A 144,179-nucleotide genomic window follows, 5' to 3' on the forward strand; every position below is an offset into this window, starting at 1 on the left:
GAAACAAAATCTACCCTATATACTATGGCGCTTTATCTTGGGGCAATTCCCACCCCTTCAAGGGGGTGGAAAATTTATTGGTCAAAATAAGCATGGAAGTGGCTAGAGAACCTATTTTTAAGCAAAAACTGATCTATACTTTTTTTTGAGAACTCAGTACTTTTTGAGTTTGCGTAGTTGAAAATTGGCCATTTTCATTTAAAAATGACACGTTTTCGGACGGTTTTTTGTGAATACCTTAAAAACTATGCATCAAACAAAAACACTGTAAAAAAATTGTTTTTAATTATAAATAACAAAGAGATTCGTTCCTTCGTAAATTTTCTATTTATAATACAAAAAGAGATATGGTAGGTAAAAAGAGTTTGTTTTTTGGTGCATGCTCAAAGTGCTCATGCTTTTGTAGTGTTTGAAAAGGCCTTTAAAACGAGCACCGTTAAATGTCGGTTACATTCAAACTAAGCGAGATATGGTGCAAAAAATATATGACTAATGTACTTTAAGGAAAAATGAGAAGTACATACATTTAACCCCTCATTCACCAGAATTTAAATGCATTGTTTTTCTTTTGCAATATCTCTAAATATAGTGTTGTTTCTACTTTCAAAAAGTTGGACGGGTGAAAAAAATAAGATCAAATTATAGAGCGCATTTTTAAATTTTCTTAAAATTCTTCCTTTTGCTCCATGCAATTCGAAAATAAAAATGTTCTATCCCCGAGAAGTGGTGAGAACCGCCCCCATGATAAAAGCGCCATAGTATATAGTATATAGGATAGACTTTGAATTAGGAGATTGGGCTTTGGGCTACTCCCAAAATTTCATTACAATCCATGCAGTAAAATGCAAATATTGTAAACTATTAATTTCTCAGAAAAATGGACTAATTTGAAATGAAAGTATGACTAATATTCTATTGATTTATGCAATAATCTATAGTGTGTCCCCGAACATTTTCTCAAATGCGGGAATTAATGATGCGTAGAACCATAAAATATTTTCAAGTATACAAGGTGTTTCCAAAATATCAAAATAACGAGTAACTTTGTTATTTTTATAGAATGCCAGTATCTAGTACGATAACGATAATAGATCGGTACGATAAAGTTCTCGGGCGGCCCTTCCGTCCAGCGTTTTATGTAGTGGTACAAAAATGACACTACCTCGTTTGGTCACTTTCGAGCCGTAGTTTCATCATTATAAAAGTGTGATTAATTTTTCCTACCAGAATGGACGCAGAAGTTGTATGTTCAAAACTGGTGTTTGTAGAAAGCTTTCTTAGCAGGAAGTTTTGGAAGTGGAAGGTTTTGCTGGAAGTCAAATGTCAGAACCTCCACTTCGTCGCTATGATTGCACAATGTGGTTTTCTCTTTCAACTCCTCGAAAAACAAATCAGCCTTAATTTCATGCAACTTCTTTTCCGCTGCTAAAACTTTTCTTTCATTTTCGTCTAGGATCATATCTTTGAGTTTGTTATGAAAGACATCACATTTTTTGCACGTATCTAAGCGAGGTGAGTCAAACTTGTAGTTGAAGTTTTCATTGAAGTATCGATGGTAGAAATCATACAGAACTTTGGGGTTATATTTAGAATTGCTAACACTTTTTGGTTTGTTAAGTTCCAAATAGAGTTGATGCATTTTCTTTATTTCATTCCACGAAAATCACTTTTTGGTTTGTAAAGTTCCAAATAGAGTTGATGCATTTCCTTTATTTCATTCCACGAAAATCACCGAACATTCACAATGGTTTGGTGCAAAAAGGATGCAACTCCGGAGCTGCACCCGTCTTACACCAAATGACTGAGGAGGCAGAACCATAAAAACGTATAATTCCATTATTTATTATCGGATCTGCATCGTTCTTAACCAGTGAATCCGCCATTTTTTTTAATATGGCATAAGATTTTACCCAAAACGTCTAAATATGGAGCTGCATCCTTCTTATAGCAAACTCCTCAATTGTAAATATGAATTATGGCTACACTTATAAATTGTTATCAATTTGTAAAGAGTATCGCACTCACCATAATTTGTTGATATGCCGCAGGCAGTATCCAAAACTTGATGGCGAACAGCGCTATGTTGAAGGAGTGAACGCCAGCCAATGAGATGCTGTCATCATGAGCTCTTCTTAACTACTGAAGGTCCTCGGTCAAACCCTAATGAGGTGGTCTTACGAAACTTTTTAAGAAAGTGTACATACGTCAAAATGAATAATAAAGTAATAAATTATTAAAAATGTATAAACATTTTCAATTTAGTTGTAACCCGAAAATGCAGCAGCATTATATTATAGTTCAATCAGAGAGTGTAGAAAAAGTCTATACCGGTTTCAGGGCTTTTTTGCCCTTCATCAATAGACACATATATCCTCTTCTCTCTGATTGAACTAGGACACTTCGACGTGCGGTCCCGGATTGCAATGAACGAAATAGGGTATCATAGCGACATCTGCTAAGAAACAAACTATGTTCTCAACCCACTAAAGCATAAACCAACAATAAATAACGTTCTACATACTACCAGATTGAAAACAGTGGGAAACCTCTCTGGTTACAATCTCCGAGGCTTTTAAAAATTATAAGCCATGCGGGTGCCGAGACGATCAGAGGAAGAGGGAATTTTAAAAATCTTAGTTCACGTCCTATCTGCTCAGCGTGGTAAAGCTTCAACGAGAAGGTTTCCTAAGTAATCCAAAAAAAGTAAATAAATTAAACATTAAAAATGGGTAAACATTTTCAATTTGGTTGCCACCCGAAAATGCAGCAGCATTATATTCTAGTTCAATCAGAGAGTACAGGAAGAGTCTATACCGGTTTCAGGGCTTTTTTACCTTTCATCAGTAGACAAATAATATCCTCTTCTCTCTGATTGAACTAGGATACTTCGACGCGTACCGTCCCGGATTGCAGCGAACGAAATGGGGTGTCATAGCGACATCTGCTAAGAAACAAACTAAGTTCTCAATCTACTAATACATAAACTGACAATAAATATCGTTCTAGATACCACCAGATTGAAAACAGTGGGAAATTTCTCTGGTTACAACCTCCGAGGCTTTTAAAAATTATAAGCCATGCTTTAAAAATTTTAATTCACGTCCCATCTGCTCAGCGTGGCAAAGCTCCAACGAGAAAGTTTCCTAAGTACTCCAAAAATAGTAAATAAATTAAACATTAAAAATATATAAACACTTTCAATTATTGTTTTCAAATAAATTATTGTTTAGAACGCGAGCCTCGGGAACTTTGTGGACAATTATCTAAAAGGTTTTATTTCAAGTGTTCGGGTCGAAAAAGAATAGTTTCCCGAAACACGAGGCGAGCATTCTTCTAAAAACCTGACAAAGATTAAGAGCTAGCCAGTTTCACAGAAAAGAATTTAAATTAAAAAGAAAACAAGAGGACACCATAGGGTTAAGATCTTAGATTATGTTATCATTTAGTAATATAAGTTAAAGAAGAACTGATAATTGGTCAACTGATGACCAGATTTCAGTAGTCTAAACACAGCTTGTGTTTAATAAAAAAAAATTTATTTAGCTAATGCCTTGGCAACTAATTGCCATTGGCATGGTACAGTGGATTTTTCCAGTTAGGTACCTAGTGTCATGTGTTGTGTGTGTTGAGTAAGTGTCTTGTTACTTTGCAAAGTCGACGTCATTGTCTTTGCAAAGAGACGATAATTGAATCCGAACATCTGCGGTCCCTCCGGTGAGTACCGATCCCACAAGGACAGAAACTATATTCATTTCTTATTTTATAATAAACAAAAAATTCCCTACCCAGGTGAGATTCGAACTCACGACAATCCGGAACTTTCGATCCAAAGGTAGGCATTCTTACCACTGAGCAACACAGGGGGATAATTTAAAAATTTGAAGTATTAGGTTTGTTCTAGCATCAGTTTCAAACGGTTTGAAACCATCAGCGAATAGTGGACCAGCGCGAGTAGAGGGGATAGCACTGGTGACTGTATTATGTTCTCTCACTGACCAACTGTTTGCTGACGGTTTTTGACTATTTTGACTGTTTGCTAGAACAAACCTATTAAAAATATATAATTAACCTATACTAGATCATTATACAGTCGAACCCGCTTATTGGAATAGCCTTTGTGACAAGCAAAATTATTCCTATAACCGGGATATTCTAATTACCGATCATTGGTTGCTACTATAAATGTTTCGGGACCTCAAATGTGTATTCCTTAAACCGTGATATTCCTTTAAGAGGTATTCTAATAAGCGAGTTCGACTGTACTAGATTATTATACTAGATCATTATGTAAAAATATTAGTACGAATAGTAAAAGTTCATATTATATTAAACAGTACGAATAATAAAATATAACATAATATAAATGAAGACAAGGAATATTAAAGATAAAATATTTAAATAAATACTAAATATGTTTCCCAAACATTCTCCCCCTCTAAAAATCATTGTTTTAAGAACAACTGGCATAATAAGTAAAAAGAATAACCATGAAAATATAGATTTAATAATAAACAAATGAAGAAATTGTAACGAGGTCGTTGCGTTGTTGCTCCAGGTAACTAAATCAGTCGAAAATAAGAGATCGCTTTTTAAGACATTTTTATCTGGAATCAAAACATACAAAAGATAAGATAATTAGCCTTAATTAATCGTTAATTTCGTTAATAAAATATACTTATAATCTACGCATCGAGCTTCCTGTTCGGGCCGATGTGACGACATTTTGTACATGAATGAATTATTTTGACGATCGTGTGAAATAAAAATTGCTTTTATTAATACGACATGAACGTATAAGGAAAGGGAAGAAAAGGAATCTAGCTCAACTCGCCAGATGTAAAGACATATTAGGGATATACGATCCCCGCTCGTATAAGGATAGGTAAGAGGAAAACTGTCGGATTCGCTCAGCTCGCCAAAACGACAGCGGAAAATGGTCGGGAAATACTACCTACATAAACTCACCTCTTATGCCTCGCTGTTGTTTATTAATCTTCGATCAACGCTCCAAGAATAATAATCAACTAGGCTTTTCGATCCGACTTTTATATCGTCCAAGACGGTACAAAAACACATTTTACTTACTTCATTGGCATACTCTAGACGATAAAATTATATTATCGTCACAAATTAATGAAATATTGATTGACAGATAAACCGTGGACCTATTTTGACCACCGAACATTTTTGGATGCCGTTTACCTATTTACGATGGAACGTTTACCTATTTTGAAGAGTAACAAAGCGTATAACACCATCAGTTATGAAGAATGGTCTCGAGTTGGTCTGTCTCGTAGGAAGTAAAGAAATGAGTTCCACAATGATAGAGATGAGTTCCACAACCTACTCAACTAGAGAGACTGTCTCAAAGAAAAGATAATATCGTTGGCCATTTTTCCTATAAGAATACCGTGGAGTTCCGTGGGGGAGAAAGGATGCAGCACAGCATCGAAATCTCGACATGGCATCGCGAATAAAGTCCTCGAAGGTAGCCGGGACATATTTCGACGCGCTCCAAGGTAGAACGCTTCCATTTGGGTGAAAAATATAACAGTTGTGCTGGTGACAAACTACGATTACCACAATATCTGCGGTCTTTTGATTAGATGACACATCATGCCGAAAAGAACATGATCCTTGTATGTGTCTAATATGATCGACAAGAGAAGAGTTAACCCAGTTTAACAATCATGGAATTAGACCAAATGTGGAAATCTGATGAAAAACTTGTTCATCGAAACAAACGTGACCATATCAGCCTACGTTACTGCTGCCAAGCGTTTCAATCTTGCAAAAGACCGTCTTGTGTAGCGAAGACACTAGAACTTTAGCACATACAAGTACAATATTGAAGTGTAAAGATATACAGTATGTTCCTGTAAGTTGTATCCATATGAAAAAATTTTTATTATTAATTTTACGAAAAAAAAATTATTCTCCATAAAAAGCTCTGCATGGTTCAAAACCTAAGATTTAACCATCAAATATAACATTTTTTGGATATTCTACGATGTATGTCAAAAAGTTTAAATTTCACTCAAAAGTAAAGTAGATTTATTTTCACAACATTGAAAATTGCTATTATGAAAAGTTATTTGGAATTAAAACTATATTCTAGTATGCAATTACATCCTTATAATGGAATTTTTTTTTGAAAAATTATGGAAAACTAACATTATTTTCAGTTATTTCAATTCAGATAATTCTTTTATTAATAAGTTTAAGAAAAAAAGCAATTCCTATTAAAAAGTTCTGCATGGTCTAAAACCTAAAATACGACCATCTTATGTAAAATTTTATTAATTTTATACGAGGTATGTCCAGGGCCGGATCTACAAATTCTGGGGCCCCCTGCAAGAAGTCCTTTGGGGCCCCCTATACGGACTTACCACAGGGGTCCCTGGTATGAAGGAGAGGGGGGCGTGTGAACCGTGAACCATATAACATAACTACCCACCCCCGGACCCTCAGCCCGACGGGATTATGGATGATAAAATAACTGTAAAGGGATCAATAAAATTTTTACTAGACATATTTGAAAGAAAATCTACCAAACATTATATGTTTTTGAAATCAGCACAAAATTTTGAATAAATTAAAATAATAATGAAAAATATATACAAAAGAAGTATGCCACGCTACAGTACTTAGAACTTCATGTACAAATCAATGATTATAGTTACCTGCTAACGTCTTTTCATTGACTTTTTTTGATGACAGAAAGTAACTTTCAACACTTTTATTAGTTTTTTTTAACTGTTCTTCTTTCTGTTTCTTTCTCTTTCTCTTGGAAGCGCCACTCTCGTAATCACGTTTACAACTCATTATGACGCCAAGAAGTGAGAAAAGACCTGGATCAGCCTACAATAACAAAAGGTCTGCACTGACAGACAACACAACTGACCCACACAGTGACAGTGAGTGAACTGAACTCAAAACAATAGAGCGCTGCATGGTCCAAGGTCGACCGGTCGTGACTCATCACTCATCTGCGACAAGCACAAGCAGACGACGTATTGAAAACGCCGCTACAGTCTGCGCACTACAAGCACATCGCCGCTTCGTTGTTTACTCGTTTGTTCGTGTTTGATTACGTGTTACAGTATTTATGTGATTTAATTTTTATTTTTGACGATCGTGGTTGATCCGCAACGTGGTTAATCCGCTCGTGGATAATCGGGACTATCGGGAGTCTACTATTAGTATAAAATATTCAATACATGAAAAATAAAATCGATTTTTCAGAATCATAGAAAAATCATGGGGGAGGGGGCCCCGAAGGGGCACCCACCAGGCCGGGGCCCCCCCGCGCCGCGGGGTTTCGCGGTTCCTAGATCCGGCACTGGGTATGTCAAAAACTATGAATTTCGCTCAAGAGAAAAATACGTTTATTTTTTACAATATCGAAAATTGTTATAATGGAAAGTTATTTAGAATTAAAAACTATGTTTCAGTATGTAATTACATCCTTCTAATTTAAATATTCTGAACTATAAAGGTACTTTACTTTTGATCTAAATTTATCTTTTTTGACATACCTCGTATAAAATTTGATATAAGATGGTTGTATTTAAGGTTTTAGACCATCCAGAACTTTTTATTAAGAATCACTTTTTTTCGTAAAATTAATAATAAAAGAGTTATCAGAATTGAAATAAGTGAATATAATGTTAGTTATCCATAATTTTTCAAAAAATTCTAAAAAATTTAATTAGAAGGATGTAATTGTATATTAGAATGTAGTTTTTAGTTCCAAAGAACTTTTCATAATAGCAATTTTCAACAATGTTAAAAATAAAGCTGCTTTACTCTTGAGTGAAATTCAAACTTTTTGACATACCTCGTAGAGCATTCATAAAATTTGATATCTGATGGTTGAAGCTTGGGTTTTGGACCATGCAGAACTTTTTATAAAGAATAAATTTTTCGTAAAATTAATAATAAAAAAGTTTTCCATATTATGGATACATCTTACAGGGACACCTACTTATGAAATCCAAACATTGGATGTGTATATAATGTTTACCCAAGACTTTTAAAAATTAAATCGATTAAATACTCTTATTTTTTGGATGCTAATATAAATCCTTTACACTATGATACACTTGCGTGAATCATCCTGTATATTTAAATTTATGTTTAAACAGTGCATATTTGAATTTCAAAGTTGATGTATCCTAGGGTTTTTTATAATTTTATAAAATAAGGACACACAAATTTTATTCCCAAGTGGTTTACATACATTGTAATTTCAAATGTTCACCCTGTATTATTCATAATACACCATATATTTATAATATAGTTCATTGAAATCAGATTGTTCAGCAGCTTTTAAAAATATAAAAATTTACAGTACTCTACATTTAAATTTATGTTTAAAAAGCGCAAATTTATATATAAAAATCGACGGCTTTCAGCTTTTTAAATTTTTTTAAACCAATGACAGAAATAATTTTATTCCATACATGTAAGTGTTTCCACCTTATATATCTTCAGGCTGAAAAGCTCTGAGGTAATTCAAAGCTATATCAGTAATTAAAAAAAAACGCTGAGGCAGTAAGTACACGCTGAGCAATATTTTTTTTAAAGCAACGGTGGTGAACCGTGATAAGTTATAATTTAACTTTAAGTAGCAAATTAAAGGAGGAAAATATCTAAAAAGTAAATACGTAACAAAACGAAGTGTACACAAACGAAATATGTGAAATGTATAAACATTTTCAATTTCTTTGCAACACGAAAATACAGTAGCTGCATAATCCTTTGGTTAAATCGGAGAGTGCAGGAAGGGTCTATACCGGTTTCGGAGGTTTTTTCCTCCTCATCAGTAGTCCCATACCCTCTTCTCTCCGATTTCCCCAGGTATCATACTTTGGGCCTTTCCGAATTGCAAAGAACGAAATGTCACGGATGAACTAGAGAACTAGAACCGAAAAACAAAATAACTTATTAATTGAAGTAGCACAGAAAACGACAATACAGTCGGGAAAATGAATGAATACCCATGAACGATCACATCAATCACTTATTTTGTATTTGCTGTCTTTTTCTATAAATAACAAACGTTTGTTATAGAAAAAGACAGAAAATACAAAATAAGTGATTGATGTGATCGTTCATGGGTATTCTTTCATTTTTCCGACTGTAAATATCGTTCCCATACCACCAGATTGACAACAGGTGGAATACTTTTTTGGTTACAACCTCCCGAGATTTTCAAAAATTATAAATCATACAGGATGCCGAGGAAACTAAGATGAGAGAATTTTAAATAATTCACAACCCATCTGCTTAGCGTGGTAAAAGTTCCAACACGAAAGATTCCTTAGTAGTCAACAAAAGAGTTAATGGATTAAAATGTATAAACATTTTCAATTTCTTTGCAACACGAAAATGCAGCAGCTGCATAATACTCTGGTTAAATCAGAGAGTGCAGAAAGAGTCTATACTGGTTTCGGAGGTTTTATCCTCCTCATCAGTAGTCCCATATCCTCTTCTCTCCGATTTCCCCAGGTATCATACTTTGGGCCTTTCCGAATTGCAAAGAACGAAATGTCACGGATAAACTAAAGCCATCTACCGAAAAGAAAGTAAGTTATCAACTGAAGTAGCACAGAAAACAACAATAAATATCGTTCACATACCACCCGATTGACAACAGGTGGAATACTTTCTTTGGTTACAACCTCCCGAGATTTTCAAAAATTATAAATCATACAGGATGCCGAGGAAATTAAGATGAGAGGATTTTAAATAATTCACAACCCATCTGCTCAGCGTGGTAAAAGTTCCAACAAGAAAGATTCCTTAGTAATCAACAAAAGAGTAAACGAAATAAAATGTATAAATATTTTCAATTTCTTTCCAATACGAAAATGCAGCAGCTGCCCAAAACTCTGGTTAAATTTTCGTGTTGCAAAGAAATTGAAAATGTTTATACATTTTAATTCATTTACTCTTTTGTTGAGTACTAAGGAATCTTTCTTGTTGGAACTTTTACCACGCTGAGCAGATGGGTTGTGAATTATTTAAAATTCTCTCATCTTAATTTCCTCGGCATCCTGCCGAAAATTTTTGAAAATCTCGGGAGGTTGTAACCAAAGAAAGTATTCCACCTGTTGTCAAGCTGGTGGTATGGAGACGATATTTATTGTCATTTTCTGTGCTACTTCAATTGATAACTTACTTTGAAATATGTGAACTTTACGAAAGTTGAAGCCAAAAAACCAGTATTTTGTTCTTCCTACTTCCGAATACATTATTGTAGTGCTACAATATTGTTAGTCATAATGACCAGTCGTTTGAAATGGTTTTTTTTATTTAGCTTAATGCCTCGACAACTAATGGCCATTGACATGGAAATGGTTTAAAACCTAAATTATAACCTTTTCTTAGACAAAACGTGGAACAGTGTAAATTTAGTACAATAATGTACTTCAATAGATAATGGTTATCCGATTCAATCTAGAATCAATTGTAGAGTATCGATTCGTCTTTATTTATTACCTGCTTGCCACCACCAGCTCGATTTCCTATCGATGGCCGATTTAGTAAATTCTTACCGTGAGACTAACTAATCTTTATACGAATACGACCTCTGGCTTGTTTTCTCAGCGACATTTGTATGCAGTAGATTAAATCATTGATCTTGTTGATTACAGTGTATGGACTTTCCCAATTTCATTAGAGTTTCAGACCAGGGCTTTCCTTTGCTACATTTGTAAAACCAAATTACGATGTTACGATGTTACGTTGAAATTGTTTGAACTAACCACCGAAAGACAACGTACGTAGTATATACCGGGTTGTTTTCTCAAATTGATATAAAGTGCGCTTTTAAAGCCTCCTTCTCAGCATTGTTTCGGAACCATAATTTATTTTATTTTTTATTTAGCGTATGACTTACACTACATACATAGTAGATAATTGAATTTAAGTTAAATTTATCATGCGACAATATATATTGTTGTAGAATGTTTTTTTTGGAAAAATTCAGAAAATAAATTTGTATCATGGACCACGAGATCGTAGATTTTCTTCACCCTGTATATGACCAAAAATTGTATATTAGAGTATAATTTAATTAATAAACAGTGCTTGTTCGGGGAAGGTGAAATCGTTAATGTGGTTTTCGTTAATGAGTTTTTTGAAAGGATTTTTGTAAATAATTCGTAGAAGGTTTAAACAAACGATAAACAAATTTTATTGAGTTTAGAATGTAAGGCCTTTTGTTTATTTAGGCATATTATTATAGCAATTTTTCAATTGCTGGGAGAGGAAGACCAAAATGTAGACCTAGGAGATGCATGGCAGCGAGTGGCATCAGTGATAGAACAAGCAGCGAAAGAAACCATTGGGAAAAAGAGGACTCGCCCAAAACAGAAATGGTTTGACAAACAATGCGAAGAAATGCTGGAAACAAAAACTCACAAAAGAATGAAAATGCTACAAAACCCTACAGATGAGAACAAAGCAGATTTTCGCAGAACGAGGGCACAGACAAGGCAACTACTCAGAACTAAAAAGAGAAGCTACATAGAACAGCAAATACGAGTAATGGAAATAAGTGGCGAGAGGAATCAAATAAGAAAATTCTTTCTAAGAAAAGAAAGACAGTCAGACAAGGTCGAAATGTTGGGGTAACACAAGCTATGAGAAATGAAGCAGGTGAACTGATAATGGTGGAAACAGAAATCGTAGAGCGATGGAAGGAATACTTTCGGAATTTACTAAATATTGAAAGTGAGATGGAGGAATCAGAGACTACATTTCATTCTGCAGATGTGGAAATACCACCACCAACACTCCAAGAAGTAAAGAATGCAATAGCATCTCTTAAAGATCACAAAGCACCAGGAAATGATGGTATAAATGGAGAATTGATAAAAAAAGGAGGAAACGTTTTACATCAAAAATTGTATGACATTATTCTCAGAGTATGGCAACAGCAGAAAATGCCTAGAGGATGGAATGGAAGCGTTATAATACCCATACATAAGAAGGGAAATAAAGAGCAATTCCGAAACTACAGAGGCATATCGCTTATTAGTACAGCGTATAAGATTCTATCAATTATCTTACTAAAGAGACTCACTCCGTATTCGGAAGATATTCTAGGCGACTACCAATGCGGCTTTCGAAGTGGAAGGTCAACAATAGATCAAATATTTACCATCCGACAAATAGTAGAAAAAAACTGGGAATTCAACCGAGATGTACACCAAATCTTCGTAGATTTCCAGCAAGCATATGACTCGATAAAAAGAAGCAGACTATGGCTAGCAATGCAAGAAATGGGAATACCAAGAAAATTAGTGCAGCTCACTCAAATGTGCGTGGCAGACTCATATGCACAGGTAAAGATAGGAAACAGAACATCGATGCCATTTAGTATAACATCAGGGCTTAGACAAGGAGACCCTTTATCACCATTGCTATTCAATTTGGCTTTAGAATACGCAATAAGTAAAATATCGTCGGAACTAACAGGGGGATTCGCAAATCGAGGATAAAAACTATTGTTGGCCTTTGCCGATGATCTAGATGCAGTCGCTCATTCTACAAGAGACGTAAGAGAGGTGTTTTCACAGCTCGAGGAGGAAACAGGTAACCTGGGCCTTCGAATAAATGAAGAGAAGACGAAATATATGCTGGTGACCAAAAATCCAAGACCAAGAGTTAGGCAGAACGTAACTATTAATGACCACAACTTTGAAGTAGTGAAAGAGTTTAAATATCTGGGAACAGTAATCACAGAGGACAATCATACAGAAAAAGAGGTCTCAGCAAGAATAGCTGCGGGAAATAGAGCATTTTACTCCCTATCATCATTATTAAGATCTAGGCTTCTGAAAAGACAATCTAAATTAAGACTGTACATGTCAATTATTCGCCCAGTTGTTACATGTGGGAGTGAAACATGGACTCTACATCAGCGAGAAATAAATAAATTGCTGATATTTGAAAGGAAAGTCCTCAGAATGATATTTGGTCCTCAAAGAGATGAGTTGACAGGAGAGTGGAGAAGGCGCCGCAATGCTGAATTGGTGACTATATGGTACTGAAAACATCGTCAGACATATAAAAGCTAATCGGATAAGATGGGCAGGTCATGTAGTAAGATCAGAGGAAGACAGAGTGCTAAAGACAGTGTTCTTCGAGAGACCAGATGCTAGAAGATCATTGGGCCGTCCCAGAAAAAGATGGAAGGATGATGTTGAAACCGATCTATCTAGGATTGGGGTACAACAATGGCAAATCGAAGCGCAAGATCGCAGACGATGGAGGGCCATAGTGGATGCGGCGAAGACTCACCCCGAGTTGTAAAGCCAGTCAAGAAGAAGAAGCCTTTTGTTTAGTTTTTTGAAAAAACGATAGTAATTTGATGTCTCTTAGAATTTTAACAAAATGGAGTTGGTTTTCTTAGGAATGGAAAGTATGAATGTTTTGGGTAGAGAGGTTGTTTTTGATTGGTAGAGAAAGATCGATGGAAGGGATGATGATGTGGAGTCGGAATTTCAGGGAGAAAAGATAGACACTCTGTGATGAATATCGGGAGAGAGCAGGTCAGTTTTTGAAAAGTGAGAAGTCAGTGTAAAGTGGCGAAATCGGCCTTTGCGAACAGAATCAAGTTGAAACGAAATTGTTGACCGGTTGAGAAGTAAAATTTTCCTGTGTCCGAGGAAGATTCCTTTTGTTCTGTCTAGAACGAGTAGCTGATTGGTATCTATTTGCACAAGATATCGAGCAAGGAGAAAACTGAGTGGAGAATTCGAGCGAGTCCTGGCTTTGTTTGTTTTTGAAGCAGTTTGGACGAGAGGGACCTTCTCGCAACATCAGAAGAGTACGTGTGGGAGAATCAAGGACAACGCAATCTGGGAAAGGAAGGAGTGAAGAAAAAAAAGGTTAGTCAAATCATTTGTCGAAACGGAGAGAGCTTGTTTATATCCACACGATGTATGCTCAATTTTTTTTTGTATTGAACAGTTCTATAACTCAGTTAGTCATTCCAATTTTAAGTAATCAATTCAAAAGGAGAAAAGTAAATTTTATTAAATTTAGCATGAATAAACAATAATTTATTTAAATAATTATTTTGTTAAAACAAGGAGACATCAGAATTAAAGCTTGATTTATTAAGTAAGAAATTTTTGCAACAAATTTAGATTTTAGTATTTTTTTCAGATCTTATTTTTATATAAATAAATAATAGATTACATTTATATGATATTGAATGTGTTTAATTTCCCTGTTTTATCCTGGAAGGAGTAAGCAACTAGAGATACTAGAAACCACAAATCAAAGGTATTGCATCGAGTACAAAATTAGTCCTGAGAATAAAGTTTGTTAGAAAATTTAATTTGAATTTGGTTTGTTTTTACATAGGCAGAAATTAAAATAATTGAGTAATTAATTAAATTAAGAATTTGCTAATCAATCTAATAAAAGAGATAAAGTAGAGCATAACAATATATACACGAAATTTTCCATTTTCTAAATCTGTAAACTAAAAATTGGGCTAAATCCCATTTTAAAGTATAGGAAAAGACTCGCCCATCCATATGCCAACCATCCATTTTGGTGTAAGGGTGTCGATTTTACGGCCCTTCACCCTTCCCGTTTAGGCTCTGTTTTTCGTTCTCGTCCTCAACACTCCCAAAAATTTCGAAAATTGAAGTCCAACCTTTACGGCTTCTAATAGTACTTATCGGTTTAATTTTGAAAGTGTTTAATTTTGAAAATCGGTTATACTTATCTAAAGTTACCGAGTTCGGAAATTTTATTCAATTTCCATTTAAAAAGGGGAAAACCCTTGTATATGTGTGGAAAAGTTACACCGATCTGAATTTTTTTTTCTGTGTTTTAAGAAGGTTTCCGGTTTTGTGACTATAGTATAGTTTGTGACTTTCGACCACCCATAAGTCAGCTATAGGACTGGGTAGGTACAAAACGGCATATTTTTGGGGGTATATATTTTAGGTTCAAGAAAAGACAGGAAAACGGAAAATACATCAAGTCAATAGCGTTGAATTAAGCTTTCCAATGGTGCTAAGCTGTTAGGATCAGACATACACACGGCTCAATATAACCGAGAAACTGAAAAACTAAACTCGTAAAATTTTGGTTTTTAGACAATTACCTACTCAAAATTTCAATCTACTAATTGCACCAATAACTGAGCGTTTGTAGGAGGACTCTAGACGCGTCTAACGGTGTATACTTCATATCTGGGAATATTCGAATTTTTAAGTTATATGCTTCATAAGTGTGATCATTTCTATTTCCTATGGGGAAACCGGTTTTTCAAGCTCAATAATTCCTGTAATATCTTCTTAACCTTGGATGTATCAGATATTACTTGTCAATACGTTTCAAACTCATGTTCAGTGATCAAAATCGGTTAAGTCGTTTTGAAGTTATCAAGCTCCAAACTATCATCCATTTGACCATTATCGCCGAAATGGTTTATGTAGTTGTAGTGGTTACGACGCTAAATTTGATACGGCAATCCGAGTTCATTTACCGGTCATCTCAATATATTTTTTCAATCTGTTTCGAATAAAAAAACATCTAGTGTACATTCTATAAACAGTAGGCCATTTGGGAAATAATGCTAGAAAGGCGACCATTTATAACGCTTAACGTGAAATCGAGAAACATTACATTCAACTTAATACATTTAATTTATAAATAACTTTGAAAACCCCCTGATACAAGAATAAAAAACCGCTAAACGCCGTAAAAATGAGTGGCGCATAAAATATTCCAGCTACAAAAGAGCTGATATGAATATTACGTGGCGCCAAAATGTATTTTAATTTTCATGGAAAATAAAGCTTTAGTTTTATTTCAAAAGATGTTTCCATAATATTTGCCAAATTTGAAGTAAAACGCACCACAAAAGAGCTTCAAAATACAAACTCTATCAAAGTTACTCTTTTGTGGAGCGTTTTGGCCAAACTAGTTTGTCCTGAAATCGGGTTTGGCCGGTAACATATACACCGAAATCGTATTGTAGTCTTACGTTTTGTGAACATTTTGTTTTCTGAATGTCCCTGATGAATGATGGTTGTTGGGGGTTGCTACCCCTACAAGGGGGTTGATTGAATTCAACACGCTAAGTACTCATTATGTATTTATTTAGTCACTTAAAACAATAACTAGTACTCAGTTGGTATACATATGATATTACTTACCTCGTCTGATCATTACTGAAATCTATCTTAGAGTCGTTTTGTCTCAAAATTTGCCTAAGTATATCAAATATCCATTTGTTTATTATGAATTTTATTTTACTATTACGACCGTGAATGTAACAACAACTTTTACAACAACAACCCTTACACAGATATTCAATGTCATAACTTAATACAGCAAATACCTAAAAAAACATAGAGTAATAATTTTGTGTATTGTTATAAGAGGATTTAAAATTTAAACTGAATTTGCTAATGACTTAAATAACTGTTATTTTCTGAATGCTTAATTAAATCTTTTCACAATATCTTTACAAACAAAGAAAATAGACGGTTTTGTTCTTTAATATGACGTGTTTTTTACTGAAACAAAACTAAATTAAAATAAAAACCAGTTAACAAAACTTTAAAAACAAAAAGGCACATAAGGTTAAAAATTGTGGTCGACACTTTAAGAGTTATTTTTCGACCAAGTGAGCGGTTTTCATAGCACAACATAAGAGATACATGGTTGTTTAATGGAGGCTCTGTGATGGTTTGGGGTGGAGTTTCTTTGAGAGTAAGCATGGATTTGGTGTCTACGTGGAGGCTATTTAAATAGCGAGAGGTACATTGTTCAGAATTTCTTTCTTTGAACACTTTGTTACTTTCGCACTATACAGGGTGATTGATTAGTAGGGTAAAGCTCAATAGCTCCGCTATAGTAATAGATAGCAATAAAAGTTAATAACAAAAATTTTAGCCACCTTTGAGCTTCACATTACAAAATTAGTTAGAATGTTACAGGGTGTTCGATAACACAGAGGAGACCAAACTCCCTGTATAAATAAAAATAAGCAAAACAACAATGGTTTACTAATGCCATATTTTTTAACGTATTGTCAAAATTTTCAAAAATGGTCGATATTGCTAATTTTCTTTATATCAAATACAGGGTGAGTCAAAACGCAAGTACATTATTTTCTCAGTAATTTTAAAAGGAACACCCTGTATTTTATATCACTATTAAAAAGTACCATTACCGTACTTTAATTTTTAGATAACATTCCTTATGTCTAAATTTATTAGTTTTCGAGATATTTTCATTTTTCAATGGACCAGTAGAGTGGCCACCCACATCACCAGAATTTAATAAACTGGACTGATTTTTTTGGGATTACGTTAATAATGAAGTTTATAAAATACCTCCAACAACAAGGGATGAGATGAAAAATAGAATACAAGGTGTATTTCGATGTGTTAATTTACAAATGCTCCGTAGAGTAAGTAGCTCATTCAATGATCGTTTTTAGGCGTACATAAATGTGGTAGGAGATAATTTTGAACACCTTATGTAATTAAATATTAAAAATATTTTACTAAAAGCAGCTTCTAATTTTTTCAAACATGTTTTTTTGCAAAATCTATTACTGATAAATTATGTTTCGTTCTTTATTTGTTACATTTTTATATTTACATAAAAAAGTAGTGTTTAATTGTCTTCACAAAATATTGTATTTTGTGTTTGTGTTTTTTTTTGTAAAATTTATTACTAATTGTCTTTGTTTATTTGTTGCATTTACATAAAAAGATAGTTTTTAATTGTTTCAAAAATGTTGCATGTAGTGGTTGTGTTTTTGTTTGTAAAATGTATTACTAATAAATTATTTTTATTTCTTTATTTGCTACAGTGTTACATTGATTACCGGATTGATAATAGGTAATTTTCAATTGTCATTTCAGTCATGGCTTACTTAAAATTTAGGTAAATTTAAACACCTGAAATAATTTGCTCTGAAAAATGAAAATATCTCGAAAACTAATAAATTTGGGCATAGAGAATGTTATATAAAAATTAAAGTACGTTAATATTACTTTTTATTAATGATATAAAATACAGGGTGTTCCATTTAACATTACTGAGAAAATAATGTACTTGCGTTTTGACTTACCCTGTATTTGATATAAAGAAAATTAGCAACATCAATAATTCTTAAAAATTTTGACAATAAATAAAAAATTATAGCATTAATAAACCATTGCTGTTGTGCTTATTTTTATTTATACAGGGAGTTGAACTTGTTACGATTTTCATACAAAATTGGTTATAACTATGTAAATAGCCTGTATAATATTACAAACCTTTATATTTTTCTGATGGACAAGTTAAAAGGATTTCGAATATAAAATAAAATATAGGGTGTTCCATTAAAAAAAAACATAAGTTAGGTCTGCCACTGTGTTATCGAACACCCTGTATTATTCTAACTAATTTTGTAATATGAAGCTCAAAGGTGGCTAAAATTTTTGTTATTAACTTTTTTTGCTATCTATTACTATAGCGGAGCTATTGAGCTTTACTCTACTAATCAATCACCCTGTAGATAGGAAATAATTTCATCTTAGTGTATGATAAGACAAGGCCTGCTCACGTATCTCATGTCGTCAGTTAAAACACATATTAAAGATTAAATCCGTCTAGTTTTTTGTTATTAAAGAGAAACTAAAAAATAAAATGTTCACAAAATATTAGACTACAACCTAATTTTGATGTATCCCACCTTTGTACCATTCCTTCCCTAGGAAGATCTTAAACTTTTGTTTCAGTTAAGACACACGTTATATAATAAAACCGTCTATTTTCTTTGTTTCTAAAGATATCGGGGACCTTTAACCTTCCGATGACCAACGTTTTTTTGTTACACGGATGACCAACGGGGATAAAAAATGACCCCAGGTCAAAAATGACATGGAATGAATGTTTTCAACATTTAAATCTTCATCTAACAATACATCCTCGTTTTCTGATACTATTTCATCTTCTATATCATCATATAAATCGCTAACAATAACAATTTCCTGTAACTCAGGCTCAGTAAGATATTTGCAAGCCATATCTTATATGTACACAAAATACTAAGAAACTATAATAATATACGCCAGGAAAAAATAGTAATGACTAACTGTAGCAGACAGCAATGTCATGATTCGTACATAACAAGCACCACAATCTAAAAATAGGTTTTGATAACGCGCAATGTAAAACTACTGGGAATTCCACATAATAGACGGTATTTTACTAAACGTCAACTTCAGAATATATTTTTAATTCGTAAAATATAGGGATTTTTTTTATTTCAAAATATGAGGATATCTAGAATGATATTAAAGTCAAATAAAAAAATAATGAGTTAAAAATTGAAAATACTTTTGATCTTATTAAAGAAAAATATACGCTGGGGTCCAAATTTACACCCTTGGTCACCCAAAGGTTAAAAAACAAAATGTTCACAAAACATAAGACTACAATATGATTTCGATGTATACTCACATTTGTAGTTTTTCCTCCCTACAAGGTGTCTCAAACTCAACATAAGAAAAGCATTTCTTTTCTTCCACCCGGTATAAGTACAAAAAATCAGTTTGAGTAAACCTTTACCCATGTGTGTAAATATCAAAGAAAAATCTAAATTAATAAAACCAATTTGCAGAATCCGTTAATCCCTTTATGAAAAAATCAACTATGAAATTGAGCATAATTTTAGGTGATGCATAACTTTTGAAACTATGTTTATTATACTTTATATGAACACAAATATTACTTAAAACAATTTTTAACCGGAGGGACCGCAGACGTTCGGATATAATTAGCGTCTCTTTGCAAAGTAACAAGACACTTACTCAACATAAATTACACATAACACTAGGTACCTAACTGCAAAAATTCACGGTACCTACCATAACAATGGCCATTAGTTCTCGAGGCATTAGCTAAATAAATAATAATAATAATAATTTTTAATTCTAAATGATGAAAGTAATTATACTAAATTTACATTCAAGATGCAGTAGAAATAAACAGACCTAGACACGTTAAATGCTACTAGGAGCACTCCCGAATCATAATTTACAATGTATAAACTTTGAAAATCATGATTTGGGATTTACAATATATATATATATATATATATATATATATATATATATATATATATATATATATAATATATATATATATATATACATTGTAAATTAATTATGATTCGGGAGTGCTCCTAGTAGCATTTAACGTGTCTTGGTTTGTTTATTTCTACTGCATCTTGATTGTAAATTTAGTATAGGTTCGGATCTTTCAAAAGTTTTAAAGGATATTTGTCGGGGAAAAATATTTGATTGTTTATCATAATATGAATATTATTTAGTTAGAATAATTCTTGAAAGACAGTACACATATTTGGTTAATATCAAAGAGTATCAAAGAGTATATTTTTGTTATCTTAGTTTAAGATAAAGCAATTGTCATAACTATTTTCCTAAGAAAATTTAGAATTATGTACTTTGATTTATAGTTAATATTTAATATTAAATGATAAAAGTTTCAATATTTGTTTTTGATTAAATACTCGAATAGTGTGATGTACACTGCGGTGCAAAATTAACCGGACACCTTAAAAATGGGTCATTTTTGATGTCTCGAATTTCCTAAACCTGTTGTCTGATTTAAGTAATTTTTTAATATGTTATAGCCTTATTCTTTATCAATATCGCTGTAATAATATTGTGGCTAAACAGGTAAATTTCCATTGCATACCGGGTGTACCAATGAAACTGTGTTTTTTTCTTAAACTTCGCACCACCCTGTGGAATATTCTAGCATTTATATAATACTCAAATTAAAACCCAACTATAGCCTTACGTTTTCTTAACATTCTGTTTTTTGATTCATTCGCTTAAGTGGGACCACAAAAAAGTTAGGAAATTTAACAACTAGCAATGTTCTTTATCAGTGCCGGCGCTGGGGTATAAGGTGCCCGCCTGCAAAACTAGCACAGGCGCCCCCCCCCCACACACACACACACACACACACACACACACATACACAATGTGTGAGAACAGTGAGACCCACATGTCCGAAGATCAAACCGGTTACACTGCGTAACCTAACCCCGTATCTATCTGACCCCCAAGCTGTACCACCACCCCTCCCCATCGCAGTACATAACGAATAAGGAGGCTTTGTACTGAACGTTACCTTAGATGCCCTGGGTGATGGAACATCCTCTGTATTACTTTATGTGGTTAAATCACCTGATTTTAGGGGTAGCTAAAAGAGCTTTTCTCCCTATTAATGACTTGATTTTGGACTTGTGTCCTAAAAATGTGTGTTTCGGGCAGCGACATAAGTCGGTGTCCCGCTATCCGCAAATGTCTCCGGTAAATAAAGTTTGGTTACAGTTTTATTGGACCCATCATCTGACAATCATCTGACAAACAACTTCACTTTCACTTTTTAAAGAAATGGGCTAAGAGAACTAAGATTGTTTTTTGTCTAATTTTTTCCTTTTCGGCTTTTTCTTTTTCGATTTGTGCCCCAGATAATTTTTTAAACCATTTTTACTTAACTAAATAAAAATAATAATAGACCAGTAAGGATCTGTGAAAAAACGTCTATTTTTGGATGTGAAAGGTGGCATTCGGATTTTTGCAGATAAAGTTAGGTGACACCTTCAGTAATAATAATTGACTTATGCTCCTTCTCAAATATGGCCGAAACATTAATAAAAAAATTAAAATATTTAAAAATTTCGAAAAACGTCGATTTTTTCTGCTTTCTTTGCTTATAACTTTAAAACGATTCGTTTTGGAACAAAGTCGTAGAGAAATAAAATAAAGATAATTTAATTTTGTATGATATACGACTGGTCAAACATGTCTTAACGTATTACCTTTTCTGCAATATAGCAATAAATACAAAATAAGGGGGCAAAATACGCCTGTTGTTATTCAATGTTTTTAACCACTTTGGTGGCACTTACAACCTTAGTAATACGCTTAGGAAATTCTTTGTAACATACTTAAACCGTGTACCAAATTTCATTAAAATCGACCTAATAGATTTTGCATAATAAATTTGCAATCTAAATGTTTTTAAAAAAGTTCGAATTTTTTAAAATCTTTCTGAACAAAAAGTAGACCCTTTAGAAGTTGTCTAATTTTTTTACATATAAAGAGGTGCTCTACCTATCTAATACACTTTACAGAATTAAAATCGGATTATTTAAGGGGCCTCAGCAATGTTTTAAACTTATAAACTATTTTTTGGCTTATAAACAAATAGCTTTGTTTAATAATAAAAAAATTAATTTTTAGCAATGAAAATAATTAAAACCGGTATAATTTGACTTAAACTTTCAAATGCTGTCAGCAGAATTGCTATTTTATTTTTTAATCAAAATTATTCGCGTTAAAAAATGGCAATTTTTCGAATTTTTGAAAGTTCCACTGCGTTTATCTCGAAAACTATGCATCCTACGAAAAAGCTTGTAAGGACATTTTTTGCTTAGAATTACCCAAGAAATACAAATAAATGTTTTATTTTGCGAAAAATCAATGTTATGTAATTGATCAAGTTCTTTGTTTATAACAATCTTATCGATATCCGGATCAACTGTTACCCAAAAAAATCGTGTTCTACGGGTCAAAAAACACATAAAAATTTTGGGTAAGTCCATCTAAATAAAGGAGCCCGTAGCACACCCTCCTGGCCACAGGACTAATTTGTTTATAAGCCAAAAAATTGTTTATAACTTTAAAACATTGCTGAGGCTGCTTAAACAATCCGATTTCAATTCTGTAAAGTGCGTTAGATAGGTGGAGTACTTCTTTATATGTAAAAAAATTGACAAATCTTTGTATCTTCTAGTTTTTGTTGTGCAAGATTTTAAAAAATTTAAATTTTTTTAAAAAAGTTTGGATTGCAAAATTATTATTCAAAATCTAGTAAGTCAATTTTAATGAAATTTGGTGTACGGTTTTAGCACATTACAAAAATTTTCTAAGCGAATTAGGAAGGTTCCAAGTGTTACCTAAGTGATGGAAAATCATTGAATAAAGACAGGCTTGTTTTGCCCCCTTATTTTATATTTATTGCTATTTTGCAGCAAGGGTGATAAATTAAGACATTTTTAACCAATCGCATCTGATAGAAAATTTAATTATCTTTGTTTTATTCCTATACGACTTTGTTCCAGAATGAATCGTTTTAAAGTTATAAGCAAAAAAATTAGAAAAAAAAAACAAAATTTTTTGAAATTCTTAAATATTTTAGTTTTTTTTTATTAATGTTCCGGGCATATTTGAGAAGGAGCATAAATCAATTATTATTAACGAAGTTATCACCTAACTTTAACCGCAAAAATCTGAATGCCACCTCTCACATCCACCTAAAAACAGATCCTTACTGGTCTATAACTTAACCGTAGATTAATAATAGTACTGAGTACTTAACAAATATAATTTTATATTAATTGAATGCTAGATTATTTAACTGCAGAGTACAACTTACAAACTATTCTGTATTATAATCACATGAAATAATACTAAATCTATAGAGCTCTAAACTAAATTTTAAGTAAACTGTTTATTTTAAATATTGTTTTTATGGGATTAATACTTAATAGTACCTATTAATAGCAATTAATAATAATACCTATTAATAGGTACAAACTTACTTAAATTAGAAAAATGCGGGCGGCAAGAAAACAGTATCACAATCTTGTTTATTTTACTAGAAATCATTAATTTCCTCTCATAACTGATGATACAAAACTAACAACTTGCAATAAATTTGAAGAACATAAACAAAGCATTCTCATTAAGAGCAAAGTTGTTTGGTTGAAATATGATATCTTTGACCAATAAATTAGGTATATTACTACATGGTAAAAATTCTATGCGGCATTGCATATTTTTGTATATTATGTGATATGTAAAACTAACAAACACAGATTAGGGTATTATGACGAATTTAAACCACACTTTAAAAAAATAAATTTTTTTATTTTAGTATTTTACATAATACCAGCAGAAAAAAAGCTCATTCTGGCGCCCCCCAAACAGGGGCGCCCGCCTGCAATGCATCCCTTGCAGGCCCGTTATCGCCGGCCCTGTTCTTTATCAATACAGGGTGTTTCTAAATAAGTGCGACCAACTTTAACGGGTAATTCTACATGAAAAAATAATGACAGTTTGCTTTGTAAACCTATGTCCGCAAATGCTTCATTTCTGAGATAGAGGGTGTTGAAATTTTTTTTACAAACTGACAATTTATTTATTGCTTAAAAACCAGTTGAGATATGCAAATGAAATTTGGTGGGTGTTAAGACGTAGTTATTGTACATTTTTTGACATACAAGTAAGAATTTAATATTCACCATTGGCGCGCATACGGGTAATATAAACCCTCATATTACCCGTATACGCGCCAATGTTGAATATTAAACTCTTAATTGTATGCCAAAAAATGTGCAATAACTACTTTTTATAACTCACCAAATTTCATTTGCATACCTCAACCAGTTTTAAAGCAATAAATAAATCGTCAGTTTGTAAGAAATCTTTCAGCACCCCCTATCTCGGAAACGAAGCATTTGCAGACATATCGTTGATAAAGCAAACTGTCATTATTTTTTCATGCAGAATTACCCCTTAAAGTTTGCCAATTATTATTTAAAAACACGCTCTTTTGATGAAATACATGGCTAGTTGTTAAAGTACCTAACTTTTTTATTATCCAACATAAGCGAATGAATCAAAAAACGAAATGTTGAGAAAACATGAGGCTATAGTGGAATTTTAATTTCAGTATTTTATAAATGCTAGAATATTCCACAGGGTGATGCGAACTTTGAGAAAAAACACAGTTTGATTGATACACCCAGTATATAATGAAAATTTAACTATTTAACAACATTATTATTACAACAATACTGCTAAATAATAAGGCTATAATATACTAAAAAATCACTTAAATCGGACAACAGGTTTAGGAAATTCGAAACTTCAAATTGGCCCATTTTAAGGTGTCTGGTTAATTTTGCTCCACAGTGTAGTTGAGAAGAATAAATCTAGAGGATTTATAACAGAATAAGAAGATTAGACAACTTATATATCGTGTACACAAATGAACTATTTACTTCGTGACGTCAGACAAAAAGAACAATAGACATTTTGTAAAGATAAAGAACCATAAATACTAAGGGTAGAAGTACTGCATGCTATAAATACTAAAGATAGACGTTGTTGGCAAGTTGGCAAAAAACAGGAAAGCTGTTGTCCTGATAATATCCCGATTAATACATTAAAATATTGGTGAAACTTTTCAAATATGTATACTCAACTAGTGAGATCCCAGCGGACTGGTTGAGGTCAACATTTGTAACTTTACGAAAAATACAACCCCCGCAACACTGTAGCGACTATATACTTCTAAGTCATATGAGTCACACTTTGAAGTTATTCTTACGTATCATTACCACCCGAGCGTAATACTATAACACCAGTATTAGTCCAGAAAGCCACTGCGCATCCGCTAGGAAAAATATACCGATTCGGATTTTTTGCACAACCTTACTCAAAAAGGACCACTTTTAATAAATTTGCATGTTGCCTGGTCCAAAAGTGGGTCAAAATTTTTTTAAACGTTTTTTTCCTAAAATTATTTTTTTTGCATCGAACAAAGTTTTTTTAGAATTTTTGGATGATTTCAAACAGAAAAGGTCTTTAGTGACTTTTCTCTAAAGTTGATAGTTTTTGACATATAAGCGATTAAAAATTTAAAAATTTCGAAATCGGCCATTTTTAACCCTCAGAAACTATGTGAAAAACTGAAAATTTTGATGCTACCAAGGTAAGAAGATATTCTTTGAACATCGATTGATGAAATCCCGAAGGGTTTTTTGCAATACAATATCGAAAACCCCTTTGTTTTTTAATTGCCAATCAAGCGGGCGCTTGATTGGCAACCGTTGCATGTATATGTAACATGCGTAAATATCGGACAAATTTTTTTAGGTTTTTGGATCATTCCAAATAGAAAAGACCTGTGTGACTTTTCTGAAAAGTGACTTTTCTGTAAATGTGATAGTTTTCGAGATATAAAAGATTGAAAATTTAAAAATTGCAAAATCGGCCATTTTTAACCCTCAAAAACTATGTAAAACACCGAAAATTTCAATGATAGCAAGGTACGTAGATATTCTAAGAATATCGATTGATGAAGTTCCGAAGAGCTTTTTGCAATACAATATCGAAAACTTCTTTGTTTTTTAATTGCTATTCAAGCGGTTGCTACACTATTTTTAACCGTTGCATGTATACAACATTGTATGTAATATGCGTAAATATACTCAGTGACATTAGAAGTGTTACACCCAGAAGGAATCATTTCGTGAACTTAATTTTTTGGCAACATGGCACATTTTCATCAAGAATAAAACGATAATATTGGCAAGACTTTGTATTGACATGTAATAAAAAAAAATTAATAAGTTGTTTGGCGACCCCTAGCTGAATACATTTCTGTACACGTCTAGGCTTTGACAAAATGAGATGATCGATGTCTGCTTGTGGCACCACGTTCCAAGCAACTTGAATATCATGGATTAATTGTGCCAGAGTCTGTGGAGGATGGTGCAAAGTGGACAGTCTCCTTCCCATCATATCCCACACATGTTCGATATAGGATTTAAACCCAGTGAACGCGGTAGCCACGGCAAAAAATTAACGCCAGCTTCTTGGAGAAAGTCCAGAGTTCGACGAGCAATATGGAAACGTGCGTTGTCTACCTGAAAAAGGGCGTTTCGACGGCCGTCTAGATAAGGCAGTAAAGTGGTTTGTAAGTTGCCATCAACATAACGCGCATCTGTCATACTGCCTCGAATAAACAAAAGTGGTGATCGGCTACCGTAGGCGATAAACCATTACTCCAACTGTCCTGTGTAGATGCCTCTCAACAGCAAACCCTATATTTCGTCGCCCTCCACGGCGGCGTCTTATCATCTTACGACCAGCATGCATACCTTAACAAAATCGCAATTCATCGCTGAATGCTGCATTATGCCATTATGCCATCCAATGCTGCCTTTCTCTGCACCACTTCAAACGTTGATGACAGTGGTCCGCAATCAAAGGAAGCACTCGTCGTGGGCTGAATGAAACCAGTCCAAAGGCTCGAATGCTACGGTATAGGGTACGCAAGGTTCATAAATAGACAGGTTGCATGGTAACTTTCCACCAATCAGCGTCGAGAATCTAATGGCGGGAGTGACGTCACCCAGAATGCTGCATTCAAATTCATTCACTTCACTCATTGAAATGAACTCTGAAAGTAAGAATGTTTTTAATGATTGAAAATATATATGTATATTTAAAAAAAAATACGTTTGGATCTTTAATGACTATTTATTTAATATATTCTTTAAAAAATGTGGTAGATACCTGTAGAGTTACAAAAATCATAGAATATAATTGCAATTAAATATATGCAGTAGAATAGCATTACTACTTAATTAAAGCAGAAGTAGATTCTTTCTTGTGTTTATATATGGGACTAAATCATTCAAATATCCTAGGTATACTAATAATGGGTTGAATACAATTTACTTTTTTAAATGATTTTGAGTAGGTATATAATCATTTTGAATTGGGGATAATGCATGTAGTACATTATTATAAATTCCTTCTAACGTGTAAACCATGGTGAAAAAGAGATCCAACTAAAGATTTATGTACCTGTCAAAATTAGTAGTTTTTCCCTTAAGTTTAACATAAGAGCATCTGATTACTTTAGGTACTGGATTATAATATCTAAAACTATTAAAACATTATGATTCCATTCAATAGGTACCTGTGAAGTTTTACATAACAGTAAATTATAAAAAAAAATACAATTTCAGTGCAACAAAGGGAATTTTCCCCATTTTATATATTCATTTACTTTAGGTATAATTGTTTATTCAAACGATGTTCAGATGGCTGCAATATTAGTTATAATTTTGTATGAAACAATTAGGTACATATAATAGATCTATTATCTATAGACTTAATTAGATATATTGTTCAATAAGTCTAAGCAGATTGTAACGTACACAAATGATGTAAACTTGATGTGAAGAACCGCAAGAGATATTACAGAACTGTATGTGGAGCTTAAAGAAAATGCGAAAGAAATAGGGCTAGGCGTCAACGTATATAACACTTCTTTTAAAAGAGTTTTGGGTTTCTTATTATACTAAAAACACTTAATGATATCTATAGATACATTATATCTCAAGATATAAACACAAATTAAAACACTAACGATATTTAATAACAAAATATAGCCTCCAAACCACGTATCCTATTATGTTTACAAACAATTCGTAAAATTGATCGTCTGGGTGACGTCACGATGACAATATTTCATTTGTCAATGTCAAAGTTACCATACAACCTATGGTATAGGGACCTTGTAGGGTACGTATAGTAACAAGTCTACCTTCTACTCCAAACCATTGGTCAGCGATTTGACGCGTAGTAGCAAAACGGTCTCGCAGAGCGCGTATAAAGCGCCTATCTGTGGTACGCCTCGGTTGACCAGTTGGTCTTCTTCGTGTTCCTCTACCTTCGTATGTCCGCACACAACACACTCGCATAACTGTCATTGCAGTACAATTAACACGACGGCAGATTTCGCGATACGACAGACCTATATCTCTATAGGCAATAATTCTGCCCCTGTCAGAATCGCTAAAATGGGGGTAATTTTGGTGTCCTTGAACTCGAGGCATATTCTTGAAGTGAATACAATTAGACTGAGGAATAATAACTAACTAAAAATTTCTGTACCAACCGGTCTTCACAAATGGGTCTTTTCACAAAAAAATTTAACGATAATACTTTATTTTTAGAAAAACTATAAAAGATAAAACATTAATATTGTTATCATAGCATGCTTCAAATATAGTCATTGTGCTGCCAAAAAATTAAGTTCAAGAAATGATTACTTCTGGGTGTAACACTTCTAATGTCACTGAGTATACATATATGTGCGGAAAAATATTCTTATTCAATTTTTTTTTACCATCTTGCTTAAAAAGGTTCCCTATTAACAAATTTGCATTTTTCCAGGGTCAAAAATGTGTCAAAAAAAATTTTAAACAATTTTTTTAAACTTAAAATGTTCTCCGATTGCATGTACAGGGTGTTTCATTAATAATTGTCCATATAGTAACTGGAGAAACCTTAGCACAAAATACGAAGATTTAACCTAAAACACTTAAATAAAATGTGGTTCCTTAATAGGGTTTTATCTAAAAATTTAAAAAATATTTTTGCTCAGCATTTTAAAACTGTTCGACGTATCCTTTTCATACTTAGCAAAAAGCGCTGCTACTGTACACCCTTCTAAATTATTATAGACAAACGTTTCTAGCTACTACCAGAGGCGTACGACAGGGGTAGTTAATGGTTGACCCTTCTAAAATTCTACGCCACTGGAAGAATTACTATTTTAGTGCCATTTTTACATTCTCCAATACTTTCTACGTAAATAATATACTCTTCACTGGTAACGATAAAGTCATTAGTTTTCGAGATATTTGAAGTTAAATATGAAACTGCACAGTTATTTTGATTAATTTATGATATGATTCATATGATTACCATTTAAAAAATTTTTGTACCCAGTACTTTAAAATTATTTGGCGTATCCTTATCATACTTGGCAGAAAGTGTAGGTATTGTACACCCTACTAAAGTAAGATAAATAAACGTTTCTAGCTACTACCAGAGGCGTACCACAGGGGATAGTGGCTGGTTGACCCTTCCCAAATTCTAGGCCACTGACGAAATTGCTATTTTAGTGTAATTTTTAAATTTTCCAATACTTTTTATGTAAATAATATTCTCTTCATTCGTAACGATAAAAGGATTAGTTTTCGAGATATCTGAAATTAAAAATGAAGCGACAATACATTAATCAAAATAACGGTATCGTTTCATTTTTAACTCCAAAGATCTCGAAAACTAATGAATTTATCGTTACAAATAAAGAGTATATTATTTTCATAGAAAGTATTGGAGAATTCAAAAATTGAACTAAAATAGCAATTCCGCCAGTGGCGTAGAATTTGGAAAGGGTCAACCATTCACTTTCCACCGTCGTACGCCTCTGGTAATATCTAGAAACGTTTGTTTAACATAATTTAATAGTTTGTACAGTACCTATACTTCCTGCCAAGTATGAAAAGGATACGTCGAATAGTTTTAAAATGCTGAGCAAAAACAATATTTAAATTTTTAGATAAAACACCCTGTAACTCAGTAACGAACCACATTTTATTTAAGTGTTTTAGGTTACATCTTCGTATTTTGTACTAAGGTTTCTCCAGTTACTATATGGACAATTATTAATGAGACGATATTCTTAAAATATCTGCGTACCTTGGTACCATTGAAATTTTTGGTGTTTCACATAGATTTTGGGGGTTAAAAATGGCCGATTTTGCAATTTTTAAAATTTCAATCGCTTATATCTCGAAAACTATCACATTTACAGAAAAGTCAATTAATGTCTTTTCTATTTGGAATGATGCAAAAACCTAAAAAAACTTGTCCAAAGCAAAAAAATTAGTTTTAGGAAAAAACAAAAAACAAACGTTTAAATTTTTGACTTTTTGATCCTGCCAATATACAAATTTGTTAAGAGGGGATATTTTTAAGCAAGATGGTGAAAAAAATTTAATCGAAATATTTTTCCGCACATACAATATTTACGCATGTTACATATACATAATAAACTATTTTTAATGGGAAAAAATTGTGGCTTACTTCCCATTAAAAAATAGTGTATAATATTCGTCTGAATTGCCAATATAAATGAGTCAGATTAAATAAATTATTAGAAGAATTTTTTTACTTAGCAACAACATTTTGGTTTATTTTAGTAGTATTTTGTATTTTGACGACGAAACCCGATTTGAGCTTCGAAACGTTAATAAAATCATTTTTTTGGTAAAATTGTGGCGTATTTCCCATTAAAAATAGTTTATTAAAAAATGCCACAAGGAAATAGCTTCAGAACAACATTACATATACATGCAACAGTTGCCAATCAAGCGCCCGCTTGAGTGGCAATTAAAAAACAAAGGGGTTTTCGATATTGTATTGCAAAAAACTCTTCGGGATTTCATCAATCGATGTTCAAAGAATATCTTCTTACCTTGGCAACATCAAAATTTTCAGTTTTTCACATAGTTTCTGAGGGTTAAAAATGACCGATTTCGCAATTTTTAAATTTTTAATCGCTTATAATATATGTCAAAAACCACTAATTTTAGAGAAAAGTCACTAATATGTTTGAAATTATCCAAAAAACCTAAAAAACTTTGTTCGATGCAAAAAAATAATTTTAGGGAAAAAACAAAAAAAAAACGTTTAAAAAAATTTTGACCCACTTTTGGACCTGGCAACATGCAAATTTGTTAAAAGGGGTCCTTTTTGAGGGAGATTGTGCAAAAAATCCGAATCGGAATATTTTTCCTAGCGGATGCGTAGTGGCTTTCTGGACTATGTGGAATAACGTTAGAAAGACTCCCCAGTATTATCTATTTGGGCGCCAACATTAACGATAACTGGGATATAAATAAAGAAATAAGAATACGCATTGAAAAACGTAGAGCCGTCTTCTATAAACTAAAGAAAATTCTTATTAATAGATATATCACGTTAAACCTTAAAATCAGATTAATACGCTGCTACATATTCTCCACAATGCTGTATGGCATGGAGACCTGGACCCTTACAGAGACACTAATGAAAAAATTGGAGGCCTTTGAGATGTTGAACTATCGACTAATACTACGGATCAGTTGGCTTGATTAAAAAAGAAATGAACCAGTTTTACATCGAATGAATAAGAGTACAGAAATAACAAAAACAATAAAAATTCGAAAGTTACTAATATTTCGGCCATGTAATGAGACATCCAGAGAGGTATAACCTTATACACCTCATAATACATAGCAAGCTCATCGAAAGAAGCGACCCAGGCCGAAGAAGAACATCCTGGCTCCGGTATCAAGAGACCACCTCTAATCTGTTAGGAGCTGCCGTAAACAAACTTATTATTGCCAATATGATCGCCAACGTTCGATAATTGGACAAGGTACTGAAAGAAGAAGGTGATCCACAGTAGAGTAAGAAATACGTGTGAACAAGATCATAATGAAATCTTTGGATTTAGAGATGGACAGGGAATTTGAGATAGCTCTGTAACGATAATTTGAAACTTCAACTTCGACAACGCTTCATTAAATGCTACATATACATAGTAAGTTGTGTTATATGGTGTTGAAACATGGGCATTGAAAATATGTACTAATAACCGCTTAGACGTTTTTAAATGTGGTTACGAGTATATATACGAACACTAAAAATACCGTGAACAACTAAGCAGACAAATGACGCAGTTCTCAACTGAGCATATGCTATTTGTCCACTGGTTGATAGCGTCAAATCCAGGAACATAGCATATCTCGGAAATATGCCGCTGAAAAACGGTATATTCTTTGACAAATTATGATGGATAAAATCGAAAGACGCAGAGGAATTGGTAGAAATCAAGTCTCGGGGTTGAATATTGTCAGAGAATAGATCAAGATACGGAGAGTTGAAAAACTGTTCAGAATAGCTCAAGACAGAGAAAGTGTTGCAATATTGCAAGTTAAGAGGCAACAGTAGCGCACGGAAAACGCAGTCCAAGATTGCGCCTCTAATTTTGAATATTTTGTCGAGATATTTGGCACAGGTATTCGTAATGTAACAGAGAATGCCGGTACAGAGCCCAATTTGAGAAATATGTTAGTATTTTGAAATTACTTTATTACTAAATAAAATATTGCAAAAAAGAGTCTGTACCGTCATTAAGAAGAACAAAAAAATAGACTTTCTTCAAATAAACTTTTTTATCCAATGCGTAGATTTTGTGTCACATTGGAACTACTAAAAATCGATTTTCTATAACAAGAAATCGAACGTCACTAACTTGGCAACATTTGGCGCGCCTATTAGTATAATAATTATTGTTTTTGATAGTATGATATCACTGTCATATTATTGCTGACACACTGTTGCCTGACTGCTGAAAATTCGCAGAACTTTCGGAAAACAAAAATATTGATGACGCACTACTGTTTAGTCTTAAGAAGAATAGATAAAGTATTCTAAAAAAAATTAATTTACTCTTTTTGAATTCTTTTTATGTTCCCAATATCTGTAGATGTTGAATAGTATGGTTGACAGGGAATCGCCTTGTCGCCCTCCTGCTTCCATTATAATTGTGGTTGTGCTACATTCTTCTGCTGATATTTTTGCTCGAGTTCCATTCCTGGTCATTTTTGTTAATCTGATTAGCTTTGCCGGTACCTATATCTTTATTTTTAATTTCATTAAATATTTTATTTCTTCCAATACAGTCAAAGCCTTGTCTGAAGTTTACAAAGAGCGTGTCGAGTTATGTGTTGTGTTCATGACATTTCTTGATTGTGTATGAAATTATGTGCACCGCTTCTGTAGTGGATCTGCCTTTCCCGAAGCCTTGCTCGTAGTTTCTGATGAGAACTGTCAGAATATTGTATTTTGGAGTCAGTAGAGATATTCCACTACATTTGTTACTCTCTGTTACTTCTCCTTTCTTAAGTATTAGTATAACTCAGCCTGCTTTCCAATCTTTTGGAATTTCTTTTGATTGCCATATTCTAACTGTTATGTTGTAGATGCTTTGTAATAACTTTGCCCTTCGTTTTTAATTAGCTCGTTGGGATTTTACCTGGGCGAGTTGTTTTTTCTGTTTAAGTTTTTTGATGATGTGTAAATATTTATTATGTGTTGGTATCCCTATTTAATTATATCCCATGTCTTCCCTTGCACATTCTTTCCATTCAGGGCTTTCTTTGCGTTTATATAGTTCTATGAAGTGTGTCTTCCACGATCTTTTGTAAACTTTAACCATTGGTCTGCATTTTCTTTGTTAAGATTTTAGATATCCAAATAGTTTATCGGTATCATTACTCTTTAAGGTTCTTTAACAACTCTTCCATTCACAGCTTTTTTTTTGTTTTCTCACATCCATCTGAATTGAAAATGACTTTTTTTATATTTTTCCATGTTCCTTCTGTGTGATTCACTTGTGTTGGATTTTTCTTTAGGGTTGTCTCATATTGTCCTCTTAGTTCATGTACTAGTAACTTCTCCAAGCTCCTTAATTTTTTGTTATTTCTATTCTCTCTGCTTTAATGACCTTCCTTTTTACCTCATCTCTTAATAAAAATTGTCTGTTTCTGCATTTGCTGCTATATGTTATACGAAGTCATGCATTATGCTTTCCATTTATTTAAATATTAATATGTGATCTATCTAATTGCCATCTATTGTGCCAGATATTAGCCATGTTAGTTTATGTTTTAGTCTATGCATGAGTTTGTGGTTATAATGTAACTGTTTGTCGCTGCTGCTATGTGGCATAATTTTCTTCCGTTATCGTTTGCCTCGTCATGAGTTGTTTTCTCTTCTACTCCCTGTTAATTTTGGTTTTATTTACCTAATTTTGCAATGAAATCACCAACCAAGAGTACTATCCCATTTTTGTGTAATCTTTCATATGTGTAGTTCATCTAGTTCATATAATTATATTTTCTACTACTACTATCGGTATACAGCGTTCTCCGACGCCTTCCGACTCCTAACCGCCATTTTTCTCTGTTTATTTACAGACCTGGTGGGGTGTCTCTTTCTTCTAGTTATTTTTCAATTCTCTCCCTACAGCTTCTTCTCGGCCTTCCTCTTTTTCTTCTTCCTTGTGGTGTCCATGCCAAAATCTGCTTAGGGATCCTGTCATCTGGCATTCTCTGTATATGGCCGCACCATATTAGTTGTTTTGTTTTTATGTCATCGATTATTATAATATGGGTGACCTTTCTCGTATTCTCTCATTTGGTATCCGATCTCTTCTTGATTTGCCTTCTGCTCTTCTCCAGAAGTCCATTTCTGTTACTAGCATCATTTTCTCCGTTCTTTGTTTCAGTGAGATTATAGTTTTAAGTATGCTATTGTATTTAAGCTGTTTGTTTGGTCCCACAGAATGCCGTTCCTCATGGATATGGCTTTTCTACACTGTATGTTTCTGTCTTTTATAGCAGCATCGAGTGTTCCATCTTGAGTTATCTTCAAGCCCAGGTAATTGTATTCATCGCAGTGTCGTCTAATGTAATTGACTGCTTTGTTCCTCCAATACACATGGCTTCAGTTTTCTTAATGTTGACTTCGAGACCCCATTTTGTGTTATATTATTCTATTAGCTTCCGCGCCTCAAGTCCTTATGATCCTGAGCAATCAGAATTTGGTCATCAGCGAAACATAAAGTGTATAATGTTGTCTCGTCATTGAGAGGGATTCCCATGCCATTATATTTTCTTTTCCACAGCTTGAGTGCTTGTGTCAAACCCAGTAGGGTTTTCCATTATGGTTTTCGTCACATTTCCCCAGTGCTTCTTCTGCTGCCAAATGAATGGACTGTTTGATGTGTTCGTAGTGTTCTTCTGTATTTTCAAAACTACCCCTTTCTAACTTTTCGTCTAAACGTTTTTTATACAGTATCTTGACACTCTCATGGTTTAGACTGTATAGATTGTACCGTACTTGTTTTATGAACTGATTTGACTCGATGTGCACTTTTTCTTTTTCATATCTGTTTGGGAGTACCGCCTTAACTTTTAGCAGATGATGATCGGTGCCACATGATCGCCCTCTGGCTACTCGCACATCTTGTATTTTAATTGCAGTTCACTGTATTATTATATACAACGCACTGTATTATTATTATACAGGGTGTAACAAAAATACAGGTCATAAATTAAATCACATATTCTGGGACCAAAAATAGTTCGAATGAACCTAACTTACCTTAGTACAAATATGCACATAAAAAAGTTACAGCCCTTTGAAATTACAAAATGAAAATAGATTTTTTCGAGTATATCGAAAACTATTGGAGATTTTTTATTGAAAATGGACATGTGGCATTCTTATGGCAGGAACATCTTAAAGAAAAATTATAGTGAAATTTGTGCACCCCATAAAAATTTTATGGGGATTTTGTTCCCTTTAACCCCCCCAAACTTTTGTGTACGTCTCAATTAAATTATTATTGTAGTACCATTAGTTCAATTCAATACTATTAAAACTTTTTTGCCTCTTGGTATTTTTTCGATAAGGCAATTTTTATCGAGTTGAGGCTTATTTTTCAATATGTTTACATAAAAATTTTATGGGGGTTTTGTTCTTTTAAACCCCCCAAATGTTTGTGTACGTTCCAATTAAAATATTACTGCGGTACCATTAGTTAAACACAGTGTTTTTAAAACTTTTTTGCCTCTTTGTATTTTTTCGAAAAGGCACCTTTTATCGAGATGTGACTTCTTTTTAATATGGTTCAAAATATCCCTAAAAATGTAAATCATAAATAAATGTTATATTATTACAAAGTCTCCATAATCGTATTTAACCATATACAAATATGTGGTGGATTTGAAAAATATTCGAAATATCTCGATAAAAACTGTTTTTTTGAAAAAGTGCTAAGAGGCACAAAAGTTTTAAAACGATTGTGTTTAACTAATGGTACTACAATAATAATTTAATTGGAACGTACACAAAAGTTTGGGGGGTTTAAAGGAACAAAACTTCCATAAAATTTTTATGGGATGTCCAAATTTCACTATAATTTTTTCTTAAGATGATACTGCCATAAGAATGCCACATGTCCATTTTCAATAAAAAATCTTCAATAGTTTTCGATACATTTGAAAAAATCGATTTTCATTTGGTAATTTAAAAGGGCTGTAACTATTTTTATGTGCACATTTGTACTAAGGTAAGTTAGGTTCAATCGAATTATTTTTGGTCCCAGAATATGAGATTAAATTTATGACCTGTATTTTTGTTACACCCTGTATACAACGTATTATTATTATACAACGCTACAATCTTTGATATATTTTAGATTTCTGGTCTGTTGTATCCAGGTTTACTTATGTATATTACGGTGTGGATAAAATCCATTTAATATTTTTGTGTGCAGGTTGTTATTTAACAGTGTATAACTATTTAAGTTATTTTGTGTGCATGTTGTTATTAATCTGGTTCCATTTTCGTTTCTGGTATTTTCACCGCGTGCTCCTACCACTTTGTTGTTCAATTCCCATCCAACTCTGCTATTGAAGTCTCCTAGAAGTATGGTCTCCCTAGATGTTCCTACTTTTTTAATTTCATCGTTCAGTTGTTCGAAGAATTCATCTTTATTGTTGATCAATGCGTCCTCATTAATTCCATATTATACTCCTAGTACGGCTATTCTGCTTCCTTTTATCGTGATGTTCATTTTTACAAACTTCTGATTAATTGCTTCCCAAGAGGTAATATATCATCTTAAAGTTTTGCAAATAACAATAGCAACTCCTTGTTGTGCTTTTTGGTCTTTAGTAACTCAACTATAGAACAGGTCATCGTGATCCCACTTTTCGGAACCGCTACCCTTCTTTTTAGTTTCCGGAAGCACCGCGATATCTACCTCTGCATTTTTGAGTTCTGACATGATTTCTTGTGTTTTTCGGGAGATACCTTGCACATTCCATGTACAAAAGTTTATTAACCGTTTACGGTTTGTACGTGTTTTATAAGTACCGAGGAGTTAGCTCGGTGCCTTAACCCCCCTGGAGAGCCAGGGATTTTACATCGGAGTATCTTTCCCCTATGCGAGTTGCTTCCACTACAGCTAGAGAGTCCCTCCTACCCTGATCTTATTCTATCCCTAAAATCAAGGGTTGATAGCTCCGCCACCTTCGCCGTACCGAAAAGTAATTTTCGTCTAGTCCTGGAATCTGCGGAGGGCAGGGATTGATTTACTTTCCCTGATAGGACCATCCAATAGAATCTATAGGACTTTAAAGGAGTTCCTACCCACTACCCATTAAATTTTCTGTCGGGCATATATGTTTATGATTGCCATGCCCATATTGCCTGAATTATTTTCTATTTTTATACATATAATTCGTTAATTTATATATTTCAATTCTATAACTTTCACCCTTATCTTATTTTTTGAACAAAAATGCTGTAGCATTTTCCCTTGCTTGTTTTCTCCCAGGTAGTATATTGTGTAATTTTTCTTCACCATTCCTTTTGTTAACTAGAGAATTGAATAACCTTTCAAATGAGCTAGCACCCGACCCCTATTCTCATTTAAACAAATCATCGATTACGTCATCACGTCCAGATGGACGACGTCACTAGTATGATATATATGCCAAAAAATCATAATTTAAGAATAAAAATGGACCTGACTCGGCATTTTTCCTCAAAGTGGTCTATTCTCGAAAAAATGAATTTATTCCATAATTTTGAACCTCTCTATATGTATATTACAGAATGTGGACGGCAAATAAAGAGAGTAAAATTGAAATATATTGAAATATATTGTCAATTTTGTAAGGATACATTATTATTATAAGATGGAGCATCTTATAAAAGTGTTGTAAATATTTGGTTAGAGTACTATATTTTAAAATACCGGTATGCACATATGCTTAATGTTATAGTTCTAATAGGCCTGGAACCCGTGTAATAAAAAAGTTTATTAAAAGCAAGCTGAAAATTTGTTAATAGCTTAACGGTATGTAATCGGACAAACTTTGATGTACGGGAATACTGCAACAGGGGAAGCTTAATTGTGGAACAGGTTACAGGTTTCGAACGTCAGACTACTAAAACGTCCCATGTATTTTGTCGGACGGAACTTCCAATTGATTTGTTACCCTTTCATTAAACTCTCATGTAAAAATTAGACTGCTATTTACCACCAATATAAAACCTGTCATTTATCCAACTTCTGTCGAATTCCTGTCATTTGTGTAAAATGCCCAACATGTTTGTCGGACAAATATTTTTTCAGTTTGCTATTGAACAAGCTTAAAACAACCTGCTAGATTTCACAATCATAAACTTGTCAGGATGACACGTTCTACAATTAAAATCACGTTCCACAATTAAAATTTCCCCTGTTCCAGTGTTCCCTTACATTAAAGTTTGTCCGACTAGACACGGTTAAGCTATTAACAAATTGTTAGCTGGCTATTAATAAACTTTTTTTTGGTATGCGGGATCCAAGCCTATAAATGTTTGTTTTTACTCTACAAATGATTTGTAACTCGTTTATCGGTTTTGGTATACTCGATGAGATAAACTTGTTTGATACATTAACAAAAATTAAACAGATAAAAAATAGAAGACATTTGTGTTGTGGGTTTTATGCAGATAGTATTAGTAAATGGTGATATTCTTCTCCTGTGTTATTAAACTTATAAAATAGTCAGATCATTTAATTTTATTTTATTAAGTTACTATGAACTCGTTGGTAATTGTAGTATTATTGTGTGGCAATTTGAAAATTGCTCTGAGCGAAATAGTAAGTTTTTAATAGCATGTTAACAATTTTTTACTGGTTAAGAGCGTAGGTGCAAAATTTCGGAACAGTGCTTTTTAAAAGCATTAATTTCTTTTTCGAATCCTGAGAAAACTAATAAATACTTTTGAAAAATTTAAACGCAGAATGAAAGATTAGATTATTAACGAGGGCCGAAAATCACACTCAATTTCCTCTTCTTTTCACCCCTGCAACTTATTAAAATAAATATTATAGAAGTTTTCAGGGACTTTTGGCCCTCGGTAATAATGTAATCTTTAATTCTGCGTTAAAATTTTTGAAAAATATTTGATAGTATTCTCAGGTTTAAAAAAAAATTAATTCATTTAAAAAGCATTGGTCCGAAATTTTGCGCCCTCGCTCTTACAGTGTGAGAGAAATAATGCAAATGAAAGAAATAAATTCGTTATTTCGAAAGCAGCCGACTTTAAGGAAAAATCACGAAACAGGTCGATTTTTATTTTTATTCTTTTAGTCCTGTCGCCAGGGGGGTACAACGGCCTCCTTAATTCAGATGGACTTACCCAAGTTTTTTTTATGTATTTTGACCCGTAGAACACGAATTTTTTGGGTAACAGTTGATCCGGATGTCGATGAGACTGTTATAAACAAAGAACTTGAGGAATTACATAGCAGCGATTTTTCGCAAAACAAAATATTTTTTTGTATTTTTTGGGTGATTTTCAGCAAAAAATGATCTTACAATTTTTTTGGTAGAACGCGTAGTTTTCGGGATAAACGCGGTTAAACTTTCAAAAAATCGAAAAAGTGCAATTTTTGAACCGGAATAACTTTTGATTAAAAAATAAAATGGCAATTCTGATTACTGCATTTGAAAGATCAAGTCAAGTTCCATCGGTTTTGATTGTCTGCATTGCTAAAAAATAAGTTTTTATTTGTTAAATAAAGGTATAAACACATAGTGTTTCCCGGGCCCAATGCATGCGTTTTAATGGACGTAATGTACGTAGAAATTCTGTATGCGCGCCTACTCGTTCGATTTCAAATTAGAAATGCATTGAAAACATTATTCAATCACTATGTGTTGATAGCTTTGTTTAACAATAAAAAAATTAATTTCTAGCAATGAAAATAATCAAAACCGACAGAATTTTACTTGAACTTTCAAATGCGGTAAGCATAATTGCTATTTTATTTTTCAATCAAAAGTTATTCGGGTTCAAAAATTGCAATTTTTCGATTTTTTGAAAGTTCAACCCCGTTTATGCCGAAAACTATGCATCCTACCAAAAAGCTTGTAAAATAATTGTTTGCTTAGAATGACCGAAAGAATACAAAAACATGTTTTGTTTTGCGAAAAATCGCTGTTATGTGATTCCTCAAATTCTTTGTTTATAACAATCTTATCGACATCCGGATCGACTGTTACCCAAAAAATTCGTGATCTACGGGTCAAAATACATAAAGAAAACTTGGGTAAGTCCATCTGAATTAAGGAGGCCGTTGTACCCCTACTGGCGACAGGACTATTTGTCGAGTGGTATAATTTTACACCGCTAACAGACGGCATGGATACAATAATTGTTATTGTACGTGTTATTTGTTTTGTTAAAAATTCCTTAATATAAAGGGAAATATTTGTTAGTTTTAAGATAATATTTTTTTTTATTAACAAAAATCGCATCAGCCAAATTGGCTATTAGCGAAACAATAGTGGCGAACAATAATTTTTATTACATTTGTGTATTTATATATTGTATAAAATGTTAATTGAACTTAGGAAACTCTTTAAATTTGACATATTGCACTGTAGGCCTAAAATGTCACTTAGGTTGTTTGGTATATTGTACAATATGCGCTTTGGCGTTAATGCTGCGCATTTCTCCAATAAATGTTTGACTGTTAACTTTTCTTCACAGTTGTCACATTTTGGTTCTTGTTTGTCGGAAAACACATGACTATTAGTTAATCGCGTATGACCCAATCGGAGTCGCGTTAATATTACCTGGTCTCTCCGACTTGTTGGTAATGCTGGCCAGGGTTTTATCGATTTTTTAATTTCACGTAGCTTGGCCGATGACACTTTCCACTTTTCTTCCCACATATACCGCACTTTACGTTTGACCGCCGCGCCGCTTTCACATCCGCACTCGCAAATTTTTCCGTACACTCCGCACTATCACTAGTTGCAGCTTCTTTTGCAGCGTTGTCTGCCTCTTCATTTCCTTGAATTCCAATATGGGATGGTATCCAGAGGAATATGATAATTTTTCCATTCAGCTGAGCGGTATGAACTTCTTGTTTTATTTTGATGACCAAAGGATTAGTTGGGTAGACATATTGGATTGACTGTACCGAACTTAGACAGTCTGTGAGTATGATATATTTGGTATTACTGGATGCATTGACAGCAAGGGTGGCCTGGTATAGAGCGTATAATTCAGCAGAGTAAATAGAGTACTCTGAAGGGAGTTTGTATTTATTTGTTAATGTTGGAGTTATGACTGCAGGACCAGTGCCTTCATTTGATTTAGATGCATCGGTGTATACATGTGTATAATCCTTGTAGTTGTGGAGTATATCATTGAAGGCGGATTTGATTAACTGTGGGTTTGTTGAATGTTTATCGAAAGAAATGAGGTGTGTTAGGCACTGAGGGTTCTTTATTTGCCACGGAGTAATTAAGGACAGTTGAGAAGGAAAGCATTCCGGGAACGTGTAGTTTTATTGATTTAAGTAGCTTCTAATTCTTGCGTAGAAGGGTTTGGCCGTTCTTGGTTTATTTATGAAGAGATTTGGGAACTTTTCTGTAAAACAATTTTGTATAGTAGGGTTTTTTGAGTTTCACCTGATTTTTGCGGCGTATGCTACACTTAAATAAACTCTTCTGTCTTCTAAGGAGGGTTCTCCAACTTCACAATACAGACTTTCGATTGGTGTTGTGCGAAAAGCTCCAGATATTATACGTAAAGCGAGATTGTGAAGACTGTCCAGTTTTTTTTAGCAGCGTCTTAGCCGCTGTAGAATACAGAGTAGACCCATAATCTAATTTTGATCTGATTAATGTTCTGTATGACATTAAAAGTGTTTGGCGATCCGCACCCCATTCTTTATTGGCCAGAGTTTTTAGAAGATTTAGTCGCTTGTGACAAGATAACATCAGATTTTTTATATGAAGCTTCCAGCTTAGGGTTTCTTCGAATGTCATGCCCAAGAACTTAATTGACGTTGCACGCTTTAGGTTTTCATCACATAGTCTTAGGTTGGGGATGTTGGTGACGTTTGTGACGTTTTTCTTTGAAAACAGGATGAAACGAGTTTTTTCAGCGGAAAAACAGAAACCTTTTTTTGTGACCAGCTTTCTAAGTCTTGTATAAAGTTCTCTGTATGACGAAATATATTTTGTATATTTTTACCTTTGCAAAAAACTACAAGATCATTTGCGTAGACTCATGCCTTTACAGGCGATTTTAGGTTTTTGAGGATATCATTGATTGCCACTATGAAGAGGGTAGGACTTACAACCGAGCCTTGAGGGATACCACTTTCTGGATACATTATATCTGATGTTATGTTATTTGTCCTAACTCTAAAAGTTCTATTTTGAAGGAAATTTTTAGGCTGTGACCTTGAATGTTCCAACTATGTAATTTTTTTATTATATAGTCGTGCCAGGCTGTATCGAAAGCTCTTGCTATGTCAAAGAAAACCGCTAGACATTTACTCCCTAGTGCGAATGCTTCAGAAATGTCACTCTCCAAATATATGATATTATCTATTGTTGACCTTTGGTCTCTAAAACCACTTTGTTCTGGAATAATCAAATCTTGTCTCTCCAAGTGCCATCTTATTCTATTGTTAATAATCTTTTCTAGTAACTTACACATGGCGCATGTTAAAGATATCGGTCTGTATGACTCGGGACTTGTTTTAATACTATTAGGTTTTTGTATAGGTATTACTATGGATTCATGCTATTTTTCAGGAAATTTGTGTTGAAGCCAAATAATATTAAAAGATCTAGAAGTTGTTTGTGAGCGCTCGCTGGAAGGTGTTTAATAAAAATACTAGGAATATCGTCCGGGCCAGCGCTAGTTTCTTTAATATTTGATAATGCTTCCGTATACTCTAATTGAGAAATGGGTAAATTTAACGGTTAATCTGTGTTAGGTGTAATGCCAATTTTCTTATTTTCTTCATGTTGTTTGTAATTAATGAAAGATTTTTTATAATTAATATTACTGGATCGGTTTTTGTATGTGTTAACAAGGGTTTTAGCAATCTCAGTATTACTAGTAACTGCTTTTCCATTTCTCTCGAGGCTTTTGATATTCTGATTGCTGTTTAATCCAGATATTCTTCTGACTTTGTTCCATACTTCAGTTGCATTTAATGTTGATACATATTGAGTCCATGACTGGCGTTTGGAATTTCTAGTTGTCTTCTTGGCTATAGCACGTTTTTTTGTATATTCAATTTTACTCTCCAGAGTCTTGTAGCGCTTGTATTTGTTTAAAGCTCTTTTGCTAGATTCAACTGCTGTTTTGCATTTATGATTCCACCATGGGACGGGGTTGCGTTGTTTTATGTATGAAGTTTTTCCTATTGCTCTTTCTGCTGCTTCTGTGATAATGGTAACAATGTTCTTAAGGGTCTCGTCTATGTTTGAGGTGCTTTTAAATGTGGTCATACTGCTTTCGACTAAACTTAAAGAAAGATTCCAGTTAGGTTTTTTAAATTCCATTTTGGGGTAAATGTCCGTCCACATTGGTTTTTGTTGTTATGAATAAAAATTGGGTAGTGATCACTGTTATATAAGAAATCCAGCCTATCCCAGGTGAGCTGTGGGGTCAGACCTGGTTCGCATATCGTAAGGTCTATACATGAAGATTCGCCGTTCTGTATATTAAATCTAGTGGGCCTGCCGTCGTTTAAGACTGAAAGGTTGGAGTGTTCAAATATCTCTTCCAGCAATCTTCCTCTGGTATTTATAGTAGAAGAGCCCCATGAAAAGTTGTGAGCATTAAAATCGCCCAAAATAAGCCTGGGTTGGGGAATTTGTTGTAAGAGTTCAGTTAATGCTTCTGAGTCTACTTGCGTTGATGAAGGTAAGTATAAGTTACGAACGTAGATATTTGGACTCGAGTTAACTTTAATGCAAATTGCTTCTAGATTAGTTTGGAGAGGAACTACTGTAGTTTCAATTGACTTTTACAAAGATAGCTACTCCACCACTGGCTTTTTCTTGGTTAGTTCTATTTTTGCAGTAATTTTTAAATTTTTTTAGAGCTTGTATGTTTTCATTTTTGAAATTAGTCTCCTGAAGACAAATTATATCTGGATTGTGTCTGGACAGAATTATTTGGAGAATCGGAAGGTTATTATAGAAACCGTTAATGTTCCACTGCAGAATTGATGTGAAGCCCATTTATAATAAATAAAACTGAAATTTGGGATTGCCACAGAAGTTCATGACTCTATTCTTGAGAAAACTCACTTTCAGTCTCTGATGCCTCAGTATCCGAGTAAGCCATCTGTAAATGCTTCATTAGTTTCTTTCTTATTTTTGTACATCTAACTTTAATTGATCTTTGTTTGAAATACGGGTATATTGCTGTTAGCATTTTCACTAAAGCTTCAAATTCGCTAGTGTAGTTTTTTATGATGCTAACTGGGTCCTGTGCACCATAAATATTTTCAAATAGATCGGATATTAGATCAAAATCAGGAACAAATGAAGGGTTTTGCTCTGAGATGAATGCCTTGGTTGGTTCCATGAGTACGTGAGTTGGAGTCTTTCCCTTACCTTTCTTTGGTTTTTTAGCTAAAGCAACATTAGGTTTAACAAACGGTTCAAGACATTGGTTTTCTGAATTAGCATCTTGCGCTAGAGGAGGTGTAACAATGCCATCCAAACTGCGTTTTGAGCTATTTTGTGTTGACTGGGTTGTATCTATATTGATAATGGGTTGTGAGGTTGGAGTTTTTGAGGGGTTGGTAGAAAGTATTTCGGAAGGTGTGGGTTGCGAAGATGATTGGGAGTGGGGGTTTTGGTTATAATTTTCAGAAACTGATTCTTGGATTGTTTTGCAATTTGCTGCAGTGTGGCCTGGCCTTTTACATGAAAAACAGATCAAGGAATCATTTGCAAAATAAATTCTATAGTTGGTGTTATCATAATTCATTAATATGGATTCAGGTATTGGGTCAAGCGGTGGTGTGATAAACATTTGTGGTCTAAAACTATAAATGTGGTTGAATTCCGGCAAAGCGGCGCTTATCTTGAGAAATGACATGGGAGACATGGGTTGAAGGCCCAATTTTTCAATTTCTTGAATTAATACAGCATGCGGAATGCAGGGACAAGCGTTTGACAGAATTAGTCTTTGTGCTGGAGTGATTAGTTTGCGTGCTTGGACTTTTTGGTTATTAATTTCTATGGATCCTCCATAATTATTCATGAAATTTTCAACAACATTTTTGTTTGCAAGATACATACATACTCTGTTGTTAGAAAGCCTTGAGGAAAATAGGATATTTTTGGGCTCGATTAACTTTCCTAGTGAAATCAGGTAATCTTGAGTGCAGCAATTCATGAGCTTAAAATATAAAAATCGGTTAGGCGAATGGATCCAGTAATCCGCAGTCATTTTTTTCAACCACACACAAACAGGTAATCTTGAAGTTTAAGGTTTTCAATGGATGGGAATACAATGGCTTGTTCTTTCGTTGGAAATTGTTGTTCAATCAAAGCAGTAGAATAAGTTTTAGTAGTGTTTTCCATTTGGGCGCTCCTGTAGTCCGAAGTCCCGTCAGTTGGATTTGACATATTTTCTTTATTATTTAAAACTAAGTAAATCCTGAAATACGGACCTGTCTTACAACAGGTGATTTTATCATGTCGTTATAGATAACGAATAAACGTGTTTAGGGTTTTTTGTATCAAACCGACTTCTGATAAATAATAAATTCCAGTGAAATGACTTGGTTTTATATAATTTTAAAGAGTACTTACGTACAATAGTTGAACGCACTATAATACACTTAAATATGCGAAAATAAAATTTTTTTACTCATTAGCTACTATCTAAATAACTATTTTGTTTGGAGCTGACAAATACGCACTAACTAGTATACCTGCCAGGACCGAACTCCTTTAAGATAATATTATTTATTACTAAACAGCATAATTGGTTAATTTTTTTTAATATTGCAATAAATAAATAATAATATTCGGTAATTTGTTCTTGTACGGATTTACAAACAAAGATTAGATGCCGCTTATAAGAGACCCCTGTTATTTATCGTAAATTATTGAAATTACTGCAACAATAAACTTGGAAATAGTGGTCGTAAACAAATTCTAGAAAGAGTAGCATTGTATTGTATTTCAATTACAGATATAACAGATTTTATCTACATTTAGTTATTTGGTGTTTGTGAATACGTGTATACCTAAAAATTACCACGAGTATGAGTAATAATGATTTTAAATTTAGTTTACCGAAATGCCGAAAAAAGAGGTATACATAGAATCAACAAAGAAAACTTATGAGAGATGTGGAATATGAAGTCTGTGCCACTAATCGTGCAGGAATCTCTCGTGATTGTTTCAAGATTAAATTTATAAGATTTGACAACGAAAATATTCGCCAATAACGCAAAAATAAGCCGATAAGGCTGCACTCATACGAGATACCTGGACAATGCTGAATAAAAATGTGCACCAAGGCTACAAACCATCCCAATGCATAACCATAGATGAACAACTGTTTCCTTTTAGAGGCCGCACACAATTTAGACAATATATCTTCCAAACCCACTAAACATGGTATTTTGGGTTTGTAATGTATCAAATTTCATACACATTCACCTTTATATTTAAAAAAAACAGCATGTGGTTCCCGACAAGCTAATGTTTGCGAATGAACAGTTTTGGATCTGGTCACGTCTTGTAAAGGTTCTGGGCGGAATATTACCACAGATAATATCTTTTTACCAGTTTTGAACTAGCTAACGTCTAGGATTCATGACACATGAGGTTACTGGGCTCAATTAGAAAAAAATAAGAGATTTCTACTCATCAATATGCAAGCAAGCAAGAAATAGCTATTTTTTCTACAAATATTGCATACAATCATAAATGCTTTTATTTGCTAAAGAAAAACAAAGCAGTAGTGTTACTCTCGTCCATGCATATACAGTAACAGTTGCCGGAAATGACTGAGTATTAGAGTAAAACTAAAGGGGTGTTGATATCATGGATAAAATGCTGGGTAAGTATACGGTCAAACGTCCAACATTGGTTTGGCTTTTGGCCTTTTTTTATAATATGATTGACGTCACTGGCTTAGCATCCTACATTATATCGAGATCGAGAGCACAATCCATTACTTACAAAAAACAAAGGACCAACGAAAGAAGTTTTTGAAAGATCTTTCTAATGACCTTTTTCTTGATGTAGATACTCCTCCTCAAGTATCTCACAGCATTCGTGGATCTACTCCAGTAACCGTAAGTTGCCATGTTTGTCAAAACGAACGGTAAAAACAACCTAAAACGAGAAAAAGTTGTATAGTAATGTATGTTTTCTACCTATGTGTGACAAACATTCTTTATCTAAAAGACATGTATGTGCTGCGAAAATCCACACTAACATTCATTTTTGTATTTTGGTTCAAAAAAACTGTCATTTAAATACAAAATGTATTAATACTTTATAACCTTCATTTAAAAACAATTCAAGGTTCAAATGTACCTATGCCGTCGTTTATGGGGGTAGGAACAATTTAAGCCCCCTTCTGGGAACTGAATATAGATTTCTTTGTTATATTTGGCTGTCATAGTCTACTGGATACATGTAGAGATGTCACAAAATTTCAAGTCCCTATCTCTTTAATAAAAAAATTATCACAATTTGAAAACACAAAAGTTACAATTGTACCTATGCGCCCGACGAAGGTTAAACTATGATTTTCTTGTCATATATCATACTAGGTCTAGGACATTTCGCCGCCGTCGTTTCGCCGTCGCCATTTCGCCGTCGCCGTTTCGCCGTCGCCATTTCGCCGTCGCCGTTTCGCCGTCGAGCCATTTCGCCGTCGCCGTTTCGCCGTCGAGCCATTTCGCCGTCGCCATTTCGTTGTTAGCATTCGTACTTATAATTTCGGGATGATCATTACTTGTATATAAGTTTTGAATGGCTTTCGAACGATTATATACTATCACTTTTGCATAAAGAAGTTTTATATTTTTGATACAGTAAAAACAATTGAAATTGAAATCCTATTTCTCAATATGGTTTATTTCCGGGAATCTGATAATAGTCATATTTATCTATTTAATGATACATTCTAATTATACTCTTGTTTATTGTCCTTAATTTCCTAGAAATAATAGGTTAAACTTAAAATTACAAACAATATTTTTAATACTGTAAATATTTTATTTTTCAGACGAAAACAATGTATAGTTGAATACGAAAATATAACTTGGTTTTACTAGCAACATCAGCATTTTATTTACACTGACATTTAGTATAAAAAAAGTTAGTATATTATAACGTTCTTGCGACATTTAGTATAAAAAAGTTAGTATGTTATCACGTTCTTGTAAACTTAACCATTGCCGGGATGGCAACGGCGAAACGGCCGACGGCGAACTGGCTCGACGGCGAAACGGCCGACGGCGAAGTGGCTCGACGGCGAAACGGCGACGGCGAAATGGCGACGGCGAAACGGCGACGGCGAAACGTCCCAGTCCGTATCATACTAGTGACGTTATCCCTCTGGGTGTGTTGATGTGACCGATGATTTTCTTAAATGAGAATAGGGGTTGTGTGCTAGCTAATTTAAAAAATTATTTAATTATCTAATAAATATTCTAAACATTAAGATAATTATTTTTACAGAGTGCCCAAAATATTTTTTTTTTAACTAAATTAATTTAGACAAATAGAAGAATGTATATAATTTATTTAATTTAAAATACATTTGACAGCTGTCAGAAAACAAAAAAAAATATTTGATAAATAAACATTGCTGTTTGCTTAAATTCAATGTTCAAGCTGCTACTCTCCTGCCTCTTGGCAGTTTCAACATTTAATTTAAGGGCATAGGCGCGAAATGTCGATGTCGGTTCCAATGCTTTTCAAATGCATTAATTTTTTTCAAATATTGAGAGAACTAAGAAATATTTTTAAAAAACTTAAACGCAAGTTGAAAGATTACTACCGAGGGCCGAAAGTTCCTTATAATAAGCAAATTTTTGTTTTGATTGAGACATTTGAAATTAAAAATCACACTAAAAAATTTTCTCTTTTTCATTTACCCCTGTAACTTATTAAAATAAAAATTATAAATGTTTTCAGGGACTTTCGGCCCTCGGTACTAACGTAACCTTTAATCCTGTGTTAAAGTTTTTAAAAATATATATTAGTTCTTTCAGGATTCGAAAAAAATTAATGAATTTGAAAAACATTCGAGCCGACATTTTGCGCCCATGCCCTTAAGCGAAAAGCAATGTTTATTTATCAAATAAACATTTCCTGATTTTTGACAGCTGTAAAATATATTTTGAATTAAATAAATTACATATAATATACTCTTCTCTTTGTAACAATTAAATTAATTCAAAAATAGTATATTGTACAACAAGTGAGAAAAAAGACATATTGTACTGTACTTTTTCTATTGAGGCGGTTTTGTCAAGAGTTCAAACTTCAAAATTAAATAATTTAGGCGCTTTTTGGTATATGTATTATTATATGCATAAATTGAAATAAAATACATATAATATACATACAGGTATTTAATATTCTTAAAATTTATATACCTTATTTTTTAAAATTTTAATTAACAGTTATTTTTGTACAGTATTGAAAGGCAATTCCTGGCAAGTTTTGCTTCAACACATTTGTTTGACAACATTAATTGTGTTTGTATTGTGCATGTTACCATGGAAACGGCGATCATAATATGGAAGACCGTAGGAGAACCCGTGAGAAAAAAATTTCTCACTACAATGGCCGACTTTTCTCACTGCGTGAGAAATTGTTCGTTTTGAATGTATGTAAGTAGTGAGAGAAGTTGCATATTGTATAGCATCTATAGGAAAAAGGTTTTTTGACACCCTTGTTTTGAACTTTTGTTAATGGGGTATACCTTTAATGACCCGGTGTCGTGAATTGCTTCTCTAATAAGTGCTAGATTTAAGATGTTTTTAGTGTTATAGTTGGTTTTGTGATATTTTATTATATATTTTAATATATACCATAATTTTTCAGCAACTGTCTGAAGATGCTGTTAATAACGTAGCAAGATTTCTGTATCCACAACCTAGAAATTTGAATACTCGTACAGGTAATTATAATAATTATTCATTATAACTAATATTACAAAAACCTAATGCGACAAGTCACACATTGTGTCCGGTACGGTTTCGATGTGTAAACATTGAATGACGTTTAATAAACGTCATTTTATTTTGGTATATATTTTTTATAACAGCTCCAGAATGACTAATTGAATCAAATGAGCTAAGTTCGATTTTAAAACATTTGTAAGAGTTCAAGGAAGGTTTAAGAGCTGAAAAAGTGTTATTAAATTGTAAAGAAAATCCTAAAAATTACAATAAAATTGTCATTTACACACAGTTATAATATATTCCTTTAGATTTATATCACTAAAACTGCGGCTAACTTCGGGTCTATTTATTTTTTTACGTTTCCCGTAAAATCCATGCTTTTGATACTTTGTTTGATCTAAATATGGTATTCAGAATTGTTTCATTCAATTTATAATTATTAAAATGTATTGCATTAATGCACAAACTCCAATTTTAAAATTGATCGCTGAAAAAATATTAAAAAACAGTTTCTACTATCCTTCCTTAGACTTCTACAAATATTTCAAAACCAAAAATAGCCAAATCAGTCCAGTACTTCTCCAGTTATAAAGGATTATAAATAGTCCTGTCGCCAGTGGGTGTACAAAGGCCTCCTTAATTCAGATGGACTTACCCAAGTTTTTTTTATGTATTTTGACCCGTAGAAAACGAATTTTTTGGGTAACAGTCGATCCGGATGTCGATAAGATTGTTATAAACAAAGAACTTGAAGAATCACATCACAGAGATTTTTCGCAAAACAAAACATTATTTTGTATTTTTTGGGTAAATCTAAGCAAAACATGTTTTTAAAAGTTTTTTCATAGAATGCATAGTTTTCGACATAAACGCGGTTGAACTTTCAAAAAATCGAAAAATTGCAATTTTTGAACCCGAATAACTTTTGATCGAAAAATAAAATAGCCATTCTGCTTACCGCATTTGAAAGTTCAAGTCAAATTCTATCGGTTTTGATTACTTTCATTGCTAAAGATTAATTTTTTTATTGTTAAACAAAGCTATAAACACGTACTGATTGAATGATATTTTCAATGCATTTTCCATTTGAAATCGAACGAGTAGGCGCGCATACAGATAATTTCTACGTAGATTACATACATTAAATTGCATGCATTGGGCACGGGAAATACTATGTGTTTATGGCTTTGTTTAACAAATAAAAAATTAATTTTTAGCATTCCAAATAATCAAAACCGATAGAATTTAACTTGAACTTTTAATTGAATTAAGCAGAATTGCTATTTTATTTTATAATCAAAGTTATTCGGGTTCAAAAATTGCACTTTTTCGATTTTTTGAATGTTCAACCGCGTTTATCTCTAAAACTATACATCCTACGAAAAAACTTGTACGACCATTTTTTGCTGAAATTCATCCAAAAAAATACAAAAAAATGTTTTGTTTTGCGAAAAATCGCTGTTAGGTAATTCCTCAAGTTCTTTGTTTATAAAAGCTTATCGACATCCGGATCAAGTGTTACCCAAAAAATTCGTGTTCTACTGGTCAAAATACATAAAAAAACTTAAGTAACTTTATCTGAATTAAGGAGACCGTTTTACCCCCCCTGGCGACAGGATCAAAAGGTTAAAAAGGATATAAAAAAATAAGAGTCAGAAAAAATGGAGAGTATCAGATAAAATTGTAGGGTGCTAAAACAATTGGGAGAATCACAAAAAAAAATGGGGGCGGCAGAAAAAATTGGAAAAATATACGACAAAATAGGAGGATGTCACAAAAAATTGAGTGCAGTGACTGTAAAAGGCAATTGATTGTATTCCCTGTCGCATGGCGACGGGCAAAATCACCAGTAAAAATATAATTTTCCTTGTCCTGGTTTTTTTATTTGTCGAATGCTATTGCTTGGTCAATGCATTTTGCTTTGTATCATTAGACATAAAAAACTGTAAGATATATTTAAATTACGTTGATGTGCTATTTATGTGATTTTTTTTCAATATTTTTTTATAAAAATCAGTAATACAAAAATAATCAAACATTTATTTCTAAATGCTACTCTACGACAAATAAAAATAATCCAAAAATTAACTATGTCCAAAATTAATATCATAAGTTAGGTAAATCTATTTATATTAAACGTAAACTTAGGTCAAAAACTAGTATTCTTAGAAAATACGAAAATAAAATGCAAAACTTTTTCTCTAAGAAAATAAAATGTAAAAATATTCTTAAATGACAGTTTATATTGTTAAATACCTCTTTGATGTTTTCACAAGTAGAGCAAAAGTATTAATGCTTCATTTTGCTCTTGATATTTTATACGACACCATTTTTGCTCTGACTGTTTATTCTCCTTTGAGGTTAAAAAATATTTTATTACCCTACTTATTTCATTTTTGTTTAGATCACACTCCGATATTATCAATTTATTTAATATGGTTCTGAAGGTATTTTCTTGTGGTATTTATAATACAGTTTACTATTTTAAATGGAACTTAACTACACATTTTATTTAAAATTAGTTTATTTTGAGGTTTCTTCTTGGACAGTTTCTTCCAAGCCATCCATACATTACGATTGTTTTTGATTGCTTCTTATGTGCGACATCGATTCTTTTGGTATAACATTAAATATTTATAGTCCAAATTATCTCAAACATTTACAAAAATTTTATTACACTTGCTTAGAAACCAAAGAAGACTATGTACAGATTCCTTTAAAGATATCAATTGCGGTCGATAGAGAGAACAAAATCCAGGAATATAAAAACACTATAACAAACTTATTTGATCAATGCAAATATTTAGTTGGCAGAAGTAAAATACCATTCTGTCGCCTTAATCCACTTACAGAAAACCCAGATACATCCAGTAATTATCCAAGAAGCTGCAGAGAGATTTTGGAAAGTGGTAAGCAAAAAATTATCTGTTACACAAATTTTTTGTTAAGAGTCTACATCGACGTGTCATCAATATTAATTCGATAGATAGTAGCCGCACCGTTTTCCGAAAATTCTGCAAACATTTGGCAACAGTGCGTCGGCAGTACGTGACATTATCAAAGACGAGGGCACCATATTGTGATGACGGTGACTATTTCTCTATGTTTCCAAATCAGTCAGTTAAGTTCGATTTCTTGTTCTACATAATATATTTTAGCAGTTCCAATGTTACACAAAATCTAGGCATGGGATAAAAAAGTTTATTTGAAGAAAGTATATTTCTTTGTTCTTCTTAAGGGTGGTACAGATTCGTTTTTGTAATATTTTGTTTAAATAGAGTAATTTCGACATAATAAAGTATTTCTCAAATTGGGCTATGTACCGCCATTATTTACTATATTGCATAAACTCGTATGTGTGCCAAATAACTCAACAAAATATTCAAAATTAAAGCTGCAATCTTGAAACGCGTTTTACGTTTTGATGACGCGCTAATGTAGCCTCCTAACTGATTACTATTAATGTTTATTAAATTTATTGTTAAAACGAACAAGTCGCAAATTAAACTAGATATCAAAAATTAATAATTTAATACACATACCAATTAAAAGAAGTTTTATGCCTTTAAAAACAAATTATTAAATATCATATTGATTAAATCTGTGAGGTATTATGTTTTTGTCAACTGGTTTTCTTGTTTTCTTGTTTCCGTGCCATATCCTTATTCTACTTTTGCGATCTTGGTAGTCGACATAAGTTTGTTTAACCTTTAAGTAGTCGCGTGGCGACGTCTGTCGCCTCTGACAGCTTCCTTAATATACTCCTTTTCTTTGTCTTACCCTGTATAATATCATGATCATCATCATCAGTGGCGTTACAGATTTTATAAGCCAAAGCCTTTTTCAGAACAATCCTCAATTCGCCTCTGTCTCTGGCAACTCTTCTCCATGCTCTAATTCCAATAAATTTTAACTCATTTTCTAAGTTGTCTTGGTACCTAAGTCCTCGGTCTTCCTCTTGCTCGTTGTCCTATCGGCCCTCTTCGGTCAAAACCTTTTCTGACAATTGCATCTTCCTCTCGCCTGAAACATGACCTATCCACCTAAGGCGTGCTACCTTAACGCAGTTTACAACGTCAGGTTCTCCAAAGCTTCATATTCGTCTTAGGATTTTTCGCTCAAACGTTTGAGCAATTCTTGGTCATTCTATGTAAGTGACCAAGTTTCTGAACCAAACACTGGTCTTATTAGTGTTTTTATTTGTAGACAGTCAATTTAAGTTTTCTAGGTATTTTTGAGGCCATCTGTCTTCTTAAGCCATAGTAACACCTATTGGCGAGTACTATTCTTCTTTTAATTTCTTCACTGACATTGTTATCTTTAGTTAGCAGCGAGCATAAATATATGAAGGCGTCGACACCTTCCAGTTAGGTCGTGAATTATTAATCTTGCGGGTGCCCGGTTGCTTGACCTAGTGCAACACATATATTTGGTCTTTTGAACATTTATATTTGAGGCGCTCAGAGCAACAGTGGTATAATCCCAAAAACGAAGTTTTGAGATAAATGCAATCTTTGCATTCGTATTTACATTGTGCTTATGGGATGGCGCTACAAAAATTATGTAGCGCCATTAATCCAAATATAGAGTTAGGTTGTGTAGACCCTTGTTAATAGGAATATTTAATGTTTCCGCTTTTATTGATATACTAATCAAAAAATGCTTAATTTGTGGGTTAGGCCACTATTGCCCTAAGTGCATAACTTAGTCCCATTCTCTTTGCAAATGCTCTTAACGACCGAAATGCTTCAGTCAGAGATTCTGTGGACCTACCTATAATGTCTATGCCATCTGCGTATCCGACAATTTGTACTGATTTTTGAAGTTATACTTCTTCAGGCGCGATTGAGATTTTGGGTGAATTTATATTGACCTGCGCGCATGCGCACACCGACAGTTTGGTATTAGTCTTTATACGGGCTCTGATTGGGTGTTGAAATGATCTGTTAATAATTGTTCAATATGGAGGTTATCGGTAAACAAAAATGTATAATATATTAGTTTTTATTGTTGTGAGGACAGAAATAAAATCAAATTTATAATTATAGTGACTTTTTAAATAGTTTTGAAAAGCCACAGGTACGTAATTCTAAATGTTTCAGTTGTATTCCAATAAAAAATTATCTTCATACCTATTTGGAAAATGTAAAAAAAAAATAATGTACTTACCTAGTACTTGCTATGCTATACCCCTAGTAGGCAATGCTTTAATTTACATAATCTGATTACGAACAAACTTTCTACAAATTTTCATCTAATGTATCGTTTTCTTACTCTATATATTGTTGTATTTTTATTCGACAAAAATCAAACTAATAAAAATTCATATAAACAAAATGTCAAAAAGTTGTTCAGTGTGTGTATATTCCCACATGACGTATACGCGAAGGTGGTGCAGTTTGAAATCGCTTCGACTCTCGTACGGCAGGATACACGGGAAGTAAATTCAAGCCCAATGCAAGTTATATCATTTTTTTATTTTTTTATAGATTTTATGACTGTAAGTATATTGTTATATAATTTTTTTCAGAAAATACGTATTTATTTAAAATTTTTGGCAACAATTATTGTTCAGAAATCATTTGTGGCATTTTTCAATGTGTTTGTGTGTGTTTTATTCTTTTAATTTTTGGTATTGTTTTAATAAAAATTTTTGGAAAGTAGTAGAGAAACTGTTTAAAGTATATTGATTTCGTTAAAATCATATAATAGAAGTATAACTTCTTACGTGCGTACAATGTACACACATTCTTTTTTTAAAAATAGTACTATTTGTATTAATATGGGACTCTCGAATTATTTTTTCGAATGCCAGGTTAAATAAGAGACACGATGGTCCGTCTTAGTCCATTTTTGCAATGGAAGGGTCTTGAGAAATCGTTTTGGATTTTTACCATGCTCTTTGCTCATGTGAGTGTACAGGAGAGTGTACATTAACTGAGTGGTATGCGGCTTTGAAGTTCACGAATATGTGGTGGGTGTCGACGCCGAACCCTAGGGTTTTTTCAAGGATCTGCCTCACTGTAAATATCTGGTCCATTGTTGATTTATTAGCACGGAAACCGCACTAATTCCTCCCACTATTTGTCTTTTGTACAATACGTTGGGAAACACTTTATATGCCATATTAATAAGAGTGATGTCTCTATAATTATCACACACCTTCATGTCTCCCTTTTTGTATAGAGGACACAGTACACCCAACTTCCAGTCTGTGGGTGTTTCTTTCTGGTTCTAGATGCAGTTATCAGTTTATGTTTATTTCAAGTTGGTTTCGGCCCCTGTTTGAAAAGTTCGACAGGGAAATTATCTAAACCGGGGGCTTTATTATTTTTCAGTGTTCCCCTGTATAATATAGTAAAAATAATTTGAAGAAAAAGGTTTTATTAAATTTTGTGGGATTTGCATAAGCCTTGAAGCTGTAAATATTACATTTACTTCAAATATGATTGGATGGTTTAATGTTATCTTACATGAGGGCCAGCATGGTCCTGTTCTATACGTGCTGATCAAGAACCTGCATATCTTTTATACGAAAACCTCGATTGCCTTAAGGACAGTACTGAATTGTTTGTATGAATCCGAGTTGGAGATGAAGATTTTCACGTACTTACCTATACAGGATGTCCAGAAACTCTCCCGACAAACGAAGACAGGAGATTCTTCAGGTAATTTTAAGACGATTTAGTCCAATTCACCTAGTCCGAAAATGCTTTCTGAGGGAGCTAGAGCTCTTTGAAGATGGCGTCTGGGAATTAGGTTTTCTTAAATATCTCCATAGCACTGTTATTCAGAAAAACGAAAACTGGTACGCTTATTTAACTTCCAGAGATAAATAGATTCCATCAATTGCGAATTTCTAGTACTGGTCATAGGCGCCCGTTTTGGGTCGGGCAACTGGTATTTTATCGCATATCTTTTTTGTCTTTAACTTCTAAACCTTCTTGACAATGGATTATTAAATTCTGAGGTATTTTAGTACTAAAAGGTACTCTTGTTTTAATGCGATAGGATGCACCGTTTTCTAGAAAAATCGATTTGAAAATTTTTCGTTGATTAAATTTGAAGAAAATTTGAAAATTTTTGTCAAAAAAAATGGTGTATTTTACTGATTTAAAGTAATAGGAACTTTTAGTACTAGAATAAATCATAATTTAATCATCAAGTGTCAAAAATGCTTAAAAATTAAAGACAAACAAGTTATGGGATAAAATAACCATTGACTTACCCAAAACGGACGCATATGGCCGGTACTAGAATTTCGCAACTGAGGAAATCGATTTATCTTTGGAAGATAAATAAACGTACCACTTTTCGTTTTTCTAAATAGATTTTTTTTTAATTTTTCTTTCAAATTCAACAAACGAAAAATTTTCAAATTTATTTTTATCGAAAACGGTGCATCCTACCGACTTAAAGCAAGAGTACCTTTAAGTACTAGAATACCCTACAATTTACTAATCCAGCATAAAAAATGCTTAGAAGTTAAAGCCAAAAAAGTTATATGATAAAATAACCGTTACCCCACCCAGAACGGGCGCCTATGACTGGTACTAGAAATTCGTAATTATTGATGTAATTGATTTATCTCTGCAAGATAAATAAGTGTACCAGTTTTCGTTTTTTTAAGTAGAAGCGTTCTGGAGATATTTAAGCAAAACTAATAACATGACGCCATCTTCAAAGGGCTATATCTCCCTTAGGAAGCATTTTCGAACTAGGTAAATTGGGTTAAATTGTCTTCAAATTATCTGAAGAATCTCCAGTCTTCGATTGTCGGGAGAGTTTCTGGACACCCTGTATAATATTTGCGACTGTGTTTTCAAGTATATTCATTGTTACAAGTTGTTTTTCTTGGCACAATTGGACAAGTTTATCACGTCTCCCGTTCCGAATTCCAAAGACAAAACTACATGCTATGTCTTCATGATACAATAACCCATTACATGTCTCTCCCTTTTTCGAGTGTTGCATTAAAATATATTAAAAAAGACGGTTAATTAATTAAAAAATCCACAAAGAAAAGAAATAGCTATTTGTATAACAAGGGAGGAAAGTGCTACTTTTCCTCCCGAGAATGAAGTTTACTGCCCGACGCGTAGCGGAGGGCAGTAATCATTCAAGGGAGGAAAAGGCACTTTACTCCCATGTTATACATATGGTTTTTCCACCTTCCTCAAATAACAAGTCATTTTTTCATTTTTACTTAATTTATTTATGTAACTACCAACAAAATTTATTAGAGCTAAAACTAACAAGTAGGTACAATATAACTGTCAACTGTCAAATATAAGTCAAATTATTAATGTAAACATTGTTAAATCAAAATAACAATTTACTGTTTTTTACCATTCTGCAAAACACAGGGTGTTTATAAATAAACGTTAAAATATATAGATACTTACGTAATAGAAAATAGATATTATACAGGGCGTCAATAAGTTATATTTCATGAATGAAATACCATGACGTCACTTTTACTTTTCCTCCCTAGGGAGGAAAAATATTTTCCTCCCTAGGGAGGAAAAGTACAACTTTGCTCCCTACAATCAGGTCCGGAAACGTATACTTTCGGTAGAGGTAGGTGGAAAAATTTTTTCCCTGTAGTTGGCTGTATACCATCAATTACAAAATTGGAAAAATATCCTTTGTAAAAGGTATAAATTTTTTATTAAAAATCCCTTTAAGGACTAAATGACAGAACGTTTTCGATTTTATTAAAAATCATCATCACTGTTAAAACAGGTTGGATGCCAGCTGAGCCACCAAAGAAATACTAGGCCACTGTAAAATCCCTTTAAATATTATTAAGTTGCATTAAAGGTGCATACTTAATTAAAATTCTATAGGATGGATATAAATTAAACAGAAACAAATTTGCAAATTTACAATATTTAGTTTGACACCTGATCCGTTTTTTTTTAAATATTAATTAATATTTCAGTTGGACGCTATGTCTGTTGTCCTATTATATACATTTTGTTAGTTCAGGCAAGACTCGTTAATTTTTGGCACTATTTTGGTCGTAAGACCATGTGCCAATTTCACAAAATCTTAGATCCTTTAAATTATGTAATAATGACTATAGTATTTTTACTACAAAAGCGATATTACGTAGGTCAAAATTTTTGACGTAAGAGAACTGTCAAAACCTTAGAATGTGACTTTTCATAATTGGGATGTTTATTATAAACATGACAATAATGAAAAGTCACATTCTAATGTTTTGACAGTTCTCTTACGTCAAAAATTTTGACCTACGTAATATCGCTTTTGTAGTAAAAATACTATATAATCCTTTTCATGACCATTTTTCAGTGCGTAACAGTTTTTCGATTTCTCTCTAGCGCATTAAATTGTATATGACAGAAAAAAACGCACGTCTCTGATTACAGACATTTATAACATTTCTTCTAGTTATTCTAGTTGTCAATAGATGGCGCCATAATCAAAAAAGAATTATTTATTAAATAAAATAATAATATTATCAATATAATCTGTACAATTTATAAGACCATACAAATCAAAGAAAATACCATTTTATAAATGCAATAGACACAATTGATTTGTTTTTATTCCAAATTGAAAATAAATTGTGACAACTGTCAGATTTAACTAAAATGTCATGTTAGAATAAATGTCATAAATGTGTATTATCACGGACTTACCTTTTTTTCTATAATTTGTGACGCACTGAAAAATGGTCGTGAAAAGGAGAATACTATATTTTATTTATAGATATCATAAAGATCAAAACATATATTGGCTTTACTTACTTTCGAAATTAGAACACAACGGGTGCACTTGGTGACATAATGATTTTTGCTACATAAGCAATAACGCACATATAATTAATCAAACATGACCCACTGAGAAATATCATCATCATCATCATAGTCATTAACATCTTAGTAGATGTGTTGTGGTTCATAATTGGGCTTCAGCAGCTCGGACAGTTTGATTGATAATAGTTCTCCACTAGTCGCGGTCATCAGTTACATGTATTGCCTCAGTGTACTGTTTGTTGAGAAGCTTTTTAGTAATGTCCGCCCATCGCTGTGGAGATCTTCCGCGTTGGCGTTGAGTCTGAGGCCTTCCTTGGACCACCAACCGCTCCATTTTGTGATCACTCCGATGGATATGACCAAAGAACTTTAAAATTCTAGAGTAAACGGTACTGGAGAGACGCTGATCCGGTTTAATTTCATCCAGAACCGAGACATTTGTACGGCGAGCCGTCCATGGAATTCGAAGCAGGCGTCTCCATGTCCACATTTCAAAGGCGTCTATACGTCGTCTATCTGTTTCTTTGACTGTCCATGTCTCGCATGCATAGTAAAATATGGAAAAGACCAGAGTTGAAACGAGTCTATGTTTGTTTGTCATAGTAATGTGACGATCACGCTAGACCCCGTTTAGTTCACTCATTGCTGCTCTTGCTAGTTGAATGCGTCTTCTAATTTCGGGTTCACAACTGCCTGTGTTGTTAACTGAGAAATATAGTAATAACTTATTGCTATAAATAAATGCACGCAGAATAATCTGGAATAATTAATTAGACTTTGATACCCAATATTTGAGCGATGATCTCTGTAAAAGATATCACGGTACTTCCTCAGTTAAGTACTAACCAGCACACTTATATCAGCAACATATAAATCGGATTTTTTAGACTTTTACAATGAAAGGGAAATCAATCAACTTTTGTACTTGTCTAATTTAAATTATAAGCAATAAACCTTTTAGTTCGGTCGACTTACACCAACATACAATCCAATAATATCGAACTGAAGTTATGTTTCTAATCTGAGCGGTATTAAGCCACATAATATGTTAAAATAAGAAGTAAATTAGGGATCGAGATTATAAATTTGTTTTTATAGCGTAAAGATTCCCAAGTCAAAAAGGTTTGCGACCGTCAACGAAAATATCGTCTTAATTTAATGGCTTTTCTCATATTCGAGTTAATTTTAAGCTACAAGAGGTCAGATGTCCGAACACGTGTATAAAGTAGTAGAAGATGTGATAAATTTTATTAAGATCTTATAACTAGAAATACATATATTATCGATATTTTGCAAAGTTGTTAAACTGTGTAAGTCTGAAAAATTTTATAATTGCAAAAATATATGATTACTTTTAGGAAATAATAAATCAGGTGTATATAAGATTAAACCCCGGACGAACAGTAAACCGTTTACTGTTTTATGCGACATGGAAACTAGCGGTGGCGGCTGGACCCATATTCAAAAGAGAATTGATGGATCGCAGGACTTTTTCTTACCTTGGAGGGACTACAAGTTTGGTTTTGGTGATTTAAGTGGAGAATTTTGGATCGGGTTAGAAAATATTTACCGCATGACAGGTAATTAAATATATAAGCTAATTAGTAACTAACCATTACAAGTACAAATATATACAGGGTGTTTCATTAATAATTGGAAATATTTTACCGGTAGATTCCTGGGCTCAAAATATTCAGGTTTAACCCAAATCAACTAATCGAAAATGCTTCCCAAGCAAGCTTCCCAAGGAAGTAACTAGTTTTTTTAATACTTCCAGAACGTTTCAATTTAGAAAAACGAAAACTCGTATGCTTATTTATCTTCCAGAGAAAAACTCTGTTCCATAAATTGCGAATTTCTGGTACCGGTGATAGGCGTCCCATTTGGGAAGGGCAACGGTTATGTATTGCATAACTTTTTTGTCTTTAAATTTTAAGAATTTTTGACACTGTATTATTAAATTGTTAGGTATTCAAGTACTAAAAGGTACTATTGTTTTAAATCGTTAGAATACAGCGTTTTCTAGAAAAATCGTTTTGGACATTTTTCTTTTTGTTGACGATGAAAAAAATTTAAAAAAAACCGTGTAATTCACCGACTTAAAGCAAAAGTAAGTTTTAGTACTTTGAATACCTACCTCATAATTTAATAATCTAATGTCAAAAATTCTTAAAAATTTTAGAGCCAAAAAAAATAATGCGACAAAATAACCGTTGACCTGTCCAGCTTGGAAACGACATCTGACCGCTACTAGAAATTCTCAATTGATGAAATCGAACCATCTCTGGAAGATAAATGAACGGACCAGTTTTGGTTTTTCTAAATAGTTTTTTTTTGAAAACTGTTCTAACCTTTTTTAAGATGTTTAACCATCGCAACAAATCGACCTCGAAAACTATATAATGAAAAATGGAGAGATCCATGCTTGGTCTAACTTTGAGAGACAGAATGCGAAATGATGAGTTACGGCAAAGAGCTGGAGTGGAAGACATCATAAAACGCATTACGAAGTTGAAGTGGAAATGGTCGGGACACGTCGCAAGACAGAGAGACAACATATGGACAAAGAAAATTTTAGAGTGGCGGCCAAGGGCAGACAAGCGAAGTTGTGGAAGACCACCTACCAGATGGACCGACGACATTAAAAGAATAGCGATAAACTGGATTGCAGCTGCCCAGGACAGAGAAGGGAGGAGACACCTTGAGGAGGCCTATGTCCGACAGTGGACAAATTTGGCTGTGTAATGATGAACCAACGCTAAGCGAGTTATGCTCGAAATCAAGTTGGCCTTATTTTTGCAAAATAAATTTCCCCCTTATTAGCACCCCAAATAAAATCAATCGTGACTGATTTACCTACTTTACATTTACTTTACATAAATGTATTGTTTATACGATGTCATAAGTTTTACCGATTTAAAATGCTTATTTTTGAAAAAATTGGTTATCTAATAAAAAAATTTTGTTAATTTTGGAAAAAATTCTCTTTTTTCAAAATAACTTGAAAAGTATTTGTGATACTCACAGAAAAGAAAGCAGGGGTAGCGATTAATCTCATTTGGGGTGCTAAATAGGGGAAATTTTCACGATTTTATTACCAAAAAAAAAAGTTTCATTTATTTTTTTTCGAGTGTTTAGAAAACTAGTAAATATTTTTGGAAAATTCGAAGACAGAATGAAAGGTTACATTATTACCGAGGGTCGAAAGCCCCTTGGAATTAAAAATGTTTTTTTTAATAAACACTAATAAGATGCTTAAGAACATTACAATCTGATCAAATAATATTATCAATGAGCAACTTATTTCTAACCTTAATTACTACTAAAAACTTAAGAATAAGGACACACTCAATAGTACCCCTTAGGTTCTGTTAATTTATTGCACAAATGTTAACTTGTTCATTTTTCACTTGCCTAACTCGAAGGGTTTCTTCCTCTTGAGTCTTCAAGCTATATCCGTGTTGTCGAGAAGCTGGATGGCCTCAACATTGACGTGTTGAAGAAGTCGTTGTTCGTGACTGTTGGCAAATTTTTCTATGGTCTTTTTAACAGTATCCATGTCTAGGTCCCTATGGAGGTCACTCTTCCTATAGTACCATGGAGCGTCGACAATGCTCCTTGGCACTTTGTTTTGGAATCGTAGTCCCATAGCTGGATGCCATACGGCCATATAGGTTTTATAATCTGTTTATACAAAAGCATTTTGTTATAGATCGACAGATATATATTGTTTCCCAATAGCCAATACATTTTTTTATACTTCATGTTAAGCTGTTCTCGTTTCTTTTTAACATGGGCCCTCCAGCGTAGCCTAGCGTCTAATGTAATACCCAAATATTTTGCGGTATCGGCATATGGTACCTAAGTATTATTTATGTTAACAGGAATGTATTGTTTTTTCTTGTTTGTAAAATTTATATGCACTGACTTCATTTCATTTAATTTAATTCTCCAGCATTCCATTTGTTAAGTCTGTTAACAGAGATTTCTAGTTTTCTTGTTGCTTCTTCACGGTCTTCACCTACGTCTAAGACGGCACTGTCATCAGCAAAGGTAGCTATTGTGTAATGATCTACTTCAGGGATGTCACTGGTGTATAATAGGTATAGGACCGGTCCTATCACATTACCTTGTGGTGCATCTGCATTGATTTCTTTTCGTTCCGAGTAGGCTTCTTCTTGATTAACCCCAAAAACTTTCTCTGATATCTAAGATTCCAATAATTATGTATAATATTGTCTTGGTAAAATCCTGCTTAATTTGTATTTAAGTCATTTGTGCCATACTCTATCAAAAGCTTGCTCCACGTCGAGGAAGACAGCGGAGCAAATTTTGTTTCCTTCCAGCGACCTCTCTATTATATACGTTACCCTATGGACTTGGTCCATGTCTATTAAGCTAGAAAGACCATTTCATAAGGGAGCCATGAGACACACCCCATATTTCTTTGCTATTTTATTGCTAATTTATTAGGCAAATTAAAAATTTATTGCTTCATCCCCTTCAGAGAAACAGGTGGCCATTCCAGCTTAATATTAAGCTAGAAAGACCAACATTCATATATCCGGAACGAAAGTAGATAGAGAGTTGCTTCCGGTGGCCTGTTTTATTGCTAATTAATTGCTAATTTATTACGAAAAACAAAAATTTATTGCTTCATCCCCTTCAGAGAAACAGGTGGCCATTCCAGCTTAATATTAAGCTAGAAAGGCCAACATTCATATATCCGGAACGAAAGTAGATAGAGAGTTGCTTCCGGTGGCCTATTTTATTGCTAATTAATTGCTAATTTATTACGCAAAACAAAAATTTATTGCTTCATCCCCTTCAGAGAAACAGGTGGCCATTCCATCTTAATATTAAGCTAGAAAGGCCAACATTCATATATCCGGAACGAAAGTAGATAGAGCGTTGCTTTCGGTGGCCTATTTTATTGCTAATTAATTGCTGAAAGATTGAGTTTACAAGAATTTACAAACTCACCCCCTTCAACCCCTACCGATATCATCATTCCCCGGAATCCACAAAACGTGAAAATAACCAGTTTAAAGAGCTAAAACCAAGTACGTATTTTTTGCTTATTCATTGCTACAGGTCTAAGCCAAAAATGAATGTTTTGCTTCCTCCCCTAATGAGCCACAATGGCTACTGCGGTTTAATACTTAAGGCTACAATACTCAACACTCCTATTTCAGGAAAGAAAGCAGATAGACGGTCGCTTCTGGCGGAATATTTAATTTTTAATTAATTTCTAAAAGATGGGGTATACCAGAATTTACAAACTCACCCCCTCCAACCCCTACCGTTATCATCGTTCCACGGATTTCACAAAGAGTGAAAATAATCAGTTTAAAAACTTAAAACCAAGTGAGTATTTTTTTTGTAATTAATAGCTGCAGGTCTACGCCAAAAACCAATTTTTTGCTTCATCCCCTAACGAGAAACAATGGCTAGTGCAGTTTAATCCTTATGCTACAATACAAAACACTCCTATTTCAGGAACGAAAACAGATAGAGGGTCGTTTCCAGCGGCATATTTTATTGCTAATTAATTTCTGAAAGATATGGTATACAACAATTTGCAAACACACCCCCTCCAACCCCCACCGTTGTTTTCATTCCCCGGATTTCACAGAAAGTCAAAATTACTAGTTTAAAAACCTATGACCAAGTGGGTATTTTTTTCCTAAGCAACTGCTGCAGGTCTATACCAAAAACGATTTTATTGCTTCATCCCCTAACGAGCAACAATGGCTACTGCGGTTAAATATTTAAACTACAACACTCAATTCTCATGTTTCAGTAACGAAAACAGATATAGCGTCGCTTCTGGCGGCCTATTTTATTAATAATTAATTGCTTATTTATTACGCAAATTACAAATTTATAGCTTCAACCCCTTCAGAGAAACAGGTGGCTATTCTAGCTTAATATTAAGCTAGAAGAGCCAACATTCATATTTCTGGAACGAAAGTAGATAGAGAGTAGCTTTCGGCGGTATATTTTTTTGCTAATTAATTGCTGAAAGATTGGGTATACCAGAATTTACAAACTCACCCCCTCCAACCCCTACCATTATCATCGCTCAACGGATTTCACAGAAAGTGAAAATTACCAGTTTAAAAACCTAAGACCAAGTGGGTATTTTTTACTAAGCAACTGCTGCAGGTCTACGCCAAAATCGATTTTATCGCTTCATCCCCTAACCAGCAAAAATGGCTACTGCGGTTGAATACTTAAGCTACAACACTCAATTCTCCTATTTCAGTAACGAAAGTAGATAGAGGGTCGGTTCCAGCGGCATATTTTATTGCTAATTAATTTCTGAAAGATATGGTATACAACAATTTAAAAACTCACCCCCTTCAACCCCCACCGTTATCATCATTCCCCGGATTTCACAGAAAGTCAAAATTACTAGTTTAAAAACCTATGACCAAGTGGGTATTTTTTTCCTAAGCAACTGCTGCAGGTCTACGCGAAAAAGGAATTGTTTGCTTCATCCCCGTAACGACCAACATTGGCTACTGCGGTTTAATACTTATGCTACAATACCCAACACTTATATTACAGGAACGAAAGTAGATAAAGAGTCGCTTGCGGCGCTATATTTTATTGCCAATTAATTACTGAAAGGTGGGGTATAGAAGCATTTACACACACTCCCTCTCCAACCCATACTGTTATTTTCATCCCCTTAATTTCACAAAATGTGAAAATGCCCAGTTTAGAGATTTAAATCAAGTGTGCATTTTTTTGCTAATTAATTGCTGCAGGTCTACGCCAAAAATGAATTTTTTGCTTCATCCCCTTACGAGCAAGAATGGCTACTGCAGTTTTATAATGAACCCACAGTACCCAACACTCATATTTCATTTATAATTTTCTTAAATGCTCATTAAGAATATCTGTACAGTTCAATATTGATTTGTAGAGTTTTTTATACTTTAGAGTCCATGTTAAATTGTCGTTATCCATTATCACATATCTGTAGCACGTGACCCAATACTCAGTTTATGTATATCGTTTTTTAATAACTAAATAGTAATATTGGCAGATTCTCTAAAATCTGTACATTTAAAATAAAGTATGCAACGTCCTTAAAAAACGAATATACTAAGAGAGTTGACCATAATTTTTGCATTTATGCGTGCTAATAATAAGCTGCGAAAGAATTTAAGCATAGGTACCAAAAAATTAAAGCAAGTGTTGTTTATTTAATTTTAATTTATTTTATCTTTAATGTACATTAATAATCTGAGCGCTATTTTTTTTGTTTCTTTAACGAAAAATGATTTTTCTAGTAAATCATCGAAGCCCATCCAAGATGTGTGTCCTCTTCGATAGGTATAGGTTATATAGTGACCACCTCGATTTTCATTAAAATCAGACAAACTGGTTCCTCATACACCAGTGTATCCGATAGCACCCATTAATACTACCCGATGATCGTCGTCGCGGGGTATGTTTAAATTTTTATGGAGTGTCTTTAAGGGTATGGTTTTAATTTCTTCATGTTCATTATAGACTTGAAAAACCACAACATCCCCTGCAATGAATGTAAATTAATTAACTTTTGTTTTTTATAAAATACCTGTAGAGAATTTGGAATGAAATTCAGTACAAAAAAAGACAAAAAGGGTGGTCATTAGCAAGCACCTAAACAGAAGTGTGAAGGTCAATGTCGACAAAACATTGACCTTCACACTGTGACAAAACAAAGATCTGGAAAGAGTGAGGAGTAACAAGAATAACGTACCTTGAAAGCAACCTTGATGAAAGTTTGTACCACTCACTGGAACAAAAGTGTTTTACAAAATACAAAAAGTTCTATGCAACCTCCAGCTGGATATCTTATTGAGAACTAGAATACATAAGTGCTATGTTTTCTACCTCTTCCTCTATGAGGTTGAAGCCTGAGCAATGACAGAAGTAACACAAAAAAAATCCAAGCATTCGAACTCTGGTGCTACCGTAAAATGCCCAGAATGTCCTAAATGAGCCATACGACAAATGCGGAAGTCTTTCGGAGGGTGAACAAAGAAACAGAGCTTATGCTTATAACTTATACCTACGACAATGGACGAATATGACCTCCACAGAACTATTCAGGATGGCTGCAAATAAGATTAAATGGGAAAATGTAATGGTCAACGTCCTTAAGGATAAGGCACCGTAAGGAGAAGATAAAATATATGAGTAATTCCACATAAATTCTCTATATTTCTGTCACAGATTGTGGATTTTTTGAAATTTAGGGGCATGCTTCTGAAACCACTCTTTGTTCGTTTTTTAGGACCTGAAAGTCAAGCTGTTTTGGGAATTGAAATCGAAACTTATGTCATATGTCCGAATTATCTTTCCTATCGTTGTTTGCATTCATTAAATGCTATTTTGTAAATTGTTTGGTACAATATAAATAAACACTGTCGATGTAAACTTGCACGTTAAAGAAGATGGCCTTAACAGAATTTGTCTAAACTCCAAAGTAACGTTCCTATTACCTATTTTTGAAAAAGAGACAAGTGTATTTTAGCATGTTTTTAAAGCGAAGGAACATTCCTACTAGCTATATTTTTGAACAAGCGTATTTTAGAATTTTTTGCGTTTTTCTGTACTCCGACTATAATTGCAACACAAAAAAAGATACAAGAAACATTTCCATAATATGGTATAAACAGAATTTGCCTAAAACCGTAAGGAACTATCCTAGAAGCTATTTTTTAATGAGAGATTAGAGTATTTTAGCATGTTTTTTTTTCATTTTTATGCATTTATTTGTAATCTGGCCATAATTACAACGATAAAAAAGTAACAGGTCGGTAATATTTTCGATGTAAAATTTTACACTAAAAAACGTGATACTAACAGAATTTAGCTAAAGCCTGAAAGAACTTTCCTATAACCAATTTTGGAAGGATAGATTAGAGACAAGTGTAGTTTAGCATCATTTTTCATTTTTATGTATTTATTTGCACTCTGTCCATAATATCAACCCTAAAAAAAGTATCAGGTAACATTTTGGATTTAATATTGCAGGATAAAGAAGATGACACTAATAGAATAATTAATACAATGCTCGTAGAAACTTTCATATAAGCTATTTTTAAAGTAGATGTTAGTGGATTTTTTCTATAATCCATCTTCATGTGCCGTTCTCGTGATGAATTGATTAAAAATAATACTTTTATACTTAAAAGTAATTTAAGAGAATACCCTTACTGTTCTTAATATTGTATTCAGATAAAAATCTCAAACTAAATCACCACCAAAATGGCGCATCAAAACGGATTGTAGAAAAAGTAATTAAGCTTAAAAAACATCTTAAAATCCACTAATCTCTCCTTCCAAAATTGGTTATAGGAGACTCCCTTCAGGCTTTAGCTAAATTCTGTTAGTATCATGTTTTTCAGTGTAAAATTTTACATCGAAAATATTACCTACCTGTTACTTTTTATCGTTTTAATTATGGCCAGAGTACCTACAAATAAATGCATAAAAATGAAAAAAAAAACATGCTAAAATACTCTAATTTCTCATTAAAAAAATAGCTTATAGGATAGTTCCTTACGGTTTTAGGTAAATTCTGTTTATGCCATATGGAAATATTTCTTGTATCTTTTTTGTGTTGAAATTATAGTCGGAGTACAGAAAAACGCAAAAATTCTAAAATACACTTGTTCAAAAATAGCTAGTAGGAATGTTCCTTCGCTTTAAAAACATGCTAAAATACACTTGTCTCTCTTTCAAAAATAGGTATTAGGAACGTTACTTTGGACTATAGACAAATTATGTTAAGGCCATCTTCTTGAGCGTGCAAGTTTACATCGAGAGTGTTGATATATTGTACCAAACAATTTACAAAATAGCATTTAATGAATGCAAACAAGGATAGGAAAGATAATTCGGACAGATTGCGACATAAGTTTCAATTTCAATTCCCAAAAAAGCTTGACTTTCAGGTCCTAGAGAACGAACAAAAAGTGGTTTCAGAAGCATGCCCCTAAATTTCAAAAAATCCACAATCTGTGACAGAAATCTAGAGAATTTATGTGAAATTATTCATATATTTTATCTTCTTCTTACGGTGCCTTATCCTTAAGGACCTTGACCATTACATTTTCCCATTTTATCTTATTTGCAGCCATCCTGTTCATATTCGTCCATTGTCGTAGGTTTTTAAGCCAAGAGTTGCGTCTTCTTCCTGGTCCCCTTTTGCTATTAATTTTGCTTTCGATTATGTTCGTTAAGTTGGAGCAGTTCATACTTTTGATTTCTTACGATGAAAAAAAATTGTATTTTCCTTTTTTTTATTATAATCATAAGCTCTGTTTCCTTGTTCATCCTCCGAAAGACTTCCGCGTTTGTCGTATGGCTTATGTAGGACATTCTGATTATTTTTCGGTAGCACCAGAGTTCGAATGCTTGGATTTTTTTGTGTTACTTCTGTCATTGTCCAGGCTTCAACCCCATAGAGGAAGATGGAGAAAACATACCACTTATGTATTCTAGTTCTTAATGTTGCGGTTTTTCAAGTCTATAATGAACATGAAGAAATTAAAACCATACCATTAACGACACCCCATAAAAATTTAAACATACCCCACGACGACGATCATCAGCTAGTATTAATGGGTGCTATCGGATACACTGGTGTAGGAGGAACCAGTTTGTCTGATTTTAATGAAAATCGAGGTGGTCACTACATAACCTATACCTATCGAAGAGGAAACACATCTTGGATGGGCTTCGATAATTTACTAGAAAAATAATTTTTCGTTAAAGAAACAAAAAAATAGCGCCCAGATTACTAATGTACATTAAAGATAAAATAAATTAAAATTAAATATACAACACTTGCTTTAATTTTTTGAAACCTATGCTTAAATTCTTTCGAAGCTTATTATTAGCACGCATAAGTACAAAAATTATGGTCAACTCTCTTAGTAAATTCGTTTTTTTAAGGAAGTTGCCTACTTACCCTCTATCTACTTTTGTTCCGGAAATCTGAATGTTGGCTATTCTAGTTTAATATTAAGCTGGAATAGCCACCTGTTTCTCTGAAGGGGTTGAAGCAATACATTTTTATTTTTCGTAATAAATTAGCAATTAATTAGCAACAAAAAAGGCCACCGGAAGCAACTCTCTATCTACTTTCGTTCCGGATATATGCATGTTGGCTATTCTAGCTTAATATTAAGCTGAAATAGTCACCTGTTTCTCTGAAGAGGTTGAAGCAATAAATTTTTGATGAGAGACTAATAAGTTTCGAAACCGGTAGAGGTGCTTGCAACACAATCTGATTGGACTAGAATATGGTTCGGCTGTATTTTCGTTTTGCAACGAAATTGAAAATGATTTTCGAAATCGAAAATGGTTATTCATTTTTTTCAATAAATTTTTATTTTGCATAATATAGCAATAAAATAGGCCGCCAGAAGCGACCAGCTATCTGCTTTCGCCCCTGAAATACTAGGGTTGAGTGTTGTAGCTTAAGTATTCAACCGCAGTAGCCATTGTTGCCCTTCAGCGATGGCCTTCATGGATGAAGCAAAAAAATCGTTTTTGGGGTAGACCTGCAGCAGTTACTTAGGAAAAAAAATACCCACTTGGTCTTAGGTTTTTAACTGGTAATTTTCATTTCTGTGAAATCCGCGGAATGATAACGATTGGGGTTGGGGAGTGAGTTTGTCAATTGTTATATACAACAAATTTCAGCAATTAACTAACAATAAAATATGCCGCTGGAAGCGACCCTCTATCTGCTTTCGTTTCTGAAATAGGAGTGTTGGGTATTGTAGCTTAAGTATTAAACCGCAGTAGCCATTGTTGCTCGTTAGGGGATGAAGCAAAAAAGTCGTTTTTGGCGTAGACCTGCGTAGAAGTTAATTAATTAGAAAAAATACCCACTTGGTTTTAAGTCTTTAAACTGGTTATTTTCAGTCTTTGTGAAATCCGGGAAACGATGATAATGGTAGGGGTTGGAGGGAGTGAGTTTACAAATTCTGGTATACTCCTCCTTTCAGAAATTAATTAAAAATAAAATATGCCGCCAGAAGCGACCCTCTATCTGCTTTCTTTCCTAAAATAGGACTGTTGGGTATTGTAACCTCAAGTGTTAAACCGTAGTAGCCATTGTGGCTCGTTAGGGGATGAAGAAAAACATTCATTTTTGGCTTAAAACTGTAGCAATTAATAAGCACAAAATACCCGCTTCCCTCTATCTACTTTTGTTCCGGAAATGTGAATGTTGGCTATTCTCTCTTAATATTAAGCTGGAATAGCCACCTGTTTCTCTGAAGGGGTTGAAGCTATAAATTTGTAATTTGCGTAATAAATAAGCAATTAGTGAGCAATAAAATAGGCCGCCGGAAGCGACGCTCTATCTGCTTTCGTTACTGAAACAGGAGAATTAAGTGTTGTAGTTTAAGTATTCAACCGCAGTAGCCAATGTTGCTCGTTAGGGGATGAAGCAATACAATCGTTTTTGGCGTAGACCTGCAGCAGTTGCTTAGGAAAAAATACCCACTTGGTCATAGGTTTTTAAACTAGTAATTTTGACTTTCTGTGAAATCCGGGGAATGATGACAACGGTGGGGGTTGGAGGGGGTGAGTTTGCAAATTGTTGTATACCTTATCCTTCAGAAATTAATTAGCAATAAAATATGCCGCTGGAAACAACCTTCTATCTGCTTTCGTTCCTGAAATAGGAGTGTTGGGTATTGTAGCTTAAGAATTAAACCGCAGTAGCCATTATTTCTAGTTAGGGGATGAAGCAAAAAATTAGTTTTTGGCGTAGACCTGCAGCCGTTAATTAGAAAAAAAAATACCCACTTGGTTTTAAGTTTTTAAACTGATTATTTTCAAGCTTTGTGAAATCCGTGGAACGATGATAACGGTAGGGGTTGGAGGGGGTGAGTTTGTAAATACTGGTATAACCCATCTTTCAGCAATTAATTAAAAATTAAATATTCCGCCAGAAGCGACCCTCTATCTGCTTTCTTTCCTGAAATAGCAGTGTTGAGTATTGCAGCTTTAAGTATTAAACCGCTGTAGCCATTGTGGCTCGTTAGGGGAGGAAGCAAAACATTCATTTTTGGCTTAGACATGTAGTAATTAATGATCAAAAAATACCTACTTGGTTTTAGCTCTTTAAACTGGTTATTTTCACTTTTTGTGGATTCCAGGGAATGATGATAACGGTAGGGGTTGAAGGGGGTGAGTTTGTGAATTTTTGTAAACTCAATCTTTCAGCAATTAATTAGCAATAAAATATGCCGCCGGAAGCTACCCTATATCTACTTTCGTTCCGGAAATATGAATGTTGGCTATTCTAGCTTAATATTAAGCTGAAATGGCCACCTGTTTCTCTGAAAGGGTTGAAACAATAAATTTTTGTTTTGCGTAATAAATTAGCAATTAATTAGTAATAAAATAGGCTACCGGAAGAAACTCTCTATCTACTTTCGTTCCGGATATATGAATGTTGGGCTTTCTAGCTTAATATTAAGCTGGAATGGCCACCTGTTTCTCTGAAGGGGATGAAGCAATAAATTTTTGTTTTGCGTAATAAATTAGCAATTAATTAGCAATAAAATAGGCCGCCGGAAGCAACTCTCTATCTACTTTCGTTCCGGATATATGAATGTTGGCCTTTCTAGCTTAATATTAAGCTGGAATGGCCACCTGTTTCTCTGAAGGGGATGAAGCAATAAATTTTTGTTTTGCGTAATAGATTAGCAATTAATTAGCAATAAAATAGGCCACCAGAAGCAACTCTCTATCTACTTTCGTTCCGGATATATGAATGTTGGCCTTTCTAGCTTAATATTAAGCTGGAATGGCCACCTGTTTCTCTGAAGGGGATGAAGCAATAAATTTTTAATTTGCATAATAAATTAGCAATAAAATAGCAAAAAAATATGGGGTGTGTCTTATGGCTCGCTTATGAAATGGTCTTTCTAGCTTAATAGACATACTTGGTCCATAGTTGAATGACTTTCTCAAAACCCAAACTGGTGTGATGAAATTAGAGCCTTAGCGTCTATGAGAGGTTTCAGCCTTCTCAACAAAAGCTTCTCGTATAGCTTCGAAATTAAGGGTAGAAATGAAATCGGCCTGTACGATGATACTGTATTTGGTTTTTTTTCCATGTTTAAGGATCATTAGGACCTCAGCCACTTTCGGTACCTTGGGAATATATCTTGATCTGAACGCGGCATGTATAAGTTATGTCAGTTTTACAATGGTTTTTCTAGGAAGCTGTTTTAAGATTTCCCCATTAATTAAGTCAAACTCAGGTGCTTTCCTGGAATTGATGTATGATTTAATTTCGTCGGCCACTTCTTTTGGAGTGACTAGCTTAACTTCACCTTCTTTCTGTGTGACATCTTCCCATTATAGTGTGTTATCACCTTTATTTGGCTGGAATGTTTCTTCGAGATATTCAGCAAAGGGCCTAGCCGGGTAAGGTGATGAAAAATGCCCCCAACTCGAATCGAATTCCATATAGGTCACCGTTTAGCACATACAGAGAAACTCTTTCTGAAGTTTTTAGCCCCCTAGGTGGTCGCGTGATCCCCACCTAGAGCCTAATTAAGCTTTTTATGTTTTTATTTTTTCAGCCGCATCAAGAGCTATGGTTCATTGTTCATTCCACCAACATACGACTGTTTTTGATTATCGCGACAACGAATATTTCAGTGTGCAACATAAGAAGTACCAAAGTCAATGGCTCTAATAGTTATTCCAATAAACAGCAACGTAATTTGCAATTTATTTTGGTTCTTCATATTTTGCACAATAAAATATTCGTTGTCGAAATAATCCAACACAGTCGTATATTCGTGGAATAGGGTATAGCGAAAAACTTTAAATAAAAAAGTTTTAAGTTTCAAAATGTTCTGTCCGAATTTTTTTTAAGCTTTGGCGGGAAATTTAAATGTTAGGATGATTTTAAAATTTTTAAAATAGTAACGATAAGCTCAAAAGATTTTGTTTTAACACTTACTGCAGTAGCTTGGAACATTGTTGATGCTGCAGTAGTCCATTTACATTTCATTCCATTATCCTCAGGTACTAAATTTCTTAAGAATAGCTCCTTTGGTGCTATATTCTAATCTAGTAATGCGCTCATACATTTTGGTAAATGTTTCCAGTATTTATTGGAGACTGCTCTCAATGTTAGAGTTGTGTTCTGGATTACTATTTTCAATTTCTAGATTACCTCTAGCGGCTTGGCTGTAGGTTTATTTGTTTTCGTTGGTTTTGTATATCGGATTCTGCTGTTGCACCCTTTGCGGCTGTTTAGGTATTGTAGTTTCTTATTTCGATTGTCTTTTAACTTCTGCATTTCTTTTGCTACCATGCATCCTTTGTAGTTTGCAGGATGACTTTCTCTACAGCGGACATAGTTGGGCATTTTTAGGTTTATCACAATCGAAAAAAAGTTTCTTTTGGCTGAATTATTTGAAATTAAAAATCACACTAAATCTTTTCTTTCTTTATCACCTCTGTTACTTATTAACCCTTATCCGGGCAACACATTTTACTTACGTAATCGGGCAACTCGGGTCCGTTGGGCCCACCACTGTTCTTGAATGTACTATTCATATATACCCATATATTTCTAATATTCTTTTTTGATTTTTTATTAAAGTTAAATTTAAATTGAATAGATTAAACAAAAAGTACTACTATAGTATGCGGTCTACCTCGAATGTGCGATCTACCTGAAAGATTTGAACAAAATAATGAAATGCAAGAACACTTTTGTAGAAAAAATGTTATCGTAAATATTATAAATAATCGATACGGAACAAGTTGCTCATCTACCGTTATGTTTTTCCTGATAAATAGTATTTCTGCAAGTTTTGGTTGACTTGATTCCACACATAACGTATTGCTGCTAATTTGTCGTTGCTTCTTCGTTCAGACCTCGTGTCCTTATCGTCAAATCGAAAAAATCTTAGCTAACTTTTGAATCGTTTTAACCCCATGGTAGCTTTAAATATAGTAGAACCATAAAACTTACTCCTAAGTATATCTACATTATGATTGTTGACACTCAGGTGCCCTGCAGTTAGTAGGAGTCCAATAAAGGCATATATCTCTGTAGAGTCGCAATATGTCCAGTTCTCTATCCCCAGGACTTTTTCGGCTTCTTTATTTGTACACTTCACTATTTCGTTCACAATTTTTCCGTACATAAACAAACAAAAGGAATCAACAAGATCATCCACACTTTGACCAGGGGCTAACATTTCTTTTGTGCACTTTGCTTATTATTATGTCGCAGGATCGCATACGTCCTATCGGTTGTGGTTGACTCTTCCAGTTAGTTCCATCCTTAGTTTCAAAAATTACACACTCTGAAATCTGGGAACTGGTAGCTACACATTCTTCTTCATTATCACTCAATACTACTTGCCTATCATCCTCTTCACTTGCTTCCGAAAGATGATCTTCAATTTCAGAGTCACTTTCAATGCCAACTACTTCAGGAGATTCTTCATCATCGGAATCCCATAAATTATTAGCAATAGCTTGCAGTTCTTCGGCATAGCTTGGTTTTCGGGACATTTGATTCGCACTATCTACTTTTACTGTAATTCAATATAATTTTACTGGTTTAGTAGTTGTCGACACTAACATCGGTATCAAACGACTGATAGCAGATGCAATATTTATTTAAAAATATGTATAGCCTACCTAAAAATACTATTACATTCCAACAATCATTATCATTTTTTACAATTCATTTAGAATAGATATAACACCTATTGTAAGCATCTCTTTGATGTTCACATTAAAGAGATGTTTAAATTGTTTGTTGCACGTTTAGACTTTATTATTGGATTTCCAGAATCATAAAAGTCTTTTACATAATCCACAAAAACATTACCTGACTGCCAGATTAACTTCTGTAACAAAGATTTAGAGATTAGGTATAAATACAAGTAGGGCCCGACAGGCCCGTATTTCTCCTTTACGTGACAAAATTATTTCGACGCAATAATTTCAAGAATGAAAATGAATATTTTGAATAGCTCATGACTATGTTGAAGGAAACACACTTCTAAACAAATTCAGTGATGCATAAAATTCAATAAAATTTTTTATCAGTTTATGATAAAAGAATTGGCGTCTCGGGCCCGCCGGGCCCACCTTGCCCGGATAAGGGTTAAAATAAACATTATGGAAGTTTTCAGAGACTTTCAACCCTCGGTAATAATTTAATCTTTCAGTCTGCATTTAAATTTTTCAAACATACTTATTACTTTTCCCAGGATTCGAAAAAATTGAATGCATTTAAATAGCACTGCACCAAGATTTTCAGGCTACCCCCTTAAACGTGCTGGTTAATGTAATAAATTATTATATTTTAGCTTTTGAAACAAACGAACTTTTGGTAGAACTAACTAAAACAAATAAAAAGAAAGTGTTTGGAAAATACGAGGCGTTCTCGATAGGATCCGAACTAGATGGATATATTTTAAACAAGCTTGAAGGATATTCAGGAACTATAGGGGATTCTTTAAAATATCATATCAATGCAAAATTTACAACTTTGGATTTGGACCAAGATTCTAAAGATGATGGAAATTGTGCAAAATTATATGGTAATTAACTTTTTAGTACAACAATTCGGATCTGCTTTTAAAGCGGTTTTTTAATTCCCATTTTCGTAAATGTATTTTTATAGACAGAAAACTGTTTCTTCAGATCGAACAAGAAAGAAACGACCTCAATTTTAATTTCTAAATTAAAATAAAAAAATTTGAAAGAAAAATTTTAAGAAACGCTTTTCTTTAGTTACGGGTGACTAAAATTAAAAATATAAAAAAATCAACTAAAAAGCAAAAAATAAAAAAAAAATTTAAACTCGAAGGATTATTCGAAAAAAACTGTTGTACAGATAAAATGTATAACAATCTCACACATTCGTTAAAGAAAAGTGTGGGGAGCGAAAAGTAAAAGAGTATCTATCCTCAAACCGTTTATTCGCTGAAGACGCCCCACGCTTTTCTTTAACGAAGGTGTTAGATTTTTTCAATTCTTTAACGAATAATCCTTCGAATTAATTTTTTTATTTTTTGCTTTTCAGTTGCTTTTTTATATTTTTCATTTTAGTCACTCGTAACTAAAGAAAAGCGTTTTTAATTTTTTTTTAATATTTTTTTATTTTTTACTTTTTAGTTTTACACTTTTAAAATATTAAAATATATTGTATGTTTAAAAAAAGGATGTATTTGATAGACACATTTTTTGCATTTATTTCAACATTTGTTACATACATTGCACATTTTCTGTAATTTCTTCACACATTTCTTAAATCAAAATCATTATTTACACCTATTACAGTTTTCGCAGTCTTTCTATTTCTTCTAATGTTTTACTATTGCACGGTGTAGACCCTGTTAATTTCCACTCCATTCATTAAAGGTTCGTAACCAACTTTGAATTATAGTCTAAGAGCTAGTGAACCCTCAGACTAACGATCGTCCTGTAAGGCTAAAAATTTTTCTAGTGATAATTCATAGCACACCAAGGCTAAAATCCATGACTTGGCAGGCCTCAGCGGTGCACATGTATCTACCAGGTGAATCGAAAAGTGAAAATTTAGGGGGTAAAATAAACTTTCTCCTGTAAGGTTTAAATTTAAGTATGTGTTTGAGTAAGTCATTTAGAAGAAATGTGTACAATGACAGGCGATTCTGAAGAGCATAAGACCTTGCCAGGCGAGGGGAAAGATTATGGGTTTTTCCTAAAATTATTCTTTTTGCATTGAACAAATTTTTTTTAGATTTTGTGAATCATTTCAAACAGAAAACGTCTTTCGTGATTTTTCTCTTAAGTTAATAGTTTTTGTTATATGAACGATTGAAAATTTTGAAAATTGAGAAATCGGCCATTTTTAACCCTAAATCGGACATTTATCTAAAAATTTCAATGTTGCCAAGGTACGTAGATATTCTTTAAACATTGATTGATGAAATCCCGAAGAGTTTTTTGCTATAAAATATCAAAAACCCCTTTGTTTTTTTAATTGCTAATCAAGCGTGTGCGACACTGTAGTATAAGTGAGGACTTTTAGTTTGCATAAATTCATTATCTCGAGAATCGGCAAATTTCAAGAGAAATGCTCAGATAGGTCGATTTTTATTTTGAATTACGACTTTTTGGCATATATATAATACTAATGACGTCATCCATCTGGGCGTGATGACGTAATCGATGATTTTTTTAAATAAGAGTAGGGGTTGTGTGATAGCTCATTTGAAAGGTTATTTAATTCTCTATTCAGTAATATAAACATTAACATAATTATTTATACAGGGTGTACAAAAAATTTTTTTCTTCTATTTGTCAAATTTAATCAAAGTTAATTTAATAAAAAAAATTTTTTTGTACACCCTGTATAAATAATTATGTTAATGTTTACAGTAGTGAATAGAAAATTCAATAACCTTTCAAATGAGCTATCACACAACCCCTACTCTCATTTAAAAAAATCATCGATTACGTCATCACGCTCAGATGGATGACGTCACTAGTATTATATATATGCCAAAAAGTCCTAATTTAAAAATAAAAATCGACATGTCTGAGGATTTCTCTTGAAATTTGCCCATTCTCGAGATAATAAATTTATGTCTCCTCACTAACTCATAACTCAAACGTCCTCACTTACACTACAGTGTCGCACCTGCTTGATTATCAATTAAAAAAACAAAGGGGTTTTCGATATTTTATTGCAAAAAACTCTTCGGGATTTCATCAATCAATGTTTAAAGAAGATCTACGTATCTTGGCAACATTGAAATTATTAGATAAATGTCCGATTTAGGGTTAAAAATGGCCGATTTCGCAATTTTCAAAATTTTCGATCGCTTATATAACAAAAACTATTAACTTAAGAGAAAAATAACTAAAGACGTTTTCTATTTGGAATGATTCAAAAAACCTAAAAAAAATTTTTCGATGCAAAAAGAATAATTTTAGGAAAAACCCCTAATCTTTCATCTCGCCTGGCAAGGTGTTATGCTCTTCAGAATCGCCTGTCATTGTACACATTTCTTCTGAATGACTTACTAAAACACATACTTAAATTTAAACCTAACAGGAGAAAGTTTATTTTACCCCCTAAATTTGCACTTTTCGATTCACCTGGTAGATACACGTGCACCGCTGAGGCCTGCCAGGTCATGGATTTTAGCCTTGGTATGCTATGAATTATCACTAGAAAAATTTTTAGTCTTACAGGACGACCGTTAGTCGGAGGGTTCACTAGCTCTTAGACTATTAATATTCCAAAACGAATTCCAATGTTAATTGTAACACGAAACATCTCTACCGGTGGTTTTTCTAAGACTACGTTAAAAACACGAATTTTTGAATTTGAGTTTTGGTTAAAGTTTTGATTCGTATTGTATTGAAATTTGACCCAAATAAGCGCCGATGTTTATATAAACAAACATACGAGTCTTCAAAACCGTCGCCGCTTAGGGATTTTTATAAACATGATATACAAACATGAAAAGTAGTCTGAGTCGGCAAAAAACTTGAAACTTTATTGTTTATTTATGAAGCATAACGTAAACAAGTAAAAACTGAAATTATGTATAGTTATTATAATTAGCTACAACAAGAGAATTTAAGCATTCGTTTTTTTAAACAATTAATAACCATACATTTTTTTTATTGACTATGTGTTTTGTTCCCGCGAATGCATATGTCTGCAAATTTTCATTCATTTGCAATGAAGAAAAAGAAGTCAAATTACCGTCTAAAAATTTGACCCAAACTATTAAACTAAAGCAAAGCGTTTAAAAAACACAATTTTTTAATATGTTTAAAAAACTATTATATTGACTGATTATATTTTTTTATATATTGTTAAATTTTATTGGCACTTTTAGTTGTTTTTCACCACCGCAAAGGGCGTCTTCCAAAAGATGCATATTTACAATTAATAATTAAGACCGATAAGGGTAGCAGATTCGACAGGTTCACTGGTCGACCACTTTTTTCGCGCTGTAGGACAGAAAAAAAGGGAAACAAAGTAGATAAACAGCGAAATAGCAGAAAAGGTCAGGTAAATATTGGAAAAATGGACAGCGACGATTGCTGCAAAAGGACGGACAAAAGGAGAAAATATAGATTTATTTCCACAGAGTAAAATAACACCAAGAACACCTATCAATTGCCAAATAACAGTATCTGAGAACTTAGGCCAATTATAATGACGAAAGAAATTATTGCAACCCAAAACGGTATCAAACAAAAACAGAAAGAAATAAAAACCGAAATTAGAGAAACTAAAGACCAACAAAACAAAACAATACACGTCAATAAACGTTAATAAATAAACGTCATTTTATTTTGTTATATCTTTTTTATAACAGCTTCAGAATGACTGAATTGAATTAGCTAATTTCGAGTTTAAAACATTTGTAGCAGTTCAAGGAAGGTTTAAAAGGTGAGAAAGTATGATGAAATTGTAACGCTTTATCACAAATAAAATGTTGAAAGGTAGTTTTTATTCTTGTAAATAAACAATGTTTTAAAATCATTTTTAATTATAAACATATTTTCTGTACTTATATTAATTTTCGATATTTCCAAAAATATAGATATTCTTGAGCAAGTAGCACATGTTTTACACACTTCCTATACAACTAATAAAATTTGATATCTGATGGGATATGGTAAATATCTTCTTTACACTTCTACAAATATTCCAAAATAAAAAGTAGCCAAATCAATCTAGTCCTTCTCGAGTTATAAATAGATAAAATATAAAAAAATAATAGTTCAGAGAAATAATAAAAAAATATATCCTGTTGGTGACACAACCCCTTCCAGGCTGAAACCAAATTTTTTGAGTAGTATGGACACCTATAATAATAACATATATGTTTCCTGCAGCCGATTTTGAGGATATGCATACTTATAAATAAATAAAGATCAAAAAATCGTAAATTCTCTTCGCAAATTTGAGAGTAGGAAACTCATAAATCGTATAAAAAACTTCATTATGGTTTTCGCTGAATGTGTCTAGCGTTATTGGTTGCTTAGAAAATTGCAAAATGAATCATAAATTTTAAGTTTTTCTGAATAATCATAACTTAACCTTTAACTACCCGCGCATCAAGTTATAACATAACTACACGCGTGGCGTACTTTATACGCCACAAGGAAATACACTTAAAACAGCGGATTTGTTTAATTTTTTTTAAATGAACTTAGTTGTTTGTTATAAACCTTATTCAGCATCAGTGAATACTTGGAGTTCCTTCTTAGTAAACCAATTGGGATATATAACTGGAATCATGGAATAACTGAATTCCATGATAAATAAAATTAGTAATAAAATTTTTTTGGAATGTGATTTTTTACACGAGAAAAAGTATTGTTTATAAAGAAAAATATATTTTGTGCCATAATGACTAAAAAAGGATTGAAATATGTACTTATGTTACTACTTATAATGATATAATCGTGGCGTATATTATTGTCCACCACCGGAAACAACAAATAATTAAATGTAAATTACGATCTTCCCAGAACGCTCATTATAACGAAACTAAAACCAAATTGTAAAGCACATTCCAGTGATAGGTTAGAGAGATAAACAAGGTCAAAAATTAAATTTTTAAATATATTGGCAGTAGAATTATTTTATCTGGCGTACAAAATACGCCAGCGCGTGTAGTTAAAGGTTAAGTAAAAATTAACTTAGAACCTTTTTATTACACGGAATGCTGAGACTTCTGGTGCTTAAATCATGCCCCAAATTTCAAAGAAATTGGTCAAATAGTTTAAAAGTTATTTAATTTTTTTATCCCAAATTTATTTTTTTTACACTATTATCAAAGAAAAAGATTTACACTATTAATTTAATTAAAAAAAATAACAAAAAATAATTCTAAATATTGCAAAATTCTTTTGCAAAAACGTGTGAATTAAAAAAAGGGGGCTAACTTCGTCCTTAATTTTCCTAGGACAATTGTGTTTCTGTCTAAATGTGTATAAAAATTCAGTCTTTCTAAAATATGAAAAACTAATTTTTCTATAGGTAACGGTTAAAAAGTTATTCTAATTGTTTTTAAGTAAGCAAAAAGTTGACATGTTTTTGCAAAATAATTTTACACTGTTTAGAATTACTTTTCGTCATTTTTTTTTAAATTAAGTTAATAGTATAAATGTTCTTCTTCCATAAACTGTCCGAAGTATTACTGTAACCTCATAATTTTCTCACTTATAGTGTTGCAAAAAAAATGAATTTAGGATAATCAAATTAAATAACTTTTAAACTATTTGACCAATTGCTTTGAAATTAAAAATATAATTTAAGCACAAGAAGTCTCAGCATTCCGTGTAATAAGAAGGTTTTAACTTAATTTTTACATAAGTTATGAACATTTATAAAATCTCCAAATAAAAAATAAGAATAAAAAATGGATGATATCAGATAAAAATGGAGGGTACCAGAAAAAATTGAGGGAATTAGAAAAAAATGGAGGGTGTCGGAAAAAATTTGAAGGAAATAAAATAGGAGTATACACAAAAAATAGAGTGCTGTGACTGTAGAAGGCAATTAATTGTATTCCCCTAGTACTGTCAGGAAAAATCACTAGTTTTTACATAAATGTGACTGATGTTTTGTCTTTCCATTGCAGTCCGTAGCCTAAAAAGTTGTATGCTGTCAAATGCTTTTTTCAAATCTATAAAAAGTAAATGCGATTTACTATGTAATAAATTTTGATCCAAAAATTAACACCATTTATTTTTATTTCAAATCGATATACAACATATTTTCACATCCTAACCCTTTTAGATACTTTAGTCCATTTTGATATTATCGTGTCTTTTGTTTCAGAGCTACTTTTGAAATAAATATTTCCTTTTAACTACTGGTTGCATTCCAATTAACAAACTAACGCATTTTCTTTAATATTTTATGTTTTAGATGGAGCCTGGTGGTACTCAAATTGCTATCACAGCAACCTAAACGGAAAATTTATGACAGTGGGAGTTCCAGAACTATACACATCTCAAGGACTTATTTGGAAGGATTCAGAAGGGAACAGTTATATTTTAGCAGGATCAAGGATGTTAATACGACCGATTGGAGAATAAAATAACATTTTGTGTTTCCTCAGTACCTACTTATTGATATTTTTATCTAATCGCCAGAGAAAGACTTATAGAAAGATTTATATATAACTTATAGCTAAAATAAATATCAATAAAAGAATTAATATTAAAAATAAACTCACCAGGCTTCCGGGTTGAACCGCGTAGTTGGTTTCTAGACCGACCTTTCGACGTCCTCTCTGACGTCTTTTTAAGGCTTTCGGGGTCTCAGTCTCCTGAGCCTTCAGACACTATACTGTCACAATTACATTAAAACCTGGGTTTGTCGATATTTTATAAATACATGTGAAATAAAATGTTTTGTGCTGCTCCCAGTGTTATAGAAATAGGATTTCTTTTCCGCATGGGATATTTTCATGTATCATATTGTACCAATCAAACGAGCGATTCGTATTTATATACGACTTTATTAATTTATTTATACAAGTTTTCTTCTACAACCTCTAGCTTAAACTAAACTCTATTTACAAAATTCGCTCCTATATAAATACCAGCCGTTATTTCTCGAAGATTCTGCCCATCTCTACTTTTTGTCGGGACATTCGAAGAATTGCTCGTGTTCCGCCCCGCTGATGTGGATCTACATGTGTGGAGATGGGACCTATTATACGAGGGTCGGTCAAAAGTAATCCTTTGGTACACTGCTTCCCTCTTAAAATCTGAGCGTCCCGATCAGCAACTCTAGATGGCCCAGGATGGCGGAATCTACAGGACTCTCCAGCTCTGCATACACCCCTAGAAAATAAGTAACAGTCTACTGTCTGTGAAGAGTATGACATCTTCGGGTTCACGCAACACACAGTAATTCGTACGCCAGTTTCTCTGAAGACCACTTCAAGCATGCTTCTCACAATCTTCCAATCCAGATTTTCTACTGGCTGGCCTATTTTTGGTAAAGCCAAATTTTTGATGTCATATTGATTGCGTATCCGTATAAGACTTTCTGGTCACCATATACAGCAAATATCGAGGACCATCCTCCAATCGATGTACTCTTCCAATTTTAGGCTGCTGATTTCTTAACTCGTCCAGAAGGCCGAACCTTCTATTGAATACGAGCGAGATTCCTTTATTCATCTCGAGGTCTGTGGCAATACAGTGGGCTAGAGAGGCGTTTTCTGGAACACTAAACAGATCTTGCTGAATATCTGTGGTCACACCGAATCTAGCACTCTTTCTCTCTGCGTAATTTGACACAAATTCCTTAAAACTTGGCTGTGCGGCATTTTTAATCTCCTGTTGGAGGACTCGGGGCTTCTTCTGTTTTATTTGAGCCAGCATATGGTGCAAGACGATTCATGTGAACAACTTTTGGTTTACCGTTTAACAACTTCTTAATTCTGTATATTACGTCATTTATTTTCTTCTTAACTTCACACGGACCTTCCCATTGTCTTTGAAGTTTAGGACACAAGCCTCGACGACGATGTGGATTATAAAGCCAGACAAGATCACCTACTTTCGTAGCTTTCATTCTTGCATCGAGAATCATATTGATCTTTCATTCTGTCACTGGCTATCTGGATGTGTTGTCGGGCAAGTCATAAATGTTGTTAATTCGTAACTTAAGGCGGTTGACGTATTCTTCGCCTGCAAAATGTTCCTCGAAACGTCTGCATCCAAATTCTAGGTCGTAGGGAAAAGAACTTCACGACCCAACATCAGGCAGGTTGGTATCTGACCTGAAGTTTCATTCACGGCCGAGCGGTAGGCCATCAGGGATAAATGAATGTGTTGCTCTCAATCTCGTTGATGTTCAGATACAACTTTGGACAAGTGTATACCCATCGTTCGGTTCACCCTCTCGACTATCCCATCTGATTGAGGATACAGGGGCGTTGTTGTGGTATTATTGACATCAATAAATTTACAAACGTTTTGGAAAAGGGCTGTTTCAAAATTTCGCCCGTGGTCGTAGTGGATCTCTAAGAAAACACCAAATCGGCTAAAGAATTCTTTAACAAGTACTTCTGCAACGGTAGCAGCTTCTTGATTTGGTAATGCATAGGCCTCGGTCCATTTCGTAAAATATTCCATGGCTACCAGGATGTATTTATTTCCAGCATGGGTTACTGGAAATGGACTTCCAATGTCAATTGCTACTCTTTCCATAGGACTGCCAACATTGTACGGTCTCATGGGTGCTTTCTTTTTACCAACTGGACCATTACTGGGTGCATACAGTTCACATTTCCGGCACCATATTCTTACATCATCTTTACAGTTCACCCAATAGAACCGTTCTCGAACCATTTGCAGAGCCTTCGTAATACCAAAGTGTCCACCTGACGTACCGTCGTGCAACTGACGCAGTACTTCTGACACTTTACTTTTAGCTACAATCAACTGAAGCTTAGATTCTGTACGATCATCGTTCTCAAACGTTCTGTACAGAAGATCATCTTTTAGTACCAGAAATTCCATTGGCTCCAGTAGGTCTTGACTTCCGGACTACATGCACTAATGTTTTGCCAACTAGGTCTTTCACCTTGACGAATCCAATCTAATAATCTTTTTATACATGGATCATCTTCTTGGGCGTCTTGTAACTATTGGGGCTGCCATAACTCATTAACTACGGTGGTTCGTCTCAAGGGGCAAAGTCGTTCCTCTAATTTGACACAGTGATTACAATTTGCACTGCATGGTCGTCTCGAAAAGGCATTTCAGCAATTGAATGAACTCTTTCGGCCCTGTGTTCTATCTCGTAATCGTTCTAAACATCTTGCCATCTGGCCCTCTGGATTACGGAATTGTATGAGCCATTTTAGAGCAGCGTGATCTGTTCGAAGAAGGAACTATCTGCCATACAAGTATTTATGGAAATGTTTACAAGCCTTCACTACGCCCAGCAGTTCTCTTCTGGTAACGCAATAGTTGCTTTCTGGTTTCGACAGGACTTTTCTGAAATAAGCTATGACTTTTTCTTCTCCATCCTGGATTTGTGAGAGAACAGCTCCTATGGCACTGTTGCTAGCATCGGTATCCAAACAAAGTTTCCTGCCTGTCTCGGGTAACTTAATATCGGTGCACTGATCAGAGCCCTTTGTAGTTGTTCGAAAGCTTTTTGACACTTTTCACTCCATGTATATTCTTGACCTTCCTCCGTCAACTTGGTTAGGGGCTTGGAGATATTGGCAAATAATTTGACAAAAGGGTCGGTAATATGTACATAGGCCAAGGAAACTTCTAATTTCATGTTTATCTTTTGGTACGGGCCAATTTTTAATTGCTTTAATATTTTCAGGATCAGCTGTTACACCATTACTCTATACAATATAACCTAATTACTTAACTTCTCGTTGAAACATGTTACAATTCTTCGGACATAATTTCAAGTTCGCTGCCCTCAATCGTTGAAAGACTTCTATTAGATTCTTGGCATGTTCATCAAAGGACCTTCCAACCACAATTACATCATCCAAGTAAACCAGGCATGTTTTCTGTGTTAACCTCTTAAAACTGCCTCCATTAATCTTTTAAATGTGGCAGAAGCATTACATAAACCAAAAGGCCTAGCCGTAAACTGCCAAGGCCCTGACCGTATCAAAAATGCGCTTTTCTCTCGATCGGCTGGCTCCATATCTACTTGCCAATATCCACTCTTTAAATCGAGTGTGCAGAACCAACGAGAACCGGAGAGAGTATCCAATGTATCCTCTATTCAGGGCAAAGGATAACTATCTTTTTTTATTACCGCATTGAGCTGGCGGTAGTCGATACAAAAACGCGTTGAACCATCTTTCTTCTTTACCAGAACTACTGGTGATGTCCGTGGACTGTTCGATGGTTCAATTACCCCTTGTTTGTCCATATCTTTGATAATCTCTTCGGCTTCATCTCTTTTCGAAAATGGAAGTCGTCTAGGCCGTTGTCTGATTGTCTGAGCGTCTCCGGTATTTATTTTATGTGTTACTATGCTTGTTTTGCCCTTAGCTTTCTTATTAATAGCAAAAACTTCTTGATACTCTATCAGTATAGAATTCACTTTTTCCGTTCTTTTTTGATCAAGATCTTAGCATCTTTCAATGATCATCTGAACAAGCTCCTTTGGATACTTCGACTTCGATGATTTCTCATTGGTATTCATAGAGCAAATTGAAGCCACCAGAACACACTCTCCGATCAAAGCTCCTCTACTCAACTTGATAGCAGTTTCCCTTAAATTCATAACTCTTACAGTGATGACATCTCGAAATCTCACCAAAATTTTCGCCTTTAGGAACTCGACTTTGTCCATTTTCGACCATCCCTAAACTTTCCCCTCGGCAGTGTTCATCAAGTCTGGTCATCAGAATTTTCTCACTATTACCGGGTATGGTTACATTGCCTGTAGTTAGTAAGCGGATGACATCTTCTTTGTCGTTGTGAAAGGGAAACTCTTCACCATTGATTTTGAGGACTCCATTTTGAACATCCAGTACAGCCCCAACTTTTCTTAGTATGTCCATTCCCAATATGAATTCGTCGGTGATCTTCGGAAATTAATACTTGGTGTTCAACTGTGGTGTGGACAATGGATACTGACATATTAGCCTTGCCATATGTATTAATAAGCTCACCAGTCGCTGTTCTAAGCCTTACTGTTGCAGGTGATAACTTACGATGGCCTCGTACTCCTTCTGGACGTGCGATGGTTTTTATTGCACCTGTATCCACTAAAAACGATCTACATCTAGGTATTATTGATACGACCTTCGATGTATAAGTTTTGAATTCTACCAGAGGACGTAAGGTTGACAGTTACTAAGGGGGCTCTAGTTCTCGAGGTCGGCAGTTGCCCCTTGGTGTCGACCCGCTCTTGTTTCCCGACTGCTGTACGATCTTCTTACAATTACGACAAATGTGGCCTACGTCGCCGCAATTCCAACATCTAGGCTCGCGCCTCTTTGGCATCTCGTTATGAACTACTCTCCATATCCTTTCATCTAGACGTTCATCGTTATGTTCGTCACTTTCTTCAATGTTTCTTAATCAGTGGCTTCGTGAAGTTTGACTAGCCGTTTCGTGTTCCAATGCAATAGCTAGTGCTTTATCTAAAACTTTCGGTCTTGCTAGTCGTAAAGCTTTATGTAGTTCACTATCTGTCAACCCATTGACGAAGGTATCTACCGCAATTTCTTCTAAAACGTTGTCTGGCACCTCCGGATAAGCCAACCGCACCACACCCCTAATAACACAAAACATTCCATGAATGTTCCTAGAATGTACACACAGGACATTGAAAACATTCCTGGAATGTCCCCAAATGCACACGAATGTCCCTGGAAAGTCCCAGGAAAGTGCTGTGTCAGCATTTTAAATATTCTTAGAATGTTCTCTTGGAACATTCCATGAATGTCTACGAATGTTCTTTGGACATTCACAGTCTATTTTTTAGACTGAATGTCTTGTTGGAACATTCCATGAATGTTCTTTGGACATTCACAGTATATTTTTAGACTGAATGTCTTGTTAGAACATTCCATGAATGTCTACGAACGTTCTTTGAACATTCACAGTATATTTTTTAGACATTCACTGAAATATATCGTCAGTAATGTGACAATACCTCCTTTATGTTTTTTCATGAGGTTTGCAGGAGACGAAAAACATTTTTTAAGGTCACTTTCTGTTTTCGTACGTATTCTGACTTTTTTGTAGTAAATAGATAGTTGAATTTACTGCAAAACAAGTCAAAAAATATATGAAAACAGGAGGTGGCCGAAACAAGTTTTTAGTCTATCTTACAAATCTCTTGAAAAAAACAGATAGGAGGTATTGTCACATCACTGACGATATGTGGCCATACCAAATAATACATCCTTGATAAATATAAACATTTTTATTGCAAAAAATCTTTACATACATTTTTTAATGTAATTTACTGACATTCCTAAATATTATAAAAAAATGTGTCACATTTGCTTTGTAAACTTTTCTTTTGCTTTTCGTAGCCACATATTCCGTTTCCTTTCTGGTTTTTTGTAGACCACTTCTCTCAGCTGATTCTAAAAGAAAATAAAATAAAAGGTAATTTTTCTATCCTTTACAATTAACAATCAGAAGAAATATTATTTACAGGTAATAATAGGCATAAATAATAATAATAAAAAAATAAATATTAAATAATATTTAAATAAATAATAAATAATATTTAATAAATAAAATAATAATAATGAACATTTTGTATTTTGACAACGACATCCGACGTGGAAGTAGAAACCTTAATAAAATTATTTTTTCAAGTAAATTGTGGCTTATTTCCTCATTAGAATAGTTAATTACAAAAAAGCCACAAAGAAATAGATTTTTCACAAACAAATAAGTATTTAGTATTCATTATATTTATTGTTTTTATTATTTACTTTAATGTCCTACTGGTACATTATTTGACAAATAATGACATTTCGAAGTCTGTTAAGTATGATATAACGCCCTTGGGCATTAAATTTAAATAACGACTTAGATACTGTCAAGTTGACAAATATCAACCTAAGTAAAACTATGGTTACCACAATTATGTTACTACTGTTACTGGTAAATGTACTTATTTAAAAACTAATCAATTCAAAATTCATTCAAATTTTTCGCATATAAAGAATAATTTAGTCAGACATTAAACGTTGAAGGCACCACAGGTATTATAATAATAACGCTTTCGGTCAACGTATATCCCTCAGGCCCTTGTTAAAAACACCATTGACCTCAAGCGTTATTATCCTTATAATACCCTTGGTACCTTAATAACTGTAACATAAGATTATACCTTAATTCTTGTTTTCTATTTCTGATGTTTTTATTTATTTACATTGAATATTAATCTGTTTTGTTGTATAATCTACTTCGCAATAATTATGTGATATATTTGACTTAAAATGAATTCAAAAATTTTTTGCAGTTGGGCAACAATGTCAACTTAGATCTCCGATGTAGATAATGAATTACAACAGTATCTATATTGTACAGACTGTATTATTAATTAGGTTATTTATTTATTTATTTATTGAAATATACATCCACCAGGTATAAACCCATAAAGGTGTACATAAGAAAACTACATACATTGACTGAACACTTGATGACAAAATATAAAATAAAATAAAGAATAACCAAAAATGTTTCTGTTGTTAATACACATACACAATAATAAACAAAGACCTTAATAAAGAAAAATAACATGGCATCAATTCGATAAGCTATTGCGTATTTCGCGTTTAAAGATGTTAAAACCAAGAAAAAAAATGCATATACCTGTGTGACATAAGCTATTGGAACAGCACAGTCTCTTAAACGAACAGATGAAAGTGAAGTTCTGTCAATATCTTTTCTAAAAAGTGTTTTGAACATACTCCTCTATTAACAAATCTGATCTATACTTCATGTCTTCTTCGCAGGATCTTCTGGAAAGCTAAAAATACAAAATATATGCATTACTAAGCATTATTAACAAATTTTAGTTTTAAATAAAAAATATGATTAATGGACTCACAAAATATTATAAAACAGCTTAGAAATTGTTTATTAGTATAGTCGGTTCCCCAAACTCTGACACAACTGGCTAGTGATTTTAGTAGGTAATTTTTTTTGTTTTTGGCCAATTTTGCCAAAATTACAGTAATTATTAACTATTTAGTTATTATTTTTTTTTTGCCAATTTTACCAAATTGGCAAAATTATTTACTAAAATCACTAGCCAGTTGTGTCCGAGACTCAGTAGTACTGAGACTGAGTTTAGCGAGACTCAGTAGTACTGAGACTGAGTTTAGCAAATCGACTATAATATTCTGTGTATTCATTAGTTGGTACTGCATATTATAGTGTGTGATCTACCATCCTATTTATAAAGGCATACATTAGCAAAAACGCAAAAAGAATTACTTTAGTTTTACAAATCCTATTGATATTATCTCTATTTACTATTTTAGTTAGGAATAAGCGAAGTTTGTGGCTTATTCACAATTATTATTAAAATAATAAATGGATATGACCAATTATTAACTTATAAAATAAAATAATAATTCTTCTGATTTATGCCTTTTATTCACTTTGTTATATCTAGGTTACTTAAAGATTTTTTATGAATAGTATTATTAGGGTATTAATAGTATTAATTTATTTTCTGAAATACAGGGCATGCCTTCGTTTACATATTTGCATACTAACCTTTTAATAGGGCTTTTCATTCACAGTCATTTGTTTGGAGCTTCTGTCATAATTGAAACGTTATTCCTGCAGATTTTTTTATCTACATTTGTTTCTGCTACTCCAACTGCGTTAAAAACAGGACACCATTTTATTCACTATGTTAATAATACTATTAAAGCTATTATAAAAGTATCCGAATTAAAAAAATATTCTTAAAAAGCACAAATAATACAAACAACTAAACAACGATCCGTGGCCAAGATGAAGATGCCAAGATGGCCGAAGCGAGGTCGTTGGTTGGTCGTTTTTAGTCACGTGATGCCCTCTCAAGCGCCATGCACAAAAATATATGCACGGCGAATTTGAAAATGAACGCAAAAGAAATAAATATAAATGCCTCTCTTGGGTTTTGCATAAGTTATAAGTATTTTTTTTATTAACAAAATCGCATTCCAAATTGAATATTCGCGAACAATAATTTTTATTACATTTGTATGTTTATAATATTGTATTAATTGAACTTGGGAAACTCTTTAAATTTGACATATTATTGCACTGTAGGCCTAAAGTGTCACTTAGTTTGTCTGGTATGTTATAAGTAATGTTGTATCTGTTACACGTATGTATTATTTCGCAACTTAAAATATAGGAACATTGGTAGTATGTTCACAGAATGTCTTATGGTAACATTCCAGGAATAATTTAAACAGATGTTCAACGAATGTTCCCTAAATGTCCAGGACATTCAAATATTGATAGAACTTTGGTAGTACATTCCTGGAATGTTGTGTGTTGTTAGGGACGAGCCACATCTGCTTCAAATTCTTGCAGATTCTCACTGGCTCGTTGACTTCTACCTTGCAGTTGTGCCTTGTATAGTTGTTGAAGATGGGCATCTCCATAGCGTTTTTATAGACGGGTGAACAAGGTCTGGTAACATTTTTCTCGACCCTTAGGAATTGACCTTAATATATCTGCAGCATCACCTCGTAAAGCAGCAGTTAAGCAAATAGCCTTCTCTTGTTCGGTCCAATGATTGGCGGCCACAATAGCTTCAAATTGTCTAAGGTATATGGACCAAGAAGACTTTCCATCAAATGGTGGTAATTTAAATCTCATATTATGCGACGTTTTGTCTCTCGGTGTTTCATCTTTCACGTGTAGATCTAAAACTACTGCATTAAGTGGTGGTTGCACTTTTGTATCGGTTTTCAAGCTCTCTAATTGTTTGATCGTTTCTTCTAGCATTTCTTATTGTCGTCTACACTTTTCTGTACCTTATCGAATGTTCTAGAAACTTCCTTCAAATTTCTCGTTGTTTTGTCTACAAACTTCTTTAATTACTTGAGAAGTCTCGTCAAATTTTTTAGCAACGTTTTCGAATTTGTCGTCGCTCTTTCTAGAAGTTTCATCGATCGTTTGAGAAGTTTCATCGATCTTTTTGAATTTCTGGTCGAATTTCTCATTATTTATCTTATAGTCGAGGAATTGAAACTGAATAAATGGCAAAACCTCCAAATTTTTTAGTCCAGCATCGATTTATACAAAAATTTGGGATTAGGCTCATTTCACCCACTAGTTCATTTTCTATATTGAGCCGATGTACGCTTTTGGTTTTTTAATAGTGAAAATTAAAAATAATTGTAAAAAATTATAAAATAACATTTTAAACTTTAATTTTGTAAATATTTGTTTCTTATTAGTTACATAATTATTGTTTTATGCTTTAAAATATACTATCATAATATTTCAACCCTTAAAACTACCCTTCTTAGAGCTATATATATACAATATTGACTTATCCTAAAAAAAATTATTTCGGCTTGCATCGATTTACATAAAAATTTGGGATTAGGATCATCTCAACCTGTACTTCATATTCTATATCATGATCAAGGGCGTTGATAATTTTTAGGGGTGTAAACTACCCCTTATTGTCAAAAATTAAATAAACACATTGTAAACTTTAATATGGTTAAAATTTGGTTCTGATTGGTTAAATAATGATTGTTTTATGCTTAAGAATATAATATCATAATATTTCAATCCTTAAAAACCAACCTCAATAACATTACAATTTTTATAAGTAGATAATTTAATAGATCTATACAGAGAAGAAAGTAGAATTAAAGAATTACCACATTTATTTACACAAAAATACGAATTTATAAATATGTACAAATACAAATAGAAATAGTTTTTTAGTCATCTTCCACTATACGAACCGGTTCTAGGTCAATTGCTCGAATGCAATTGCTAAAAAATCAATTGCTCGACATGAAAATTGCTCCAAATACAAATTGCTCGAATAAAATAAAATAAAATAAAATAAACAAGAGAAGTATAGATCTAAAATATTTATTCACAATAATCCACAAAAATCCAATACATACCCAATAAAGAAACATTGGTAATGGGTAAGCATGTTAATGGGTATTTAATGATTTTAATCTTTCCCTAATACCTGGAAATTATTATAATACCTAATTATCATAATGAGAGAAACTCAAAACCGTTATTTTTTTTATTATTTTAAAAGTTCAAAGACAGTTTAGATTTGTAATAAATACTTTTTCAGCATAAATTAATATACTATTATATATGTGATATATCACATAATTTGTCCTAATTCAAGAATCTTTCTTATGTCTATATTTTTTATTATTTTGAATAAATATTTTAGATATTTGATTTTCTTTTTTATTCGAGCAATTTTCATGTCGAGCAATTGATTTTCGAGCAATTACATTCGAGCAATTGACCGGTTACCATACGAACCGGTTCTGTGGTATTATACATGTAATGAAACTACATATACCTTCACAATTTTAATATTGCTGTGTTGTCAAATTGGAATTTCAAATTGGAACACAGTCAGCCGAGGTAAGAAATTCGGAACACACTCCTGACCCGCCTGGCCATCACCAGCTGTGGAGAGATTGATCGACGTCTGTCAAGAGTTTATGAAGCTTTTATTTTCACTTATTTGTAAAAATAATCATAGATTGGGAATATTGACATTAAATGTCGTTTCTTTATTCTAGTAAATATTGGAAATGTTGTAATAAAACATGTTTTAATAAAACACTTTTTTCTAGAGCAACACAGCTGTCCTTATTCCTATAAATTATAAATATCATTACATACATACATTGAAAATGGTCCATAAGCGGTCTATTCGAATTTTTCGAAAAAAAAATTCGTTTTATAAACATAACTCATTCATTTTTGGTGAGAAAAAGTTTTTTCTAAAATGATTTTGTAGGATTTTTGAAAAGCTATAAGACTGTGTAAATTAAATTCCGTGAGATTCTTTAGTGTTTAATTGGGGTGGGTTTAAAGGGCTCGAATAAGGGGGTGTTTGCTCGTAAATAGAAGTTTTAAATAGCTAAATAGCTATATCTCGCTAACTCTTCACCATAATGAAAATCTATGTACAAGAAAATTTTAGTAATTAAAAAAGCTACAATTTAGTAGTCCATCATTTTTTTCGTATCTCCACTATTTTCGGAGATATTTTGAAGTAAAAGGTGAAAAATATGAAATTGCAAAAAATCAATTTTCTCCAATTGGGAAACTCAAAAAACTCCAATTTTTCTAAAATTGGGCCTTTTTAACAGGTCAAACTTTTTGGGTCTATTGACAATACAAAACAAGGAACTACAGAACGGTAAAGACCAATTTTTTATAAGGAGGGTAGTTAGGGAGTTGTTTTCACTGATTTTTTCGTAGAGAAAAGCAGGTACCGACCATTTTTTGATTATAAGTCACTCAATTTTTATAGTAGAAACTCTTTGTTATTATTATTTGAAAGGTTTTATTATATTCTTGAAAAAACATATTTCAAGTTTTCCTCGAAAAATGCAGTTTTCCCGTTATTTGGCTTTGAATATTTCAAATTATGCATTTGACGAAAAAAGCTAACCTTTAGCATGTCGTGTCTCGGTTTATATTGGTCTTAAAGATATAATAGAAAAATAATTTGATTTGTGTTACTAAAAGATGCAATTTTGATATCTACAGTTTTTTTAATTATATGCATCTTTTTCGAGGTTTTCTCAAAAAACCCTCTAAAAAAGTCGATTTTTTCGTTGAAAAACTGTTACTTTCAAGCGCGAATAACTCGAAAAATATAAGTTTTACGAAGAAAACTTACTTAGAATTACTTTGAACATCGATTTACATGGTTAAAGTGTAATAAAAATTCCCACCCCCAAGAGGGGGTGGCAACCACCCTAAAGGTTTTAGCGTACAGCGGCATGATATATAAAATGATTCTTAGACTATGCCATACCTTCTGTCAAAAATTTCAAGCAAATCCATTCTGGAAGAAAAAATTGCGAGCCAAAATGCTTCATTTCCTGGACTATTAGACGTTTCATCAATCTTTTGAGAAACACTTTCGAATTTCGATAAGATTGCTTGTTCTGCTGACTGGAAGTGGAACGCCTTTGGGTCATCTCCGTTCTTCCTGAGAACACCCTCGAGTCGTGTTTGCAGGGTTTTCTTGGCCCCACTGCTATCTTCATCCCGTTCCTCTAACTGTTCCCGAAACTGTGTTACAGAAAGGTCTTTTAGCAACATATTTGGTCGGCATACACGTACTTTTCAGAATGTCTTTTAAAAGTCTTTCCGAATACCGAACAATTAACGCACTTTAATTATTCCCGACCAATAATTTCAAAAGTCTTTTTAAATTCATTTTTAATTTATTTACACCCCACACCGTTAACACCACTGTAACAAACAAACGAGCGATTCGTATTTATATACGGCTTTATTAATTTATTTATACAAGTTTTCTTTTATAAACTCTACCTTAAACTAAACTCTATTTAGAAAATTCGCTCCTATATAAACACCAGCCCTTATTTCTCGAAGATTCTGCCCATCTCTAGTTATTGTCGCGACATTCGGAGAATTGCTCGTCTTCTGCCCCGCTGCATCGCGTCTTATCTAGAAAGATCGATGTGGATCTGCGTGTGTGGAAATGGGACCTGTTATACGAGGGTCGATCAAAACTAATCTTTTGTTACAATATAAATGGTATAATCGGATTTAAATTTAATATGGGCTATATGGTTGTCAATATAATTTTTAAATTGAATCTCATCAAGGTAAGTATTCACTATTCTACCGACATGAATTATCCGATATCGAGATATGTTCATTGAAAACATTTTAGAAGATCATGTTTTGCCATTTGAAAGCCATATTGGATATGACATATTGGTGCTAATTGTGATACCATGTGCACTATGATAAATAACATACTGAATACTTATATTGATGAGATTCAATTTAAAAATTATACTGGCTAGTATATAGCAAAGATCAGATCTCAATCCGATTATAGCCTTTATGTGATACTTTAAAAGATCGCATTTGGAAAAAAATCCTATTCCTATGATACAGGGGGGCTAAGAATACTAGCACAAAAAATTTTATTCCACATGCATTTGCAATAACTTTGTTCGTGATTATAATAGTTATTTATGAAACAGTTTGTGAAGTATGCTTTTTGCAAACGCACGCGATGTTTAGAGCACGAGCGACAGCGGGGCGAGTGCTATACTTTGCGTAAGTTCGCAAAAGTACTTCACGCACAGTTTCATACAATATTTTATCTATGATAAACAAATAAAAAAACTGTAACTCTGCGTCACTGGAATTCATTTCTATTCTACAATTTTTAGAACTTTGACATTTAAAAATTCTAACTTCTTTCAAACCACAAAACTGTCAAAACTTTTGTTGTAATTATTGCTCACATGTCATCACCAAGACAACGCGAAAATTAAGGATATTTGATTATATGAAGGCGTGCCAAAAACAGTGCGAAAAAGTAAATCTCATTTAAAATACATTGTTACTTCACGCACACTTTAAATCTTTCACGCACTGCTATCTATAATGACAGTTTTCATAAACTAAAAACTTATACATAATATGAGATAGAGTAGATAAAATACTTTATCGTCAACCGTCACTAAAGTCCTTTATTATTGTACTCATTTGACGCCATTTGCGGCAGTAAAGTAACAAATTATTGTACTGAAAGAAGGATTTTATTTTACCTGCTGCGATTAATCAAATTAACTGAGATTAAATGTAAGCGGTCGATGGCAGTAATCGATTATTTATTTGAGTGAACTTAAAATTTATTTACTTTAATTATTAAAAATATTGTACAAAATTTACTTAATTATTAATTAAATTTATGCCAGAAAGTGAAATTCTCTAGTATTTTGCAATTATATTCATAAAACATAAATCGAAACTTTAGAGATTTAGTAATTAGGTACTTATTCAATATTGATTACTTGAACAACTATCGATTAAACATCGAAATCGGCCATCATGCGCATTCTTTCATCGTCATTACTGTCATACGAAATTTTTATTTCGTCTAAAATTAATAAAATTCTTAAATCTTTTAAGTTTTGTATTAATGCAAATATATTATGAAATGGTGTTTTTGTTAATTCGATTAGATATAGGACGGTGACAGATATTAATGATAATTTGTTAGCAAATATATTTATTTAGATTTTCTACTATTCATCAAGGGAAAAGCAACTGCGCTGCGGAAGCCTACACTTCATAAACAATAACGTAACTATTAACGGTATTTTGAATTTTGGGTATTTTATTTTAAGTGTTAAAATTGGTTTAATATTTAAATAAAAATTCGATTAAACTGTTTAAAATATATTTATTTCGTTGAAATTATAATAATAGAAGTATACTCTTTTTTCATTAGGATGTAGTTAAGTAAGTGTTAATGTTTTTTATGATTGGCGATAAAATTTTGTATGCACTACGTCAGTAAAGACTCTTTATCAAACTCGTCTGTTATTCGTCTCGCTCGCTAACGCTCGCTCTGCTCATAATATCAGACTCGTTCGATAAAGAGTAACTTTACTGACTTAGTACATAAATAACTCTTATTATTGCTTAACCGTTTCGACTATTTGTCATTTTGAATAAGCAGTTCAATAATTATTTAAACATTACATTACATTAAACTTTATATTTACCCTAAATATATGATCCTAAATCTACATGGCCAATATTTTAAAACAAGTAATTATGCCAATCAATTACATTTACTAAATACAATAAATTTATTAAATTCTGATATTGGATAGATTCTTGATATCGGTATTGTTATTGATACTTTTGTGGTCTAAATTTTTGTAATTCAGATCCGATATACTTCTTTTATTATAGTTCTGTTCTTTTTCTAAAATATGTACAGTTTCAAAGTCAAAAGCATGTCTATTTTCTATAGAATATTTGGCTAAGGAACTATTGTTTAATTTATTAGTTTGTACACTATGTTAGTGTGCAACAACCCTTTCGTGTAGATATAAGTGGGCTTGTCCAATATGTGACTTGTGAAATATACAAGACTTATCGGATTTTTACAATTTTATTTCCAAACAGTTAGTACCAATTAATCACAAACTTATTTCGTCCGATGTAAAATTATTATATACTAACATTCCATTTAAAGTAGCTTTAAAGTGTGTCAAAACTAGATTGAGTTGCATCAATCCCAGCAAAAGCGGCGAGTAAATGGATATTTATCCCGGGAGCAGTCGCGCTCACTTCTGTCACGTAAGTAGACGCGCGTAGAGAAAAAAAATCACAATGCGAATGTAAATACGAATTTAATACAAATTTCTATTTTATAATATTTTTATTTACTTGTTATGTTAAAAATATCTATTTCTAACAATTTTAAAGCTAATTGGTTCTCACCAAACCATAAATTCCAAAAAAAATTAAAAAAAAATTAAAAAAAATTCCCACGCTATACAACAATCTTCCTCGAGGCACTTACGAGTGGAAAGTTATGTTGCAAAATTTTTCATGCTCCCGGGTTAAATCAGCACTGTATTTTTTTGCTACCTACCAACCCTTCTCCCAGTTACAAAAAATTTCCAATGTAGTGCATTTTCCAAATTATTTCAATAAAGTAATGAGCGCCCTAATAACTGCAAAATAACGCAAAATATGGAAAATAAAATACACTGCGCGTCATAGAAAACGGGCACCCTAAAAATGGGTCATTTTTGATGTCGCGTATCTCCTAAACCTGTTGTCCAATTTAAGTGTTTTTTTGAATATGTTATAGCCTTGTTCTTTGTCAATATCCCTGTAATATTATTTTTTTCTACGAGATTGCAAAAATATCTACTTTCGCGCACGCGTTTTAGTTTAGAAAGTTTTACTTTTCCGCACGCGTTGTACTTTTCCGCACTACTTTTCCGCACTGCATTTAGATATTTTAATATGGCATTAAAATAATTATAATACATGCAAAAAACTAATATTTAGATATTATTTACTATTTTATTTCAAATGTGTCTTATTGTGTTCCTGTCTAAATAAAATTAACGCGACAATTCGATGAAATAAAATTATTTTGACGTAATATTCGAAACTCAAATCGGTAGACATTAACAGTCGATTTGAATCACCGTCATGGAAACCAAGATCGTCGTCATGCTAACCAATTATGCTGAAAGTTTGGTTTTGACAACCTTGTCAAAGAATTAATTGGTGTATGTATTTTCATATTAATTACATTCATTGATTAAGATTTGGCCATTTTTTAAAAATTCGTAGAAAAAATATTGTTCCTAACTCTTGCAGAAAGTCTCTTTTCCGAACTCGACTGCTTGCCGAACTCCCGCTTCGCGTTGTTTGGCAAACTGCAGTCGCGTGCGGGAAAGAATGACTTTCTGCACTTGTTAGGAAAATAACTATTGCCAAACAGGTAAATTTTCATTGTACACCGGGTGTACGAATCAAACTGTGTTTTTTTCTCAAAGTTCGCAACACCCTGTGGAATATTATAGCCTTTATAAAATACTGAAATTAAAACCCAACTAAACCTTCAGGTTTACTTAACATTCTGTTTTGTGATTCATTGGCTTATGTTGGATAATAGGCATGCAAGATATGTACTTTTACAACTAGGCATGCTCTTTATCAGTTCAGGGTGTTTCTAAAGTAGTACGACAAACTTTAAGGGGTAATTCTGCATGAAAAATTAAGGACCGTGTGCTTTATAAACACATGTCCGCAAATGCTTCGTTTCCGACATACGGGATGTTGAATTTTTTCTTACAAACTGACGATCTATTTATTGCCGTAAAAGCAGTTGAGATATGCAAATAAAATTTGGAGAGATTTAAGACGCAGTTATTGCACATTTTTTGACATACCATTAAGAATTTATATTCACCATTGGCGTGCATACGGGTAATATGATCGGTCATATTACCCGTACGCGCGCCAATGGTGATTATAAAATTCTTAATTGCATGTCAAAAATGCGCAATAACTATCTCTTAAATCCCACCAAATTTCATTTGCATGTCTCAACCGGTTTTAGGGCAATAAATAAATCGTCAGTTTAGAAGAAAAACTTCAACACCTTGTATCTCGGAAACCAAGCATTTGCGGACATATGTTTGTAGAGCAAAAGGTGGTTATTTTTTCATGCATAATTACCCCTTAAAGTTTGTCGAACTTATTTAGAGACACCCTGTACGGATGAAGAGCATGGCTAGATGTTAAAGTACTTAACTTTTGTATTATCCAACATAAGCGAATAAATCTTAAAACAGAATGTTACGAAAACCTGAGGCTATAGTTGGCTTTTAATTTCAGTTTTTTATAAATGCTATAATATTCCACAGGGTATTGCGAACTTTGAGAGGAAAACACAGTTTGACTCGTACACCCGGAAAATGAAAATTTACCTGTTTGGCAAAAATTTTATTACAGAATTATTAACAAAAAACAAGGCTATAAAAAATTCAAAAAAGCACTTAAATTGGCTAACAGGTTTAGGAGATACGCGACATCAAAAATGACCCATTTTTTAGGGTGCCCGTTTTCTATGACGCGCAGTGTATATAGTCAGGGATCCCAGGCCTATTTTCACCATTTAATAATAACAAGCTAATTTTTCGTGAGACGAGACCCCCAACTTTTTTCCTTACAACAATGTCCGTATGTGGTAGATAACAAAGATATAAAGAACTCCGGCCCTGGAACTCGTTATAAAAGTATCGATACATTTCAGCTCCGATTAAACGTGTTTTTTGTTGGTTTATACCAATAATTAGAAAACAAGTTTGTAATAAGAGTGAAGTTTAAAGTGGTTTTTAAGTGCAGAGAAGAAAAATTGTAAGTACAATTTTCATTTCGACCATATCAAACCATTTCTTATAGAATATTGCTGAAACCTAACCAACAGAAAATCCATTTTTATTTAAAATAAAAACGCCGAATAACCGGCTTATTTAAATTAAGTCAGGAGCGGCTCTAGAAAATTTCCTTCAAATGAAGAAAGCAAAAATTAAAAATGGATAGCGATAATTTAACTCATACCAAACCACTATCAACACAAACTACCTCTTCAACATCTTCAACAATTACTTATTCCAACGCCGTAACGAATTTTAACTTCCCCACCAAGCAACAAGCAGTCGTTTTGTCATCTGTACCAGACATAAAAATACATGAATACATAACAGCAATAGGAACTATAGTACAACCAAAAAATATCATCTTCGCGTCCAGAATCTCAAACAACCGAGTATGCATCTATCTTAGTAACACCACAATCGTAGAAAATTTACTACATAATCACAAATCCGTTTCAATACAAGGAAATGACATAGAGATCAGAAGATTAATTACTCCTGCAAGCCGACTAGTGATATCAGGTGTCTGTCCCAGTATTCCAAATACTATAATCGAAGAAGAGCTTAAAAAATTGGAGCTTACTGCAGTGTCTAAAATAACATTTTTAAAAGTTGGCATGCCTGAATCTGAATACAGTCATATATTGAGCTTTAGGCGTCAAGTATTTGTTTCTCCAACAATTAATAAGTCTATCCCAAATTCACTTCTAATATCTCACGACAACACCGCTTACAGAATTTATCTTTCCTTAGATGGTCTAAATTGCTCTAAATGTAATACCACAGGGCATAAAGATGAAAACTGCACTACTGAATCAACTAATGAACAAAATCTTGACCAGTTATCTCAACCTATGAATGTTAATACTTCTGAAACAGAAAATTATCCAATAAATCAAAAATCCATTACATCAGAGTCTCCAACTGCTCATCAATCCAGTACTCCTCCTACTTCTATAACCAACCCACCACCAAGTGCCTCCTCCAACTCACAAAACCTATCTGAATCATCATCTAATACTACCAACATAGTAGCACATACTTCTATCAAAAGACAAATTTCAACATCTCCTGAAATAATAGAGTCAGAAAATCAAAAAATAATACTTCCAGCTCCAAAGCAATCTGCACCCAAAAGAATAAAAAAAGCACTTAACATCGAAACCTCAATGAAACCTATAGAAGCCATTTTATCGTCAGCCACTACTCTTTACCCACTAAAATATACAGAACTATGTGACTATATTACAAATGCTATAGGCTCCAAATTGCCTGAAACAATAGCAAAGGATTATACTAATGACCTACAAGGACTTAGCGCTGAATTGCAAATGGTGCACGCAAACGCAAACGACCGACGCCTTAAAAACAATATTTCAAGGATTTTAAAAAAGCTAAACGGAACAGACAACTACTCTTCTGTTACTGAGGAAGAAAGCGACTGTAACCCTATTCAATAACAAATTCATAGTTCAATGGAATTTAAATGGCTTCTACAGCCATATCGAAAACTTAAAAATACTAATCAATGAATTTTCACCTTTAGTAATATGTTTACAAGAAACGCGACTTTCTAATAATAAAGTAAATTTAAAAAACTATACATCTTACACCAAATGTAGACCAGTGCAGCAGATAGCTAGCGGTGGTGTAGGTATCTTTGTGAAATCTACTGTCGAGTCCAAAGAAATTCCGATAAACACAAATTTAGAAGCAGTTGCAGTGTCAATACTTCCATCATTTCAAAATCAACATTTGCAGTATATATCTACCACATCCAGACGAATCCATACTCCTAGAACTACAAAAAGTGATAGAACAAATTCCATCTCCTAAATTAATTCTGGCTGACACAAACTGTCATAACGAATCTTGGGGATCTGAAAAAACTGACAAAAATGGCAAAACTCTATTGGAAATAATTAACAACCTCAAACTAGTACTATTAAATACGGGAATGCCTACCCGTTTCAACGCATACAATGGCACGTTTTCAACCATTGATTTATCCCTCAGCGATTCAACTTTAGCACCACTACTTGAGTGGAATACGCTTTCACACTTATATGACAGCGACCATCTACCAATTTTAATCACTCATATTAAAGACGCAAACATTAACACAAAACCATATGAAACATGGAAATTAAAGTCAGCAGATTGGGAAAAGTACATTAGTTTAGTAACTGCACGAATGGAAGACTTCAAAATATTAGAAGATGTAGACACAACAATAACAAATTTTAATAATGTTATAGTTGATTCAGCAAGAGAAGCGATTGGAAAAACTAAAGCTACCACTAAAACACCCATACCCTGGTGGAATATCGAAATAGAGACTTCTTTGAAACAAACAAAACATTCATTTAATATATTTAAAAAACACAATTCCGAAGTCAACTTAGCTAGATTTAGAGCCTTAAGAGCCAGATCCAGATTTCTAATCAAAAAATCTAAGAAAGAAAGCTGGGCCGATTATGTCTCGTCAATAAATTCATCTACACCAATAAGTGATATATGGCAAAAAATAAGGAAAATAAAAGGCTCAAACAAAGTTAATCATATCGACACCATTACTACAGATAACTTAATTACTTCAAATAAACTAGAAATTGTAGAAATCTTAGCAGATCACTATCAACTACATTCAAACAATGACCAATATAACTCTATTTTCTTAAAACACAAAGAAAAATCCGAATTGTCACAGATCGAAATAGAAGATATTTTATGCCCTCTCAATATGCCTATTACACTAGACGAGCTTAACGAAAGCCTAAGTAATGCTAAAAAAACTTCTCCAGGACCTGATGATATTCCAACTATATTTATTGAGAAATTACCGGAATCGGCAAAGAAAATTTTAGTCGACATCTTTAACAATATTTACACAAATAAAAAGTTCCCTTCAATATGGCGTCAAGCAATTATAATTCCATTTTTAAAAATGAATAAGCCAAAAAACTTACCATCCTCATATCGTCCAATATCGCTCACCAGTAATATATGCAAAGCAATGGAAAGAATATTAAGTAAAAGACTGAAATGGCACTTGGAAAACAGAAACCTTTTTACTCCAATACAAAGCGGATACCGTTCAGACAGATCGACAACTGATAACATTGTCGCACTAGAATCGGAAATTCATAAAGCATTTACAAAACAACAAAAAGTAATCGCAATATTTTTTGACATTAAAAAAGCTTTCGACACGACATGGACGCATTATATTCTCAAAATGATGAAAAACTGGAAAATAGATGGTAAGTTTCTCGCTTTTACCAAAAATTTTCTTCAAAACAGGTCCATACAAGTAAAAACCAATGGATTCATATCAACATCGAAATCACTCCATAATGGAATTCCTCAAGGATCGGCCTTAAGCCCAATATTATTCCTAATCGCAATTAATAATATAACAAACTATATAGAGCTTCCTGTAAAAGCTAGTATTTATGCTGATGATCTAGTAATATATGTTAAAAGTAAAAATATAGGTTTAGCTAGGCAAATTTTACAAAGAACATTAAACAGCCTAGAAAAGTGGTCGTTAGAGACTGGTTTAACATTTTCAACTGAGAAGACTAAAGTAATAATCTTTGACAAAAGAAGAGAGGAATACAACTTAAACCTGTGTCTAAATGGATATTCTCTGAAACAAGTCCGTGAAATCAAATTTTTAGGTATAGTATTTGACTCACAACTCACATGGACTTCACATATCAACAATTTAATTCAATCCTGTCAACAACGAATAAATTTACTAAGAGTGTTATCCAATCATAAATGGGGTTCAGACACTAGAATTCTCCTAAAGCTATATCAAACTTTAATAAGAAGCAAGCTCGATTACGGATGCATGTGTTATGAAACAGCAAACAAAAATCAACTAAAAAAACTGGATATCATTCAAACCACATCTCTACGACTAATCTTTGGAGCCTTTAGAACTACTCCAATAAGAAGCCTTCAAGTTCTAGCAGGAGAAATACCATTATACCTCAGAAGACAATACCTATCACTATGCTACAATTCAAAAATTCTAAACGCAAAGGAAAATACCTTTCTCGCAAGTTTAGTATCGGAAGAACCACCGGAACAATACAGAAATTACACCACCAAGGCAATACCATTTTACGAACGCATTAAACGATTACCGTATAGCATCAATCAAAACACCTTAGCATCCATAAAAAAATATCAGACACCCCCCTGGACAGTTTCTTTACCAATAGTAGACCTCTCCTTACATAATTCTAACAAACATTCACACACCTCTGCTGAGATCAGGCTTCAATATCATACAAATTTACTCAAATACTCTTCTTACAAACTTTTCTTTACCGATGCCTCCAAAAGTTGCAACGGAATAGCTGCTGCTACTGTATCAGAAAACGTAATTTCCGCCACTAGATTATCTGATGGCTGCAGTATTTATACCGCAGAACTTCAAGGAATACTTGACGCACTAAATCATTGTAAAAATACAAATGAAAACCAAATACTAATATTATCAGATTCACTAAGTTCTTTACAGGCCATCAAATATGTTTACCCTACCCACATCAATCTATTTCTAATTAAAGACGCGTTGCATCAGCTCCAATTTTCTGGGAAAACCATCTCATTTATGTGGGTCCCATCCCATGTAGGAATAACTGGTAATGAGTTAGCAGACAAAGCAGCGTTCGAAGCGATAAACAATGTGAACATTCCGACTACAACAGGCATACCAATCTCTGACACTAAACCTTTATTCAAGAATCATGTAAACAAAATCTGGCAAGAAATATGGGATCAAACAAACACAAATCTGAAAACCATTAAACCAGACGTATCTTCAAAAAATCTTCCTATGCCACCAAAAAGAAAAGACCAAGTAATTATCAGCAGACTCCGGCTCGGACACACACGACTTACCCACAGCTACGTAATCTCCAAGGAACCGCCACCAATGTGCCAAAAATGCCAAATACCTCTCACAGTTAACCATGTAATAATAGAATGTCCAGAATACACTTCAGCGAAAACAATATTCAAGATACCCAACAGCCTGAAAGAAGCACTGGTCACAAAATTCAATGAAGTTTTATCTTTTGTAAATCATTGTAAACTGTATAACAAATTATGATTCATTTCTTTTTTTCTTTGTAAACTCTAAATAATTTCCATATTTTTGTCATTCTTATATTCTAAAAATGTATCTTTTGTTCTATCTATTTTGTATTATAAATGTACCGCTAATAACCCGAGTGGTTGATGCGGATAAATAAAAATAAAAAAAAAAAAAAAAAAAAAGATATAAAGAATAGTCCAGTCGCGTTAGACGAATAACAGGCCTAACCTTGCATGCCGAGCTACCCCAAATTTTATTTTTCTAATCTTTAGAGACGGTCAATAATAGTGTAAATTTAAAATCTTGACTGAATTCCGCCATTGCGTTAGCTGTCATTTTGATTTTAAACGGGAACCGTTTTTGTTCAATAACTCCGTCATTTTCAACTTCTCGACAAAAAGTATGAGAACTGAAATTGTTGAAAATATGCGGTTTTTTCGTGCGATCGATATTTGCAGAGTTATGTTGGAAATAATTGTCATTATTTTCCCAAATAAACACATTTTTGGAAATATCGACGACACGAAAAAATTTGTAATGAAAGAAATTATAGAAAATCACATTTTCAACAATTTTAGTTCTCATACTTTTTGTCGAGAAGTTGAAAATCAGGGAGATATTGAGCAAAAGCGGTTCCCGTTTAAAATCAAAATGACGGCTAACGCAATGACGGAATTCACTCGAAATTTTAAATTTACCCTACTAACGATCCTCCCTAAAGATTAGAAAAAATTAAATTTGGGGCAGCTCGGCATGCAAGGTTAGGTCTGTTATTCGTCTAACCCGACTAGACTATTCTTTCTATCTTTGTTATTTACCATATACGGACAAGTTGTTCACGAAAAATTAGCTTGTTATTAATAAATGGTAAAAATAGGCCTAAAACCCCTGACTAATAAAGTTGAGAGATAAAGAGAGATGCAACTGATAGAGGTGAGAAATTTAGCGATGGAAACCTATAAATTGACATGATATTGATTGTTTCCCAGTTTTAGACGTATCAGAGAAGTATGTCAACTAAAACTGTCACTGTCACAGTGGTAGTTGCCAAATATGTGCGAAATCCGTCCGATACGTCTAAAGGTGGGAAACAATCAACATCATGTCAATTTATAGGTTTCTATCGCTAAATTTCTCACCTCTACTTGTTTCATATCTTTTTATCTCACAACCTTATAAGTTTTTCATCTTTTGCGTTAGTTTGCAGATTATTAGCGCGTTCATCGCTGTATATTTAATGTCTGACGTATGTGAACTGATTTCTTTTTTTTTGTCCTGTTCTTCTTACGTAATGACCTCAAACCAATTTTAGTTATTAAGCACCAAAGACTAAATTTGGGGCTCAAACAAACTATAATATCACTAGTTTTATTCTATATCTGTTTGTTTCCTAACTCTCTGCTCAAGAAGCGTTCCACAATTTTCTATGTGCAATAAAGCCGGTAACAGCCTAATATAATTTTTGATGCATCATGCATCTACGTAACTACATTGCTTGTATTGGCAACATTTAAGTAGCCTTTCTGGAGACCTGAAGATGAGCAGCAAAGTTTAGTGTTCGAAACCGGTCGTCAAAGGTACAATAAATTGATTGTAAGTGTTTTATTTATTTCACTAACCTTGTTGAAATGGACTTATGTGCAACCGATTCATCAATGTTTTAATTATTTCGTCCCGGGCCTGAGACTAGCAACAGAAGAGTAAACGCAGAGTAACGGCGAATAATCTGCAGTCCAAAATATTTTAGCTGAATAAAACAAGTAGATTATACGTTATTATCTTTTTCATAAAACTACCAACATTGGCAACTACTTTCTCTTTTGAGTATGTTGAAGCGCTTTCCACTGTTATCTATCTCCATAGTAAACCTGCCGTTATTAAACAATTGAAATAGCTGCTATTAGCAAAGTCCACTCCGCGGGATTTTGAGCAGCAAAATTTTCCGCACAACTGCACAGAATTAACAATAGAAACCGTCCACAATATTTCGATATATTATCCAGACTTAAAATTAGGAACATGAGTTCTTATTGTAATATAAATTATACGATGGGGAACTTCTATTCAGACAATAAAAGTAATAGCAGTCTATTTAGATACAAATATCATACAATAAGAAATTTATTTCAAGATATTTTTAAAACTAAATTATTTTTATAGCTTTCTTACTTAATAATGACATCATACATATTATGGTTTGGTAGCGATGACTTATAGGCCTGGATCCCGCGTACCAAAAATATTTATTAATAGCAAGCTGAAAATTTGTTAATAGCCTAACGGTGTCTAGTCGGACAAATTTTGATGGACGGGAAGACTGGAACAGTGGAAGTTTTAATTGTGGAACAGTTATAAGTTTCGAACGACAGACTACGAAAACGTCCCATGTACCTATTTTGTCGGACAGAACTTTCAATTCACTTGTTACCCTTTCATTAAAATCTCATAAAAATATCAGACTGCTATTTATCACAAATAGGGGAGTGCATATAGATTTTCATTTATTTATTAAGCGCAACAGGCCTTGTAGGCCTAGGGCTAAAATGTTTACATATCTGATTACATAAATAATATAGTAAATAACTTAATATAACTTACATAACTTATAAATTTTATTTAAATACACTTCAGTCTTTTTATACACTCCTTCACAACCTCTCTCCATCTCCTTCTGTCCAATGCTAGTTCTTTCCATCTCTCAATGTTACTTTTCTTCAAGTCTTCATATACACTGTCCTTCCATCTTTTCCTTGGCCTGCCTTTCCTCCTCTTTTGTATTGGTTTTCGTGAAAGTACCATTTTTGGCATTCGTTTACTTCCCATTCTCTCTATGTGCCCCAAGTATCGTATTCTCTGTGCTTTGATCGTCGTCGTAATCGTTGGCTCTTGATATAGTTCTTCCAATTCTTTATTGGTTCTTCTTCTCCACTGACCTTCTATTTTCACACCTCCATATATTGCTCTTTGCATTTTTCTCTCCCATCTTTCTAACAGGTCTGTTTCTGACCTTTTGAGCACCCATGTTTCGCTTGCGTATGTTACTGTAGGTCTGATAACAGTCTTATAAATTCTTATTTTTGTTTTTCTTGTTACGTATTTGGATTTCAATAATGTGCGTAATGCTCCATATTTTTTATTTCCTTTAGCTATTCTTGCCTTTATCTCCCCTTCTTCATGACCATTTTCATCTATTTTGGCTCCCAGGTAAATAATTTCTTTGGCTCTTTTAAACGAGTATGTTTTTTCTCCATCTATTTGTACTAAGATGTTATTCTCTTTTTCTTTTTGGATCTCTCCCATTATCATATACTTTGTCTTTTCTTCATTTATTTTAAGTCCGAATTTTTTGGCTTCTGTTATTATGTTTTTCATTAACTTTTGTAGTTCTTTTTTGCTTGTTGCTAATAGCGTCAGATCATCTGCAAATGCTATGCATTGGTGGCCGTTTTTAAATATCGTTTCTTGCATGTTTATTCTGCTTTTCCTGATTATTCCTTCCAATGTTAGATTGAATGCCATTGTTGATAGTGGGTCTCCTTGTCGTAATCCTTCCTTGGTTTCAAACTTTTTGGATGTATACCCTTTCCAAGCTATTTCGTTTGTTGTGTTTTCCATCGTCATCTTTATCATCTTGACAATTTTACTTGGTATCCCCAATTCTTTCATCAGTTCGTACATCTGCTGTCTATTTACTGTGTCGTAAGCCTGCTTAAAGTGTATGAACAAAGCATATAGTACTGTTTTATGTTCGTAACAGGTAGTCTGTATTTCTTTTAAGGCAAATATTTGGTCAGTCGTTGATCTGTTGTTTCTAAAACCTGCCTGGTATTCCCCCAGTATTTTTTCCGAATAATGACTTAGCCTTTTACTTATACTTTGTGCCAAGATTTTGTAAACTATTTCTAATAGTGCGATGCCTCTGTAGTTTTCGCATAGCATTCTATCACCTTTTTTATGTATAGGGCATATTCTTGCTATGGTCCACTCTTCTGGCATTTTTTCTACTTCCCATATTCTTTTTATCAGATCATATATCTCTTTCTGTAGTCTTTTCCCTCCTGATTTTATCATTTCGGCCGATATTTCTGTTATTCCTGGGCTTTTGTTATTTTTCAAGCTCTTTATTTCGTTCTTTATTTCTTGTTCTGTGGGTATTTCTATTGCTATCTGATCATCTTCAATTTCATGTTTTGTTTCCTTTTGTACTTTGCTCTTATTTAGCAGTTCTGTGAAATAGTTTTGCCAGTTTTCCATTATTTTTTCAGGCTCATTTAGCAACATCCCTTTATCATCTCTCATATATGGGTTGTTTTTTTGATATCCTCTTTCCATTTTTTTTGCTTCCTGGTAAAATGATCTTATTTCTTTTTTTTGAAATTTTTCTTCTATTTCTTTCAGTTTGTTCTCGTTGTATTTTTTCTTTTTGCTTCTACATTTTCTTTTCATGATTTTTCTCAATTCTCTGTATTCTTCTCTAGTGCTTTCTTCGTCATTTGTGAGATTTTTGAGTCTTACTTTTCTTATTGCTTCTGCTATTTCTTGACATTCTTCATCATACCAATCTTTTGTTTTGTGTTTTCTTTTGGTTTTCGCTAGTATTGCTTTACTTGTGTCCAAGATTGCTTCTTTGATATTTTGCCATTGTTTGTCTGGGCTTGACGTTTCTTGTTCCCTGATTAGTCTGTTGGTTATTCCCTGTTCATACTTCTTCTGTGTGTTGTTATCTTTTAGTAGTCCTATGTTAAATTGTTTTCCAATTTTTTCTGTTGTTTTATTGTTTCGCTTTATGTTATGCTCGATTTTGTATTCTGCTCTCACCAAGTAGTGGTCAGAGTTACAGTCCGCTCCTCTCATGCTCTTTACATTTATTATATTGTTTGCATGCTTCTTCTCTATTAAAATATGGTCTATCTGATTTACTGTCTTCTTATCAGGGGAAATCCACGTTCCTTTATATATATCTTTTTGGCGTAATTGTGTGCTTCGTATCACCATTTGCCTTTCTGTTGCAAAGCCTATTATTCTTTGGCCATTATCGTTCGACACCTCATGCTTACTATATTTCCCTATTATGTGTTCGTATATATTCTCTCTTCCTACTTTGGCGTTGCAGTCTCCCATTATTATTTTGATGTCAAACCCTGGTAATTTATCATATTCTCTTTCCAATTGCTCGTAGAATTCATCTTTTTCTTCTTATGTGGCATCTTCAATCGGTGCGTGTAAATTTATTATACTTATGTTTCGTTTGTCCCCTTTTAATCTTATTGTGCATAGTCTATCTGATATTGGTTGGAATGCCATTACCCTTTCCTTCCATTTTCGCTGTATTATAAAACCTGTTCCTAACCTTCTGGTTTCTCCCCCGCTTTTAAAAAATACCACGTCTTCTATTTCTACTATTTCTGTTTCCAATTGTTTTGTCTCTTGTAAAGCTGTTATTTCTACATTATATCTTTTAATTTCTCTAATTAATTCTTTGAGTTTTCCTGTTTCGTATGTGCCTCTTACATTCCATGTACCCAAGTTGACTTTAGTTTTCTTTTTGTTATCTTTACTTATTGCCTTGTCCATTGCCTGCGTCGTTTCCTTCTTATTTATCCCTGTTGCAAACTGTATCTTGTCATTTTTCGGCTTTTCTTTTTTATTGCTGTCTTGATTTGTTTTATTTTCATAGTTCGTAATCCTATTCTTTACATTTTTCGTCGTCATTTGTTTCCTTTCATTGCTATTGCTTAGTTTTTTGCTTTGGTCTCTACCACCAACGTTTGGGTCATTCCATCCCAGCGCCATATTTCATGATCGGCATATATTTTCTTATACCCTACTTTCACTTTTCTCCCTTCCTTTCTTAGTTCTTGCGCTTTTTGTCTGACATGTTTCTGTACAATTCTGTCGTTCTTTGATAGGTCATCGTTGATATAAACTAGACCTTCTTCTCGATTTCTCAATTTGGTTTTGTCTCGCATGATTTTTCTTTTATCTTCTTCCTTTTCAAGCTCAACCAGACAAACTTTTTCTCCTAACTTCAGAGCCTTCTCTATTTGTACATCTACTTTTAATTCTGTCTGCATAAAATTTTTCATTGCATGTTTTAGGATATCTGGCCCATTTGTATCTATGTTCAATCCCTGTATAATTATATTTTTCCGCCTTTTTTGATTTTCTAAACTTTCAAGCCGTTCTTCTATTTGATAAACTGCCTGTTTTAGTTTCGTGTTTTCTTCTCTTAATGTTAGATTCTCCTGGCGTAGCTCTCTTATTTCATCTCTATATTCTTTCTGCTCTCTACGCATCTCGCTAAGTTCCCTTGATTGTTCCTCGATTTTTAGACTTACTCCTGCCATCATTTCCATAATTTTTTGTATATTCTCCTCCATTTTCTCCTTTCTGTAGGAGGGAGATCTGCTTATTTTTCGACTTTTGTTAAAAGCCCGTTCCAATTCTTCCTCTTTTCTCTTCTTGTCGTTTTCGTCTGTCGTGGTACCGTCACTTTCTGTTCGAAATAATAGCTCTTCGTATTTTTTATCTTCTCTGCTCATTTCAACTGGTTCGTTTTACTGCGATAAAGGTCTCGTTCGGACTATCTCCGCGGAAACTTAACCTTTCTCAGTGTAGCGTCTTACTTTTTTTTCTTTTTTTTTTTGATAAAATTATATTGAGCAGTATATACTATTTCGCTCTTCCCTACTTACAGGACTTCCCTGTCGACTTGGCAACACCGCGTTCCAATCAAACAAGAATCCACTTCGAATATCGTAATATCGATGACGTTTTATTTGTTTATGTGTTACGCTTACCTTTGATTTTTGCCAATTTGGAGCACAATTTCAATATTTAGTTTATTATTTTTCGTTCAGCGCGAAGATTACTCACTTAACTTCACACTTTATCGTTTGCTGTAATTGATTTACTCTGCATTTCGCGAAAAACGGGTTTAATGCAGGAGCAAAATACAATTAATATTTACACACTCAGCGCAACGTTGCCAATCACATATAGATTTTCACTTCGGAAAAAATCAAACAAGATAGAACTTTTTGTAATTTCATTAAGAAATGTTTAGTAAACAACATATCAAAAAGTTCTACTCGAGAAGTGGGTGTTTCATTTTTTATTAACAAATGAACTGCGTAATTAGATGTTCTTTTAAGTAACTCCAAAAATATGTATTCTACAAAAAAACTGACTTGACCATTAAAAAATTCAGGAAATTTTAGGTAGGTACTAAAAAGAAAAAAAAAAAGAAGCACTAGGGCAAGATGGAGTCATTGAGGTATCAGGGTATATGAGATATATGGAGGCAATTTAAGCAATTGGAAAGCAAAAGCGAAGAACAAACATGAGTGGAGGAAGATTTTAAACCAAGACATAAGCCTACTTGGCTCGAAGTGCTAATATATTATTATTATTTAGTTGATACAAAAATTGAACACCAGCTATTTTTAGAAGTAAATATTTAAACAAAACAGAAAGTTTTAAGAAGTTTTTTTTTTTAAATGAATGAAATCAAAAGAAATTGGAAGAAAATAATTTAATGAAAATGACAAACCTGTGACGTCTATAACGTTACAATTTAAAACACTACCTCTTTCAAATGTCGAAGGGTATACCTAAAACACAAAAAAACGCTCTGAAACAGCACACTGCAGTTTTTGCGAATATTTTCAATTACAACGGCTTTATGAAACGAAACAAAAATGCTACATGACCGTCAAAAGAACACCTGACAATCTATACCATGAACGTGTGGATTAGAGGGTGCATCGAAAAAATAAAAGTTGGAAATACTATATCTAATAGCGTGAAAAAGTTGCTATTCTTTTTCTCATGATCATCTTTCAGTGTGTCACAGTTTTTCGATTTCTTTCTAACGCATTAAATTGTATGTGACAGAAAAAAAGGCACGTCCGTGATTACAGACATTTACAACATTTATTCTAGTTATTCTAGTTGTCGATAGATGGCGCCATAATAAAAAAATAATTTTTTTGTAATTAGATAATAATATTACAAATATAATCTGTATAATTTATAAGAATCTACAAATCAAAGGAAATACCATTTTATAAATGCAAGAAACACGTTTGATTTGTTTTTATTCCAAATTGAAAATAAAATGTGACAACTGTCAGATTTAACTAAAATGTCATGTTAGAATAAATGTCATAAATGTGTATTAACACGGACTTACCCTTTTTCCTATCATTTGTTACGCACTGAAAAATGCTCATGAAAAGGACAATAGCATTATTTTTCAGCATATTGGTATTTTTAATTTTGTTTTCTAAGCGAATTATCTGTCCCCCCCCCCAATGATGTTGAATTTGAATAATGTCTGATTTTTATGGAAATTTCAACTGATATTATTTGGAATAAAATATGTGCTCGATCTAAGACTAATCAATTCAAGAAAACCTAAAATGTTGTCAATTACAAATTTAAACGATATTTAAAGTTTTATTTGTTTTTTCAGCCTCCCCAACACCTTTGAAATGCCCCGCTTCGTGAGTCCGAGCGTGTAATTTTCACTTATGTTTGGTGCGATGCCTTACTTTGTTATTATTGTTGTTTGTAAATTAAAGATTTTTAAAATAGATAAACCAGGATCATGGGGAATAAAATCAAGATGTGCTGTGGACCGCCCCATTTTTGGGCAACCACCAAATATACTTAAAAATGATTTACCGAAAAGCAAACAAGCGATGAAGTTTTGTGGTTGCAAGAGGATAAAAAACTCAGAAAAAAAGAGCCAGAATTTTCTGGTATTGCCGAACAGGTTGCAATTAAATTGGAGGAAATATGCAAAAAGGCTTTAATTATAATTATTTAACATACAAGAATTATTCAACTTTTAAAAGCCTATCATGACAAAGATATAAATCTTATAAAACCATTTAAGAACAGGCAAAACAAAGAATTTTACAAAAATAAAATTCAATGCTTTAAGAACAAAAGTAAAAAGACACGTTTCGATCTTGCAGCATGCAAATGTGACACTCTGATTAATTGTCTTTGTAGCAAATCTCAAAAAGTGCCTCTGGATGAGCGAAAATTTCTATTAAATCAAAGAGGTCCCAGAAAAATGATAATAAGCTCGATTGATAGGGAAAACAAAAACAAATATAATCAGAGAGAACAACGCTAAAAGAAAAAAGTTACAGACGCAAGGACAAAACTTTAGCTTAAGTAAAAAACAGTACCAAGTTTTATGGTCAATCGATCGTGGAAGAACACACAACACTTGTGCATGAGCCAGGGTGCAAATATTTCGGATATGGGTATCCGCTGTCTGGTATATCAAAACGTATCAAATCCAGCTCTTGCATGTGACGAAGCAGTCGTAAATACTGGCGTATTAGGGTGATGTAATACGGCTGTTAGAAGAACATCTTAAAAAACCGCTTCAGTGATTTGTATGTCTGCGACATTCAAATGATCTACCCCTTGGACATCAAAAGAAGTTTGCCAGTGACCAAATAAAAAAACTTGAGGATATTATTTAAACTTGTGTAGAACGATGTGTCAATTTTGTGACACAAGCTTCTCTAGCAGTTTGTGGTTGATTGAACTTCAAATTGATTCCAGAAAAACTATGCCTCACTTTAATGCTAAATCGGAAGATATCTTCGAATAGAATGCTTTTACCATATTTTTTTGGCGAATGGATTTAGTGTCCGCAGTCATATAAACCCAAATAAACAACCATATTTTTTTGTAATATTTATATACCTATTTTGTACTTTGCTTTATATTTATTTCAGTATTAAAAAACTTGGGTGACGTCAGGGAGACTGATAAGCTAGGCTATTTTGTTATAAAAAGAATGTTTTAGTATACGTTTCTTAAGTAAAATTTTTAATTGCGTTGTGAAACCAGAAAATATTTTCCAATTTAAACCGAATTTATTTATTCAAATTCTATAAGGTATTACATTTCCCTTACAAAAGAAATTCGCATATTAGTTGCCTTTGGGGCAGAAAATACTTTTTTATTTCAACGCAATTTTACTAAAATATGTACTAAATAGTGTGCTAGGCAACTTTTGTGAGCTATTACATTTACGTTTCGAAATAAAAAATTTTTTCGTCTGTTAATATTTTTCAAATTCAAATTTTCAATTGTCTTGGGGGGGAGGGGGGCGGGAACAGAAGATTTTTCCAATTTCCAACTTCTGTGAGGTATTACTTTTCCATCGCAAAAACAATTTTTTTTTCGCCTTTTTCGATGCACCCTAGTGTGGATGCCTTCACATATTTGAGCACAGAAATTGTTCAGAAAAATTTGCGTAACTAGCGAAGTTAATGCACGTATTTCCAGTTAAAATCGTACATACCATTCTAATAAATGGTTGGTGACATTGAAATTATTAGACAAAACATTGATTGCAGAATATTGATTAGACCTAACCTATGGTTGTGACGATGGCAAGACGACTTACGAAAGACAACAAAAAACTGGATGCAGAAAGCACAAGATTTGGAGACAAACAGGGGAGGCCTATGTCCAGCAGTGGATTGAGAGAGGCTGATGATTATGGTTGTGAAACCTGGTAACGAAAAGGAAATACGAAGGCCCAACGGAAGGACACAGCCAGACAGACAGTGACCCATCATTTGGTATCATGGACAACATGCTCTCATGAAATTAGAGACGACATGAAGTATCTCAATGCAAAAAATTGAAAAAAAAAGCAAAAAGCAAAAAGAGAGAACCACTATAATAAACCAAGCCATGAACATGCTTATTTTGAATCGACAGTATATTAATTATTATACAGGTGTCCCGGAAAATAGTGCGTTCCTTAAAGGTGTGGGTAGAATGCACCATTTAAAAGAGATCTTTCTTATAAACTTTTTTTCTACAGTCATCTGTTGTCTCAAAAAAAAATAATGTCTTCTACTAAAATTTATATTTGCCAACCTGGCAGTTTTATTTATTTTGACATAGCGAAACTATGTAAAATTGTAAACACAAACAGTCATATTATAATTACCTGTAACCCGAGAATACATCGTATTGTTGTGGTATTGTCATGATTTCGATCGCAAGTTTCATGTTAATTACGTACCTATAGTGTATAATTAGTGCAAGATTTAGGTACACCAAGGCGATTTACCTCGAAGTTTAAGGATTTGTAGACGGTTTCAAAACAAAATCTTCAGAAAACCCGAATTTCTGTGTAAAGTGTTGTGTGCAGATAAAGCTTGTTTTACGAGAAATGGTGTGTTTAACTCTCATAATTTCCAAAAGTATGAATTTATGGGATGGGATTATTAGTAATTATCTGATTGAACCATTCGAATTTCCCAGAAGATTGAATGGAGAAATGTAGTACTCAAATTTTTGTAACATGTTATACCGATAGATACAAACTAAAGTTACAAACTTTACAAACCTTATATATTAGATATTTAATAAACACAAATAATATGCTGTTTTTCTATCGCTGTTATCAGTATTTTATCAATATATATTATAAAAATAATAAACTTAAAGATAAAACCCATAACTAAATTAAAATTCATGGTGACGTTTAAATTATTACTTTAATCATCGTCAGAATAATAAGTTTCTTGAGCGGATGCTTTAAAATAATTTTAAAGAAGCAAACAATAATTAATGAAAACGTAAAAATGACATTGACAATCATTGGGTTAAGTCAATCCACAGAGAACGGCAGTTCTCACCAGTGGCGCACAACACCCCTACAAGCGACACTATATATACACGAAATTTTCGATTTTCTAAACCTGACTGAATTGAAAATTGGGCCACATCCCATCTTAAAGAATAGGAAAAGACTCGTCCATCCATATGTCATATCTCCATTTTGGTCCAAGGGTGTGGATTTTACGGCCCTTCCCATTTAGAGTCTGTTTTTCGTTCTCGTCCCCAAAACTCCCAAAAATTTCAAAAGCTTAAGCCCGACCTTTGCGGCTTCTGATAGCACAGATCATTACCTTTCCAACGCATGTTTAATTTTGAAAATCGGTTATACCATTCAAAAGTTATCGAGCTCAGAAGTATGACTCAAATTTTATTTAAAAATGGGAAAATGTTTGTGGATATGTATGTATGTATGTATGTATGTATGTATGTGTGTGGAAAAGTTACACCGATCTGAATTTTTTTTTCAGGAGGGTGTGAGGGCCGATTCAGAACCGGTCTAATTTTTGACTTCTGACTACCGGTAAGCTAGCTAGAGGACTAGATAGATACAAAATAGCATATTTTTGGGCGTATATATCTTGGGTTCAAGGAGAGACAGGAAATCCGCAAATACAACAAATTATTAGGGATGAGTTAAGATTTCAAACGGTGCCTAAGCGATTAACCTGAGACATACACACTGCTCACCATAGCCGAAAAACTGAAAAATTACACGTTGAAAATTTTGGTTTTTCGACAATTACTCAAAATTTTAATCTACGAATTGCGCCAATAACTGAGCGTTTGTAGGAGGACTCAGGATGTGTCTAACGGTGTATATCTCATATCTGGGAAAATTCGAATTTTTTAGTTATAGGCTTCATAAGTATAATTAAATTTATTTCTTATGGGAAAAACCGTTTTTCAAGCTCAATAATTCCTGTAATACGTTCAGTTATCATACTTGATCTTGGATGCATCAGATACTACTTGTCAATACGTTTTAAACTCATATTTAGTTATCAACATCAGTTCAGCCGTTCAGAAGTTATAGAGCTCCAAAAGTATAATTAGTCCAGGAACTGAAACTTTTCACTTCGCAATTTTTACAGAATGGATCGATTTGCTTGAAAATTTGAGAATAAGTAGTGGAGAGTCCAAGGATCAAAATCTGTATGATTCCGAAAGACGCTTTTACCATGGGGTGGTTGCCACCCCGTCTCGAGGGTGGAAATTTTTTATTATATTTTGACCGCAAATGTTGGTAAAAATATTAATTGTAAGCAAAAAATGTTTTATATTTTTTTGATAAAATTAATAGTTTTCGATTTATTGGTTATCGAAATTTAGTTTATATCGAAAAAATCAATGTTATTAATCAATCATGGTTTATGTACTTGTAGTGGTAACGATGCTAGTTTGATTGGGCAATCCGAGTTCATTTGCCGGCCATAATTACATAATTATTAGGATGGCTGGGATATGAACTCGGATTGTCTTATCACTGGTGTCGTAAGTTCTAGATCATTTGGGAGAGATTGCGACCAAGGTTCTCGTTCTCAAAACTACCAAAAATTTCAAAAATATTAGTTCGACCTTTGCGGCTTCTGCTAGTACTGATCATTACCTTTCTAACGCACATCTAATTTTGAAAATTACCAGAGAACGACAGTTCTCGCCAGTGGCGCACAACCCCTACATGCGACACTATATATTATATACACGAAATTTTCGATTTTCTAAACCTGACTGAATTGAAAATTGAGCCAAATCCCATCTTAAAGTTTAGGAAAAGACTCCTAGATCCATATATTACTTCTTCATTTTGGTCCAAGGCTGTGGATTTTACGGCTTTTCCTATTTAGGGTCTGTTTTTCGTTCTCGTCCCCAAAACTCCCAAAAATTTCAAAAACTTAAGTTCGGCCTTTGCGGCTTCTGATAGCATAGATCATGACCTTTCCAACGCATGTTTAATTTTGAAAATCGGTTATACCGTTTAAAAGTTAGCGAGCTAAGAATTAGAACTCAATTTTTATTTAAAAAGGGGAAAATGTTTGTGGATATGTACATATGTATGTATTTATGTATGTATGTATGTATGTGGAAAAGTTACACCGATCTGAATTTTTTTTCTGTGTTTCAAGAGGGTGTGAGGGCCGATTCAGAACCGGTGTAATTTTTGACTTCTGACTACCCGTAAGCCAGCTATAGGGCTAGGTAGATACAAAATGGCAAATTTTTTGGGCGTATATATCTTAGGTTCCAGGAGAGACAGGAAAATCGCAAATAAACCACATCAATAGGGTTGAGTTAGGTTTTCAAACGTTGCCTAAGCGATCAAGCTCAGACGTACACACGGCTCAGTATAGCCAAAAAATTGAAAAACTAAAGTTTGAATATTTTGGTTTTTCGACAATTACTCAAAATTTCAACCTACGAATTGCGCCAATAACTGAGCGTTTGTAGAAGGACTCTAGGCTAATCTAACGTTGTTTACCTCATATCCGGGAAAATTAGAAATTTCAAGTTATACGCTTCATAAGTATGATCAAATCTATTTCCTATGGGGAAAAACAGTTCAAGCTCAATAATTTCTGTAACAACTTTAGTTTTCATACTTGAACTCAGATGCATCAGATACTACTTGTCAATACGTTTCAAACTCATGTTTAGTGATCAAAATCGGTTAAGCCGTTTAGAAGTCTTAAGTTAGAAATGTATAATCCAATTAACTATTATTCCCGAAATGGTTTATGTAGTTGTAGTGGTTACGACGCTAAATTTGATCTGTAACGGATAATCTGAGTTCATTTACCGGCCATCCCAATATTTTTATTTATTCTATTTCGACTAGAAAAAAAATCTAGTATACATTCGATGGTCACTAGATCATTTGGGAGATAATGCGACAAAGGTGACCATTTATAAAGCTTGACGTGTAATCGAGAAAAATTGCATTCAACTTCATACATTTAATTTGTATATAACTTGAAAAACTCCTGATACAAGAATAAAAAACCGCTAAACGCCGTAAAAATGAGTGGCGCATACAATATTCCAGCTACAAAAGATCTGATATGAAAATTACGTGGCGCGAAAATGTATTTTCATTTTGATGCAAAACAAAATTCTAGTTTTATTTTAAAAGATTTTTCCATAATATTTGCTAAATTTGAAATAAACGCGACACAAAAGAGTAAATTTGATACAGTTTGAAATTTGAAACTCTTTTGTGGCGCGTTTACTTCAAATTTAGCAAATATTATGGAAAAATCTTTTAAAATAAAACTAGAATTTTGTTTTGCATCAAAATGAAAATACATTTTCGCGCCACGTAATTTTCATATCAGATCTTTTGTAGCTGGAATATTGTATGCGCCACTCATTTTTACGGCGTTTAGCGGTTTTTATTCTTGTAATTTTAAACACGCCATGTCTTGTTGCGTGTTTAAGGGTGGCTTCAAAAGAAATATGGATAATGCCTCCTTGATGCTGAGTTCCGTTGGAGAACTTGCATGACCAATGATTGAGAAGTCCTTACGACTAATAGGGTGGTCAGAATCAGTCATATGTTGGAATACCGCTGAATTTGGAATTGTTCTTGATCGTCTTCCTAAGTGAGGAGTGACACCTAAGTGTTCGCAACATCTGACATTAAAGTGACGTCGAGTCTTCCCGACGTACGTAGCTGCACAGCTACTACATTTGAATTGGTATATAATGTTAGATGCGAGATCACTAGGAATCATGTCTTTCACATGGAAACGAGATCCTATTCTTTCCAAAGTCGTGAAAGCAAATCTTAATTCTATAGAGGGAAATGCTTTTTAATGGTTCTACGGATGTTGCGTCGGATTTTTAAGCTGTGGTAAACAGTATATGGAAGTTTGATATAGATCTTTTCTTTGGTTTCTTCTACTTTGCTGTTTGGTTGGAATTTGTTATTTAAAAAACGTCTGATGTATCTTTCTAAGACTTTGGAAAGAATAGGATCTCGTTTCCATGTGAAAGACATGATTCCTAGTGATCTCGCATCTAACATTATATACCAATTCAAATGTAGTAGCTGTGCAGCTACGTACGTCGGGAAGACTCGACGTCACTTTAATGTCAGATGTTGCGAACACTTAGGTGTCACTCCTCACTTAGAAAGACCATCAAGAACAATTCAAAATTCAGCGGTATTCCAACATATGACTGATTCTGACCACCCTATTAGTCGTAAGGACTTCTCAATCATTGGCCATGCAAGTTCTCCAACGGAACTCAGCATCAAGGAGGCATTATCCATATTTCTTTTGAAGCCACCCTTAAACACGCAACAAGACATGGCGTGTTTGAAATTATTGACTTAACCCAATAATTGTCAATGTCATTTTTACGTTTTCATTAATTACTGTTTGTTCCTTTAAAATTATTTTAAAGCATCCGCTCAAGAAACTTATTATTTTGACGATGATTAAAGTAATAATTGAAACGTCACCATGAATTTTAATTTAGTTATGGGTTTTATCTTTAAGTTTATTATTTTTATCAAGTTTAATGGTGTGTCCTTATCTACATACAATACATATTATGCCTAATGGTCGACGATTCATGATAGTTGAGTTACAGTAAAATTATTTTTACACAGGAGAAGGAACTCATAGTTGCCGGCTGTATTTGCGTTTCTGTGGACATTAATAAAATGCATTAAAATTAATAAACTATTTTTTGAAAACGGTTGACTTAAAAAAAATTATCAGACTTTTTTGCGCTAAATGGTACACTTAGCCCGTACCTTGAAGGAGCGCACTATTTTCCGGGAAACCCTGTATGTATTACTATGGTGCAGTTGCTAGAAAAGTTAAGTATAAGTACTAACTATTCTTACAAGATAAATAATAGACCAAAATTAACTATATCATAAAATCAAAAGAAATTGAAATAAAATAATTATTTGAATAAAAATGACAAATATGTGACGTCTTTAACGTTACAATTTAAAACACTACCTCTTTCAAATGGAAAGAGTATGCCTAAAACACAAAAAACGCTATGAAACAGCGCGCTGAAGTTTTTAAGCGAATATTTTCAATTACAACGGCTTTATGAAATGCTGCATGAAAAGGCATGAGTTAATGTTTGTAAATAAAGTATCGTTGAATGCGAAGTAATCCTGGTTTATGCAAATATTTAAAAGTCCATTATATCGGCTTTTCCAATTGTATTATACTTTGTTACTCTCCAAGTTCCCGATTCAAATCAACTTCCCGACTGGCTCATGATTATTGAGGAAATATTTTGAGGACTGGGTATTTTGATTAATAGATATTTGATATCAGATGTACTTGAGTGCCTTTTATAAAAATGTTATTTTATGTATACAACGGTGTAAAAGTAAAGAATACTTTTTATACGCTTTTGATTAATATTATTGTTTGACAGTTAACGTATCCTTTATTTGACTTATTTAAAAATTTACTTTTAGTCTGGGCTGATTATCGGAGAATAGGCCATTTTGGGAAAAGTTATTTACCAGCAATTTTATTGCTAGAATCGAATCTTATGATTGTATATATTAATAATATAGATATGCAAAGTCCGCAGATAGTGTGCTACTTTTTTTATAAACAAAATGGCGCCCGAAAATCGTGTTTTTTTCAATTTTTGCTTTATAACTCCAAAGATTTTAACTTTAGACCAAAAACACTCAAATAAAAATTCACCGCAATTAAATTCTGCATAGAGACGTGTTTTTTCCGATTTACTTCGACGAAAACTTTCCCCGGAAAAAGCGGGTTTTTCCAACAAAATCTTTAATTTTCAACTAAACTTTTAGATAAGTAGTTGTTAATCAATAATTAAATAACTTGGTAACGTAAAAGCCCTATCCGTATGTATTATAATTCCGGAAGCCAATGGAAATTGAATGAAAAGTTTAGCAACAATTGAAATGTTAATTTAAAATTTACGGTCGCTATAATAACGAAAATAATTATGATGCATAAGAATAACTATGATTTTTTCATAAAAAGATACTATACCTATCTAATGTACTTTACAGAATTGAAATCGGACTATTCAAGCGGCCTCAGGAATATTTTAAAATTATAAACAATTTTTTGGCTTATAAACAAATAGGTTGTTTCGGGAAATATCAAACTAATTTATATTGTGAAAACGGTATTCGAAAGAAAGCGGCAGGACACTGCTTTTAAAAGAAAAAACGTTTAATTATGGCGAGTGGTTCCTAAGATACAACCGGACAAATTTGACCAGAATTTACGGCAAAGATATAAACAATAGGATCATAATTTTCAAACCGTCACCTCTTTATTTTTGTCCTCTTTCTCCACACCAATATTCATATCTTTAAAATCCTCACAACATATATTATTATAACAAAAACTATCGATAATACGTGTGAAAATTGCCAAAAATAGCAAAATTCCAATCTTCCAATTCTCAAAGTTCAAAATCGGTATACGTTAAAAAAAAATGCATTTCTCGGCTTCCCATGAAGCAATTTGCTTCATTCTTTTTTTGTTCCCAAGTAACTCGAGTAGAGCCATCGAACTAACGCATTATTGAATGTCAAACTTGCTTTTGTTTTGTTATAATAAATTAATTTATTTATTAGAACACAATATTTTAATTTGTTTAAATAAAAATTGTTTAAATAATTATACAGCTTTCAAATGAGAATATTTATGTTTTTAACTTTAAAAGGTACACTTGTAGTAAGTTTATCTAAAAAAGTCTACAACTGGAAAAAATATGTAATTTTCTGTTCTTATAAATAAATTAATCTATTATAACACAACAAAAGCAAGTTTGACATTTAATAATACGTTAGTTCGATGGCTCTACTCGAGTTTTTAGGGAACAAAAAAAGAATAAAGGAAATTGCTCCATGGGAAGCCGAGAAAATGCATTTTGTTAACGTATACCGATTTTGAACTTTGAGGGTTACATTTTCTCCAACCTAATTTTTGATTGGAATTTTGATATTTTTGGCAATTTTCACACGTATTATCGATAGTTTTTATTATAATAATATATGTTCTGAGGATTTTAAAGATATGAAAATTGGTGTGGAGAAAGAGGACTAAAATAAAAAGGTGATGGTTTGAAAATTATGATCCTATTTTTTATATCTTTGCCGTAAATTCTGGTCAAATTTGACCGGTTGCATCTCAGGAACCACTCGTCATAATTAAACGTTTCTTCTTTTAAAAGCAGCGTCCTGCCGCTGTCTTTCGAATACCGTTTTACAATTTAACTTAGTTTAATATTTCCGAGATATTCTATTTGTTTATAAACCAAAAAATTGTTTATAATTTTAAAATATTCCTGAGGCCGCTAAAATAGTCCAATTTCAATTATGTAAAGTACGTTAGATAGGGATACTGTCTTTTTATGAAAAAATCCTGGTTATTCTTAGGCATCATAATTATTGTCGTTATTATAGCGACCGTAAATTTTTAATTAACATTTTAATTGTTGTTAAACTGTTTATTCAATTTCCATAGACTTCTGGAATTATAATACATACGGAAAAGGCTCTTACGTTACCAAGTTATTTAATTATTGATTAACAACTACTTATCTAAAAGTTTAGTTGAAAATTAAAGATTTTGTTGGAAAAACCCGCTTTTTTAGGGGAAAGTTTTCGTCGAAGTAAATCGGAAAAAATACCTCTCTATGCAGAATTTAATTGTGGTGAATTTTTATTTGGGTGTTTTTGGTCTAAAGTTAAAATCTTTGGAGTTATAGAGCAAAAATTGAAAAAAAAATACAATTTTCGGGCGCCATTTTGTTTATAAAAAAAGTAGCACACTATCTGCGGACTTTGCATATCTATATTATTAATACATACAATAATAAGATTCGATTCCAGCAATAAAATTGCTGGTAAATAACTTTTCCTTGTATTTTGCTAATTAGCCCAGAGTATTTACCGGTTTCTATATTTTTGAAGTGAAAACTTCTTTAGGGACGTTGTGCGATTTTTGGATATTGGAAAAAGCATTGAATTCGTGACCATCATCACGACCGCCATAGCGACCGTCATTACGACCGTCATCGCTTCGGCGAAATAAATTTCTGAAGTAAAAAGTTCTGTAGAAACGTTGTGCCCTTTTAATGGCGAAAAAGTATTGAATTAGCGACCGTTATCCCGACCGCCATTGTTTCGACGAAATAAATTGTTGAAGTGAAAACTTCTTTAGGGACGTTGTGCACTTTTTAGATCAGGAAAAAGTATTGAATTAACGACCGTCATCGCGACCGTCATTGCTTCGACGGCAATAAATTTTTGAACTGGGCATGCTGGGCTTGTTGGCAACGTTTTTTTCCAATGCAAGATAATGTCAGACCACACACTGTACGGATTGTAATACAGTATCTTGAAGATGTTGGTATTTCAAAAATGGTCTGGCCTTCTCGAAGTCTAGACATTAATCCGATTAAGCATAATGTGGATCCTTATTAAAAGAAGCGTAAGACGTCGTATACCTGCTTCAGCAATATGCGAAACGCTTAGGGAAGCCGCACGCCAAAGAAACATGAAACGTAAAACATGAAACGTGAAACACGTTTCATGAAACTAAGACACTATAAAGGCGGGTTGACATTACTAGTGAATAACGAACGTGGCTCACGCTTAGGTATTTTGCCCGTGCTATTGTTAGATATTTTATTATCTATTTTCAAACCCGAGCAGTACATTTGGATTTATGCAATGCATAGATGTAAAATGTACTGCTCGAGTTTGAAAATAGATAATAAAATATCTAACAATAGCGTGGGCAAAATACGTAACCGTGAGTCACGTTCGTTATTCACTAGTAATGTCAACCCGCCTTTAAAAAGATAGAAGTCCGCATACCAGTAAAACGAGTGTGATTCACGGATTCACGCGCGTGAAACATTTTTACTCCGCACGGCCGCACACCAAAGAAACATAAAACGTGAAACATCAAACCTGAAACAAGTTTCATGGAAATAAAGCACTGCTAAACAAATAGACGTCCGCCGTCTATGAAACCAGTGTGATTCATGACCATGAAACATCTTTATCTTCTTGAATCCTATTTCATGAAATAGATCGTGTTCTATTTTTCGGTTTCAGTTTCATTGTTTTGAATAATTAATTACGTGCGTAAAGTGAATTCCGACCAAGCATTCCATATTGAATTGGTTTCTGTGGTGGAGAAGAACGAAGAGTTTTGCAGTTTTCCCATTTTTTTCCCGGTACCACTCCAAAAAAAAAGGAAAATTAATAAATAAAGTGGTTTTCTTGGAATCCTTCACACACCATGTCCCTTATTAAAATGCTTCATATATCATTTTATGCACGTTCTTATTATCCATGCATGGACACCAAAAGCGATTTCCTGGTGCACCCGCTGTAGCCAGAAAAATAAAAAGAAAACGGGGTTAAAAAAAATTTATTTCCTGTTTTTTGATTCATATGCGCCTATACTCCATCAATACGATATTCATAAATATATATGGTTATTGCAGCATCCCTGCAAAACTACCCTGTCCCTGAAAATAAGTTTGGCGAGTATGTTTTTATGATTTTCTCATTACCTATGTATTTTTTTGAAACAAAGCTTATATACAGGATTAAAGAAATCTCGCGTAAATCTCAGAAAAATTTTGGAGGGCTCCAGTTTTTATTTTTTTTTTCGTCACCTATTCATTTTATTGATAACGTACTTATGACAAATAAAGGAACACACTGTTTGCTACAAATTATGACGTATACATATTTTACTTTCTTTGCATCCTAAAGCCACAGTGGTGGCCCAAAGTCAATTTTTCCACATTTTCTTTATTCATTTTTCTTTTTTTTTGAGTGTTTTCGGGGAGAATATGGGAGTGCATTATACAAATTTGTAAAAAACAGTTGTACATGGGTAAAAGCTGAAAGTTTTTTACGCTAGCATAAGCGCTTTAGATGGTATAAAAAGGGGTTTTTAAAATGTAACACCCTGTAATTAAAAAATGGGCAATTGCCCTTAAATACAACCTATACAAAACAATTAGCCCCCTATTTGTGATTAATTGCCGCTGGGTTTCTTCTTGATTCCCGTTACTATTAGGGAAGAATATTTTTTTAAAATATCTTTTTTGAACACTTGTTAACTTTGGGGCGCTACCCCCGCTAAACGGTGATAGACATATGCTGTCGCAGAATAAATTGTAGGAAATATAGTTCTCCTCATATTTTTATTAATAATTTTTTTGCAAAAACTTACAGGAAGGGCTACGTTTCGCAAAAACCACAATCTACCCACTTTAAAGGAATAAAAATGGGTGTTCCGGGGCGAAATATTTTTCGAAAAATTTGGTCTCATAAGCACCCCTTGATATACCGAAAAAAAAAAATGAAACAGGACTTTGTCGAGTTTGTGAAGTTCAACCTCTGCTTCCTACACTATACAACATTAAACGGCTTCACAATTTATTTGTTTCATGTTTCACATTTCATGTTTTATGTTTCACGTTTCTTTGATGGGCGGCCTTCCTAAAAAGCAATAAAAGAGCTGCCGCTGACAGCAACGACCACGCCATTTCCATTGTCGACTATACAAAGTTTATTTTTGTTTCTTCGATTAGTAATATCACATGAAACGGTTACTTTTTTTACAATTTATTGAAGTTATACTTCTTTAGGCACGATAAAGAGTGAATTTTTATTATTCTGTTCGCATGCGCACAGAGACAGTATGCTATTCGTTGCTAAATCTTTTAAGTTATGTATGTATCAGTCCAAAAAAGGTGAGGAAAAAGTATATTAATGTTTTAGTAAATATATTTATTATAATTTTTGTGTCTTTGGATTTGTCTTCTTACCTCTTTGAGTAAGATAATACGTATTATTAAAACAATTTTATATTTAACACTTCACTTCGTCTATTTGTTACCATGATTTGTCATAATGTCTAAGAAACCGTAAAAACAATGCCTTCGTAGCGTCATTGGTATAGCATTCGACTAGAGATCGAGAGGTCCCGCGTTCAAATGCGGACAAATGCTGTCTTTTTTTTAATTTTTGGATTTTTAGAAAGTGATAAGATAAGTATTAAAATTAGATAAAATAAAAATAAACTGCTTAAGGTATTCCATTTCACTGAAATCATATAATAGAAGTATAACTTCTGACGTGCATACAAAGTACACACAGATTCTATTTTTTTCATGTTTCACGTTTCACGTTTCATCTTTCATGTTTTACGTTATATGTATCACGTTTCATGTTTCTTTGATGTCCGGCCTGCCTTAGAGTTGATCTCATTGAGGAATGGACCACTTCTTCCCAAAGGGACATCCAAAACGTGATTACTTCTATGCCAATTCGAATGATTTAAGTATCATCCAGAACCGTGGTAGCAACATACAGTATTGAAAAGATCGATACTTGCCTTTTCTAACACATCGAATTTTCAATATGTTTATTATTTTCTCAAATTGTTCTGTTTTACATTTGCTAAACAAAGTGGTGTTATGTGCTACAAGAGTAAGTGTCTCAATTCACAATAGATTTAATTTGATGTATATGTTATAATCCAATCCCGAATTTCAGGCACTCTTAAGTTTGACCAGACAATCCTCAGGTCTGACTGTCGGCCTTAGTCAAAAACTGAAAAAAATACAGTTTTGGCATTTGACTAGTCAAACCTAGGAGAGAATAAGTTAGTCAGGCAAAGGTCGAAATTTAATTTTATGAAATCGGGGTTTGACTAGTCAAACCCCGATCAGCTATTAAAATGTCGTAATTTGTTAGATTAGATTTAATAAAACGTCATTTTTTGACTTTAATGTTTATTATTTTTATATTGTCTTAATTAAAATAAAAAAAATAATGTTTATTCTCACATATCGAGGTATTATGGCATTTAGAGTTGCACAATACGTTAGACCTTTTACACTTACATAATTTTTAAGAGCATTTCTTATTGCAGTAGCATTTTATAAAGCCTTGTCCTCCAAATTTAGAATCTTTTGTACTAATTTCTATTATAGATAGCTTAACGTCTGGAACATCTTCGAAATTAAGAAAATTCTATTTGCATTCTCTTATTTGATTTCTTGAAAAAAAGTGTATTTATTGTTTCGTATTTCGTACCAACTCTATATAGACCCTCAATTGTTTTATCTTGTATGATACCCAAAATATTTCCATATTTCCAATAATTCTTTCCTTCCTTTAATGAAACTTTATTTGAGATGTTAATATTGTGAGGTAAGAAATTTTGTATTGTATGTTTCCTACTCTTAATCTGTCAAAATGCGTCTGAGTTGAGCGAACGGAGTTTGATTATTATTTACACGTCATTTGGTTTGACTAAGTGTATGAATTTTATTTTAGCACAAACAGATGGAATGGGAATGTCATCGTCAACTGTGAAAGAAGATATTGCTATCGGAGAAAAAGCTAAGGATCACCATAATAAGTACTAACGAAGCCTCTGGACATCGTCATTAGGAGAGGAAGAAAATTGTCAAACAATTCAGATTACTTCTTCAGATGTGGTTTGTTGTATTTGCAAAAAGAGAGCTCTGACGCTCATACGTTCATAATTTGTAATCAGGTGGTACATGTTGTGTGCGCTGACAGAACACTTGATGCACACTATGAAGGTTTCGAAAGAAAAGTTACATGCATGCGTTGTGCACAGACAGAAAATAATAAAATAAATAAAGGAAGGGCGATTTAAGTCTTCATGCTCAGGCTAATGCTATGAAACAATTAAGTGAAAAACACATTTTTTTCGAAAAATCAAATATAAGAGAATGCAAAGAGAATTTTGTTAATTTCGAAGGTGTTCCAGACGTTAAGCTGTCTCTATTGGAAACTAGCACAAAAGATTTTAAATTTGGAGGACAAGGCTTTATGCTATTGCTAAATGCTATTGCAAAAAGAAATGCTCTTCAAAATTATGTAAGGGTAAAAGGTCTAACGTATTGTGCAACTCTAAATAATATAATGCCTCAACGTGTCAGAATAAACACTAATTTCTTTATTTTAATTACTACAGTATAAAAATAATTAACATTAAAATTAAAAAATCACGTTTTATTAAACCTAATATAACAAATTACGACATTGTATTACGATTTCAAAAAATTACATTTCGACCTTTGCCTGACCAACTTGGTCTTTCCAGGCCGAAACTGTAATTTAATTCGGGCTTTCACTAAGACAGTCAGTCAGACCTGAGGATTGCCTAGTCAAACCTAGGAGTGCCTGAAATTCTGGCTTTGACTATAAAATATATAAGAAAAAAATAAAAATATAAGCAATTTCTTACATTTTATGGTTGGCCCGTTTCCTCTGACGCGCAGTGTATATACCTGATGGCTCAGTTTTCAGTACATCACTTAAATATAGAATGCTGACAAAAACAAAACAAAAACAAAAACGAGCTTCATACACTTCCAAACAATCCGACCTTGATACGTGCATATGGGTGCCAAATTTAAGTTTCTCGAGCAATTTGGCGTACTACATCATTCCCTAGAAAGCTCAAAAAGGAAACACTGGTTTAGTTTACTAAACGGCGCATATATAAGATAGTTTTCGTAAATTATTTTCTTCTTAGATTAACTCTTAATAAGTTCGTGCGAAATGTCTCTTCTTATATAAACAATTTCGTTTTAAATACTGACAGATTTAGTAGTAATAATATTTGACATATTTAAATTTTAATTTTAGTGCAGTGTTATATTAGTTAGTAGATAAGATTAATAGATTACAATCAACTTGTTACTTGCCTCTAAAATATAGAATTTTCTCTAAATGTAAAAAGCATTTTCAAATATCTTATTAAAGTCTCTTCACCTAATTACAAAAATATTCCCAATGTAGTGCTTTTTCCAAACTATTTTAATATCTTTAGTGTCCTGATGTCTTTGAACAGTTGGTTTGTTTTGTCATGTTGTTTTTATCTACGCAGTTTATACCAGTACAAAGCGGAGTCAGACAAAGTGACTCGTTAAGCCCACTGCTCTTTAATATAATAATGGACGAAATAATAGAAGCAGTACGTAAAGGTCATGGTTACAGAATGGGAACACAGAAATCCAAATATTATGTTATGCAGACGAAACCGCAATAATCGCCGAGACAGAAGACGATCTCCAAAGGTTAACACACATCTTCAATACAACAGCCAAGAAATAAAATATGATAATATCTACAAGGGCGGATCTGGGACCGATTTTCGGGAGGGGCCATGAATTTTTTTTGGGGATACTTTTCTGGGGAAATTTTTTAAAAATTAGAGTTAGAATGGTGCGTTTAAGGCCCTTTTCATATAGTACTTTAAATGTCATAAAGACATTTGCGTTACAAACGTCAAGCAACTTTCTTACTTCATCTGGTAATAGGATAATGTTTGTTTGTGTATCAACAATGTCCATGATAGGTGAAAACTTTTCAAGTACTTTCTTCAAATCTTTTAATAAATCCACTTCTTTTTCTCCTTGGGAATCAGTTAGGAGTGTGGGAATAATGCCCCGTAGCCACAAACATTCCAATGAGGTGATATGTAGTCTTGACGTTAAATTGATAAAAACATTGTCTAGAAGAGGTATGTAAATTGAATGTCTCTAATATTCTTCTGGTCCACCTGAATGATTGGCTCTCTTAGTCTGTCTAACCACAAATCTAGGTAACTTCACTTTAACATCCAATTCGTCTGCTAAATCTTTAACTTCGGTAAAGATCTTACTAAAACTTTCTTCGCAGTTGGATCTTCTGTCTTTCAAAATCGGCATGGTATCTATTGGAAACAGCCTTAGTCGTCAGGTTAGCATCAAGATATTTTGTTTGTGTAGAAGTCGTCTTACTGGCAATATTAATTTTAGTTTGTTAATCGGTGACATCAATGATACTAGAAACTCAGATGTGCATAAAGAATGTTGATGCAAGTGTAGCAGTCTTGAGATCTTTTCATGTTGACATATATGTTAGTGCTTAAATTATGTAAAATGCCAGACTTGAACTGGATTAAGCTTTCATGGCGCTCAGCCCATCTTGTTTCACATAAACTTGTTAAATTTTGTCCGAGTTTCAATTTTCAAACTTCATTTCTCTTGGCTGACATGTTAAAAATGATATTACTGACTTCATTGTTCCCACTGTGATTCTGATGGACGATACATTAATAGAAGTTGAAAGGGAGTTGTTGAAAATATAAGTAATTCAAGCAAGGACATCTTACTGCATTTGTTGCGATCTTTTTTATTTCTGTTACTGCACCGACCGCTTCAGAGCTCACTACTCTACAACTGTAAGTTTTACTAATTATTTTTTTCTCATAAGCGTCAATCAACTTGACAAAATTCTTCACGAATGTTGTTATTGTAATTATGTATCTCAAATTTAGAGAAAGCTTTTCCACGTGGGATACGTCGGTCCTCTGTAAAATATGACACAGTAATAATTTGCACTTTGAACCTAATTATATGTATAGTATATGTTTGAAACTAAAGACATTTGGACTGAAAATATATCAATTTATATTTTTCTCGGAGGGGGCCATGGCCCACATGGCCCCCTCTCTGGATCCGCCCTTGAATATCAGCAAAAAAAAAACGAAATGTATGACAACATCTAAATACACACTATGATGTAAAATCGAAATTGATGGGAAGATAATAAAGCAGGAAGCAGGGTTTAGATATCTGGGAATAGATAAAACCAGTTACGGAGATGTTGAAGAGGAAGTACGACAACAAAGTTTAAAAGCAAGTAAAACGGCGGGATCCCTTAATGACACAATCTGGAGGAACAAACACCTAAGATAAGACACAAAAGCAAGAATCTATAAAGCAGCAATTAGACCTATATTGACATACACGGCGGAGACAAGACATGACACATCACATCTAAAACGAGACGACTACTAGAAACAACAGAGATGAAAATACTCCGACGAATATCAGGGAAAAGTGTGTTGGATAGGGAGAGAAGCGAAAACATAAGAAGATGATGCAATGTAGAAGACATAAATGGATGGGTGACAAAACGGAAACAGGAATAGAACGAACACAGTAGAATGGCAGAGGATAGGATAGTACGAATAGCACGAGATAAGTCACTAAATGGATGTAGAATTATTGGCAGACCAAGAAAAAGATGGTGCGATAATTTAAATAATTTAATAGGCTAATATTAAAGAAGAAATAAGCTTTAAAACCTACATACAAGAAGGAAGAAGAAGAAGAAAGTTTTTATATAATGACCTCATAAAAATAATTTTGGTTACTAACCACCAAAGACTAAATTTGGAGTCTCGTTTAATTTTTTCATACAAAACCACCTTGGATAACATAGCCGGATTATTTCTACTCAGCTACATTACATTAGTTTTATTGAACAAAATTTTTCAATAAATAAAAAATAACACACATTTTTTACATAGAACTGTTAAATAAATAAAAATAACTTTAACAAATTAATATAACATCACTTAAAGTTTGACAAATCATTATAACGTGTGATCCAAAATTATTGTCACCATAGGTGGCTCTGAACGACAGAGATAGCTAAACAGTGCATGTCTATTTTTAATTCAGATATATTTACCAGTTTACGTCAACTTTGCAGTGTACGTCAACTTCAAGAAAAGTTAGGTTATGTAGAGATGTTGGTTGTTTGATTTTATTTATTATTGTTACTTATAATTGTGTTAATTCTTTTTATTTTTGATTAAAGTTCAGTGTTAAAGGTTTTGACTGATTTTTATGTTTTATAATGTTAATCAAAATTAATTGATAAACCAATGATATAAATTCAGCTTAAAAGAGGACATATGTATTTTTTTTGCACGGCTAGCTTTGATCCCAATAATTTTGGATCGCTCGTTATCAATAGTTTTCTTACATAATATCTCATCCCATAGGTTAAACAGGTCTCGGTTAAGGTCTCTTAACTACAGGTTCCGGAACGAATCACGGCCGGCGACAAACGCTGTCGTCGGTCGTACACCCACCTAAATTTTAGCAGAGAGGATTTCTCTCATCGGCCAATGAGTTGCTCCGGGAGGCATATTTACAGATACTAGCGTGTGTAGACACCAGGGTGTTGAAATCACTTAGGGTTTGGAAAACCGATACATTTACAGATGCTAGCGTGTGTTGACACCAGAGTGTTGAAATCAGTTAGGGTTTGGATAGACGATACATTTACAGATGCTAGCGTGTGTTGACATCAGAGTGTTGAAATCAGGGTTTGGAAAAACCGTACATTTACAAATACTAACAGATTTGGACACCAGAGTGTTAAAACCAGCTAGCTTTTTTAGTGGCTATACATGTATATATGCTAACGGCTATTGGCATTGATATTATATACCTACTTTAGTGGAGTCAATGAAGGTGGATATGAGTTACTACCTCAGATTTCGTTGAACCTCCAACGATTTTCATAAAAATTGGTGAGTGGTTAAAGGATACCTCAAGGAACAAACGTGACATAGTGCCAACTTGCGATTTTTTCATTTTAGGGGTGAAATACACCCCTTTTTTAAAAATTATTTTTTAGATTTCTGAAAGTGCAGTCACAGTAAGTTTTCACTTGCTATTTTGTTGAACCTTCATCGATTTTCATGAAAATCGGTAAGTGGTTAGAGGATACCTCAAGCTATAAAAGATATATAGCATCAACTTGCGCTTTTGCATTTTAGGGGTGTAATACACCCCTACTTTTTAAATTGTAAAAAATGCAGATTTCCGCATTATGGCGCAAGTAATCTCGTTTAATTAAGAAAAATAAATATTTTTTTATATTTACGTCCATGAATTACATTTTTTTTAATTTTTCAAACCTTATAGCAACCAAAAATCCGAAAATTAACAAGTCGAAAATCACGGAAACCTTATTCTTCTATATTTCTGAAAGTGTAGTCACTGAATGTTTACACCCACGATTTCTTTGAACCTTCATCGATTTTCATGAAAATTGTTGATTAGTTAGAGGATACTTCAAGAAACAAAAGTGATATGGCACCAAGTTGCGCTTTCTGCATTTTAGGGGTGAAATCCACCTTTTTTTTTAATGATAAAAATGCAGATTTCAGCATTCTGGCCCAAGTAATCTCGTTTAATTAAGTATAATAAATATTTTTTACATTTATGTGCATGATTTATAATTTTTATTAATTTTTTAAACCTTATAGCAACCAAAAATCAGAAAATTATCCAACCAAAAATATTTCCAAAAAGGCAGTCACTGAAGGTTTTCACCCCTGATTTCGTTGAACCTCCATCAATTTTCATGAAAATTGGTAAGTAGTTAGAGGATACCTCAAGAAACAAAAATGATGTGGTACCAACTTGCGCTTTTATCCTGGGGGTGGATGTTACCCATTCTCATGGGTGAACATTATTTTATTAAAAATAACCCCATAATTAGATAGAGGAGTAAATTCTAAGCAAACTTTATTTTATCAAGTTTATACATTTTTTATTTAAATAATATTTCATAATTTAATAAAATATTATTGGTACAGTAAAACCTGACAATAACGGCCACTAAAAATAGAAAACAATTGGCCGTTATAGAAATGTGGCCGCTAATGCTAGGTTTGCTTTTCCACAAATACATAAAATATAATTGAAAATTTATTTATTTTAGTAATTAAAGCAAATCTAATTAAATATAATTCTACAAGCAAACGGAACATACTAAAACTAAATTCAATTTACTACAATATAAAACAATATCTATACGAAAAAACAACTACAAGGAAAACAGAATTTTTGTTTGTTTTACATTTTTTTAGATAAACGAAACATACTAAAACTAATTTAATATAGGTAATACATAATATAAAACAACATACTATAGCTACTACGAAAAATACGCTTATCGCTAAAGTATCGTCGTGCTTCCATGCTATATTCAACAAAACCAACTTGGTAGGGCCTTTAATTAGATATCGCAAATCACTTTGGCTGATTTTGTCTGCATATATATTATGTTTGAGGAATCCCTTTTTTTATGAGACTCGATATAGGACATTTCTCAAGTATGAATTCACATTCATGGTATATCGTTGCTATACAGGGATAATAATCTGTGCAATGTTATGGTACAGGCTACGTTAAATATGAAGTAAATGTGGAAGATATACACTGGATATTCATTTCAATTTAATTTGATTGTTTTTTAATCGTTTACAATATTTAAAATAATTAAAGACATAAAGTTAGGGATTTCAAAAATAAATTCAGTTCTCACTGGCAGGGTGGGAAATAATAAAGTGCCATACAATAGCATTTCATTACAATGCTCATTACAGGCTGCTCCGTTTGAGAAAACTTATACTCTCAAACTTTGAGAAAACACTCATTCAGTTTCGACCAACCCTGTATTAGCTAAAATAAACGTTTTGCTAGATTAATAATTTTTAACAATAATAGATTATATTAAAAATCACTTGAACATAAATTGATTTTCTGATGTCAAACCACTACAATTATACAGGGGGTGAATGTTGCTATGAAATTTGAAAATAAAAACGTAATTATCTTTTAAACTACTTCGTATAACATCACAAAACCTGATATTTTAAGAAATAAAACATAGAGGAGAATCCAAAAATGTAAAAATATACAGGGTGTTCCATTAAACAAAAGATAATTTTGTTTCACACTGTCAATATGGGTGGCCCTGTATATTTGGAAATGTATTCAAATTCTGATATTATCTATGCCCCAATCTCACCTAAATAAACTTTTTTGGTATCTCCTACAACAAACGACTAATTGGACTTCCCACAACCTGTATACATACAAAATCTCCGCTATAAAATTTTTTCAAAGAAAATGTTATTGGTTTTTTTAAAATAACTCCGTTAAGTTTTGAAACATGAGATTTATCTAAAAACCATTACAAAGCTAAGTAAAAGCTCTATAACAATGTATTAAACATAATTTTCTAAATCCTTTATTTTTTTTTAAATACAAGGTGAAAGGGCCCCGGTTACATGGTTCTCGCAGTAAAATTTAGGCTTTAAATGTTTCTATCTCGGTTATTTTTTGTCGTAAAAAAATACTAAAAAAAGAAAAAGCTTAAATAAAGTTAAAATTAAAATTTTATTCTCTACCATTTTTTAACTATATCGAGTATTTTTGGAATTATTATCAAAAGAAAATGAAATTCACGAAAATTTGAAAAATTCTAATTTTTAATCGTATTTTTTTTTCAAAAATTGCATTCTAAACCGGTCAAAATTGTTGAAGTTATTATTCATGTTAAAATAAATAAAGTTTTAAATGGGTTACTATAAATTTTAATTTTTGTGGAAATGTCGTATGTTTCATTTTTCATTCTTCCCTAAAAAATCTGAAGGGGTCCTTTTATTTCCAACATAACTTGCTTAATTTTGACGCTATCGACTTCTTATATAGCTTTTTGATAGTTACCTTTAAGTACTTTATTAAAATGTTTAATATCTATATTTAACAAAGTGCATCGTTTTCCTGTTATTTAAGCTTGAATACTGAGATTTGAGTACTCGCGGAAAAAAAAATATACATTCAATTGCATATAACTCACTTTGTATATGCATTAAAGGATTTTTCGAATAAGGAGCTTATTTATTTTAATATTATCTTCGATTTTGGTAATAACAACTTTTTTGAGGAAACCTATGGTTTTTGAGTTATTTATGAAAAACTGCTTTAAAACATGGATTTTTTTCAGGAAAAATCAAAACTTTTGATCTTTAATAACTCAAAAACTATTGATTTATTGAAATAACTTTATATAACAAATTTTACTTATAATTTGTCCCTCTATCGATTAGTGGTATTATTTTTAATAAAATAATTTCCACCCCCGAGAAGGGGTGGCATCCCCCCCCAGGGTAAAAGCGCAAGTTGGCACCATGTCACCTTTGTTTTTTGAGGTATCCTCTACATACTTACCAATTTTCATGAAAATCGATGGAGGTTCAACGAAATTGGAGGTGAAAACCTTCATTGACTCCACTACTTGTGTGGAAAAAGGTTTAAGTGAGTTAGGTATTAATAAATAATTAAACGTTGTTGGGATATGAACAATATAAATTATATAATAACACAAAAGAACAACATAAAAAATAATATTAGGTTTATGAGCAGATCCATGCCCTTAAGCGTTAAGTTGGTTCTGTGTGATATTTCTCATCAGGTTTCTACTTCTTTTTTTCCTTTTGTTGCCTCGGTTTTGGAGGGACGTTCAGATTGAATCCTACGAGATCTGCAAGACAATCCTTCACGATGCTTTCTTCTGCTGAAAGCAGTTAGTTGAACCTTAATTTTTCTCCCTTTGAAGGGCTATTGACTAACGTACAAAAATAAAAAAAATCTGATGAATTTTCTATTTTCCTTAGCTAATTGTTAAGCATATTATTCATGTGACTGCCTTGATTGGAAGTAATTATGTTCCTCATGTTTTCTATATTTTTCTCGAAATGATTTATTTCTTCGTTACAGCTTTCATTATCAGAAGGATCTTTTGGCATATTTGAATAGATAAATCCATGTTTGTCTCGAAGAAATTTTTACTGTAAATCGGTGGCTGCTCAGACATATTTATGCTGTTATATGTGTTAGTTAAGTCGGTCATGGTTTTAAAAAATGACTCATCAATATCTGAGCCATCTGCCAGTTTCGTCAATGAAACCCTATCATCAAAAGTTAGTCTAGAGTCTAGGGCAATTATTTAAATATGTGTAGTAAATATGTTTTTTTTTTCATTTTTTTTCAACTGCACACAGGTTCTTACAAAATGCACCCCCTTGTCCTCGTGGACAGTCGCACATTGCAATATCAGTATGAACTACATATACATAAAATTTATTGGAGGAAATGACGTTGTAAATATTATCAGTTAACTTTATTACTTGTAATTCCTTTGCTTTTAAACAAAATTTATTATGAAACAATTCGGCTTTTGTGACACGACTGGGGGCATATTTTCGTATACGCCTTACATAATGTTGTTCTAGCTGATTGGACACAAAGTCGATAGTAGATACAGTTGAGTCCGTGAGTCTTTACCCGTGCGTCATCATTTATAGACCAGTAAGAAAGGATCTGCGAAAAAACGTCTATTTTTGGATGTGAGAGGTGGCATTCGGATTTTTGCAGATAAAGTTAGGTGACACCTTCAGTAACAATTATTGACTTATGTTCCTTCTCAAATATGCCCGGAACATTAATAAAAAAATTAAAATATTTAAAAATTTCGAAAAACATCGATTTCTTTCTGCTTTCTTTGCTTATAACTTTAAAACGATTCGTTTTGGAACAAAGTCGTAGAGAAATAAAATAAAGATAATTGAGTATGATATACGACTGGTAAAAAATCTCTTAAAGTATTACCTTTTCTGCAATATAGCAATAAATACAAAATTAGGGGGCAAAATAAGTCTGTTGTTATTCAATATTTTTTAACCACTTTGGTGGCACTTAGAACCTTAGTAATTCGCTTAGGACAGCGGTCGGCAAAGTGCGGCTCCGGAACCGCATGTGGCTCTTTGGCTCCTTAGGTGCGGCTCTGAGACAAATATCCACAGAAAGCGCAATAATATGTTCCTTTAAAAAAAATTGGTAGGAAAAATATTACATCATATTCTGATAAATTAGCTTTTATCAAACTTAGACACTTTAGCATTTGTCAAAAATTCTCTTACTGCTACAAACAACTGAGTTGAAATTTTCTCCTTTTGAAATTGGCATTAATAGCTTTGAAATACAATTTCTGGATTTAAAAAACAAGGAGATATGGCGCTCTAAATGTAAACGTCTTTGTGTTGAATTTGAAATATTGGAGAAGAAAAAATATTCACAACACAAGAAGTGGTCTGCTTTGAATTACCTGGAGAATGAAGATATGATATCGCTATCGATATACGCATAGATATCTGCGCTCTAACAGAAACAAAAAAGAAAGGAACTGGAATGGAACAAAAGGAAAACTACATTCATATCTACAGCGGAGTGAAGAAGGAGAACAGAGCAAAGTCAGGAGTATCATTTGCAATACGCAAGAAATATAAGAAAAGTATAAAAGATTGGGAATACGTAAATGAACGAAATTTAAGAGTAGGTCTAAAACTCTATAACAGAGAATTAGAAATATTTGTTGTATATGCTCCTACCGATGATTCAAACCAGGATGTAAAAGATAAATTTGAGGAAAGCCTAGCGGACACCATCTCAAAAATCAGCAACCGAAAAGAGATTATCATGATGGGCGACTTCAATGCCAGAACTGGGTCAAAGATCAATGACGACATTGTGGGAAGATTTGGCGAAGAAACTGTTAACAACAATGGAACAAGACTTGTGGGACTATGTGAAGCGTATTCCTTACGGATAACGAATGGATTTTTTCAACACAGATCCATCCATAAATACACATGGACGCAGCCAACCCGACAATTGAAATCGATTATAGATTACGTCATCATGAAGCAGAAATCATCAATTGTAACGAAAGATGTACGAGTCTATAGAGGTGCAGAATGTGGAACTGACCACTTTTTACTCAGAGCAGATCTATACTTTCCATATATCTTGAACAACAAAATTGAAGAGACCCAGGAAGAGATTACAGAAGAACACCCGCCTCAGTACAAATACAACATCGACGCACTGAAAGATAATTCAATCTCCTTTCTTTTTAAATTAAGACTGAGCCAAAAGATAACCAATACACAGTTTAATAAAAGAACAGCAGATGAAAAATATGATCGGCTAAAAAAGTGCTTACATGAAGCTGCATTCGAAGCGTTAGGGGAAAAATCCTCAAATAACACTAATCACCCTTGGTTTACAGATTCTTTAAAAGAAAAGACGAGGGAAAAAAAAGAAGCATATCAAAAATGGCTCAGTACCAATTGCTCAGAAGACCGAAAAACCTACGCAAGAATAAGAATGGAAACAAAAAAAGAAGTGATTAAAACCAAAGAAAATATGTGGCTGAAGAAATGTGAAGAAATAGACACTCTTATGGGAGGAAAAAAAAGCAGAGAAGCTTGGAGAACAATATCAAATACAAGACAAAACGTACAAGAAAGATGCCAGATATCCCTTATAAGTGTAAACGAGTGGGAAACATACTTTAGAAACCTATTGCAAGAGAATAGACAGGAATATGTAAGGCAAACCATCATCGCCCCAAACAACCTGGAACAACTAGAAGATATAACTATTCGAGAACTAGAACTAACGTTAAGAGAAATGAAAAACAATAAA

The 144,179-nt window shown here is 33.2% G+C and overlaps 1 protein-coding gene and 1 long non-coding RNA gene across 2 annotated transcripts; one reads left to right on the top strand and one right to left on the bottom strand.

Moving 5' to 3' along the window:
• Window positions 1-39,347: 39,347 nt before the first annotated feature.
• Window positions 39,348-84,785, top strand: LOC114340859 (ficolin-2-like). Its single transcript, XM_050658936.1, has 6 exons — window positions 39,348-39,513; window positions 50,777-50,852; window positions 53,544-53,765; window positions 62,000-62,221; window positions 78,029-78,262; window positions 84,616-84,785. Exons 1-6 carry the CDS (start codon window positions 39,451-39,453, stop codon window positions 84,783-84,785), a joined length of 987 nt encoding a protein of 328 aa, XP_050514893.1. The 5' UTR covers window positions 39,348-39,450.
• A 5,827-nt stretch (window positions 84,786-90,612) lies between these two features.
• On the bottom strand, window positions 90,613-93,297 carry LOC126890675 (uncharacterized). The gene is made up of 3 exons (XR_007700409.1): window positions 92,949-93,297; window positions 92,037-92,193; window positions 90,613-90,793 (listed from the first exon to the last, which is right to left on the bottom strand). It is a non-coding gene; the product is annotated as an uncharacterized LOC126890675 (long non-coding RNA).
• Between the last annotated feature and the right edge of the window lie 50,882 nt (window positions 93,298-144,179).

Source organism: Diabrotica virgifera, chromosome 8 (assembly GCF_917563875.1).
Source record: "Diabrotica virgifera virgifera chromosome 8, PGI_DIABVI_V3a".
Lineage (NCBI taxonomy): Eukaryota > Metazoa > Arthropoda > Insecta > Coleoptera > Chrysomelidae > Diabrotica > Diabrotica virgifera.

Excerpts from the sequence above, each read along its gene's own strand:
- LOC114340859 (XM_050658936.1), top strand. The coding sequence starts at position 39,451 with ATGAACTCGTTGGTAATTGTAGTATTATTGTGTGGCAATTTGAAAATT. Across the intron at positions 53,766-61,999 it reads CAGAGAGATTTTGGAAAGTG|GAAATAATAAATCAGGTGTA; the intron begins GTAAGCAAAAAA and ends GATTACTTTTAG. Across the intron at positions 78,263-84,615 it reads AAATTGTGCAAAATTATATG|ATGGAGCCTGGTGGTACTCA; the intron begins GTAATTAACTTT and ends TTTATGTTTTAG.